Source organism: Athene noctua, chromosome 1 (assembly GCF_965140245.1).
Source record: "Athene noctua chromosome 1, bAthNoc1.hap1.1, whole genome shotgun sequence".
Taxonomy (NCBI): Eukaryota; Metazoa; Chordata; class Aves; order Strigiformes; family Strigidae; genus Athene; species Athene noctua.
The window spans coordinates 164,918,540-165,062,718 of NC_134037.1; the positions used below are offsets into that span (position 1 = coordinate 164,918,540).

The window sequence follows — 144,179 nt, forward strand, 5'->3', positions numbered from 1 at the left end:
AAAAGGAGTGGGCAATGCAATAGGTGGGACATAAGGATCATACTTCACACTGTTAAAATAGGATGATGCTCAGGGACAGTAATGTGCACAACAGATACCTCCAGGCCTATGTACGTAGAAGAGCATCTGCATTGCGAGGACCTCACCTTCCCCAGGTCTGTCTGTGCTTTTGAGCTCAGAGGTAGGTTCAGTCTTCAGACTGCCTTTCACACTTATGTTTTTAATCACACTATAGTGGTAGTAACATGCAGAGGAAAAAAGCATCTTTCTGGTTGTTAGCAGTAGGAATGACTGTATGCTAACCTCTGGTCCAAAAAACCTGAAAGCACATGGGCATCAGACATCTATCTTTCAGGAGACACCAGCATTTGCAAAACAAAAGAGCCTCCTGCAAGAAGTGTCACTGCAGAACTTGCTATTGCTAATGAATACTCTTTGCTTGGGCAATTGTGGGAGCCAGTAGTCCTCAGAGGCTGCTGAGCTGCCCAGGAAGGTGAGTCACTTTGACAAGGCACTCCCTTCATTTTTAAATGCACTGAGGCAGCACCTTCAGCCTTGGAGTTCTGTTGTCTTTTGAAACCCTTTATCTGCACACTTAAACTTCTTTTCATTTATAGAGCTATGATTCTACAATTTTCTTTAATGAAAAGAAAAATCCCAGCTCTTCAGGTGATAGCTCTATCAGAAACGTTAATGAATTTAAAAAGTCCATTATCTTGGAATGAGGATTGTTTTTCAGGCAAAAAACTATTGCTTCACTGACAGATAAAAAGCTTTCTTCAATACATTATAAAAATTGCACAGAAAAATAATCTCACCAAAAGTTATTTTCATTAGTTTTATTCTTTTAATCGCGAAAATATTTCTATAATTATCATTATGTGGAAACATTTGCATTCAAAAAAACGTGGCCTAAATTACCAGACAGACTCTCTATTCACAGGTTTACAGGCTGCGTTTGCTCAAATGAAAAAATAATTAACTTCTCAGTAAAAATCCTAATGATGTCAATTTTGCTACAGCAGATAATGTCAGCATACAAAAGGATTAACTCCAATACTGCATATTTGTTTTTCTCACCACCTTAGAAATAAACCACAGGATATACATGGGGGGGTGTATTTTCATCCTATCAAAAGACAGCCCCTCCTGCTACGTACTCTCAACAGGTGACAACTCCTTTTTCATTCTGCTATTGTTGCTCACAGCCTAAAGACCTGTCAGGGTCTGCCCTGGGGAGGTGGCAGCTGCCTGTTCCAGAGGGCTCCATGCCCTCGGTTATCAGGAGTGAGGCATGGGCACCCCAGTGAAGAGCCCTGGTGTCATTTTTCACAGATGTGAAAAATATTCAGGGTGCCGAGTGGTTCACTTCTGGTGAATCCTAGTGCCATCTTTTGGGGGAAATAGGAATATGCCTGGTCGTGAATATGCCCTGACGTATTTGAGGAGAGCAGCTCTGGTTGTTCTGCTGACAGTGCTTGGCTGCTGGGGGAGCAGGACATCGCTGAGACTGATGTGACTGCAGGGCAGAGCTGGAGGTGCCGGGTGTCCTGGGTCCCTTTGTATTGCAGCAGCTTGAGGAGACAAACCAGAGCTAGATTTTGTGAGCAGGACTGTGTCCCAGGCCAAGTAGGACAGTGTGACATTCAACAAGGGCTGCGTGAGGCCCATCCAGCACTGCAGGAGGCGGTGAGCACTGGGCTGGGAGCCTCCTGTGCTTGTCCCTGGGGTGAGCACACTGTCACCCACACCACAGGGACCTGCTGAGGGGACAGGAAATGTGCAGGATGTCCCCAGAAGGGGCAGCAGGATTGTACCTGCTGTGTGGTACAACAGCAGTGTAAAGCCTGGGGCTGGGGCAGCAGAGCAGGGACAGTACAGTCTGCAGTACCTTTCCAGCCTATGCTGTCTTCATCTCCTACTCTCCCACACTTCTGTTGCTCCTTCAGCTGCCCTGGGGGGACCAGACTCAGCACCACAGCCTACTCCAGACCTGGGAAAGAAGCACAGGCCCAGACCTTCAAACAGAAACTTCAAGGAGCATCTGAAATACAGAGGGCATCCAAAAATGTTCTGTGCCTTCAGCTCTCCCCATCCACCCAGCTGTAGCTCAGGAAGAAAGAGATGAGGGAGGAGAGCAAAGAGACTGAATATGACCTGCGTTGCAAAACACAGCCCTCAAAAAGCTGCTATAAACAACTTGGCACGACACTGCAGATCACTCAGTACTACAGGGCACTCGTGTGGGAATGACAAGATCATGGGGAGACTTTACCGGGGACCATTAGGGACATGGAAACTACATACATGGGTGCACTCATACATGCGCACACTCTTCTGCTGGCATCTGAGGGAAGCCCTGACCGGTGCCTGAGGGTGCCCAGCCCTTCCTCCATGGCTGCAGGGAGAGGGGGTACAAGGGCGGGCAGGGGGCATACAGGGCCGCTCGGCAGGTCACTGCCTGCACAAATCCCAACCCCACAGGTTCATGTACCAAGATGAACCCCACCACAGGAGGAGCGCAGTGGCCATGCAGGATGAGAAAGCAGCAGCTTTTGTCTTGGTGTCCCTTGGCATAGGATGCAGAGCTGTCGGCATGGCCGTGGCAGTAGGTTTGGTCCCAGCCTGGTAGTCCACCTTGTCCGCTGCTCTGCAGGAGTCCAACCAGAGAACCCCTGCCCCAGTGGTCCAGCCTGGGCATGCTGCCACCAGTAACACGGTTTCAAATTAATTTACCAGTTCTTGTATTTTTTAAAACGCATTTTTTGTTTTTCTTGCTGAAAGAAAAATGCCTGTTGCCTTGCACACCCACAGCTCTGTGAACAACTTTGCCTATAGGAACTGGTCAGTCAGGGTGTCCAGCTGCCACTGGAGCCATGGTTTCTGGATCTTAAAGCCTGAGCTAAGTGACAGGAGGAGTTGCAGGAGCTGAGTCAGTTGCTGTGTAACGTAAGAGAGGGTCAAAGCAGAGACATGAAGTGTTTGCAGGTTAAGCCCGGCATGAACTGCTGTACTTACCTTGACAGTCAAGCAAACCATAGCACTCCCAGTAAATGTTAAAGTCACCTCTTTCTATAGGCAGTGCAGGGCACTAAATCTGAGTTTCCAGAAGCCTAATTATAAGGCTAATTGTATAAACCATGTAAGGCCCATCAGGTGCATGAGAACACTTCTTCCCTGGAGACCTGTCAGTTCTCCATACAGTTCACAATGAACCACAACCCTGCCCAGATCACTTGGCAGTCAGAGTATGCTACAAGCACCCAGACTTCCTTAGTGTCTCATATTACATTTGTGTTCAGGAAACTCATTAGCACCTTCACAGACTGCGAGAGTGCTTCTCCCTACAGATGCTCAGTAGCCTTGAAATAGGTGGCTGCCCAGAGACTTGCTGGCTGCTACTCCCCTGAAGGCCATGAGAGGCCCCAGCAGGCCCACAGAATAGGTTAGAAAATGCATGGCTATTTTTTGTTGAAGCCCAAGAGCCATATCCATCTGTGTGGGAGAACTTGCTTAAGGAGAGAAGGTCACATTTGCACATCAACAGGCAGGTGTCAGACCAAGACTGTAGACTTCACAATCAAAGGTACTCAAAATCGCAAATCTAAATCGCTGTCCAGCTCCTTTTCTTTTCAAGACCACCCCAAGCCCTACGACGGGGACATAAAACTATCAATGACCGTTTTGAAAAGTACTTTGGTGAACTATTTTTCCTTTAACAGTGAACACTGTATGGTGGCATTTTACCCCATGACCTCTGCCTTTGCTGGAGGGTGGGTCACCCCCAGGGCTGCATACTCAGCTTCAAGTCCTTCCAAACTAACATAGCTTTGTTGAACAAAGCACCAGGGAAGGATTTCTGGAATGTCTGAGGGACTGAGGGACACAAATACCCTTGCAAATCTCAGATTTGAGAGCCTAAACTACTTCGGGTATTTTGGAAACCTTATCATCAGTCAACTAACTACATTTTGCCAGGTATTCTGACTAAACAAAGCTGTTCTACGTCTTCCAATTTCTCTACTTTCATAATGTATTTTGCCAAAATTGAAGAAAAAAGGCACGTTAGACCCCAATGGTTCTCTATAACATAATTATAATTACAGGAAATCCCTTCAGACATTTTTGAGAACTAGATGACTGATTTACAAATCAAATGTCTCAGCTTTTATCTGAAGTAGGGAAATGGAAATGCAACAGTAACTAGGAGCAGGGAGCACCTACTGTGTCTCAGCACAAGAGCTATTCCAGTAGTTACAATGGAACATCACAAATGTTGAAGTAGTGACTGGCTTCCCACTTCACAGACTGCTGTGCTAAAACCTTTCACTGTGATCTGCATCTAGCAGGAAAAGGAGAGCATATTGCATTTGGCTCCTAGCAGGAGGTACACACTGTATGCATGAAACTTGACTGGATTTTGGTATACAATTAAAATAACAACACTGAACAAAGCCATTTACAGAGTGCTAAGCCAGCATTTTATACAGCTCATGACAAAACAACAGAGATGTATTGTCTGATGCTTTTATACAGTCTGGAATGATTTATTATATAGTATACATTTAGCATTGTAATACAGTTAATTTTTGAGGTAAGTGGTTAAAGAAATGAAAAATGTTGGTTAGCTCATTTTGCATAGCACTCATCAGTGATTGGAACTGGATATTACATTCCCAGTGCAAATTACCAGCATTGGCAAAGCTATTTTACAGCTGTTCAGTGTGCAGTCTACATTGTAATGAAGTCGTGACATGAAATGTTTGTGGAAATTGTAATGAAATGTTACTGAAAATATACTAAAGTGGTAAGTGTAGAAAGAGAAATTAAGTATAACATTTACAAACTTTACTGTCTCCTCAGCGCAGGCGGCTTCAGCTGTTACTTCAGCCCAGATGTGCTAACCTACCTCCTTCTACTGAATTGTACATCACAGTTGCTCTCCAGCATCTACTTTGGGCTCGGTACTTTCAATTAAACTTGACCTTACCTTCTTTTTAGGCCTTTTATGGTTCTCTTGAACCTCTAAATTTCCTAGGGTCTTTGGTGTCCTTTTCTTCCACTTTCACCTCTCTTTCTATTAACCTCTTGATATCCAGTTGCTGTTTCCTTCCCCATATCCCTCAGATTCATCTTTCACTTTCCATACCTATACAGGAAAATAACCTGTTTGGATTTCCCCAGGTATTGAAACCTCCCTGGGATCCCCTGACCACATACAATTCCCTTCACCAAGGGGAGGGTAGGTTGAGATAAGTCAACCTCCTCGATTGCTGCCTTCACATTGTCAGCCTGTGTTTTGATCCTCTGGCTGGCTCTCTGTTTACTGACAGCTCAGATCTGATCTCATGTCACCATCACCAAATCAGGTCTAACACTTAGCACCAAGTAATCCTTGCAAGAACATCTTAAAGGTCCACTTATCTCTCCTTCCGTAAATTGCTAATAAGGGTGCCAGTGTCATGACCCTTTGCTACCCCCTCTGACAGCACTTCATAATTCTTTTTCTTCTTTTCCTCTTGATTTTGGCCTCCTCCTATTTTTCCTTCCCCTTTCCAAGCCCAACTGATAATAGCTGTATCATTTCCATGCATCCTTGATTGTATGACCCCTTTCCTGCTACCTCCTCCACTTTAATCTTCCAGGAATAGCCAAGGTAACAACCTTTATTTTCACACCTGTTTTGACAATCAAGTCCTGCTTTCCTCCAAAGGCTGTGTGCCACTTGCTGTAGTCCTAATTTTCTGTATTTTCCTTGGAAACGTGGTGGGAGGTTTACAACTTGCTCACAACCTTACAGAGCCGCTTAAAACTTTTCCATAGTTGCAACCAGTAGCCATTCAGGGAAACAGCAGACACTTCAGTCCCTTGGGGAGCCAGGCTGTGAGCTCTCTATCTGTGTCAGGATATAGGCCCATCGCAATGTCCAAGCACTTTCTACACGTTTCCTGGATTTATCCTCAGAGCATGTTAGAAGAAAAAAACAGTCCTACACTCCCTCCTAGAAGAAAGAGATGAAATGGAAAATGTTCAGCGAGTCTTGGTAGAAAATACAGCCTCTTCCAGCATTTATTAGTCTTGTATATTTAAAGATATGAGCACTTCAAAGCAACATCTGTTAGTCATGATCTGTATTTACCATATCCAGCACAATAGGATCCGACTCATGGCTGGGTCATCTGAATGCCACTCTCATCCCAGGAAACTGAAATATATTGATATACCAGACTAGTGTTTCTGGGAACTAGACAGCATGGGGTGATTCTTCAACCATAAAACAAATGAATATTTTTATTTCCCCTTTTCTTCCTTCCCCTTGTATTTTGACTACAGTAATGCAAGTGAACATATCCCTCCCCAACCCACAAGGGAAAAGGAATATTATTTTTAAAATTGACTATTTCAGTGGTCAGTGCTGTTGCAGATGTACTGGAGAGCCTCACGAGCCCTCCAGCTCTGCTCCAGGAGGGTGCAGAAGGTGGTCTTTGAAGCCCTGTATCACTCCTGGCAGTCCTGTGCTCATGTCTCAGGTGGTCAAGAGGTCCCCATGGCTGGTTTTGTGATACAAACTGGTAATTTTGAAAAAATATGTGAAAGAACTGAGTGAAAGACATGTCTAAAACTTAAAACTTACCTTTCATATCCTCTTAGGACTGATTTGAAGCCTAAAAGGACCATGGCAAACATTTAGCCCAAGTGCCTGTGGCTGTTTTAAAAACACTATATCCATTTTCTGAAGAGCAGTTTTCAAGTTTCCAGCTGAGAAGAATGACACCTTCATCATAAAGAAAATTGAAAATGTATAGGCACTTTTTCTGGCAACATTCCTCATGATTGTCTAGTAATAAGCAGCAACATACTGCTGGGTGCTCTGTGGATATGTATTTTCTGCCTGAAGCAGCTTTCAGCCTGGCCAGGACACAGACAGAACAGAGCCAAAATAAACACTGCACAGTTGGGTGAGACGAGCTGGTGGAATTAGTGCAGCAAGTTCACAACAATAATTTGGGAAAACCTTCCCAGTCGTCTGTTGGTGGAGACATCTGAGGGAGGTTTTTCAGTTCACGAGAAACAAACTGCTCCAAGCAAAGAAGAATATGGAAGTCTATTCAGAGCTGAAGGGATGAAGGGTCTTTTAGCTGCTCAAATAAGACCTTTCAGCCAGGTGAGCCTACAAGCACATTAGCTGATTGACTGGGGAGAGCAGCACAGACTCCAGTGGGAAGAAGGTGGCAGTCAGAGAATTCATAGCTGGAAATGGTTTAGACAGCAGAAGACATCAGGTCTGCCTATGTGCAGACAGAAAAAAAAAAAGAAAAAAAAAAAGGGCCCATTAGAAATTATCAGAGAAGAAGAGGGATAGGTTTGTGAAGTGGCTACATCTAAGCTTGGCTAACGTCCAGTCAAAGGGAGCATGATTACGAACTACAAATATTTGGAAAGCTGTAAACATTGAGGCAGGCTAGGAACTCTGGAGTGTGATGTATGGGGAGTGTAATCAGAAGAAATTGCAAAATACAAAAATAACAGGAAAACAAAAAAACTTTGACAATGAGATGTATTAGCCTCTGTGTTAAGGGAATGGGTGGAAATACCCTGGAGTTGAGACCTTTTCAAATGAGAAGAAGGTTAAGGAAACATCAGTTAAGTATACAATACAAAATAGATCTGTAATAGTGAGGGGGATGGATGGGGTTTCCCAAGTAGACTATCTAGAATAGAAAACTACTCTGCCCCTTATTCTTTTATAAAATATATATGGCCCAATATTCTGGTACACAACCCAAGAAATTTTCTGATCCTGGTTTTGAGATGCCCTCACTCCAGTAATTTAAAAGTACATCTCAGGACAATTTCTAACCTAACCAGCCTGGCTGTTTTAGTTAGTTTTCTTGAAAATATATGCCTTTTTCAACAATGACAGCCATTATGTTTTGAAAGTTTTCCACATTCCAGTTGGCTTAATATCCTCATTAACCAGCTCACCAAGTAGTCCCCCTTCTTCAAGCAAGGCTCTCATTGAGTCATGCATCTGATTTAGTCTTCAGCTGCCCTTGTCTTGAAGGAGCTGTCATACCACCCAAGGGGCAGCGGTGGAGACAAGCCACTTCAGAGGTTGCAGCTTAAGCCTGGAAACAAGCAGGGAACCAGCACAGCCTTCTGAGCAGCCTCATCTGCTTCCTGAAAATGGTGTGGATTACCCAGAATACATTTTCATGTATTTTCTTGCTGAAATCCTGGTGTGACCCACACATGTGGTCTGCACAGAGGTGAAGACATAACCAGAAGGCAAGAGGCATGAGGGAATTCATAGCCAAGACCTTTATGCCTTGACCAGGCGTGTGTATGTGCAGTGCTCATTACGGATGTAATGGCATAGTGCTAATTAACCAAGGGGGAGGCTTCATGGACTCCTTAACACTTGCTTCCCTCACTGTAATGCCAAGTGCTTGAGGGTGGCCTCCTCTGAACCCCAAGGGCTGTGAGCTTTTAGTTGAGCTATCATGAGGAAGGACTCTCTGAACAACGCAGCACAGTGAGGGATGTGACAACTCTGGTGAAGGTGAAAAAGAAGAAATGTCTTCACCAACAAACCACAAAGGAGTTTTGTTTTTTCCATCAGGTGTTGTTGCCATGTAATTGTGTTACCTGTCACTCATGAAAGGTTTTATCTTGCTGATGCTCAGTAGGGTTCCAGCTAAGCCCAAGGACTAGCCACAGTCCACTGTGAGCCTCCATCGTAGCATCTAATCTCCTTAAAATAAGTTCCAAAGGCAGGCAGGATCTGCTGTGAGGATATCCGAAGGCTCCCTCCATTCACCAGATAGGGAGGGACCTAAGCACTTGTGTTGTATCGGGATCGCTTCATGAGGCAGTAAAAGTGCAGGCATGAGTTTCCTGAATCCTTTGGACTGATGAGGTGTCAATCTGACTTACCAGCGATTTAGGTAAGAAGAGACTATTCTCAGAGCCATTCCCAAATGTGATCAAAGCTTGAGAAGATTGCCCAGAAAAAAATAATGGGATCATCAAGCATATAATATAAGCTAGAGTGATTTATCTCTTTAATGAATATGCAATTAAAAATCTATTTTAAAACTATATCTTAGCTGGTGTAAGAAACAGTCTGAGCAAGAGGAGTTTGCAGAAGAAAGTCTAAGTCACTGATGATCCCTGTATTTCTGTGGGCAATTTAAAAAGCATGTGGTGTTTGAGGTACCCAACATGCCTCTTCTGAACGTGGAAACAGCGGGGAATTAAGGACTTCAGTATAACTGGTGCTGTCCTAACTTTTGTTGATCTTCTCTTAAGACTCACAATAAAAGCATTGTAAATACATCCTTCAAAGCCATTTTAAACGTGCTCACTAAAACCAGTTTAATATCAGGAAAAATATCTTGATCAAGAACCATGAAATTTAAGATTTGTAGTTTTACTTTTAAACCTTTTCTCACCATCACTTTCCATGTTACAGTGCAGGTTCTCAGACAGACACGTATTTCTTGGTGAAAGATAAGCACACATATAGATCTCTAAATTTCAGGGGAAAAAAAAGCTACTACTGTCAGAGGAGTCCTCAGAATGCTGTAATAAGGAATGAGACTTGACTGATAACTGACTTTAAAAGATGTCCTAATTTAAACAAAGGGCCAATGTTATCAGCATGACCAACCTGTACAAATATGCACTCATTGGGGCTATGTTGTCCATGCGTCCAGGTGTTTAAATAGCAAATCTCACCTGAGGTCTTGGGGTCTGGCTGAGCTTCACATGAATGTCTCTTGTGGTATGGACACAGGGTTGCTCAGCTTCCCCTAGCATTTTAGTTGCACTGTTCCCATACCTTGCCATGAGAGAGGGTCATGGTCTGAACTGGGAACCAGCCCCTAAACTCTGGCCTCACGTTGGTCTTCCTGGCTCCTAGTAGCAGGGCCAGACTGGGTAGCAGGAATTGAGCAGCACAGATACTACCATGTGTTTACTGCCCATTTTGCCTCTGCCAGTGCCCTGGGACATTGGGCTGATTCTTGCTCTCTAGCAGAAAGAAACCCTGCAGGTGTCTGCTGCCCCTGGGGTAGGGAGGCCCTGCCAGCAGCAGAGCCATCTGTCCCAGTGCAGCAGAAAAAGGGTTTCTCCATCCTTCACTCTCCTTTTCATCTTCAGGGTTGCAAAATCCAGGTTTTTCCAAGGCTCCTGGAAATCTGTAAACTGGTCCTGGGGAAACGTGCAGCTCTAAGATGGATGTCCTGGATTGGTTTGCCAGTGAGATACCCGTGGCCTACTGCAGGATTTTGCTCTTCATCATGAGGAAACTCCCATCACACCATCTGCTGTGACTCCATCCCTGTCCCAGGATTTGGAACCGTTTTTTTTTAATGTCAGGATATTCTTCCCATTGCACATGATAGCAACTAGGCAACACAATCTGGAAATCCTGCAGGCAGCTCGGTGAGCACTGGAGATGCTTTGGAGGCCTCCAGGCATGGCCTTGCCAATCTAAACAAAGACCGTTGTTTCATCTGGATTTTTAAATGTTTAATTAAAGGTGGTTCAACAACACACTTACCTTTTTTTTTTTTTTTTTCAGTTGGAAGTACACATGAAATAGATACAAGCAACTGTAGATGTTATTTCCACTGAAAGGCAAACTCTTATTCTTATAGTCAGCATGTAGGTGTGCCTGCCATAACTTTCTAAAACAGTGAGTGACTAACCTTTTCCAAGAGTTCAGTTTTTCTAACCTTACTGTGAGTTTTTATTTGTTAAGAGATACAGACTTACAGTGCTTATTTCCCAAACGATCACAAGGCTTATGATGCCACTGCTCAGGTCTCAAACATTAGTAATATAATCCTGTGCTTATAAACTGCCACCAAGACACCCATAACACAGGAGTCTGGCAGGTAGGCTCCCATTGCACAGCATGGATTAATGCTCCACAAAACGCATATGCAGGACATTTGCCATAAAACCTGAATCCACACCCATTTTGTCTGAAAAACAGACAAAAGAACAGCAAAAAAGAGGGATACAGTTGGAGGTCTGAGCTGTCTGGGGTCTCTGCAGTAAACACTGCCTGCTGTGGAGAGGCTCTCATAAATGTCACTGCTAATTTTCCAGACCAGTTCTTCAGCTGGTGTTACAAAAAAGTGGAGGCATGCCATTAGGCACCAGATGTAGTTTTGGGGCCCAGGATACAGAGTGGGAAGCCTCTAAATCTAGAACAGAAAGAAAATATTCTTCCCTTTGTAAACAGCCAGGATGGACTGCAATGACAAATTAACAAGTTACTATACACTCCGTTCTAATGTGAGGAATAATGGAAGTTATTCATTATCCACTTTATTTACTAATAATGATACAGTATGTATTAAAAACAAGGGGGCATGGTAATTCAACATATGATTCAGTATGAAAATACATCTCAGGCTGAGATTGTGCCACATAATCTGATAGCAACAAAAGATAATTTCTGGATATCGGTATTCTTCCTTAGAGGCCTTATTTAGCCTTCATCTTGGCCATGAAATTGCCAAGGAATTGGGCATGGTTGCAATCTCTGGGCAAAAGAAAATCAGGACACGAATGAGAAGGCCCTGGTTAAAGAAGGGCTTCAAATATTTTAGCAGAACTGTCTGGAAAAGAAGATACACAGCACCTGTCCACTTTGAACTTAGGCTAAGCATTGCTATTTGGTCCTAGATTTTCATGACTGACAGATTTCACCAAACAAAATTTTAAAATAAAATGGCTAGAATATTTTAACATGGTGAGCAGAAGATCTGATAGGCATGTCAGGCACTAAAAATGCAAATGCAAATGCAAACTACAGTGTCAATCTGAATTGCCATGCTAGGCCAAGCTTATTTTATTACATACATTCTGCATTCTAAGTACTAATATGTTCATAATGTAAACATTAAGCATACAGAGTTAAAATTCAAGGCCACAATATTTTTGATTGTCCCTTTTTTGTGTCTTTGGTTGGCCGAGATCAACTCGTAGTGTATAAATGCATAAGTTATATAATAATTATATAAAAAGGAAAAAATAACATTGACTTGTATACTTCATTCTGACAAACGCACAGCGTTCGCGACTCGATAAAGAAAAACTGGCGCCCGCCTAACAAAAATACTTAGATGATTTCTGATTTTGGCAGTCAGGGGTTGTCTCTTGCTTTAACCAATAGAAAACAAACTCCCTTAATAATGATGAGGTTCTAATTGGTAACTTTTAAATAGCAAACACAATTCCAGTTTTACTTTTTTTTTTGAGAGATGCATATTCTGATTTCTGAATTCTTCCACTTTTCCCACTTTTTTTTATTACTATAAAATCAAGTCTGTTCCTCCTGTAATACTGGGAATGGTATGATACTGAGCAATATGTTTCACAAGTCCAAACAAGTGTTTCTTCATAGTCCCAACGCGACTAAGTTTTCAGTCTTTTCAGTCTCTACTGGTAAAGAAGTTTCTTTTCTCCCATTCTCACCACCTTTATCCTCCTCCTTCTCCTTTCTGCTTCCTCTGTCAGGTGCAGGCCACTGATCTACAACCATACACTTGCCCTTCAGCACATTCTCATTTCCGATGTTTGGCTCAGGGTTCCTGTAATACTGTCAAGAAATCTGTTTGGGTTGTCTTCACAGTTTGAGTAGCTGATAACACTCTAATGAATGGAACACATTTGATTTAAACTAAACCAATGCTGTTATATTCCAAATCAGCTTCCACACTAAACCAGTCTTTTTTGCTGATATGTTTCTATTTTTTAAATACAGGTAGGTTTTTTCCTTTTTTTTTTTTTTTTTTCCCCTTTTCCCCTCTCTTCTGTAATGATTCATATATTGTATGTTAGGTCACTATAGACTTATATTGCTGTAGTATAGTCCCAGTTTTGCACTAGCAAGATATCAAACTTTACACATAAGCTTATCAACTTTTTAAGACCACTAGCTTTTGTAGGTTTTCCTTATCATTTCATGCTTTTACCCACAATAGTCTACTGTTGTTTGGTCCACAGAGTCGATGCCCATATACATTACATTTTAGTATCATAATACTCCTTGAAAATCTCCTTTAAATCCCTACTACAAAGAGTCTTTTTGACATCTAATATTTAATGTGGTTTTTTTTCCCAGCCAAACCTTCACTTGTCTCTTTAGGCACTTTTAATTTGTGTACTCCAATAGAGTTCATTGCAATTCATCAGGGACTGCATCCCAGAGAGAAGTGTCTTTGCTTTTTCTGGTGTTTCTTTTTTTCCCCCATTTAGTAGTAGGTGCCAAGATGAGAAGGCATATGAGCAGCTGGCAGCCTCGTATTGGGGTAGATACCTCCAGTTGGTGAATTCCAGTATGGATTAGGGGCAGCAAAAAAGCTGGACGATGTTACAGGCAAAGCAGGGGGGTGGGGAGCTACAAAGTTCATCTTCTGAGGGTGCGCATGATAGGAGCTCATGTAGGGGAGGTCTGATGGGTATTTGTACATGGACGACTCTGGGGGGTGAGGCTGGAGAGCCTGAGCGATGCCGTGGAAATCAAATTTGTAGGCGTAGCGCTTACCATGAACCTTAGTCATAATATTTTTATCATAGTAGTAGCGAAGCGCACGGCTGAGTTTGTCATAGTTCATGTTAGGCTTGCTTTTCCGCTCTCCCCAGCGCCGAGCCACTTCATCAGGGTCAGTCATCTTGAACTCTCCGTCGGTTCCCTCCCAGGTGATGCAGTTGGAGTTGGAGCTGTCCGAGAGGAGCTCCAGCAGGAACTGCCATAGCTGTATCTGCCCACTCCCTGCAGGGGGAAACGCAATAGAAATGTCAGGACTGGTGACTAATAATGTTAAGACATCAATTCTTCCAGGCTCTCACATAGGACCCTATTAGGAAATGTTGCAATGTTGGTTCCTACTTCTTACTCTTAACTAGTCCCCTTCCTCCCAGCCCTGTCTCATGAAATCCTAAAAAGCAGAGAAAATGGTAATGTGTCATGTTTTCCCTCATCTGAGTGGCAGAATGCCATTACATGGAGATTTAATAGTTACCTAATGTCATTCAGTGTAGACTATTGATGGGGAAATAATACAGCGCTCATTTAGGAAACTAATCTCTAAAGTTCAGGACAAACAGCTTTCACTTGCGTAACATTTTGCTTGTTCTCACAGCATTATGTTGCAACTAAATGTTCTCTGCTATGGAATAAGCCTACACAAAATAGAGAAGTTTAGAAAAAGCTGGGCTCATGCCAAACCATATCATCCATTTGCAGCATTTGGGGAAATGCAGAACGGAAACTTATTAGCTTGCTGTTGCACTGCATACAACCATAGGGCAAAACATTTGCAAGAACAGTGAAAAGGTCCATAAAATACATTCTTGTCATCTGTGTGTCAAACGAGTTTAAATGATTATTGAACTCAAGACTCAAAACGTTGTTGTTGGCTTTTTCTCACTCCTCTGCCAATTTCATCTTAAAAATAAAACAATGAGTCTGTTGTCAACTTTTCAAAAGTTTGTTGACTGGAGGTATAGGAACAAAATTTTACCATTTTAGGCAACTGAAAGTAGACTTCAGAGGGCCTTGCCACTGATATTCATGTTAAAAGCTCAGTATTTCTTAATAAAGCAGCACTGAAATAATGTAAAATACAGCTGAAGCAGCTTGCAAGGCAATCTGTTTCACAAACTCAATGTCAGCAGAATTTGCCAACCAGCTTGTATGTGCTAACTTCTAAGTACATCTCTGACCAGGAATTGTTTTTTGGGTTTTTTTGTTGGTTTTTTTTTTTTTTTTTCCCAGACCAGATATGTAGGTATAATAAACAGCTTTTCTTTAGAAAGCTTATAGTAGCGAATTGTAGTATCAAGCTAGAGTAGCATCTGAAATCCATTAGCAGTTTATGCTTCAGTGCAACTGAAACCCATATTCATTTAAATGATATTTATCCAAACTGTCCTTAATGAATTTCTTCTGTTCCATTAACATGCATTAAGTAAACAAACAAACAAAAGAATCCATGGTATGAGCAAGGCATGCAAGTTTTAATAGACGAAACATAACAAGAGGATTAGCCTTTGAAAATCAATAAACAGTTCAGCACTGGACAAAACACAAATTTTTGAGTAAGCAATCCAACATATGTTCTAACATAAACACTTGCCTTCCAAATGTAATATATAGTCCTATGAAAATAAATGGTTGCTGTCAATTTCCTTTTAATGAGAGAGTAATTCCACTGATTTATAAACACACAAAACATGTTAAAGCACAGGAATGATGGTGTGTAAGAATTCCATATCCAAATGTTAAAAGAGTATCCCAATCCAGACCATGTTAGTGTCTTCCACAGTAATGAACTCTACCAAATGGGTGCTTGATGAAATTGTAAAAGCTGGGGTTTATGAACAAATCAAAGGGAGGTAGACCCCCACTTCCAGTTAAGATCAATGTCACCTGGAAACCCACTGCCTTAGGCCATTTGGAAAATCCTTCTCTCAATACTTACTTAATTGCTTTCCTATGCCCTGCAAAACTGTCTAGAAAGTAAGCTAATCTAGAATGGTGCTTGATGTCACTTGGGATAAAGTGAAAGGAATTGGATCAGTATTTTGGCAATTTTGTTGTTAGAAGAAACATTGTTACTGGGGGTTGAAGAGACCTGCAATGCAGAACAAGGAACACTGTGCCCTGTGGCTGTTAAAGCAAGGGAAATAGGAAGTGGCACGTACAATGTCAGTCCATTGTGGCAGATTATGATGTTGATTATGGTAGTGTACAGCCACAGTGTGTCCTGTGGACTCAGAGCAGCAAAAGTGAAATCTGCACAGTTCACAATCAGTGTTATTAACTCACAAAGAGAGTTCCTCGTCTTTAGCCAAAATATGCTACAAGCCCCTGTCCACAATGCACCCCATTCCCTTCTTAAAGTGGGAGAACACTTCTGAAGTGTTTAACCTAAATATTCTTTGCAAATAGATGAGGCTTTTCTGCGTTTTCTCTAAATATTTTTGCTGGTTTGGGTTATTCATTGCATTTTTTTAATTATTTTTCAAGGTTAGTATGGCATTATATTGTGGATTAACAGAATATGGGACACATATGACTGATTGGTAAGAGACTCATGCCCTTCTGGAGGGGTACCTGGGGGCCAGATGGGTTATCTTACAGCACTTAACAAAATCCCTGTGTTTAGGCAACTGAAGTGAACTCCTACTGATATCAGGAGTTCGAATACCTCTAATGAGGTATTTGACTGACTGAATGTAACTATCTACTCTAGGATGATTTGAATAGCTCTCTCTAGAGAGCTATATTAATTATGGCTCCAAGGAATATAATGGGACATAAGACACGTGGTTCATTCATAGACACCTACATTAAGATACATGAGTTTATGAGTCATAATCAGTGACCTCAGTCCCACCCTTGTGTAATTTAGAAACCTAATCCTGCAACACATTCGGTACCATCAGCTCCCACTGAGTCATACTGAAGAGTGGTAAAATCGGTCACATCACCTTCCAGGTCTGGCCTTAAAGTTGAAGAGGGGACACTAGCAGTGAAGAGAAATCCTCCTAAATCAGCAAAATCCCTTCTCACCTGGATTTGCAAGTCGGCTGCTGGTTGGTCCAAGAATCTGATATGGATCTATAAAATTGTGAAAGAAAGATTTAAAATCATGTAACAGTGATACCAATTATTTTAGGCATTATTTTTTAACCTTGTAAGGGGCAGTGTATACTGCCTGACAGGACAGCAGGTCCAACACTGAGGAAAGTGGTTCCTTTCCCTGCATTGCAATATTTGCACATTTTCCCTGAAAACTGGGTGTGCAAGTGAACTATTGCTAGGACACACATTTGCCTTTTGTACTGTATTAGTGTGCTCAGGCATATATTCAGACAAACTGTAAGTTTGGCCCAGAGGTATTCTGATTCCTACTTAAATAAAGTACATACACGCAGGCACCCTTTGGTACTACCAACCCTTTCAGCATGCCAGGGCCCACAGGCACAGAGAGGGAATGGAGTGAGAGACCCCTCCGCAAAGGACATCAGCCTCTCTTCTTGTGAGGCCATATATGTTTTTCCCATATCACTGCTAACTCTTTCTGTGCCAAAAGAGCCTCCAGAAGAGGGCTGAGAGTGCATGGCTGAACCCAAGCAATGTGGCTGGGTTGATTCCTCTTTGTCACTGGAGTGGAGTGAGGGATCCCCTGTATCAACGTTGCAACTAGAGTTTTCAGAAGAGCCTGTATCAAGCCACACAATGCCAGTAGCAGCTCAGTGTTTTCCTTAAGGGATTCCCTCTGGAAATGAAAACTTATTTTGTTGTGCATTGAAGTACAACGGGAAAAGGGAAGGCTGTGACAGAAGTACAAAAGCCAAAGCGATGGGCTGCAAGCACAGCCTGGAGCCCCTCGCTGAACAACGCTGTCATTGGGCTGCCTTGTCTCCAGGCAGCTGCTCTCAAACAGCCGCCAGCTTTACAGCCAAGAAGATAATCAGGTTACATTCCTTATACATTTAAATAATCTGTGCAGTTCACACACAGCCATTAAATGGTCCTAAGGACATACGTAAATCATCAGTATATTTCTTGAAAGTTTCTCATGGTTGGAAGGCCAGATTAGATAAAATGCTATGTGGGCAAAAAGCAGTATAATACTTCCCAGGCAGCATGCGTATGATTTAATGAGATGTAGTCATGTGCACAATCTTATTTAGCTATAACAAAAACCAGAATAATGATTTGAAATTCATGTGATAAAAAGAGGCTCAGTCTTCTGAGCTAAGAATATCCTCCAAATCCCTTTTATTTCCTACTTCCACCCTTTTGCTGTTAACAGAAGCCGTAACTGGCTCAGAATCTCTGTAGTGCTTTCTAGCTACCTGTCCAAAACACAGTCAAATTCACAATAAGGGATTAGGTCCAGCCCTTGGATTGACTGCTTTGAAAACACAAAATGCACCCATTTTGCAAAACTACTAGTCTACAAACTCATAAACGTCTACTTTCTCCTCAGTTGCCCAACACACTGACAATCCTTCTAATTTTCCTGTTGAATTTCAGGAGCCCAATTCGAATAGGTTTCTGTATGCTGTAATCCATTTTAATTTCTTTGCTCATGCACATTTTCCAACTGCTAGCATTTCAACTACTGTGGAATATATGGTCTTTTGACATCCTTACCTTCCACCTTTATACCTAAACTCTACATAGGTACTTTGTTTAACTTTCACTCTGCAAGGTCATCACTGACATTAAACATTACAAAAAGCAATTTTCAACAGCCATGGGAGCTTTCATCTCAGATCCAGCTGTAGAGCCAACTCATACACATCTGGGGATTTAGTGGTCACCAGCTGCAGATCTCATCAGTGGTCTGAATCAGATGTTGCAATTTGTTTCTGGTTGGTAGGTGAGAGCTGTCGTTCTCATCAAATTCAAAAACCCGGTCACACCCAGGTGCAATTTAAACAAAGTGACACCCACCTAACTGAGGACGCTGGTCTTCCGTTTTGGGAACTGTTGATGATGATGGCTGAGTAGCTGAAAACGGAAAAAAAACATGTAGTTATTTTTCCTGTTTGGAAGTTGGTCACCAAAACTGACAGATCCCAGGAGGCCTGGGACTTCTGCTGCTCACCACTCAAGGATGGTCACAATAGGATTTAGCTGTATAAGACTATAAGGTCCTGGACTTTGATGAAGCTCTGAGTTCACGGAAGGATGTGGCTGTCCCAGTGACTCCACCCAGTATTGCCTATACACGGCTAACAGGCTTTCTAGCCAAGGCACAGGTGAAAATCCTTCAGAACTGAGGTAGCGCCTGCCAGTTCACTTCAGAGTCTATCCAGGTTGCACCAGATGTGCATTAGGCCAAGCGGCTAGACATATGCAGATGCTTTTACCTTTTGACTGAGGACTGGGGTGGGTGTGACTTGTCCATGCTGATCTCCTGGCTTGTTCATAAGGCAAATCTATGAAGGAAAAATACACTGATTCATGCAGATATGGCAGAAAGTGTTTATGTCCATAAGGGGCACATTTCTAGGGGACTCGATGGACTGGAAAAATTACCGAAATAGGAAGAATACTCCTTGTTAAAAGCTTTATTGTCTCTAAAAATAACAGTACCACACTGCCCTCTGCATTGCTCTTTAGAGGTGCCTATTCTTGTTACATGTCTGAACTGCACCAAAATAGCTGAAATAGCTGGTACAAACACTCTATAGAGTCTATAATTTCTCAAGACTCAGAATACTTCTTTTAGTCCCCTTTCTCAGCCCAGGACACACACACTGTACATCAGGACATTTATACTAGAGTCTTGCAGGAGAAGTCCCCTGAGAGGTCAGAGCTCAGATTAAGCACAAACTGTGTACCATCCCCTCCCAATCTCCACATGTAACAGAATTTTCTTTTAAGAAGATAGACTTTAGTTGATTTAATGTGTCATTCTTTGCTAGTCTGTTGCTGTCATCCCTTGAGATTAATCAAATCTTATAGGATGAGTCTGAGAGTTCTGTTTTCTGCCACCTGGTCATAGGCAGAGATATGAGACAAACAAGTCTTGGTTTTATTTGTTGGAGATTCCTCTAAACCACTGTTATATGTTTGCATTTGCATTAGCTCATTGCCATCATGCACGTTATTATGATCTCCCATGTTATATTATTTATCATGCTTGTAAATGCTCTCTTCCTCAGATACACTCTCTGTTTTCACTCTCATTGTTTGGAATCCAACCTTCTGAGATAACTAATTGCTGCACTTTGCCAATCTACTTGTTTCTCTTCTACTAGTCATTTCAAATTATTAAGAATTCCTTCTCCTTCATTATCCCATCCACACTCCAGTATCCTCATAGATCTTTAGAGACATAACATGTGAAAACAGTGAACATGCTTAAAAATGTCAAACATATACATGTATACATATTATATTACTTCCAAAAAATGGATAGCTTTTTTCCTGCTTCATCTGATTAAATATTCCTTTCTGGTTCTTGGGACTAGCTCCTTAACTTTACATATCTGAATTTTTGTTTGTATTTTCTTTCATTTACTTATTACTTCTACTTCTCTAGTTGAGAACTGTCAATGTTAGGTTAATAGTTAGACTAGGTGATCTTCCAACCTAGGTGATTCTGTGATTCTATACTTCATTTAAATGCTTTAGCATATAAAAATGAAGCAACTACAACATAAACACTTTCTTCATGAAGTAGATGTAGTAAATTCAAATGTTTGTTTAACCTTTTGAAATATTTTGCCATTGCCTGTGCTTTTGTATGACTGGCTTTAACACATTAGCTAAAATTGCTGTCAAAATTGGAGACTTATGTTGCCTGCCCAGGATCTCAGGAAAGTAGTATTACCCACGTGGATATACTAAGTTGGTGTGGATGATTTGATTCTTAACAGTACTTGTACTTTATTTTAGAAATGATGTTTGGAAATGGAATATAAAAGTAAAGAAACAGTCACAGACTGACTCTGTGCAAAACAGATGTATCTCTGCTCATTTCCAAGCACTATGAGCAGAAGTATTGAATGGAAATAAAGTGTAATGTGAAATTCACAACCAAATTGCCTTTAATTTATTTAGTCTGTTTGGCGTGAGGAGCTGACTGGCACTACCAGCTGGGAGTGTCGTCTCCTGGAATCTTAGACTTTTGCTTTTACTGAGATATGCAATTTATCTTTGCATTGCATTTGAATAACTTGTGATCTTTTATCCCTGATTTCTTGAGAACTATTCCACGGTCTTGTCCTTCAGAGACTTGGAGAAAATAACGTGAATTGTACAAGTACTCATCTCTGAGTAGAACACTGTTGTGAAGGTGAATCACTGCAATATGCAGATGTCCTGACCAGGTTAAGATCAGTACTGCTATTAACTGTTGTAATTAAGAGAAACCTCATGGCCCGAGGACTTTATCATCTGGCAAAAAAAATTCAGAGGGACTCTGGTCATGTTTCCAGGGGGTTGGGAGTTCTGTCTGTACAGAGGGGTACAGGGCTCAGCTGTGGGCTGCTTACATCTGCCTTGTCCAGTCCTGTCTTGACTGGCCAGTGTTCTACCTCCATGGCAGACTTGCAAGGGGGATTCTGGTGACACAAGGGACCTATTTTTCCCCCTCATTTCTTCCATTCCCTGACCAGAAAGACTAGAGATGAACAGGGGAGAAAGATCACATAGAAAGTATGTTCTTGTCCTTAGGCTGTGCAAGTCCTCCCACAATCTCCTCTCCTCTCCTCTCCTCTCCTCTCCTCTCCTCTCCTCTCCTCTCCTCTCCTCTCCTCTCCTCTCCTCTCCTCTCCTCTCCTCTCCTCTCCTCTCCTCTCCTCTCCTCTCCTCTCCTCTCCTCTCGTTTCCTTCCATCCCATCCCATCCCATCCCATCCCATCCCATCCCATCCCATCCCCTCTCCTCGTGGGTCTCCAAATTATTAGACACCTGTACTCTGAAAGGCCTATATGATGCTGTATGCTTGTACTCAGTGGCACTTGCAGCCTTGAATATATCTGCTACAAATTTAGTACTGTGAGGAAAATGTTTTGCCTTTTAACTCAATACATCATAAGATGGTTTTCTGACAACGCCCTCTCCATTAAAAGAGAAATCCAGTTATGAGCCTTGAAATAGCACAAAATACCAACTTCATTCTTAGTTCAGTATTGTGCCTCGATAAACATTTTGCTATCCTAGATAAGCAGATCTGTTCTTATTCATGAGACAGTAGTACAACATGTCCTTATTGTGGACAGATCCTTGATGGGAATGCTTCTGTTTGATGAGACATGTAGACAAACCCATATTAGGTCTTTCTGAGCTCCTGATATCTTTATTGTATTACTTTCAGCTTGCTGAAACCTCATGTTCTGTTGTAAAGGTGACTGAAGAAATACGCCTTTGTCATTGCAATTCATTACAAGCCCTGCTCATTTCCTATTTTCTATTGTAGTGCCTTAACAATGGCAATGCTTGATTACTTTCTCCAGAACTGCACCCCAGGATTTGGCTAATTCCCATTTAACATTATTTATTCTCCCTTGCATTTTTGACCTTTTTCATGTTATCAAGTGATCGTCCCAAGGGTCTGCTATTGCTCTCACATGAAGAGTGCTTTGTTATGAAAAAGCTTCTTTGCAGTCTAGTTGAAATGTGACATTTAACTAAAAGGAAAGTCACACAATAAGCCAACAAAATAGTTTTTTTTTGAGAAAAAATAATTTCTCGGAAAAAAAAATTCCTTCTGAATGAAAATTCTTACTTTAAAGATATTTGTCAACTTTCATTTGTAAAAGATAAAATAATACTTTCAAAACCATGTGATAGTTCATTGAAGGAAATGTTTAGTTAGGATACACTGGTGTACATAGAATACAGACACTCCATACCCAAACTACAACTCCCACAAATAATTGTGTAAACACAGGAAGATGTTGACATGAAGCATTTTGTTTTGTAAGCAAGTATCACTGTAAATGTGATTTAGATAAAAATGCTGAAATGTAGGAGTTCGCCACGTCTGACATGGGGTTATTTTTAGAACCTTTTACTTTCGAGAAAACTAGTATTTTATTTTTCCATCACAAGTCAGGATGAAACAAATACTGAAATCACAGAATTTCTCATGGACAAAAAATAACAGTTTTTGTTCAAGTCCAGTGGAAACATATCCATAAAACAGTATTCTTCCACAGCAGACTCATTGTAGCCTTTGCCTGAAATCCTCTCAATTGGCATGGTTATTTCCTGCAGGACACCTGGGGCCCTCTGGTCTTCTGTTACATGTTCATTTTGCTTGGAAACTACTGAGCGTTTTGGGCATCCAGTTTTACACTGCATAGTTGGTAATTGTTTATACAGGTATGCTTTGCCTTCTCATCCATATTTATGTCCACATTTCTCCATGCCATTCAAAGCTCCTGGGTGCTACTATAACCTGTGACACGAGGGCCACAGTTTGCTTTAATGTTTCATGATAGTGTCTAACTTTTTGAATATCCTTTCTTCTAGTACTGAGTCTAAGCAGGTACTCTGTGACATGCTTAATTTTGGTAATTTTATCATGTTTCCTCATCCCTAGACCCTGAGTTGAACAATTTGAAACTTTTATATCTTTTGACATGCTCGAAAGATTTTCCATATTCCCATGGCTTGCTCTAAGCGCCTTCTAATTCTGCAAATAGCCTTTTCGATAAGGGATGACACAGCTTTCTGTGCACACAGCTTTCTGTACAAGGCCACACTGCTGATTTATTTAACGGCAGTCAGATTTCCCATGTGATCCTCCACTGTGTTTCTTCAGTTTGCTTTTTTTTTCACTTTGGCCATCAACTAGAGCAGTGGCTTTCATTGTGCCATAAATAAAGATGCCTACATCAAGTTCTTGTTTCACAAGTGAAGAGGGTTAATTTCAAATCAGTAAGATATACAAATAACTTGTGTCTTACACTGCATTTATCAACATGTATTTTCAGCTGTTAACATACTGCCAGTTCGCTTCTCTTTAATAAGGCTTCTGGGCACCTGTACAGGAATCTTTTAGAGGAATCTGTGGTTTTAAGTAATGACAAAATCATATGCCTTCTGTAAGTTTTATACCAAATTTTATTGTGGCCATTTTCCAATTATTAACAACTTTCTGCTATTTATTTATAATTAAACCACTATCATGGTAAAGAATGCTAAAGCACCCATGACTTAAGAAGTCCCTTATTTAGTCTTGGTAAGAGGTTAATTAGCCAGTTCTTGATCTGTTTCTTATGATATGCTGATTTAACTTTTATTGTAGGTAATTGTTCTGTGCAGCATTTTGATAAATGCCTCATGAAAGCCAAACGCCAAATGTATGCACTGGATCAGTGGTTTATTTTTTATTCACTATTATAATAGACAAATAAATCTAGCAGAAGAGTTTGTTTTCCTAGAAACTGAGCAGATGCATTTGATCACGCAGTGGCCTGGTAGCTGTTTCCCTATGTATCTTTTATAATTATCAATTAACAAATCTACAGACATGCATATATACATGTATACAAGTTTACATAAAGTATTTATTTCTATGTACTGTCCTAGACTATACCCTAGACCACTGATGAAAGATAGCTAAAATATTTGCTATCCAAAACCCCCTTTGTTTTTACTGAGAGAATGTATCTTTTCACAAGAGCCCAGTCAATTCAAGTGTATGTCCCTTCAGAACACTTGGATTTATGCTTCGGGCTCAGTAATGGATTTCCTTTACATTTACTATTTTGCTGCAACTCCTCTTGATGTCTCACAGTATTTTGCACTTATTACTGGAAAAGCAAATGTCCAGATTAGGCATTTTTCCAGCATCTTCAGCAGTGAAGGGTGATAGAAAGAAAATATTTAGATTCATAGTAATGTCCTCATCTTTAATTATTCCCTTAAGCCTTTCACAAACCAGTAACCCCTGATACTTTCAGGGCCTTCAAACTTTTGAACAAGAAGAGCTTTCCTAGGTTTTGATTTTATTTATTTAGTCTCTATGTTGTGGAATTTGTTTGTCTCAAACATAAATAAAAAGTAGATTGAAAGAGAAACATGTACCCCACACTTTCAGAGTACTTTTCCCCAATATACTTCAAATAGCAGTTCAAAAGAGGGTATTCTTTCCTCATTTTACAAAGAGCTGAAGCACACTGTAAAGCATCTGCGCTGGGACAGTGCAACAGAACCAGTGAATAAAGCTCAGGTCTTCTGATTCTCTGGTGTTTTAAATAGAAGATAGCATTGCTTAACAGACAGAGATATGTGGAAGAAACAGACTTATTAAACTGCTCTGTTTAATTATCTCATTTGACACAATGATATATACACACATATATATAAAATATATGTACATTATATGTGTGTGTATTCAAAATATAGCCTAATATTTACATAAACAGAGTTGGAGGAAAAAATGAGATAGTTCAAGAAGAAATTATTAAGATCACAGCATACAAAAGGTGGTTGTTGTTCATACCTGGCCTGGTTGTAATTCTTTGTGTTGCTTCTGGATAAACTGATGTATTTGGAAAAATAAAAGTGGCACCTCCTAAAGAGAAAGAAGAAGACATAACACCTAAAGCTTCATTTTCACAGTCCCTAAGGCCACTGATATTTTCCCTCTTGTAGTGTGTCTGAGTGAAGACTATGAATAACTTATTTTTATCTTAGGATTATTATATATAAAAGTTAATTCTAATAGCCTTTGCACCATGTAAATTTATTCAAATTACTAGATAAAAGTCTGTGCAAAATCCATGTTAAAGGAGGAGAGAGTCAAGTTCAGAAATTCCCCTCTACCTTCACCACAATCACCTCCAAATGGGCAGGCGGTTGCATATCTTCTGAAATAAAATTTTTTTGCTTTCTCTTCATTAGTGTATGCACTTCCCAAACAGATTCTTATTTTCAACAGAGACCATAAGCCTGGGCCAAAGCCTACTGGTGTCTATGGGATTCTTCTCACAGACTTTGGACAGCTTTGGGTCAGACCCTCAGAAATCTCATTCTCTTCAGAGTGAAAAAATGAAAAATATTGAGTTTGATAGAGAAAATGGTATCTCACTTATTTCAGGCATTGAAATTTATCTAACTACATCGACTTCTAATGACCACATCTAGGAACATGAAAAGGGTCATAGGATTTATGCAGTTACTGCTGACTTCAAGAAGAACGTGCTTCTAACTCTTGTGGCATCCTTTGAAAATCTCACTCCAAAGTTCTTACGCCAACAGAACAACTAATTTTCCTTATGATGATGATCAGCGTGATATTATTCACACTCCCAATGACAGAAATGCAGACGATCTCATTTTGGTGAAATTAATTTCAAAATATCATTGTCAGTGCAAACATATAGAAAAAGATAACACACAGAACTGCTGAACTACACTTGGATAACTGTATGTAGAAATTAGAATCTGAAAAGCCAGAGATGGAAAAGACCATCTAGTCCATCTATTTTTAAAAAGGTCTTAAGGCTTATTCCAAACACCATCAAAGTCAACGGAAAAACTTTTGTTGCTTTTGGTGAGGTTTCCAGCAGGCCTACAGCCCACAGTAGGACTTTATGTCAAGTGGCAAACATCTAATCTCAGGAAGAGATCTAATCCAGTCAATTTTGTGAGGAAACTCACTGCTATTTACCACAGTGAAAAATGAAATGAAATATGAAAGAGGCATCGCAATCCCAGGTTTTGTTGTGGGGTTTGGTTGTTCTTTTTTCTTTTGCATCATCCTTTGTATTATCTTTTTCATTTTTCATAAATAATTGTTATTTCTGGTCACTGTAGGTAACTAATACCCTCAGGCATGATCATGCAATATTCCAAACATCTTTAATCAGTATGCATACCATACTATATGTACAATTCCATGCCATCCTCTGTTGCACAACTGCTAGGGAAAGATAAAATTTATTCTGAATTATTTTTCATAAGTATTTTAATCCTGAAAGACAGATGCTTTTGAGGCATGTACTGTATCATTCTCCTACCTACACTCAGTACTTTTCTGGGCCAAATTAACAGAAGGGTGAATATTAACAAAAATCATTTTACATTCAGATCAGATTTAGTGGAGATTAAAACATCAAACTTAGTGGAGTTTCCAGCCCAAGTCCCAAATAGCTGACAAATGAGATATCTGCCTAAATATCAATTTTATTGAATTATACGATATATATACTGCATGGGAGGGGAGACAGTCCCCATTCACCAGAGCTCACAGTACTTAGACAAGCACTGAAGCATTGTGAGCTCCACCAACCTTCTAGGGATCCGTGGAACAGACCTGACAGTACAATGAGACAGAATGAGAAAAAAAAGTTGTCAGAGACAAAGGCCCCAAGCCTGCAGTTTATCGTGTCAGGGACCCCGCTCTCTTGTAGTACACAAGAAACTATCAGTAAGGAGACCATTTTTGCACCATCTGGCCCTGCAAAAATCTCACCTTTTTTCTGTGTGCCTGTGCATAAAACTCACACACACAGCAAGGAGAGGATACTCTTGTCTCCCTTCTTATTTACCATTTCCATTTTTAGCAGACAACCCATAAAAAGGAATCCTATGCTTTTAGAAGATGACCTATAGCAATGGGAGCAGTGCCAGCATTACCTGTGTTTCTAGCATGCATTAACCGTGGAGAGTTTTGTAAGGCCTTATCAACATCATCTGAAGTCAAATGTGGAAGAGGAGCTACAAAACAAAACAAAAAGCAACACCAAAATGAAAAAAAAATTCTGAATTATCTTTTTAAACCATATTTTCCCCTGACAGGTTTGTTTGAATGCGAGTCTACCAACAGTCAGTTTCAGTCTGCAGTTTGGAGGGAGGCGTGTGTGCTACAACCTAAACTAGGGCATTCATTTATTCAGCATTACGAATGCATAATATTTCTGACTGATTATTGACAGTGTGCGTGTGGAGAAGACTGCACCGCACTGGTGTTGCAATGCTTGTTGTTTTTTTCTTTAAAAACCACGTTCACTTTAACTTCTTTAATCTGAGATAAACCTGCAAAATTTCCTAAAGCTTACTTGAAAGCCCTCAAGCCAAGAATTCACTAGTCCCTTCTTTCCCTTTGAAATGCTAGCCATGCACTACAAGTAATTTGCGTTTGGACTTCAGGGACTGTTTCTTTTTTCCATGAATTTACAGAACTTTTATTCAATTCAGTGAAATCTTCCTGATCCTATTCAGAGTAGAGGAAACTGTTGTCAGTCCTTAGAATCATGCCTGGAATTCACTTTATGAATCAAAGTTTGCAATCTCCTTTAGTATTCTCATCATTAAAATGGAAAAAAATGAGTATGTGACCAGAAAAAACATTAGCACTGAATCCCACGTGATTTTCTTCCTAAGGTATGCTTATGAATCTGCTGGGTTTCAATTTGATTTTTCTCTGAGATGGACACGTAGAAATATTGCCTCTTTTCTTCCATGAACATGAGTGAAAGCCAACTGAAAATTAATGGGAATCTCTCCATCAGACTCAAAAGGCTTTGTATCAGGTTCTCTACTATGTTATTAGGAACAGCAACATCTGCAATGGACATTTGAAAACCCAGCTGAGTGTAGTAATGGCCAGGAAATGGCCATTAAATCTAACACTGGTATCAACCACACTTGATTGTAGCCACTACCATAATGACAGAAAGCTAGCTTACTCTCTCTGAGGTAGTGTAGGTGTGACAGGAGGATATCTGCATTATAGCTTGGGGTGAGTCTCTGGAAGTCATCTTTGGTCATTTTACACAGCTCCTTCCCATCGATGTTCTGGAACAACAAGATGTCCACGTCTGGGAGACCGTACTCCTTCACCGCCCATTCCAGCCACTGGCGTACATGATCTGTGCTCCATAATGTAGGATCTGGTGGCATTACAAAGTATAAAATTAGACAGAGAGGGGAGAGTGCTGATGAGCTGGACCAGTACAAAATAAATGTAGACCACAGTCAAACTGGAGAGACCTTCATCCCCTGTTTACTGACTTCTGGAGATACGCGAGGAATTAATTTGGCCTGTTGAGTGCAAAGGAGAATAACTGTCTGTGAAAAACTATTAGGGAAGATCTGAGAGCTCTGATTATTAACAACAAAACCTCTGCTGTTGAGATCCTTTTCCCATTTAGTTAATCTTATTACTTTTATGCATTATTTTCCACAGATTAACATAGGCTCCTGTCCTCATGAAGAAAATACTCTTTAGTAAAGTATTTAAGAAAGCCCACTAACAGCACTGCAGCTTGTATCTGAACAATTTTCAAAGTTCTCTGTTGAATTTGTATCTTTTTCAAGTGAAATTTCCACTCAAGTCAGAAGTGGAAATAGGCTAAGTAAACTAAGTGAGGCAGGCATAGGCTAACTAAGCACTCGCAGATTTGACCAGTTATTTAATGAACTAGAGTGGGTCATATTAAAATACTCTGCACTGCCTTTCCTAGACTGTTGTGTTTTACTGTTGTGCATTGCTACACCTCTATGGATTTTTACTTATACCTGAAGTACTGGCACAACCATCTGGGGAAAAAAACAACTAGTACAGATTTTTAGGAAAACATAAGGCCAAATACCTTGGTTTTCTGAATGAATCCTTGATTTTGACTTAATTTCTTTGCCTTTATTCTCCTTCTTTTCTATTTCTTTTTCATTCTGCTTTTCCCTATTCTTGAGTTACAGTAAGCACCCATCAACATGAAGGTCCCTAAGGACCTGCAGCACACATCCCCATAATGGAAGACACCTTCTACCATGAAAAATTTATGCTTTTTTGCAGAGAAAAGATTAAAACCAATGGAAAATGAACTCCTCAAGAGTTTGTGCCTTCCAACCTAAATGACTCTGTCATTCTGTGATATCCTGAAGACTAAGAATGAAGCACACAGAGGTCAGATGGCTGCAGTCCATCACATGAAAGTCTGTAGAAGGGCTGGGACTTGAATGACAGCCTAAATAGCTTTTCTAAGGCTTAACTTCAGTGCCATTCTCTCTCTCCTGTTGTTCAGGCTGGTCTGAAAGAGGTGGGGACCTCTTTCCATAGGCTAAGAACTATTCAGAACCTGTTGCTCACTCCCAATCCCCTACCCACTTAGTGCCTCCCCCTTTCTGATGCTTCTCTTGGCATTTTAAGCCCTTACAAGTCAGAATGTTTAATCTTCTGGGGCTTCCGAGGGCTTCTCTGTTCTCTGAAGTGCACCAAAAAGCACTTAAAAGAACCCCTCCATCTGTTATGAAATATGTCACAAACTAGAGGGATGCAAGTCTGGTGGTAAACCTAGGGTCTGGATGAAATTGCCCACACCTACTGCAGAGAACTATGTTCAGTTTGGTTTGAAGTAAACAACCAAACACCAGGAAGTTTACCCAAACATCTGGATTATGCCTACAATTTTTTAATGCTTCTTATTTATGATAACTAGAAAGTTACCATATCTGGAAATGTGAATTTTGCTTTTTTATTCCTAAACATGGCCACATGAGCTGCACACTGCCTATGCAGTAGTCAAACAAAATCAACTGGTTTGTATGCATACATTTCTTCTAGGGACCTTAAAATAGCAAGGTTGTGAATGTGACCATCTTGTTCCTTGGAAGTCACTCAAATTCACCTCAAAACACACCTCCAGGAATACACTGAGAAAAAGAGATCTTGCTGAGCTAACCATGCTAAGGGTTACTAAAAGACTACAAAAAGTGCCAAACTCCAGTAAGACAAATGTTTTAGAAGAACATTCAAATGTCGTGAATTCCAGTGTGGTCTGCTTCCAGTTGGCAGGACACTTCACTATTCAGCGCATCACTCTTCTGTCTTGAGAACAGAACTGTCAATACCATTGCAGAGGATACTGCAACATATTTGTCCACCCGTATCTTGGCAAATAACTGAAATAATCACAGCTTGCAAAATTGGCCACAGTAAGTACTCTTGCATATCTAAGCAACTGAAAACTGTAAGAATATTAAGCAATGTAGCAGTAGCAGAAATGTTTCAGATAGGCACATCTCCGCTGGAGAGGAACTAGCAGCAAAACATTCCCTTCTGTTTGCAGGTTGCAGGTGTTGTGTCTATGCTGTGTATATCCAGTGGTTTATGAACACCCACATATGTCATGATGGTCTAATGCTAATGATGGTCAGAAATAGGCATGCTAATTATTTTGCAAACTGAGTGAACTAACTTTCCAGCAGAGGTTTGTTTGGAAGACAAGGCACACAGGAGTGAATGCCTTCTTGTTCAATTAACTGCTGAATCCCACAACCAAGCTTGCCAAGACTAACCAAGAATTTCTCAATTGTGCTCTTATATTGCAGCAGAGTTGTCAGTTTCCTTATTAAAATGTTTTACACTGCCCAAACTCAGGGGATAACCTAGATAAATGCTTGTTTGATTTCACAGAAGCTCTTGTGTTTTTAGCATGCTGAGGGCCAGACTGCGTTTGGTATTTGAAGGGATATCATGTGGTATAGTGATCCTTTCTCTCTCCCACACGCTCTGCACCCAGCTGATCCATGGTGCTAGGAAATGGAAATGGCTCTTCATTTTGCCCACTTCATGGTGAAATACTCCAAAAGGAGCTAGAAAAGTCAGATAAGATCTGAGTGCCTGTCATCAGCCAGTTCTGCTGCTGAAATGGGAAGGACAGGTTGAGGTGTTTTCACTATGATGTTTCTCAGTTTGTTCTCTTAATAATCATGGGAAATTACTGTTCCTTTCTTCCTGAACACCTGTATCACATGGCCATTTTTTTCCAAATATTCTTAAATAATGTTAGTAGACTTAGGGAAAATGCTTTTTTTTTGCTTGAAATTTTTGTGTAGAGTCTAACCTGCTGGCACAATGACTCTTCGTTCATTGGTAGTCATATTTGGGGGTGGAATGTGCTTCTCTTCCATGTAGTTTCCATAGTTCATCCCAACATTGTCTGAGCCGCTAACCATTTTCCCTCCTTTTGCCATGCTGCAGTCATCAGGAGAGTTCCTAGACAGAGAAGAGAGTTGTGCTTCTATTATTATTCCAGTCCCTACTAATATCCTCAGCAAAGAATCACACTGTATGAAACGGAAAAAACGAGACTTGAGTACCAGGGTTTGGCTGTCACTGGAAAACTCAGTGCCTACCACCCAGTGACTCTGCTGATTCCTTCAGTTGCCTCAGAAAAAATGCCTCGCCTCAATGGACCATACATTTATTTTTATTTTCAAAGGATCAGGCTCTTATATGTCTCCAAACACACAGACACAACAATTTATTTCCAGAGACTGGGCTAGAATGGAGGCTTGTTCATAAGACTGCTGAGCCTGACAGGTGCAAGTAGCTGCACTTCTCTCTCCAAACATGTCACAGATAGCTCAGCAAACAGAGATGCACTTAATGCAAATTTGCTGAGGGAAAACTGTTAATAGTTGTCATTGTTTAAGCCTTGGACAAGCCTTGTCCAAGGCTTGGACAGCTTCCCATCTCCACTGCTTTCATTGTTTCATGTGGGCCACACTCAGTTGCACTTTATGTCATGCAATGTAGACACACTTCTATGTATGGCTTACAGAAAAGGAACATTTGCCAAAGCCATGATTCAAAATACCACACACATGACTGGAAAAACCTTTCAGCTCCTGACTAGCACAGTCTCCATGGTACTATAGTCAAGAAATGGAAATCTGTAGAGGATCTGCAACCAGACACCTCTTTAATTTTGGCTTTGCTTTCTGAATAGAGTCTTTAGGTTTAACATCCCACCGGGGGTTCCCTAATGGCATTTTAATTGCATCACAGTTTTCTTTCTGGCAGACACAGACATATTTGTCCCTTAATTTAATGTCTACAACGTGTTTCATCAGAGAGAGAAAAATTGTTACAAAAATCAAAATAAAGAACAGAGCCATGGGGAATACCTTCAAATGTAAAGAGGCTGTTTGGCAAGGGAAGGAGAGTGTTAGTTGGGTTTTGGTTTCTTTAGTGATACTACATTACTAACAAGCTCTCTTTTAGTCTTGCCATTTAACTCCTGAAACTACTATGGTCTTACTAAACAAGCAGTAAATCAGGTTGCAATGCTTCATTTTGGTTCCTTGTAAACCAACTGATTTGCAGTCCAGAGAACCAAGAGACCATCCAAGACCCAGACTCCTGGAAGCGTGTTTCAGGATCTGCTCCCTGCCCTTCCAAATGTGTTTCACGCAGAGCCTCTGTCTCTCCCCAGCTCAGAAATCCCAGCTCTTGCTGCAAGTGTTGGGCAGCAATGTCACTGTAAGCCCACCAGTGATCAGAATACAGGTACTTTCCCAGAAGGGTTTTGCTACTGTTTGAAGATGAAAGAGGAAAAATAATATACAGTTTGGACCACTGTCTGCTCAACATATGTGAAAAGGATGTGGCAGATATTTTACCCAATGCCCAAGTGACTCAGTTGAGTTGACTGCTCAGGAACTAATGTAGTTATAATTCTCACACGTGTGTTTTAAAAATAACTAGCACTTGCAAAGCTGAAAAGATTTTGCATACATCATAAATACTAAAAGTATATTTTAAGCGTATCAGTTTTTTGCTACACAGTGTTACTACTAATTTTACCATGATGTGTTAATGTATATATTAAAAAAAAACCAAAACCTGCTGATGGTTTTCATCTTAAAAATAAAATATATCACAGGAATCATTCAACGGGTACTGTCATCTTCTTTAGGAGAAAGAACAGAGCCTTGAATGTTGCCTGGGAAATGTTGGCTTCACATACCTTTTTCAGGTATAAAATATCTTGGGTGCCGCATAACATATTACATATGAAATCTGCCTTGTGTAAAGGTCCTACAACTGCTTTGTCAGACACAGGACTGAATAATAACCACAAGGGAAGACACAGTCAGCATATGGTCTTGCCTGTCATTGAGTGATAGTGAATTTAGCTTTGCCTCTCAGAATCAGAATACTTGGGCATTATTCTCTCAGGTTTAACTTTTCTATCCCACTGCATATCTCTAAATATAATTCTGAGATGCAGCTTATTTCTGTTTAAACAGAGCTAAGCAAAACAAAGTAACCTTTTCTTTCAGATGTAAACATATTGAAAAAGAGGTTTTGTGATGACTGCTTATGACTAAAATGTTGGCTTTTTCTGTTTACCTTTAATAAATACAAATGGCATATATGCATAAGTATGCATACTATATCCCATATATTTGGAAACATCATCCAACTCCTGCCCTCATACCTGTGAGGATGCCCATCCTGACTCCCAAGGCCAGTTATGTTACAAAGACAAAAGAAAGAACCAGGTGGCCCCTTCATCAACTCTTTTGGAATATTTTTGTGAAACAGAGAGCTAGCAGCACCCTTTGGCCTAACTGGCACTGCTACTGGTTTTCTGTGAAAAGGAACTAGGGGTATAGGTACATCAAAGTCTTGCTGCTGACGTCAAATATCACATCAGTATTAGACTACACCACTTCTATGGGCAATCATGCATTAAAAACACTCTTGTAAACACTGAACAGTAAATGATGTGAAATATCCAGCAGTAGCACACAGCTTCTGGCAATCTTACAGAGCTTCTGAGCTGGTTTTCTGATCTCAATATAAACAAACAGGTGGGGAAGAAGATCATAAAGAAGTAATAAATTTTCATTAAAATCAAGAGGCAGATGGTCAAGGGTTTTGTCCCATTAACTTACTGAGTGGACAGGCAAATTCCCAGTTCAGCAAATCTTCTAAGACTTAACTTCAAGCATGTAAGCAGCTCCATGGGAGCTAACAGGACTACTCAGGTACTTCAAATTGAGCATGTGTTTATGCATGCCACTGAACCAAGGCTTAATTCAAATGGCTGGAACGGACTTCTATGGTATAGAAAGCAAAAATGAAAATGCAAAGAGACACTAGAAAAGGGTATTTTTAGTGCCCAGAACAACAAGAGAGTGATTGTTCGCAAAGGCTTTTTTAAGGACTTTCTGTGAGTCTGCTTTATTTCTGAACCACTGGGGGAGCAGGGGCAGTGGAAAAGCAGCTTTCAGAAAGTGTGCCCAGTGTAAAGGGTGCAGCTTTGCAGTGATTCATCCTCAGCTCCAAGTCCAAAATGAAACCAGAGATGTTTTTCTTCACAGCTGCATGTTATTTTTACCCTTTGTAAATATACTGTGTTACACCTGGAATTTACAAAAGAAAAAAAAAGTGTAAAGGCTACAATCATGCTACGCAAGAGAACTTTGTCCAGTCCTGAGCTGATTCAGCTCTGATCACTGATAAACGTCAGTTGAAGAACATATTTCTCCATGGGTCCTTTCACCTGGAAGCCTTGCCTTTATTCAGGGTTACTTAGAATCAAGCTGATTTGATGGGTAAATTTAGTGCCCATTCCTACTGAAGCCGACTGGAATTTTGCCAACCATTGACTCTGATGAAAGCAGTTTTAAGTTCATAAATAAGTGTATGAAACACATTTTTTCCTCTTCACTGTGCTACTATTTTCCCTGTGTGACATAAAACACCTGTGTTGTGTTAAAATGCAAGGTGTCAGAGAAACACAGATTAAGAATCAGCAAAATTTTATATGATCTGTGACATTCCTGTCATATAAACCCCTCTATTTAGTATTTCTGAATTTCAGAGTGAAATAAAGGAGAAAATTTGTGTTCTCCGATTGTCTTTTTAAGCTCATTTAATAACCACAGCTTGGATAACTTCCTTACACGGGCTACTTATAGAAAACGGGTTTCAAGGAGAGTAGAGCAGTGTAAGGATGCATGGTCTCCATCCAGTCTGTGGCTGGTCAGGTCAGAGGACACACTGAGCTAACAGGAACTTTTCTTCTGAGGCTCTGGTGAACAAATCATGACACTGACTTACAGAATACAGATTCCTCTCCTCACCTCTCTCATTTCATGTCAGTGATCTGAGAAAGGGGAACGGCCCCAGCAGAGCTGTGACATCCCCACCCTGTCCTCACATACAAGAGTGAGAGCTTCATAAAGACAGCATTCTCAGATAATCTGGGCCAACATATGTAAATTTATATTTAGCTAAAATGACATCACGTAAAGGTCAGCTCATACTGAGTGTATTGCAAGGCATGCTCAGGCTCATCTCCATTCACTGCAGCTACTCAAGTTGCAGTGAATTTAGTCAGCACTTCTCCCCCCAAAAATGGTTTGCCAATGAAAAAGCAGGCCATGAAAAAAAAAAAGTCAAAACTTCCCTTAGATTTCTTATTTTGAGGTACACTGCTGTTTTTTAAAGCACACCTGACATGCTTTAGCCCAAATATCAATTCAAGCAGTTACACAGCTGCAGCCCTAAATCCACTTCTCTGCCACTCTCTACACCCTCTATCTCTTAATGAATCAGTGGGATTCACATCTGCTGAGACCTGCCGCAGCAGTGACAATCGAAGAGGGGTCCAGTGGATCCCCCTTTGGGTTCCCCTTTGGCAGTAATGACTGGTGACAGTCCAACCCTCTCTGGTGAGAAGGAGCCTTGTGCTCCCCAGACACCAGAGCAGGAGGGTGGCTGCAACAGCAGCTTTGCAAAGCCCCAGGGGCTGCTTCCCTGACACCAACAACTAGAAGAGACTCTGACAAGCACTTTCAGTGGTGGTATCAGAGGCCCCAACACTTGCTTTGACAGAGCTCAGTTTCCACCATGCAAAGTCATCCTCCAGCATCACAGCTGGACGTGGCTGCCCAGCTGCTTCTGTGAATACAGCAGGCCAAGCCCTGCATGCGCACCAAGCCCTCTGCTCCTGTGCAGGCACCTGCCCTTAAATCTGCTGTGTGAGCACCACCACACTTAACCTGCTGAAAGGAAAACAGAGGTTTTATTTTCCCTTCCAAGGTTTCTTGTTAAAACAGCACAAAATTCCCCACAGAGGACTCCAGCATAACAGAGGCATTAAAACGCCAGAAAATGCACATAGGTTAAAAAATCCCTGGGGTACTCACACAGGCTCTCGTGCAACTGCTTATCAACTGAGCTGGAGAGCTGCTTTCCCAGCAAGTACGCAAATAAATAAATAAATGGGTGGGTGGGTAAGTAACTCCGTGCTTAGCTATAACCTGAGTCACTCCCCCACCCACGTGGGGTGGCTGTATGAAGGCAGTGCTCACCCACAGGAAAGGGGGCAGACAGGGTAGGAGCAAGCAGATGAGGTCTGTGGAAGGGAGGGAAGCCCCTCAGGACCTGTGCTGCTGCTTAAAGCTGGCTTAAGCTGATGCTGAAGCCATGGTGACAGTCTGTTTACCTTTGCTATAAGGTGGGTGTCAAACGCAGTCCTAAGACAAAAGAAAAGAAACAAAAAGGAAAACCAAAATTCCCACTGGGCCATGCAGTCATGGAAGTGCATTGATCCACGAGGAGCTAGCAGGGGCAACAAAAATGGTCTTCAACTGTCCTAAAAGACTAGGGCCACAGAGAGGCTGGGACTGGGGCAGCCCCATGCTAACACACCACTGTGGTGTCCAAAACAGGGTCAGACACCTCCATGCGGGGTGCCCCAGTCTTGGTAGGTGCTCAGGGTTGCATGGGGCCAGCCCAGGGGTGGCTCAGAGATGCAACACAGCAGCATGTAGAGGTGCTTCCAGTTCCTTCCTCCAGTGAAAGGAGAAAGCAAACACTATATGCCAACACATGCAACGTCGTTGGCTTTCTGTAAGCAAAACAAAAGATGCTTGTTTATTGAGTTGTATACGGAGGCGCCGTTCATTTTCAATCAAACAATAACTTTTGCTAATTGAAACAATCCTTTCTTTTTTTTTTTGTTTAACTTTCCCCAGCTATCTTGCAGTCCACAGCTGCTTCAAGCCTTAAGGCCATCATGGCAAATTAAGGCAGTCAGCGTCTGGCTCACTAGAGGCCAGTCAAGCTATAAATATTACCAGCCTGGCTCTTTGTGTTCACAGTGTGGGGAAACAGCTGGTTTAAGTTTGACTGCACGTTGTCATTTCTCCATTAGTGCAAACACTTCAATATTTCTTATGTGTGAGGTTGGAGTGAAGAAAGGGAAAGAAGGGAAGGGGGTCACTAAAAGCCAAAGCTAAGAAATGATGTTCTGTATATACATAATTTACAATTAGATTGCTGCCTGGGAGAAGGCTGAAGTCTGACATGGTGATAGCTAGGCCAAAGCCACAATGACTTCCCAGTTGGCCTGTAACTTTCAGGACCTATTTTCTCTTGTTTTTCTTTTATTATTTTTATAGAAATTCTATTATAATGGTAATGGATTACATTTCTCAAATTGTATTTCATTTCAAGAGCTTGTAAGACTGTTGTATTTGTGGTTTCATAAAATATGAAATACCAGGAGACAGGACCCTTCCCAAACCACATACTCCTTCTTTTGTGGGCAGGGATCATATAGAAATTTAGCAAAATAAAGCATGCCAGGCAAAACCAGAAGTGACATCTTGTATGGAAACCATAATCCCCCATGTCTGTGGAATGTCTGCTGATTTTTTTGATTAGCATTATCAGACTGTGAGGCTGACGGGTGTAAATTGGTAAAGCCAATTAGACACTTTGTTTTCATGCTTTGTCTTAAAAAGCTATCTACAAACTTTAAATAATGAACACCCTCACTGATACTACCCTGATCAAAATAAAACACCTACTATTAAAGGGGGAGAGGATAAGATGCATCTCCAAACACGCTGGGTCAGAGACAACCTATGTACTGACAGTGCTTGTGCCATGTCAGCCTGGGGGAACACCACAACCACCAGCTCTAAACGCCCTAGACACAGTAAATGCTGCACTGGAAATAAAGCAGTAATGACAGCAATAGTAATTAATACTAACAGTGATCATAACTCTTGTGGGGTCCTATGTCATTATCCAAAGACTAATTTTATATTTCACTATCCATGGGAGAGCTTTTGGTTGCTTAGCACTTTTGAAATTCTGGCTATCCTCATCTCCCTCTTAAAATCCTGAAGCTAAACACGTAATTTAAGCATCAGTGGTCAATCCAAAATGTAACCATGCCCATTATGAATGAACACATTATTCCAGTGTGGAAAGCTTCTTAGCTAGCACCTGCCAGCCCAGCACCCCCAAAAAAGTTGCAAAAAAGTAGCTATAGTAGTAGTGAACTGTGTTTGTTTTTCTCCTTGACAACATGTTTGCCTCAAGAACAGAGCCAAACCATGCACACACGCACGCACATGCACATGCACTAATGTTAAACCGTTTGATTTTCAGAGCAAAGAGGAACTTCTTAAAGTAGTCACATATAAAGCCTTACATGGAGAAGATGCTGAATTTGCACTTCTTCCAGTTTGGTAGGCAGCCACTCCACCAACCACCCAGTCAGTGGGAAAAAAGATTATCAGTCTGAGATAACTAACAGCATGTCTTTTTATCCAAGATTAATGTTACTTTATATAGGCAGCTCCAATAAGCACATTAGGAAAGTCATCTCTCTAAGACAGATCTCCCAGCTTTGCTGTGGACTGATGTAGGGGCTGACTCAAGCCCTCTTAGAGACAGAGGAGAGAGCCCCATTGACTGCCACAGGCTTTGGACCACGCTTGTTGTTTAGTCTGAGGTGAGGTTTACCAGGAATACTAGGGCTGCATGCTGGTGGTATGCCACCAGTTGTGGAAGGGATGGCACTGAGCCTCAGCCGCAGGGTTGCACTCCAGAGATGGAAAAAGCCATGCCCTTGAAAAACAAGTGATGTCAGGGTAATTACTGCAGACCAGCTCTGTTTCTCCACGTGTTGGATGCAAGCAAGGTGTGCAAATCCAACCGTATCATACCATAGATTGAAGCGTAACACAGGGGTGCCTCATATAGTTTAAAGCACATCAGACAGGCTCCTAGGAGCATGATGCTCCTCCTGTCATGGTGGCAATACTGAGCTCCATATAGATGAGTGCACCCTCCTTTCTGGCTAGGCACATCATCTGGCACATGGCTAGACTGCACAAAGTACCTCAAATGCTACTCATTCAAATTTACCGGGTTGTATAGGAGAAAACAGGTACCGCTTAGGAGAATTTACATCAAGGGGAAAAGGGGAAAAGGGGAAAAGGGGAAAAGGGAAAAGGGAAGGGAAGGGAAGGGAAGGGAAGGGAAGGGAAGGGAAGGGAAGGGAAGGGAAGGGAAGGGAAGGGAAGGGAAGGGAAGGGAAGGGAAGGGAAGGGAAGGGAAGGGAAGGGAAGGGAAGGGAAGGGAAGGGAAGGGAAGGGAAGGGAAGGGAAGGGAAGGGAAGGGAAGGGAAGGGAAGGGAAGGGAAGGGAAGGGAAGGGAAGGGAAGGGAAGGGAAGGGAAGGGAAGGGAAGGGAAGGAAAGGAAAGGAAAGGAAAGGAAAGGAAAGGAAAGGAAAGGAAAGGAAAGGAAAGGAAAGGAAAGGAAAGGAAAGGAAAGGAAAGGAAAGGAAAGGAAAGGAAAGGAAAGGAAAGGAAAGGAAAGGAAAGGAAAGGAAAGGAAAGGAAAGGAAAGGAAAGGAAAGGAAAGGAAAGGAAAGGAAAGGAAAGGAAAAAACTTGAAGTCACTCTGGACTCTGAAAAGTCCTCCTGTGTGTCAGATGCACTCAGCTCAGCTAGTACAGAGGCTCTTTGATGAAAATTTCTTACAGTAACATGCAAAGAAAAATGGTATTTCCCCAAAGAGTCAGCACAAAAGATGTATTAAGTGATAACTTCATTCTCAAATGGGTTTTGAGCAACAATTGGTAGCGCTTAAATCAACATTTTGTACATGATTAAATCTTAATGACAACTAATTATTTCTGGTATTTCTTTAAAACTTCTGTATCAGCCAAGCTGCTGTTGGAAAACTTCTGGTGTGCTTTCACTGCAGCTTACTTTCAAAATGCTTTTTCAATGAAATCATCACACTGCTCATGGCAAGTGAAATTTATCTGTGGCCTGAATAAGACTCTGTGTTCCACTTCAGCCTCCCTTAAAAAGATTGATAACCCACCAGTAAATGTAGTTATTCCAAGTCACCTTTGTATAGTCCCACCCATGGGCACAGTGGAGTCCCATGGGTGAGTGTATTCACAGACCACTGAGCAATCCATGGATTTAAATGTTGTTTAAGCAGTACCTAGAGCCTCATGAGAGCACTTTCATAGGAGTGAATTTCACCCTAAATGCATAACGTGAATGGCATTCATTCATTGTAATAGAATTGCTCACATTTAATTTGATAAAATATGTAAAGAGCAATAAACAGAAAAGTAAGTAACAGTATGACATATGAAATATCCAGATTTATATTATAGTGCCTTATTATAACAGGGTGAATCTTTTGATTTGACTTGAGAGCAATAAATAGCAGGAAACAATATTATTACATTCAGGTGAAAGATTGACTATATGGTGGCACAAAAGGTGTCATTAGATTTATATACCTGGAAGAAATATAATGGCTGTACCAACATAATGGATTTGAAGAAACTCGATTTGATACCACCTGTGACAATCTGAATTATATATGCAACAACAGCAAGGTAAATGACAGCTTTAATTTAAACTTTAGGCCCTTAGGCTATATTTTCTGGTGCTGTGTGGCAGGGTTAAGCTTTAAAAATACTGTTATTTTTAAAGAAAACTGTGTAGCTAATCCCTCTGCAGCACACTGAAAATAACCCTTTAATTTCATTCTAATGTTATTTCTTCAGTATTCACAAGAATGCGAGTTCTGAGAACTGTTATGTTTGAGACTTAATGTAGAGCAATTACACCCAAAGTATATCTGGAGAAAGCCCTAGCAGAGTGAGTACATTTCTGCTTTGAGAGGGTACTAAATTGTTGATGTGTAAGGGGTTCAGTATGCTCCTAAAATTTTATACTCCTTTCCAGATGATAGAATATATGGCCAGGAAGCAGTCTTAACACAGTGAGAAGGGAAAGCTGGACAGCAAAAAATTGCAATGCTAACTATTCTCTGGTTACCACTTTGTGGGGTCTGGTATCCTGTTTTGCATCCTCTTTACACTGTACTAGCCAGACTCAGGCTCCCACGTAGGAAGATGATTACCTAGAGATAACACTTCTGCGGCTCTGCAATGTGGGTGCGATATTTTAGACTCCTTTGGGACAACCCAGATTTTAAAATGGGTATAAAGAGAGCAGGTACAGTTTTACTAAGAATGAAAAGCAGCTCCAAGCACTCTAGCTACTGCATGTGTTAATTTTTGACATATGAAACATTTTTAAGAACTGAGATTTTCATTCAAGGAAATAAATTTACAGACTGCAAATGACCAGGGTGGGGAAGGCTTCTGCAGAGATGAAAATGCAAAGTAACCTACAGAACGGCAGGGTACCACCAATATGTGCATATGAAGTATGGCCAATATTATGTATGTGAAGAACAGCAGATAATCTGTCAGGGAACTGGTGAAACACTGACATACAAACGGCAAAGGCCTAGTGGGACTTGAGGAAGGAACAAATGGTTTTCAGATTTGTAGGAGACGCACTACACTAACCTATAGTGCCTTCCATACTGGCAGTACTAATCAGTATCATATCAGAGTATTTGACATGATTATTTAGGAATAATTTATTACCGATCAGTCATTTCATTTCATGCAAGGCTTGAATGACACACACTTTCTCCTACAATTGCCAGGAATATCACATACTAGGAAGTATTCTAATTCCTGAAGTGTAATAACTCTATACATATTAGATACGCATATGTGAGTTTTGGAAATGCTACATGTTTGTATTTGTTACGTGTCAATGTTAGTTCTCCCTTAAAAGTGTAATATTAAGATCTATTTTTTCAGGCATGTGTTAGGCCTTATAAAACAACAGTTGTCTGATGAAATAAATAGTGTATTTTAATTAAAATAATATTTTTTAATTTTTGTGTTAAGCATAAGCATGAAATATATGCATGACTTTTTTTGTTCTGTTAATCTACCCTTTTTTGGGTAGTCTGTAAGTGATTTTTTTGTTTGTTTATTTTTCAGCATGTCATGTCTTAGGAATTGCAGTGAATTACGAATTTTCCTTGTTTTCTTCAGTTAGCAGCTCTGCATTGCTCTGTCAATAGGGGAGGCTGTCAAATCCAAGATTAATAAACAAAACCCTGCTTCCAATACTGCAGGTTATTTTAAATTCAATACAGAAAGAATTACATTTCTTCCCAATATATTTTCAGACAGAATGTGCCCTTTAGAAAAACAAAAAATGAAGAACTTAGTCTTCATGTGCTGCTCAGATGATTTGCACTAAACTCCAAGTCCAAACGATGGAGTAAGCAGAGTAAATAGATTTAATCCTAATTTTTTTAGAGAAGAGGCAGACAACATTGCTCCTTTTAATCTCTTTACTTCTGTAACAGTGGTAAAGGGGGTCAGGATGGTGCAAAAGTGTGTTAATGGTGTTCCAGATGCCTTGGCAATTCCTGGGTGTCACATCTTTACAACAATGAACAGTTCTTCTGGAAAAGTATGAATCAAAGATATGCCTCATGACTAACCAAAAAACATTGATTTAAAGGCAGTTCCCCCATGCTCAGATTGTATGTCCTTGCAAAAGTAGATGCCTGTTCTGCTAGTAATAGTGCAGACTATACGCACAAACATTTTATGCAGGTAGTGCAGAGACCAGGATACCTGTGAAGGAAAGGCAGATAGCTCACTTCACAAAGGGCAGTTCAGGCAGTCTAAACCCACAGACAGTTCCTGTCTATTGACTGTGCAGGTAGCCACAGTATCACCCTAAGTGATTCAATGCATGCACACACTAACAGAAAATAGCATAAAGGAAGAAGAAATGATAGGCATTATGAAGGTAAGTCCAATAGCCTGTTTAATTCAGGGCTTCTGAAGGCTTGTCCGCCCCCGGAAAGTATTTTGAGTTCACATATACAAGGTGAAAATAGCTCAGACTGGGGAGATATGGTCAGCAAGCTGCTCCCCCCCAGCCCCAATCCGAGCCCATGCCCCCATCCACAGACTGTAAAATATGCTGAACACGAGCCTGCCCTGTCCTGCCTGACAAAGTCGGGCTACCAGGCAGGCAGCAAGACGTGAACTCCAGGTTCAGGCAAGAGACTGGGAGCCCAAGTCCAGCCTTGCAGCTGGGATGCTCTGCTCTGGTGGCTGCACTGTGGTCCCCCCACTCCCTTGGGTTACTTCTGTTTTCATCCAACGACTGATGGAAGGCTGGCACTGAGCACAGGATCTCTCCCAAATGCACAGCCATCCACAATGACACTTGCAGGCCTCTCTGGACAGCAAGGCTGGGCTGGTCTGCCTTCCCAGGCACGCTGCAATAGCAGGGGTGTCTCAGGGAGCCTTGGCCCTCTCTGGCCTAAGGCAGCCCCTGCTGGAGCCAGGTGCTTTAGTACCTGGAGATGTCTGTGTTCCCAAATCAGGGTTCCTACCAGTCTCTACTGGTTTGGGGCATGCTGGTGGGTAACAGTGCACTTTCTACAAAGTGGTCTCACCCACAGGCTATATGGGTTTGCCTGGAGACACAATTTAGCTAATCTGACTATGGGCACACATTTTGGTCTTGGTAAGGGTCCTGACTTCTTAAATCAGAGTATAATCCTTACCAGGGTTGCTGACTACGATTAGACAGGACAAGGTTTCAACTAATAAAAGATGGTATTACTGCCTACAGTTTTGTCCTTAAACCATAACAGCAACAGCCAAATACCTGTAATTCACAAACTGAGCTCTAATATTCAGGCTAGTTAGATATTTCAGGAATCCAAGACAGCAAATTCAGGATTCTGGCTTTATTATTTAAAAAATGTAATTGACTAACAATTTCAAGTGGATCTGTATCATCTAGACTCTTCCTTAAGATCTAGGGGTATGTCAAAGTAGGAGTCTGTTTAGGACTGACTTTAGTTACATTTAACTTTATAAAATATTGCCACTAATCTCAGCAATAATTAATTACCTACTCTAATGCACTTTATGGACTTTACACTGAGAAAAACTGTGATCAGTTCTCTTATGGAAATGCCAGCACAAATACGTAGAGGTAATTTTAGGAAGCAGGTGAAACTGCTTTTGAATGAGCACTCCATTTGTGATTATATCTGTGCATTTGCTTAGCCCAAAAATAAAGAACAAAAACCACCTAACTGAAATTAATTGTGAATACGTTCTGAATAAGTAGGTTTACAAGAAGACTTCCCCTAATTCTTTGTAACTTCACTTCACCGTTTATTTCTACGTATCTCAAATCTTTGATTATTCACTGGAAATTCTGATTTGACTTCAGCACAATTTCCTTCCTTACCAGTGAAAAGTGTAGGTGTGATAAGCTGTCAAACCACTTTGCCCTGTTCGTGGTGCTCATCACATTAGCACAGCAAGTGTGAACAGTAACCACAGTGCCCATGGCTGAGGTTTTTCTAAACAACTGATGCTGGGAGATGAGATTAGTAAGCAGGTGTTTGTGACAGCAAGATGTGAATCACAGTCTTCACTGGTACATCACCAACAATTGTGAGCAACCGGATCTCTGGACCTCTGCCCTTCAGCAACACCAAAGAAAACTGTTTTGACAGTCAGGCATTTTAAACAGGAAAGCACTTGTTTGGATAGTTTCCTTGAAAAAAAAGTATCTTCATTGTACTTTTTCAGATGGAAGAAATCCCACTGAGTGCTCCTATGCTTGGGAGAGCTACCACTCTATATCCACAAATCCACTTCATCACTCTTTCAGCTTAATCAATACAATTGGCCTTCATAGTGGCATTCATAAAAATGTCCCAAGACAACAATTAATGCACTGACATGCTGTGGCTACTGCCCGTTGAGCTGAGTAATTTATTTTCCTTTTCACTCCCCTGCTTGCCTCTTGTACATGTTTCTTCAGTGTGAGCTCTTCTTAAATCCAACTCCATAGTTATGCTTTTTGGCACTATGTTTACAGTAAATATAAAAGTAAAGATCAATAGTTGACTCCTTTTGCCATTACAAGAAATTACTTCCTATGCTTCTCTGGTTATATTTAGAGCAAAGGCACGTCCCCAAATTACTGTATTTTGACAACTTCAATTCAGTGTTAGATCACAGACACCACACCCTTAGATAGATCAATGGTGCTGCCCCAGACTACAGCAAACTCACATTTTGCTAACTTTAATGTATGCTCTTTCACCTAGCATGCAATGAAAGTTCACATCCAAAATTATTCACAGTCAGAGGAAACACAGAAAGGTATTACACAAACTTATGAAAAGACTGTGCCTGTAGCACCACTTGAGGTCCTCCATGACACCTGAACAGGGCTGGCAGGTGTGACCCACAACATATGGGAGACCTGTAGGCTTCTGGGACAGGAGCTAGTGGTCAGGTGGGATATCTTGGGGCATCTAAAATGGTGTTAGATTCACAGATTTGCACAACTGAGCTATAGCCATCACAAGAAAAAGTGCACTTGAGCCATGGTAACACAGCCTTATTACCTTGACCCATTAACCTGGTTTGGGTTACACTCCATCTTGATGGTGACTCTGGCTGGGGGCTGCGATAACCAATCTTGCTGGGGAACACGCGGACTCATTTTTGACGTCTGCCCATATTCACTGGAGGAGGAGGCCGTCATCTCTGTCTTTGCAAGGTGGGGCGATCCGTAGGCACACTCGAACAAGGACTGGTCTTCACTCACCACTGATAACGCTTCCTGCAAACCAGAGAAGAGAAGTCAGCGCAACCATATTTCAGAGCAGATATTACAATATCCCCCAAGGAAAAAAGGGCTTGTCCATCTCACGAGAAGATGAAAAGCTGGTCACTTGCTTAAATGCTCATTACTTTTTAGGCACCCCACTGCTGTTGGTGGAGGTGAGCACTCATGGTGCCACACATGCTGTCAGCATATGGCTGGAAGACAACCTCTCCCCTGAGGAGACCCTTCCCACCAGTGGCTCAGAAGATGCACAAACACACGCTCCAAAACACTTAAGAATAGTGTCTAGAGGCTGAGAGGGAGGACAGGACAGGACGGGCAGCAAAGCTCAGGCCTCTGGTGTCTCAGGTAGGGATGCAGAGGGTCAGATATGTTGGGGGCGTTAGCAAGCTGCCATCACTGCTTTAACTGCCCCTGCAAGGACTGACCGAAAGCCAGGCCCTTGCTGACTCACTGGGAGCTCCTCTTCCTTCCTCTGGGAACCAGGCCAAGTCCGTTCTGGACAGGGAGCTGAGACATCTGGGCGCAACCTCCAACCCAGGGACCCTGTTCTTTCTGCCAGCATCTGCTGTCAGCTTCGGCAGAGTTGCTGCCACCAGCCCCGAGAGGATGCCATGCCCACCAGCCTCTCTCTCCCTCATGGCAAGCCTTCCTGGTGGGCTGATGGGCTTCCTGGCTGGGCACCCTGCTCTGGCTCAGTGGGAAAGGCTTCCCCGGCCGCCTTCCTTCGCCAGGCCTGCACTGCGGTTATGGCCCTCCAGGGCGGCAGGGCTCACCAGGCCCCTTGGTGGCAGGGCAGCTGCCATCATGGCTGGCTGGAGACTGGACAGACATCAGAGGGAGTGAAAACTACCCTCTCTCCCTACTGCCATGCAGCATTTATGCTGGCACCAATTCCTTCCCCCTGTCATCTTGAGACAAGTCACGGGAGCAAGGCCTGACTCGGGCAGGCAGCGTGCCCATCGGGCCCATCAGGAAGCTGTGGGAAGGGCTGATGCTGCCAAAGGGACCCATCCTGCCTGAGCTGAGGCTCCCCGGCCAGGGGAGCTGGTCTAGGCTCCCACCCTCCTGATGGTCCCCAGCACTGCACAGGCTTGGGGGGCCAGCCCTGCAAAAGCAGCCTTCCAGGGAAAGCCCTCCTCTCCAGGGGCTACTTAGGGTGAAGACGGGGCATAAGGGTGTAAAATGGACAGTAACACAAAGCACAGCTCCCTCCTCCCACCCTGGCACTATGGCTCTGTCCTGAGATGAAACCGAGCAGGGGTGCAGTCCAGCACCTCCCACCTGGCCATGTGGCTGCTGCCTGCAGCCGGGGAGCAAGCCCCAGCACCGGGCCGGCAGAGGAGGCTTGGCGTGCAGCCGCACCAGATGACAGCAGCCATAGAGGCGGCCAGCTGGCGATGGCTGAAGGTGCGGGGGCCAAGGACGGGGGTGCGGGGCGGGAGCCTGAGCCAGATTCAGGGCAGGGTGCTCCGTGCGCAACCGCACCCTCGCGAGGCAGCGTGTGTGGGCCTGTGCTGCTGCCAGCCCTGCCGCTGACGGCCAACGGGAGGACAATAAAGCCACATGTCCCTGTCAGCAGAGAAGGACTTGGTGGAAAGGGGAGAGAGAGAAGAGACAGAGCCATGGGAGTCCTCCAGCTCCAGGAAGCTGGGTGGCTGCCTGCAGGCTCCTACCTTCCTTGGCTGCTGGAAGGGGACTTTGCCCAAGCTTCGGCAGTTGCATGCTGCCCTAAAAATCAGCAGTTGTTTTTGTTCATTTTAAGGGGGTATACATTTATCATTCTTTATATTTGCCTGGTTTGTGAGCCCTCGGGGTGCACTCTGCTAATATTAATCGTTTTCTCTGCAACCACAAGGGCTGGAACATAATTTTCTTCTTATTACTTCTCATGAAAACAGAGATCACCCCTTAATCGCTGGACTTGGGGAATGGGATCTCAAGCAGCCCTCCAAATGCCATGAGACTCATCACTGATTGAATCACTAACACTAACGCTTCCCACCACAGCCCAGGACTCAAAATTCAAATAGTGATTTGCACCATTTCATTACTGCTTTTCAGGTGTTTGAGTGCAAAGGTCACCACCACCAACCTATCACCATTAATAGTAACCCCCCAGTTAGCATCCCTGCTTTGCATGCTCTTCCACTAACCTGCGCCCAGCTACTGAACTGCTGTCTCTTGGGTCTCTTGGAGTGTGAATGTGCTTCTCTGAGACAGAAGGCATGCCAGAACAACCTCACTTCTTTTTGCCACGATTCTCAGACTCCTGGGGGTCTCTAGTCTGCTAAAAACTGCTGCTGTTGGTGGTCTGAAACTTTTCTGATGAGCCTTTTCTGGGAAAGCCTGCAGATGGCTCTTGCTTTTCAAGGAGGTCTAGTCCATTGCTCCCCAAAGATTGCTCCCTGTCTACACTGAACTGAGAGACAGCAGGGAGGCTTGATGTGCTTGGATAGTAAAGTAGTAGGGATCATATCGCAAGAACTGAAGAAAATGTTATACTGGAAGGAAAATAAAAAGTACTTTCTCAGCAATCTATGAGAGTTTTTCATGAAAATAAGAAAATGTACATATACACACGCAACCCGGCCAGGCGATCACAATGCATACCACACCTGAGACTATGTACTGCACAGTTCCCTCTTTTCTGCCGTACCATACAGCTAATACATGAGCCAAAAGACATGTAATGAAATGTTAATTTTGGAAGAGCTAGCTCCAGTAAATACATGAAAGTGTGAATTATACAGGAGAAAGCAGATACATGATAGCAAATACAACAGGCAGAATATTATTTTACTCTGTAAACCACTTACCAACAGACCTTTGCAAAACCGGCAACAAACACAATATAATGGTTATAGTCCTCATCCTTCCACATGTAAGTGAAACAAAGCAAATTTATTCTGGTTCCTATTAAACTTGACTCCATTTAATGTAAGTTAATTTATTAATACTTAGGGTAGTATAAATGTAAACACCACCACCCCCCCCACCCACCCCCAGTTTTTCTATTTATTGGCACTACTGATGACAGTAAATATTGCTTGTGCTATGGATGTCCATTATACTGCACAAAGAGGGAGACTACACACATTTTAACTTCATGAGGAGGACAGCAAATGCTGGAAATATAAGTCAAATTAATAAGGGTTGGGCGAGTATCTAAAAGACTATGGCAAAAACCAGGCAAACATAAATGAACCCAAGAGACAGACTCAGACTTCACATTTTAGGAAAAAATGCCTATTTATTCATGGACAAAAAAAGCTCAGTTTTCTAGCTAGAGTTCTGTTCTGATTTAATAGCAAACACTCATCCGTACTCCATACTGCTAGTTATCTGCTAGTGCACAGACAGGTCTGTAAAAGGCTCTGTAGGAATAACTGAGTTTCTGCCAACTTTGCACACTGTTGGGCCAATCTTTATCTGGAAGATGTATTAATGTGCCCTCTAAGATAGCGAGTATCTCTGACATTTTACTCTGAGTCCTCACCGATCTTTGCTGGCCTGTCTAGGAGGACGGTAGGACATGTATCACCCCTCCCTTGAGCACGTTACAAAAGCTGAACTGGCCATCTAAGCTTTTGCATAATTTTGAGGAGTCAGCATAACTAGAGAACATGGTCTAAACTAGAATTAGCCTTACTTCCTCTTTAACCATCTTTTCTCTCTTCTCACACATAAGTGAGATTGAGATTTCAGTGTGGGAAACATGGAAACTATGTTTAGTATCTGCTCTGCTACTCCCAGCCAGGACTGAGGCAGTCATACCGTCCTCTCCTTCAGATGAAGCCAGGACCGTTGATGTCAATTTACCTGCAACCACTACAGGTGATATATGTGGTCCTTTCATATCCTTATGTACATGGAAAAGTTTTCTACAACGCACGGGTGGGAGTTGTGTATCCAGAGTTTACAACTGCTGCCTTTCTTCCTCTCAGTGATCTTAAAAGGTGAGGAATTCTGGCCCAGGCTTTTCTGAATCCACTGACCTTGCAAAACATAGTGATGCTGAAGAATCAGAGCTCATACAACCTGATATAACCTCATGTGAAACTCATACTGTGGGAAAGCATAGAAATAGCATTAAGAAATATGAAGCATTTCTCAGCTGTACAAGAATGTCTGATAATTGACATAATTTGATATCCCCCAAAACAGATAGAAAATGTCCTTCAGCTGCTCCTTTTATGCATCATGTCATTGTGTCTTTCCTTGATTTCTCTTTAACTAATTAAAGACTTCAAGCCTTAACCCTACGTAAGCTGTGAAAGGAAGGCTCTAACAGCAAACTACTGTACTGAACAGCTGACAGAAACCAGTATGGGTATTTCTTTTTTAAATCCAGGGACTTAAAATTGTGCTTTCTGCTATAATTCTAAATGCAAGCTCCTGGACCAAATGTAATACAAAAACTGTCAGCATTCACCATTGTGAAGAATAGCTTCATGGTCTGGCCACATATAAACACAGACAAAACTATTAGTACTGAAAATGTTTGGCAAGGGTTTTTTACATAAGGATGACAGTTCTATTTCTAGCAAATACTTTTCAGTACTCATTTACATGTTAATCCTTTTTTCTCATCCATATTAATGCTGTTTCTGGAGTAGTTTGGTAACATCAAGCAGTAAGTGGGATAAAGCAAGGTAAACATTAATAAATATTATAAAATAGATGCATTTTAAGGGTGCTTTCAATCTTGTCAAGTTTTGTACCTTTATGGTAACAATTTTAGTAATGGATGGGTCATCCTCCTGGATTTTGCATGACATACTCTCATGACATCTCAGAAATGAAGCCTTTCGTTTCTAGTAACTAGTGTCTGGGGTAATGTAAAATAAAGAAAGCAACATATAGTGCAGGTGGGAAAGGTCTTTCATGCAAATCTGTGAAGTAGAGCTGTTCGTAATATTGTCTGAAGTCAATATTGGATATGGATTTTCTTTATTTCATCTTTCTTTCTCCACATACTTCCTTTCATGACATCACCAGCAAAACATGAAAATCTGTTCCTTCATCATGAATTAATCTATTTTAATCACTTGTACTATGCAAATCCGGGCTTCTCACTTGGACTTTCCATACTAACAATAAAAGAACAAACTGTCTTCTCTATTTGGTTTTGACTTATACTTGACTAATAATAATAATAATAAAAAAAAAAACCAGAATGACAAATTCGTAGAACAATAGCTACAGCAGCGCCTGTAAAGTAGGCATAAAGTCATTAGGACAAAGGTGTTTACTTAATCAAATGTAAGATTACTTGGCCTAGAAACATGAAGTTACAGGAAATGTGATTGAAGTAGTTCCCATCATGAGAAGTATACGCAAGCTGACCTGTCCTTTATATGCAATGTCAGAAACTTAAGACAAAGACCTTTTTCCTAAAGCTTGATCAAACTTAAGGAATGGTTAAAGAAGACAGTAAGTTATGCAGCAGTCTAGCATAAATTGCTTGTGCTGAGGGTTACTGAGGAAAAAATACTGCAACAGGATTTCAAAATACTTTGGAGGCCATTCTAACCAGGTGATGCTTTTTCTCAAGTTAATTCTGATTACAAAACATGCCGGCTTGTGTGTGAAATAAATTTTGTGCACTGTCCCTTCATGTCATCAACCCAGATTCAGTTTTAGCCATGATACCATTTACATTCATTCACAGAGCAACAGAATTGAATCATGTCTCCAGGTAGTACACTCAGTGTGTGTGTGTGTGTGTGTGTGTATCTCAAAAAATTCAGCTGGTTTTTTTCATGTCTTCAAATATTTCCATGGTTCATTGCTTAATTCCTGTAACAGAAAAAGTTTAGAAGATCTTTTTTATCCCCATTGGCTATCCAAAATCTATCAAGTGATTTGTTGCTCAAAAAAAATGTTTCAAGAACACTGAAAGTCAAGAACTTACTGGCCAGCACTGTGAAAATCCTATCAGGCAACAGCACACCAGAATGATGAAAGACATTGGCCACAAACCAGGAGGACACTGGGCAAGAACTACACATAAGGAGGAGGATGCATGAGGAGACACAAATACAGCAACAGCCCTTGGTGTACGTTGAGAGATGCTGCATGAAAACTGCATTTGTTGCTTGTGGAGTCAGCAGTCCCACACTCCAAAATGGACCTGTTACCCTTGACTCTGATGGACTTGCAATAACACTGCCATCGAGAGCTTTTAATTAGCTTTGCCATATGTCACTGCATTTATATAATCTATTGCTTAACACCAGTTTTATGATATTTCTCCTCATTAATGTATACAACTTTTACTTCTTCTCTAATCTGATTTCATGATAATACATATGTAAACATAAGCTTAGACCTCCACACAGTCACCATCCATTCAGACACAGGCTGTTTCCTATCACTTGTCAGACATCTACAGTTGGTCAGAAAAATTAATTCTCCATTCTATGAAGAATTCTGACATACTGGGACTTATTTTCATTTTAATTTAGACAAAAAAAGTGTTATACAAAAGCCTTCACCACAGCATTTATTAAAAGGATGAATTGTAACGCACTGGCGTGTGTTTTGCAGATGTTAAAACATTCTAATAAACAGTTACATTTGGAAAGGACCGGCATTTTCTCAGGGAAGATTGTTCTGATTAAGGCCATGCAATTAGCTTTATTAAGTGCTTCCATGTTTTTCTGCATTCAGTATTGCTTGTATAATTGATATAATTTGTTATTGAAATAGGGTGTAATCCAATTACATGCAAATGTAACTGAAAGAAAGAACAGGTGAAAGTCTGCAAGAGAGCACACAGTATGCACCTTGGTACAGCTGTTCCAGACTTTACCAAGCTTTTATTCTTCCTCAGACTGCATCTTCTGATGGTCTAGGGAGCTGTTTATCTGTAGTGAAAGCCTAATTTCAAACAGGCCAGGAATGTCATTTCCATGCTGGAACAGAGAGCACACGTGAGGCTGGACAGCAGAGCAGCAGGCAGTCTTCCAGACTGAAACTCCGCTCTGCTCACGTCTGCAACAGGCACCACTGCACAATAAAGCAAGCTGTGGTCGAACTGCTTAAAGAGTTTCTAGCCCAAATTCACAGTTTCAGTTTAAAGCCAATCCTTTGAGCCTTGGATTCATTGCATCCAGCAATAATCAGTGAAACAAAAGATGAATGACTGATGCTTTAGTCTTGCTATAGCTTATTCATCATGATGCTCTTACATGTCTCTTCTGACCCTTCGCAAAAGAAGCGGTTTTGCAAGATATTCAATATGGTGTGTGGAACATACTGGAAAAGGTTACTACTTAAAATGCAGTCACCTGAGTCAGGAATTGCAGCACACATCTGGAATATGTTTTCCTGCTAAATCTCTGAGTCTTGGATTCATTAGATCAGACAAAAAGCCACATATTATATTCATGAGAGAGTTCAGGAACAACAAAAAGCCTTGGCAAGTACAAAATAGCAAAGACAGATGTTGTCCTCACCTCCACCCATGAGAATCTTATTGCCAGCTCAACTAACATCCTCCACCTATTTGCAAAGAACACTTGGCTAGTCCATATTAATCCAAACACAGGCCCGGTTCTGCCACTTATCTGATATCTTCACCTCTTGCTGAGAAAAATACAAAGGATGTTTGGAAGCAAAGGACAGCCACTGCCACAAGCCCCACTTGAAAAAAGGAATAATCAAGCATCCATCAAAATGATGTTATGAAATTGCAGGCTAGATTAATTTCTGGAAAACAATAGCAGATGTTTAAGAAATGATCCTGAAGCCCTCTTTGTGCAAGTCATTCCCCTGGCTTCACTAGGACTAGTAATGTGAACAGAGGCCTCATGGCTAAGCCCAAAGGTTAATGTGTCTTAATGAACAAATTCTGAAACACTATAAATTCAAATGCAGAATGTGGTGCTTTTTCATAATTTCCAATATATAGACTGTCATTCCTGAAATGTCAGCAAACCCTATTTTTGCCCAAGCTATTTTTGTCACTCCTTTCATCACAGGGTAATACTTGTAGCATGAGGCATACAACTCCAGGTCTCCAAGTGCTTCATAAAACAAGAAAAAATGACCGTTCCACTATTGCAGACAGGGAAACTTTGGTAAGAATGACTAAAAATGGATCTTGGCTTAAAAAACATTCCCTCATGCCAAGCTCTGCATCATATTTGAGTCTTCCCTGCATCTCACACACTAAAATTATCACACTGAGTAGAGCTGATGAACTTCCAGAGATCAGGAAGTGTCCATGAACATCTGATTCAAAGACCTGACATTTCACTATCAATTATTTTATCTGCAGTCTTTATCTGACAGTAAAATGCAAATGAATAGTTTAACCCCAAACCACTAGTTAATGAATGGAAATAGGAAACTCTTTCATACATGTCATATGACCTGGACACCATCAAAGCAACACAGTGGGTTTGGTCAAATGCAGTGATGAAAGGCTCCATCCTGCATTTGCTTCAGCACATGTTTAATGCCTGAGTGACTTCAAGAGGGTTATGCTTGGAAGCAGCTCTGCCCATGCACAACCACCAAAGAACAGCACCAGGTTTCTGAATGAAAGAGGACCTCAAATTCGTAAGACTGTATCAAAAAGTCTAGGGAATAAAGCAGAAAATCTAGTGCTATACAGTGACATGTCTGGTTGCATTTTTCCTTCTGCATGAGCAGAGTGCTGGTAAACTACTTAAAGGCTGAGGCAACACCAAGTTTTATCTCCTGCACCAGCAGCTGAATGAACAGGGTTAGGTGGCTGTGGGGCCAGAGCAGCACAATGATCAGTTGGGATCAGAATATGTATTCCTGAATAATTATGTCAACCTTAATTCACCAGTGCTAAAAACAATACAATTGTATCCTGCAGATTGTATATTGTATACACATTCTTAAAGAAACTGTAGCTTTGTATGCTTATTTTAGCACTTCCATCCATATAAAGAGCTGTAACACTGAAGTTTGAATGACTATTTTTTCAGTCAATACAATAGACTTTTCTTCCTTTTCATCTTGATAGTATTGTCAATTATGAACTTTGAAAGCTTGAAGCTTTTTCCTCCTTCATGCTTGGCTGTTAACTTCTAGGGCTTCAAAATGCCTAGAAAACTGGGAAAACTTGCATATAAAACTCCATTTCTGTCAGCCTCGGGCTAGCTTGTTGCTTCTACTTTGCTTTTCTAGTATATGACGTCATCAATCTAAAGAAGCAGCCAACTTCTACTTTGTTAAAAAATATAAATATCTGAGGGCTTTTTTAGCAATCTTTCAAGCAAAGATTTGTTTGGCAAAACAGGTGGCAGGTTTGTAAAGCGGCCTGCAGCCTAATCGGAAGCGAACTGCGGCTGCATGCCACACCTGCTATGAACTTTTGTTAACAGATCAAAATGATATTGGGAAAGAGTCTTGGGACAAAAACAGCTAGAATGACCAAAACACCTAGCATGACCGACTCCATACTAGGCATGCAATCCTATCCTTTTCATGCTTCCTCTTAAAATCTTTGGCATCATGGGTAGCCCCAGCAGCTTGAATGGTATGTCTTCAAGAATTACTGCATGTTTACTGGAGTTAGTCCTCTGTCTAGAACTAAAGGCTTTACTTGAACATGGTAACTGCCCCGGTACTCTCGTAATGGAAACTTTATAGTGAAAACTCTTAACATAAAGCTACCACATGATTTTTTTCTGCTTTATTCAAAAGATTTGTCTAGTGTTATCACAGAAGGGTAACATTTGTAGCTCTTTTTCCCACTGTTTAGCCAAAACTACAAGATTGTACATTACTTTTTAACTAAGTTTAATATTTGTTAACCGTGGTGGGTTGACTAACCACACATATATTTGTATATATAATTATATATGCCCATGATATATATATACACATAAGTATATGTACACACACACATTTTTAGATAATCCCATCCTCAATCTCTGAACAAATTTTAAAGTAAAAATAATTCAGGCCTTAAAATACTATTCTCTAAGGCATACTAAGTGCCAAAGACAAACTCATCAGCAAAGTGATGAGAAATGTATAGGAAGGAATGGAGAGACCTTTACAGCCATTGCATTGATGAAAGAATCAAATATTAGGGGTAAAACTGAAAAGAGCATCCAAATTAGTTTCCTTTCCAATGAACTTTTGGTTTTTATGAATGCTAACAGCATTAGGGAAATAACACTTGGACGATGGCCAAGAACTGAACTTCTAGGTGACCCATCACTTCCCTGTAGTGCCTCTGTGTGTGGTGTTTGTGCACGTGCACACATGTGTGTGCATGTGTGTGCGTGTGGGTGTGATAAGTGGGTCACTTTCTGGTTGGCAAGACTTCAGTTACAGGCAATCTTAGCTCCAAATATAGTATTAGCTACCCCAAAGAAATCATGGGAAAACAAAAGGGTGTCCACTGGGCATGTTACGTGTTAAATCTGTCTGGTCCTCTGCAACCAGGAGTTGCAACCAGCCTAGGGAGAGGGAAGGGAAGCCATTCTCGGGCATCTGCAGAGCTGCTTTCCTGCAGCTCAGCTTCCTCCGCAGGGACACCCTGGAGATCCTGTGGCCTGCTGCATCAGGCTGACCAAGTCTCAGATGTTCCCCCTTCATACACATTTAAAATTCTCATCTTCCTGTTTAAGAACACTTATCACATCCAACACATTAATTTCCTTGCTTGACAGCTTTTGCAAATACTTCTTAAACCATCTTTATTTGTGCTGATGTTTTTATTTACTCCCAAAAGTTATTTGTCTTGATTTTTTTTTGCTGAATTCTCTGCATTAGATAACTGGACTTAAAATGCAAATTGCTACTGCTTTTTAAAGATTCACTACATTAGGAATGCTCTCCATTTATGCACAATATTGTTGCAGAAAGTCTTTTGTTTACATTATTCTCCCTTCCTTTTCTTCAGCCACCTTTTATTCTGGATCTTCCATGTATACACTGAATATATACATATATAGTATATATGCTTCTCATGATATTCCCCGTTTTACAAGCATATGGAATATTGTTCAGACGGGTAATCTTTCTAAATTCAGAATGAACTTCCCAAGTATGCCTACTGTGTATGTAAAATATGACTTCCTGTCACGATAACCTTTACAGTGTATAGCCTAGCATACTTTCCTATAATTGTTTATAATGAATATCTTGATTCAGACTTCAGCATATGTTATTTTAGTCATCTGCCACAAAACATGACTAATGAAATTAATATGGGGTTGAATGTCATAGTATTAAGTAATTTCTGTGTGTGCAAAGATTAACAGGGAGAGTGCTTAGTAAAATAGCAATAAAGTTAAGCACGTGCTTATTTTTAAGCACATTTAACCTGCTCTGCTGAACCAATACAAAGTAATGTTGTTTTAGCTCAAACATTAACTATGAGATCAGTCAAAGAGACTGGTATGTTTTCTGATATATTGCAGTTAGTGAAGCAGCCAAACCAATGGATCAGAAGAAAAATGTTTCATACTTATAACAAACAAAGGTTGGAGTGAATGTTCTTCCTTTGTCCCCAAACAAAACAACACAGAACAACCACAAAAAACCCTCACATACACAAAAAAATTTGCTTTGTGACAGTCAAAAAAACCATTTAATCCCAGTTCCACCTGCAGTTCTGTGTTTAAACTGAGTTCTTATTACTTTATTTAAGCAATATCTTTCTAAACAAAATCACCAATCCAAAATATAAACAGTTACTTCAGAAAATTTTCAACTTCTTTCATTCTTTTTCCCTTTTCTAGGAGAAATACCTCACAAATTCAACACTGATCTTTATCGTGCAACTTGTGGCTCTGTGACCATGTTTTCTGCTGAACCTCACATGCAGAAGAAACAGGTTGTGGCCCATTTTTATTGTACATGTGAAGATAGGAAAATGCATGTGGCGGTATCTTTGATGTGACGACAAGAAAAATCCTGCGGTTTTTCCCTGTAGCAGTATCTCTTCTGAACAAGTGATTAGCAACATTACCACTCTTTACTAAAACAATGCTCCACAGCTCTGTACTTTTCAATGACACCAACATTAGCTCCAGGCCATGAAAGACCACCTGTGGTCACTGATGAAAAGGGAACTGAGAAAGTCAATGCAAATGAAGACAATCTCAAGTCCAGAACCCTGAGACATGCATTTACTACAGCAACAGAAACCATTAAGATGCTTTTCCTCATACCTCACTAATAAGTGTCTAATAAGCATTACTATATGAAATGAATCTGTGTGGATGCAAACCTTAAGATATGCTAAAAGAAAGTGGTTTTGTTTACATTTCTTTGCACTGTATTGGAAAATGACCCCCGAAATGTCTTTATGTACTGTACGCTATGCCTTCAAACATACAGGAGAGGTATGCGGGCTGTTTCTCTTTTATTGTTTCCCCAAACAAACCCATTTCCTACAAGCTGTTCCCATATCTTTTGTGCCACATCCAGCTTCCCAGAAAAACAGCAGGAAAACAAAGTGTGAACTCAAAACAACCCATTTCCACAGAACAATGTGCCATACAGTGGAGAGAGAGCTACAGGGGGGAGGGCTGGGGTGGGGAGGGGGGGAGAGAGAGAGAGAGAGAGAGAGAGAGAGAGAAGCTGTTTTGATGCTGCCAAGGGACTTAAAGAAAAAAGGAAGGAGGAACTTTTAAAAGTCACAAAAAGGAAGAGTTGTGTAACTGTAAATATGCAACAGGCAAGTTGCCAACTATTTCAAAGGATTTGAGGTTTCAAAATCATCAAGAAGGCTAACTGATTTGCACTCTGGGTTTTGAGCTTCCAGGAACACCTTTATATGTCTGAGAGCCAGAAACTACCATATCTTTTTATAGACTACTCAAGCCATACTTGGTCATAATTTCAAGTTGAATCAGTATGGAATGTAAACAGACACCATTTATGCTTCTCTGTAATCTAATAAAATGAAAGCATGGACTAAATAAAGCAAAATTATACATGTCGTTGTGTAAGAAGGGAAAACCAGAAGATCACGATTTAGCTCCTGGCTGACCTGAGCAATCTCCAATGTTCCCAGTATTCCATAACCAAGAAAACCCATACACTAAACTCCCATAGGTATAATGCATACCACTCATTGAGACACGTGATAAAAGTCAATGATAAATGTCACCATGCTATATTCAAATCCTGTTTCTGTATTTGGCTTGTTAAGGATATAGAAGGAGAAAGAAGGAATAAAAGGAAGCAAAGAACAATTTATTTCAGCCTTGCTGTCCATGACAATTCTGTAAGTTAGAAAGAAACATCTGTAGAATCAACACAATTGGAATGCTTTTTCTCTGATCAAGGGTCTGACCAGCTTTGAAACCTTGGGGTAGGGAGACACTGCTTTTGCAGTGAAAAAATGTGGTCCATTTCTTTTTTTCTGTTGATAGAAAATGCAAAACCACAGACTTTGCAGTCACTTGCAACTAAACCCCACAGTCCAAAACACTACCATGTGTCAGCAAGGCCTCTCACTACCATGAAAGGTGCGCTCTACAGAGAAGGAGGTATGGGGCAACACTCACATCACAATGTGCTGACTTCCTACTGTGGACTTTTAAACTGCCATAGTATTGCACCAAAAATGACCTTTGAAATAATGCCTCAATAGTATTTATTAACCATGAATGTTATACAGTGCTAGATGCAAGAAAAAAACGGGCTTTGCTATCTTGGGCACAGAACTAAGGCAAAACAGTAGATAGACCTTGTCACAAAATGCTTGCAGCTAACACCCTTCCCACAAGTTGAGTGAAACAGATACAAAGAGAAAGTTAAGTGCGTAGTGTGACCAGTGTGACTGTTGCAGTTGTACCAGAGGTTATTTTTCAATTTGAATGAGCTACACAGAAAATAAAAAATGAAAGGCTACTATGCATGGTAGATGAGAAGTGGAATGGAGGTGAAGATAAAAGACTGAGGAAGGGGAAAGGAAAAGCAAAGAGCTATTCAGCAGAGTATGGAGCAAACCCAGCCAAAACCATACAAACAACTCATCTCTGTCTGGGCTCCTTCTGCAGCTTCTTCTTCTGGCTCTGCTCTAGCTGATCTCCCTCTCTGTGTCAACATCATGGTGGCAAGAAGGAAACTGGAGGGATCTCTCCACTTTTAGATGTCCTTTGACTGCCCAGGACCATCACTGGACCTCAGAGTGAGGAGAACATGGAGGAGCAAATGCAATGCGCAATACTGATGGTGCCCTCCTGCACTCCCCCGTCAGCCTTGAACCCTCCCTAATATAGATACATGTGCAGGGTGGGAGGAAATATCCCTGCAGGGTCCTGCTGGGGCAATTTCCATAACGCAGCAAGTCCCACAAAAGGGAAGACAGGTCTCAGCCCTCATGTGCAGAATCCTCCTGCCCTACTGCAACGTTGGTGCTTGGCTTCTGATAATGTCAGGAGCTGCCAACAGCTGAGCTAAGCCAAAGGCAACAGTAAGTCAGTAAGAGCACTTGACATGAAAGCAGGAAGGTGGGCTTTTTATGTTTGATTTTCCCTCTGAGAGCTTGACTGACTGAAGATTGGAATTTGACCAAGGAAAGTCTTTGAGTTTTCTTAATATATCATGCAATTCACCTGGGACGTGTCCAGTTAATGAGGCTTTTGTAGTTGAGGGTGTTCAATACATTTGCAAATCATGCAAATAATTATGCTGCACACATACATTCATGTGGATGCACACATACATCCAGCCTCAGGTATCCACGTTTGAAATAAGCATCTTGTTCAAAGAATGAGGTTATCAAGACTGTAACTCTGCAGCTAACCAAATACAAACTGATTGCTGAGGATTTCAAACACTAATTTTCCCAAAACAAAATTATTGTTCAGTGAGAATTAATTTTGCTCTATCAAAGTTAATGGAAACACAGAATTGGTTTTACTAAGAGAACAGACTCTTCCAAACGTCTCTTAAATACATAAAAGCTTTCTTATAAGATACTTCCAGTAAGACTGAAATCTAAACCAGATCTTTAGAAACCAACTCTTTTGTAAGAATATGGAAAACAGACCTAAGGCTTCACTAAGATTTTTGCTTCCTCATGTTGAGTATTTCATCACTGACCAGGCATGTTTTAAAGCTGTTTATTACCCTCTGAAGCTTCAGACTTCATTCATGCCTGTGGAGAAAATGTTTGCTAGTAACATTTAAAATTCCTGCCACATCATCTTGTGTTCTACTTTCTCTACAAATAGACTTTATATGTTGAGTACACTAAATATTACATTTGTCACATGCACAAATATAGAGTTTTTTAACCAGTTATTTGAAAATTCAGTTCTTATTTATGCAGTTTTCAAAGTCTGGAGTTCCTGATTCTGTATTTCTAGTAACATCCTTGAGGATATTTTTCTAACTCCTACAATATTTTTTAGGTGTCAGTGAAATCTTGCAATGGAAACTATACTACACATTTTAAAACTTGGTAGCTAAAAATTTTGCATTCCACACTGATCTTTTATATGAACACTTCTGTTGACATAAATAGAACTATTTGCAAATAAGAGCTAACAGCCTTTAATTTATAGATAATTCTCAAAGCACTAGAACAACTTCAGCATTAACTGAGCTTTATGGAAGCCTACGACATTTTAGCAGCTGAGTAGTATAATGTCCCATTTCATGCCAGATTAAAAGTGCAGAGAGTAATGACAACAATTCTGTGGGAAATAAAAAAGCTCTGAAAATCACAATGAAAGTGTCTCAGATGGGAACCTTAAAAAAAGCAGCTGTTTCTGAAAATAGTGATTATTTTCAAGTTACACTGTGGATATAACTGAAAAGCCTCCCTTCCAGTCCTCTGCCCAAGTCATTAGCCATCAGACCATGCATGTACAAAATCTGCTCTGATTCATCAGTGCTGCATAACTCATTGTTCCCACTGGGCTTACAACATGGTAATTAAAAAAGGCTAAATGTCCTGTTCTTAGCCAGCAACAACAAGAGTAATTAGCAGGCTACTACTATACAAACAGAAAGGGTTTGGACTTTTTTCCTCCTTTATTTTCATTATTCAGAGGGAAAGATTTTTCCATAAGAGCAAGCTACTCTTACAAGCATTTCAACAAGACCTAAATCTGCAGAGTTGAGTGAACTGTGTTTCTGGTGGAAAGGCATGTAAGATGTTTGTGTGAAGATGCAGGACACAAACAGTGTGAAATCAGATCTGTCCTTCTGAAATGTGTTTAGAAGTTGAGGGCAACTGAGGATCACATGAAGCAGAGAAATTGCAATCTGAGTGAAAAAGAAAATAGGGGAAGAGATGAAGTAGTCCTAAAGGAGATCAAAGAAATCTAGAGAAAGAAAGAGTACAGATGATTAAAAAACAGGCTGAAGTTTGTGAGACTGGGGGATCCTGCTGGTGGGTGTAGAACTGGGAAGGCATGATGTACAACAAAGTCAACCAGAGAAACTGAGAGGCAATCAAGGTAATGTTCATGAGGATTTCAGCGTGAGAAGATATACACAGTGGCTACAATTCAAATGACAAACTCTCCATCGCTTAGTGTTGTAATTAAAACTTCAATATATTGAGACAAAAGAGGTGAGGTTTTTTGGAGCAGTGTACAAAACAAACTTTTAAAAAATACTCATATTAGTTCAGACATATGTTTCGATCAGCAAACTCAAAGACTCTAGGAAACTCAGAAAGCAAATCAGAAAGGAGCGCTAAGAGAGAAAGGAGAAAAAGAATATATTGAAGGTCAGGGAATTGAACACTTCTATTATGAGCTTCTGCATTAAATTTCCTCTGTCACCTAAAAGAAGATCAGCATTTGATATTCAGCAGACACGTTCAGTAACAGACTGGAATAGAATAGATAGATATTAACACATTCATACTACAACAAATACAGAAGATACAGCTTAGAAAAACACAGCAGCTGATTGAATATAATTTTTCATGCCAGTTCTGTTGGGGCTTTTTAGCAGTAGGACAAACTAGGGAATCACAGCGCAGTTTCTTTCTAAGCCAGCTGAGTTTACATATAGTCTTACACAAATCTCTTGACATGTTATGCTAAACCTTTTGCTAAATGACCTGCCCTGCAAATGCTATGTGTGATAAGGAGTATGCATTCAGATGTATGAACTGAAGAGTCCTTCTCGTGTATTATTTGCACAGTTGTGCTGGGACCACCACAGGCATCATCATACCCCCTTGAACAGGGAGATGACTCGCTCTGCCATTTGTTAAGTACAAGGCAGGTAGGGGAGTGTTTGCCTTTGCCCTGACACAACTTGCCCGGAAGGTAAGGCATTTCCTCGTTGCAGAGGGCAGCACATCCACTCTGGCAGTGGTGATCTCCCTCCTAGAGAATGGCAGTGTCCTTTGCACAGCATCTGCCAGGCTGTGGCTGACAGGCGCAACAGAGCTCTCTGCTTGAGCCCAGTCATATTTAATAAAAAAGTTCAGAGTCTTTGCACAAAAAGGAGTCTTCTACAACTGCCCACTGCTCTGTAAAAGCAAGTGCAAATTTTTAGCTTGTACTTGGGGCTTTGGATTCTCTATGCATTTGCCTAATTCACAGGAAAAATCAGGAATTTTGGCGGTGCTTTACGCAGGACTTCTTTGCATGCAAAACCAGACTTCTTTGGAAGTTTGGGCCTCTGCTCTCCTTTGCTTGGCCACATTCCCCTTTATTTACACAAGTCTGGTGATTGTAAATGGTCTCTGAAGTACTGGAGATTACAGTTTATACTCACTGTCATTGAAATTCAGAGCATAATGACTTTGGTTTTCTTCTCTCCTAGTGTCCCTTTTATACTAAGCTGATAGTTTCAAAAAGTCTAAAACTTCTCTTTAGGATATTTCATGACTCAGAGTACTTCCTTGACAGATTTTGTTTTCCCACCTTTCACTTTGTTTTTTTCAGCACTGACTGGCACTGATTATTACTGCTTCAGTTGCTTATGCAGTAGTTTGAAGCAAATTTCATTTTTCCTGCTTCTGATCAGCATCTAGTTTTAGTGTCATTATCAAACCCAAAAGGTTAATTTTCAGCATCATCCAAATCCTATTTATTTTATCTATGATTTCAAAAGAGTTAATTCTGAGGATTTATTCAGCTTTCTTTTTAACAACAGCAGTTGCCAGCTTTCATGATCTTACTGAATCTTAGGCTCCTTTGGGCCTAAATTCTAGAGTCAGCTGAAAACCTGACAGTTTTCATTTCAGCTAAAAAATTGTGACTGTCAAGATTTAAAATGTAAATAAGATGAACAATATAACATATATCATTCCCTGAAATTCCATGACTTTTAAGCTCATGTCACCATCTCGTGAATTCTGAATTCTGAATACTTTTTACCGACAAAAATTACAACACTCCTTGTTGTCACCTTAATTTCAATATCACATCCCACTGCTCTCTACCTCCACCTTGAAACTTTGATATAGAACCTTCTGCAACATTTTAACTTGCCTTCTTATTCAACCTTCTGAATTTCTCCATGTCCTCCTCTTTTTACTAAGCAAAGGAACAGAAGAGCAACTAGAAAAAAATAAAAAGAAAACAATACCTTGGGGCACACAGACACCCCACTTAAGGCTGATCTTTCCTACTAGCCCCCTTAACTGATTGTCTCCAATGTCATAAAAACCTTCAACCCCCTAAATTGCAAAATTTGGAGAGAAAATTGCTACTAAGAGATACATGGAGGTGCACTACGTTAACTGGATATTTTCAGATTTTAAAAAATGAGCTGAAGCTTTTGTCAGTTACTATATAGAAAATATACTTCTCGAATAGGTTAGACTTCCAGCTTTACTTCTTTCCAGCTTCAAGAATAAGACTTAATTTTGGACATCGGATGGCAAGAATCCATCTGAGCCCCAGCTTACAAACTAGAAACATGATCAGAAATGTGTTTGATTCACTGTTATTAATTAAAAAGAGCACCCTAAAATTCCAGGTTACTGAGTGTGCACCTGCATCAGACCATTAGGCAAGGTACTTGCTTTGTGTGATACCTATCTCAGCACATAAGATGAGGTCAAGACCTAAACAGTACTACCACCACACGCAGCCCCTTGACAGGCAGGTAAGCAATGTCCAGGCAGTGCATGTAGTTCTTCTGCAGGGTCTCTGCCCTGTGCTTAGTTAAGCCCTGTTACATGAAATGTTCAGTTTTTAAGTCAGGCCTCAGAAATAGAGAGTACTTAAAAGCAATGCACTTTGGGTCTGCCTCCTGGCTTTTAAGACTTTACGGTAGGTTCTTTAGTACTAGACAGTCTTTTGTCAATGAAATCTGAAGACTTCAAGTGTTCACATAAGTTAAGAAACTGCCCTTTAAGAAAATCGCTAAGTATCATATGAATCCTGATAAAAATTGTAAGAGTTGGCAATAACTGCATCCTCCAAGAAGCAGCTGAGACTGACAGAGATTGAGACCAAATAAAACCTCTGTGAAAGAGGAAAACAGCACTATAAAGGCCCAAGCTCAGAAAAAAAAAAATACTTGGAATTGATTTTGGTCTGATCTGGGTACTAAAAGGTTAGATTATGTATGTGATGAAGATATGGGGGGAAAAAAGTGAATCTGAAGAGAGATAAGATTAAACATTCATGATAACTGGAAAGGATCTGGGCACCATTATGGAGAAAGAATTCATGCAGAATGAGTTAAAAGGCAATAATTTACACATATGTTTCATAGGTTGTGCTTAATTTACACATACATTTCATATTGTGCTTTACTTCAAAATATTTTTAATAGCTATTTAGACGCATTTTTAAAAAAAGGTCCTGTAGTTGTGAAATCTGCAACACAACTGCCCACCAAGCAGTTTTGCAATTTGTAGTTCATTGCCATCCCATCTTGAACATTAGGACCTAAAGCTTCCCATCCTAAGGGAAAAAACAAAATGTGTAAGCCTTGCATGAGTAGCAATAGTCAGGGGGCAACTTTTTCTCCAAAAGCATGTCATTGATACCCGTGCAAATAAAAAACTAACACAACACCATCAAATGAAAGGTCTGAAGACTTTAAAAGGGAATGGTTACTACTTTGCAAAACAAAACCAGCCTCTGTTTCATATATTAAAGGTGGGAGGGAAAATACAGGAGAAGTTTTACAAAACTGCAGTCTTCTAGCATTTCATCTGGTTAAAAAGTTGAGAGAAAAATACAAGAAAAAGAGTACAGAAAAGCCACTTTGTCCAAATTCATCTCCTGAATAACTGTCTGTCTTCAACTTTCAATTACATTATTTACTAAATAAAGACTTTTTATAGGAAAAAGAGATCTAACCACTTTCAATTTTCCTTACTTTTTCTAGAAAGGTAATATTGACAAATAGGGGTTTTTTCACATCAGTGAAAGCAGGTAAGTGGCATAACAACACTTTCCACTGTGAGTAAGCAGTCCATCTTCAAAAATCCATCCAAAGTCTCACTGAGCAGAAACAATGGGAACTCTCAATCTGGTCAGCACCTTGGAAAATCAAGATCTTTTTTTGGGCTCAAAGAAGATATTTAACAACCTAACCTGAGGAACCCTTTTTTTTTTTAAAAAAAAAAAGAAGAAAATTAACCTGGTCCATTTAAAGACTTTCTACTAAATTTGTCTCCTTTGGCATAAAGCACCAATAATTTAGTTGGGATTGTATAGATTTACTGTGCACTCTTCCTATCTTATTAGAATCAGTAATGGAATACACTCACTTGAATTTCTTTGGCTCTGAATGCATACTGCTGAAGAGTATGACATGCAGAGGCTACATTCCAGTCTACCTTTCATTTCAGCTTTTTAACTGTAGTGGGTACATTTCCTTAAAACCTGTGGATTCTCAATCAAAGAAAAACTTATTTTAAATCTCACCAGTATTTAAAAAACCCTAAGAATCCAGCAGTAAGGCTATTTTGATAAATAAAAGAAAACAAAAAAGAAAACGAAGAAATTGTCAGAAGCTTGTAGATAGTTTTCTAAGAAAAACTATTTTTTTTTACAATTTGTTAGTTTTGTTAAATATTTATAAAACAAATTAAAAATAAACAGTTTCAATAAAGACCTTCACTGAAACATTTTCAGGAGAATACCTGTTTCTTGATCACTATCACTAACAATGCATACAAATTTATTCTTCTCATGTGTAGGAGCCCCATGCATGGGAACAAGGATGACTTCTTTTCTATGCATCTATCAGACAAGGACGATGATCTTTCTCTCTGGATCCTTTTCCTATATTTTCACTCCAAATCAGAAGAAATAACATGATTTTTTGGATGTAAATCTCCTCACTACTTAACCTGTCTAATGCTGCACATGTGCAGACACCTCTGCCCTCACAGGTGTATAAAATGTGCTGGATTTGTCTTAGCAGTTGAATAAAAATAAAGTGGGGGATGTCACCTCGCCACTGCAGAGCCCAGCACAATGAGGCATGTTTGCACACTCTTAATCTAAAACATCAGTGGAACAGCTCAGATGCTTTCAGTTCAGCAGGAGCCTGTACAGTTTGATGGATCACATCTACGACGACCATTCAATGAATCCTATGCTGCCTGAGACCCTCCACAGAGCTTGCCTTTTTGGCTGGGGCAACCCAGTCTGATTCAGTGTTCGCTGAAGCCAATGGAGAGACTCAGCACTGTCGACAGGATCGTGCTGATCCAAAGCCAGGACAGGAAATTCTGAGGAAACATAAGAGCTACCCTGTTTGTTGCCTTGAATATTTCTTTAGTGTTTTGGAATTTACCGACTAAAGCTGCATGGAAGAAACTTGGCAGCCAGAGACTTTTGCCAAGTTGTGTTATTTTGGTTGTATCAGAACTCCTGAAATAAACACAAAACTCCAGCGAGACTTTTGTCTTCATGTCATAGCCTCCTTGAACTCACTCCATCCAACTGTTCAGGATCATCCTGGCCTGGCAGATCTGCTGCAGTCTTTGCTAGCAAGGCAATATTATTCTAAGAACATGACATGCCTGCAAGGCAATATTATTCTAAGAACATGACATGCCTGATTCTCCTCTCACTTTACATCCATCTTGTACCTCTGTAGCCTACTGGATACAGCACTTCCAGTTCTGATTTACTCCAGCTTAGAGAAAGAGGAAGATTCAACAGGTATACTGTAGAGACAAAAACATAACTCCCTAAGTTTGAACTTTGTGGAGTGGCCACCATGATATATTTCCTCGTGCTGAAACAAGCATTAACTGAAGTGGCTGTGTCCATCAGTTAATTGACTGGACAGAAGTGTAGTCCTGGGTTCCACATCACAAGTGGCTATTTCATTGACTAAAATTAAAAAAAAAAAAAACAAAAACAAAAAACCACAACAACTTTGGAACTAAAAACATACCACACTTAGAAGAAAACGAACATGAAAAAGGAGCCTGTGGATGATTCAGCTGGAATTTGTGTTCATTAAGAGGGTTAATACAAACGTTCCTGATTGTTTCTGTTGTTTATAAATCTCGACCTTCAGAACAGCACTGAAATGTGCTGTCTCCTAAAGATGTTCCCTAACGATATGACACACACTTTGTATTGTTTCACTGCACAGAAGCATTAATATCCCAGAGGTAACCCACCCTTCTTTTAACGGCTGGTGACAGGTCCAATGGCTGAGCAAAAATCAGTTGAAGGAAAGGGAAGTCTTGTCGGAAACGAGATTAATCTTGTAACGAGTGTTCAGCCCTGATAACCCATCTGTGCAGAGAACTGCTTTAACTGGAGAGCAATTAACCTTCACCTGACAAGCTCTGTCCAACCGTTATAAACAACATTAAAGGCACAGGATCCCCCTCTTTTTTCCCCCTTTACGTAGACTAAACAATCAGATTCTGAATTCCATAAAAATGGTACATGTAACGGTGCCTTGATGACAAATAGCAGGAAAATTTATTAAAAGGTAATGGCTGTATGGAAATAATGTGAAAAATGTCACTGGCCACCACTTTAGTGAGTTGATCTGATTAGTAAAAAGCAACAATTCTGAGCACTTCCAATGGAATACCTTACGCATGAGGGAAGCTGATGTGAATACTCCAAAGAGTAACAATAATAAAAATGTATGCAAGTAGATAAGAGCTGGTTAACCACATCTCAGGAACATCGCTTCCAGGACGGAGCACGTATTTCCCCAACATCCCTGTGAACCGAAAGCCAAGGAGGAACCTCCTAGAGCTTCTTCACCTACGGCCTCATGGAAATTATATGTCAAAATTAACCTCAACTTGTAGAACACATCTGCAGTAACCGGGCTTTTGGATTAGGTCTCCACAGGACCCGCTCTCCCATCTGACAGCCAGTGCTCCCAGTGATGCATTCACCACAGTCTCTGGAAGGGTCTGTAAATCCAATCCCAGATTCCCAGGCTGTTAGACCACAACATCAACTTAAACAATTGCCTTTCCCACAATAGTCTGAGGAGATAACTGAGCATGAGTCTATTCTTCAAAGATGAAAGGGCACAATATATATGAAGCCACAATAGCAAAGAACTAGTCACCTCTGTGGGGAAAGGCCAAGATACTGATCTTCAGTCACAGTGGCAGAAACCTGGAATGACTCCAGAGGAATCATTGGCAAAACAATGCACAAAATTCAGGCTGGGCTCCTGAATAACTTGGGCGAAAGCCTGGCCCCAGTCAAGCCACTGGCCAAATACTTTTTACTTTATTTTCACCGATTTTACTACATGTTTCGTAGATTCTCATTCATTCTATTCATGTGCTTGGAAGCAATTATTCTTAAATTATGATTAGCAATGGAGGTTTTCTATCTTTGTTTACTTTTCCATTGCTCTAAGTTTCTTCTTTTCTCAGCAGAAGTTCAAAAATACAGGTTTTGATGCTTTTATTTCTCTGCAAAGTCAGGCAAAATTTCTGTTTCAGTCATTTTGGTTGAATATATATGTCACTGTGGATTGCAAGAAATGACCCTGACTCTTTAATATATCCAGTAGATGCTCTGAACTATTTGTTGGAGAAGTCCTCCTCAAGGGCTAGTGAAATGTATATTTTATTTTGTGATGCATACAAATAAGGATACAGACAACAAGGAGCTGGAGGGACGTTGCTTGCTCTCCTTCTGATGGAATGACAATGAATTTTGAAGCATCTTGATTTGCAGTACTGTAAAATGCAGGGTCACTTTTTCTACCATTGTGAAAAAACCCCCAAATATTTCATAGTCCAACATTAAAGCACGGGTCTTAAATTTTTACACAAACAGATGCGTTGTACTGTGGCTTAAATGTTTAAATAGTAACAGACAGAACATAACCTTTATATCAAACAAGAAGGGCTTGGATCTTTTCAGTGAATTAGATACTAACAGATAGGAAGTTCCTATTGAAAGCATTTCCTGTATTGGTGGTCCCTGATTTTGGCAACTTATCTGGGTAGGAAATAAACGCAGGAAGTATCTGTCTACAGACTCTTTATCATCAAGGTAATTGCTGTAGCAGCATTTTGCTGTTTATCAAGGTAATAAACATATAATCTAAAAAAAGATGTTTTTCAACTCCAAAGAATGAGGTTTAAAAAAAACCTTACAGGCTAGCATTACAGTTATGCAAAATATTCCATGTAGAATTAATATGCTGCTACTTGTTTCTCTCAGCACAACTGTAATTATGGATTTGTCAAATCAAATATTTCCAGTCTCCCGTAGCTTTTTTCCCCAGTTATAGCACTGTTTCTCTGTATCTCGCTCCCTCATCTCTCTTAGGTCAGGTAGGTCATTTTAAAGAGTTCTGCCACTTCCCATAAATAGTTATTCACCACCCCTTCCTGCAGGTATTTGCATATACCCAGTCCTTGTAATTTGTTGTTGTATTTCCTTCCCATCTATCAGGCACTGCTTACCCTGGCAACACATACATTTAACTAAGCAAGTCGGATCTTTTCCTAGTGTGAAAAGGTTACGCCAGTCTAGTGACACCATTTCCCACCCATCAGTTGAGACAGACGCTCCAAATAAACATACACCACAAGTGAAAGGAGACATCGTACCACATGCATTCCTTGCACTCAAACTTCCAAAATTCACCATTCCAAAAGAGCATTTGCCTGGTCCACTGTATGTGGATGATCACTTGGTGTGTCCTCCAGCCTAGCCTTACAAAATTGCTATTACACAGGATCCTTTATAACCTTTTAATGTTCAGTGACATTTTTATTACAATAATTGTAATTTTATTCACTTTACTTTGAAACAAATGAAATTTATGACATGATAATTACCAGAAGTGGTAATCACTGGTTTGTACACAGCAGTTATTAAAAGCCATTACTAATATTATTTGTTAATTACCCACTAATATCCCTTTCCTGAAAGGAAAATCTTTAGAAAGGTCTCATCTTTCTAATAGGAGACTATGCGCATAGCAAAAAACAGCAGCCCAGTGCCTAAGGATGTATGCCAAGAAGAGAGGAAACTTCCTTGTGATACAGGTTTGCAACCTGAATCTCACTAGATTTCTTTGAATTTCTTCTCCCTCTGTTCCCTGTGATGAGTTGTTTACAGGATTATGCAGCCCCTCTTTTAAGGGGGTGGGAGAGAGGGAATAAACTGAAGGACACAGCACTGTCCAACTTCAGACAGGCTTGGTTACAACATTTAACGTAACCCCTTCAACCATAAAGACACATTCATCTTTTAAGAAGAGGATTGATACCTTTTTCATATAAGTGCTTGAAAGTTTCTGTATCATCGGTGTTTTAGACACAGTCAACATTTCTTATATAATACACAGATATATATTAAGGAGAGCAAGACGACTAGCATAACACATGCCATTTTGGCCAACCATTGGCTTTTCATTACTGACAACATGCAAAGCTGCTAGTATTTCTCCACTGTATAATTATCTATGAACAGAATTTTTTAGTAGTTAATGATGAATCTGATAAGAAACCACATGGCAGTCACTAAAAAGATTTTTGTTAACAAGCTTTAGCACTGCATGTGGTATTTTCTAATAAAGGTATCACCTTTACTTTGTTAAAATTGATAATCCAAGTGATACAAACTCAATTTGTCTTTTTCTTTTCTCCACTTCGCTGATTTTCAAAAGAATTCTGCTGGCTTGATTCAGAAACATGCATTATGAAGCCTACTTCTTTTTGAATGAACAGCATTATCTATTTTTTACTGGATTATAAACTCTCATTTGGAAAATAAATATCTTCTTTTGGCTTTCACATTTCTCAAAACTACTTCTGTATTTTTCAGCAAGTCATTCTCTAAGAGCTCTTGATTCTTTTAACGTTATTTCTGAAAGGCCTTTTGTAACTCCTGGAACTTGCTGAAAAACATTTTATTAAGAGATAATATAGTTCTTGTTAAGAAAAAAGAAACAAACAAACCAACTCAGACAAACATACATATTTTCCAGCTGTTGTTCCTTGTCTGAGGACTTGATTCTAGAAAGCAAAATCCTTATATTTGACTTCATTTTGGCATATGTAGCCACAAACCAGTTTGACTTAAATGACTGATGATTAAAAGCAAAAGAAAACAACACAAAAATCCCCCAAATACCAACTTCTGTTCTTATATGACTATTTATTCCTTGAAATTGTACATTTGTATTTGAGTCACAAATACTGTTTTACCTGGTAATAATTTTAGGTCTGATTCTACTGCCTTTATTGGAACAAAATCTTCATTAAATTGGTGGAAGCTTTGAATTAAGGAGTGCAAGATCAGGCTAAGTGGTTTAAGGTACTCTTACTGTTCTTGCTTCTCATTCACCAGAGCACTCAGGTGTGTTCTTAGCTTTAAGAGGGTTGTGTCATATCACCAAAGCCAATGGAAGTATTTACAGGCTTAAAGTTAAATATACCATTGGATCATTTGCTAAGTGATAAGAACAAAAAGAGAATAGTCTTTATAATTTTTTAAATGCAGGGAACAGAAGTACAAATTGCTGTACTAGTTCTGTTGGATTCAGTGCAGATGTAGTCCTCTAAACAATGACTTAAACATTTCCATACACCAAGAACGTTTTGGTTTTTTTTTTTTTTAACTATCTCCAGCTTTCCTTGGCTTTAGAAATATATGAGTGAGTACTTAGATTTTCTAAAAGAAAGAGAAAAGTAATACTATAGTGAGAAGCACAGACTAAGATTCATCACCAAAAAAAATCTTGCTACCATATACTGCTTTAATCAGTGTATCTATACTCTCTCAAACTTCAGAAACCATAAAACCATCCTGTCTTTTATCAAATACATAAGATTTTTTCTCCCAGTTATCATAGCTTCCATGTGAACATGACATTACAAATCAATAATAAAAAGTGGATATGCACATGCTTAGAAGTAAATGAGAGTAAAGGAAATATCCATAAGTGTAATCAGTAAGTCACTGTAAATTCAAGATAACTCACTGAAGAGGTTTTCTAAGAATAACTGCATTGGCAGCAGGGAGAGAAATACAAGACTTGTTACCTGACAAGGAAGTAGAATGCTAGCTGTATTTTGCTATTTAAGGTTCTTTCCTCCTCTAAACGATAATGGGGAAAAAAAAAAAAAAAAAAACAACACAAAATTACCTTCAGGATAGGTATTTTTACTTCATCCCAAGGTAATGCTTAAGTAAGCTTTGCTCCATTCTATTAAAAAAACCCACCAAAAATACTGATGCCTAATTCAGAAACCTTTGATATTTTCTAAAATTGTTTTTACAGTAACTAGTGGGACACTTATATTTAGCAGTGGTGCGATGATTTGATAATCTTCATCTTCAGTGCTTTGCACCATTGTGCTACTGCATGTATGTGCCAGATACAACTTGTGCCAGAAGGAAACATGTCACCTTAGCACTGAAATCCTGTTAGGAGACCTTCTCCACTTGGAAAAAAAAATAAAATTATCCTTCAAATGTCAAAAAAAACCCATAACAGTGAGTTTAGCTGTGTGTGCAACAGGTATAGGGAAGCGAATGCATCAGAAATATCAGCCCCCTGACCTCATACCAAAACCAAAATCCTGGCTGTGGAGGTGCACACCCTCTCCCACTACTCTCCTCTCTGCAGTTTCCTATGTCACCCTCCATGGGAGTTGGCCCTGCTCCTGGTCAGAGGGAGAGGTCTCCAGCCTGAGAGAGGGTGACTGCTCTTACAGCATAAAGCTAAGAATTAAAGTGAGCCATCCATGTCAGATCCTAGGAAGAAGGTACTGCTGCATCCTCCTTCTTAGGAGAAGTGTTCCACGCAGAGCCTTCCCCATCATGGGGGAGAAGGGGAAGGGGGCAGCAGAAGGAGAGCAGAGGACAAGAAGAGACATATATTCCGGTAAAGTCATGCTTGTGATGTCAAATCCAGTGCCAGAAAACTTACACAAATGCTTGCCTTCACAGATACCAATTAGCCTCAGTTAAGTCAGTCTGATTTCTCATGAGTCCTGAGTGTCCCACAGGTCTGTCTGCAGGTTTGTGATAGGAAAAGGATGAATCAAACAGTCTTACTGGAAGGCCACCTTTGCATGTGTGTATGTTTAGAGCAATTTCTACCCAGTTATGAACAAATGCATAGCCGTTCGCAACCCAATTTTGACACATAATGACTCCATGGCTTCCCTGAAGAAGACAGTGAATTCCCAGCACAGAGATCCCAGATAAGGCTCTCCACCTTCTTTGACCACAACCTCATCACCTGCATTGGGATAGTTGGGCTACCCGTTGTCAGCAGACAGCACAGACCATTATATTGAAATTGCAAAAAACATTTGCTAAACATTGTTTGTTTAGCTAAAGCACAAACACTCGTTTGGCCTTTAAATGGAATTTCTTTATTTCAGAAACCTCTCAGTTAAATGACTTCTTTATGTACTCTGTATAGAAGAGGAATTGAATCTCTTTGGACTGGATTAGCTTCATGTCAGAGTACATTTCCTGCGTCTGGAGTACAAAGCACCTGTCATTCCTTTCCAGTCATTTTGCATTTTGCACTTGCATAAATAAAATGCTTGTTTCAGCATAGAAGGCCCTCCCAGCACCCTGGGCATTAAAATCCTTAACGTTTTGGGGTGCCTATTTCCCCCTGCAAGTTTCACCCTCCCAGACAAGGAGACAAAAATTTATGTTCTTCCACTCAGGAGGCTCTGCTGAATGCATTGCACTACTAGGCTGTATAATACACAGCTGCACACAGTCTCTTCTCACCTCTGTAAGTGTAAGGTGGAGTTAAAATAATAACAATGCGATATTGTTTACAATCATTTACCCTATTATAAATCAGCCAATATAAAACCTCAAAAAAAATAATAAGAGCTCCTCAAAATGCATACAACATTGAATCTCATAGTACCATCATTTTTGAAAAAAAAATACCCATCGACACCAATAGTGCCTTCTGATTACTAGGTGCAAAAAACAGTGTTACTATCTCAGCACTTAGCACTTCTTTTAGCAATGCAAAACATGACTCCCTGAACCTCAAGATTTTCATAGAGTGCCTGTCATGTGCTGTATGCTCTGAAATGCATGACAAAATCAAAGGGAATTCAGATATTTAAGGAGTTACTTAGCATATAGTAGATACTGGCCAGCAATGCAGAGGAGATTTCAGATCTTTGTCTCTATTGATAAACTCTTGAAAGCATCAGTGATTACAAAAAGAGAAATTTCATTACTCTTTCTAGTCATATTGTCTTCAGGCAAAACTTTCAGATTTCAAAAACCATAACAAAAATCATCAAATGATCTTTAAAATGTAAACATCTAAGCAGAAATTAATGAGAAATCAAACTGCAGCTCCACTTAGCTAATGGTCAAGCACCACTGCTATTCTCTATCTCTTACTAAGTCTCTGGCATAATTAGAAAATTACAGAAATACACAATACCATGAAAAAATCAAATACCTTGATCCCAAATCTGATAATACAATGCTGCAGAGTCCTCACTGTACATGTTGTTTTGCTCTTTACGTAAAATTAGTTTCACTATCACAAAGCGTTTAGTTACAGTTATACTTCTGCAATTAATCACAGCTATTGCTATATCTGTAACTGCTATCCATTGCAACATACAGAGAAGCAAAAACTAGATAGACAGACATATACATTTATTCAACTTTCTAAGTGATATAATCTGAAAAACTCAGCAAAGCCATTAAAAAAACCCCAAAAAACCCATGCACCAAGATCAATTTATAAGCCAATAAGAGAATTTTATTGTCTAAAAAATTAAAACAAAAAAGAACACGCCCATGAGAACTTGCCGCCACCATTAAAATAACATTTAGAAAGGTCCCAAGTATAAGGATAAGAGTTTCTAGAAAAGCACGTAATTAACACCTGCATGAGAGAGAAAGAAGAACTGGTGCCTCTCATATTCCCGCTTGCTAATATTTGTGTCCCCATCAACAAAAGAAGCCTTTAAAAGTATCCAAAAGGTTAGTGCTCTTAGGAACCCTTTTTTTCCTTCCAGTGCACACCCTCTCCCCTTATGGCAGTCCGCAAACACATCCAAGTTGTCAGAATGATACCTACAAGAAATTTCAGAAGCTCTCATAAAAGGGCTTCGCATATGCAATCCACAGCACTGAACAGTGAATTTAAAAAACTCAATTTTTTTTCCGAGTTTGAAGTTTTTAAGCCTTGCGGATGGTTGGAGTAGGAAAAAGGAAATTTACTAGGCAGTACAAAGGAAATCTTGTTGTCCTCTATTGTGGCAGTGGGGGTGTTGCCCAATTCTAACTTATCTAGGTTGATAAAGGAAACCAAAGAACACGCCACTGAAAAAAATTCCAACAAAAAAGGTACCCCTTTCTTACCTTAATAGTGCTTGCCATAATGTGATCAAGATTATTGATCGCTAATAATTGCTAATAATAATTATTGCTTCGCTCTGACCAGAAAGAAGTTTTGATGAGGTTGTTTAGAGCGGATGAGATTGTGCTAACTCTGGGAAATGAAGTCAGCCAATGGCAGGAAGAGGTTTCTATTGGTCCTGGCCACTGCAGCTCGAAGAAACAGGATATTTGGGAGTGAAGAGATAAGAGTCCTAAAACAATGTTGTTTTTCTTGATGATATGTGACTACATTTTTTTTTTTTCTAAATTTTTTTTCTAAACAAAAAAGTCAATTGCCTGTGACTGCCTGGGCAGGTGTGATCTGATGTGCAGTAAGTGTGACATGCCACTTCGAGGCAGGATGCAGATGTCAGATGAAATGGGCCAAATTCAGCACTAGTTTCATGCAGTCTATTCACTGGGGAATTGCTGATTCAGGGCCAATGCCAGACTTGGTATAAGCGGGTGTAACTCCAAATACGTTAATGAAGTCTAGCCTCACTTACGCCACATCTATATTTGTCCATTAACCTCATTCCTGGATTCTTGAGCTATTGACACTTTCTGGCCTATCTGATCTAGCTTTTTTTTTTATTCTTAGAGAAGAAGCTAGCACATTGGAGACAATCAATTCTTTTTGATACCTCTTTCTTAATGAGGAAAGGAAGTCACAAAAAGACATTTCAAAAGAAAATGCATGAATGCCATAGGCTTAAATTTTCCACACTCCTCCTTTGCTTCACAGCTCTATCCATGCATGAAAATTAGATGGTTCCACTGGCAATTCCCTTCCCAGTTGGAGTGTGATAGTAATTTTTTATTCAGTGTTGTATTTTTATTTGTACTTTTGTAGTACTTGGCAGGCACAGGGCACCCCAAAACTACCAGCTGTGCAAACAGAATACCGTCTCTGTCCAGACCCTTGCTTAGGAGTCCTGAACTAAAAAAAAAAAAAAAAAAAAAAAGGGATGGGAATAACAAAGGCAAAGTGTTTCCACAGTACCATCCAGTGTAAAAGTCTACATGTGAAGAACCACTCAGGATCCAGTGCTGGGACAACCCTCTTGCCCGTACGAGTCCCACATTTTCTGTTTCTGTAAAAGACGTAGCTCCTGGTGTTAAGAGATTCTGAGCTTTCAGCTAGAAGAGAAAAGCTTGAAAATAGGGCCCTCAAAAATTGAAGGAAAAAATAAAAGTGAGAATTTATTGATTTTTTAATAACCTTGTAATTTTTAAAAGCTGCTCCTAATACAACCAGTTTATGATTTCTCATAACATCAAACCATGGACACATAAAGCACTGCAGCACTGGGTAGATAAGTCCCACTGTAATAAGGTCCTGCCCTCTGACCAGGGAATCAAGAAATAATGATGGCTTGTCATAGCATTATTTAGTGGAAGCAGCTGACCTCACCCTCTCCCAATGCCTTCCTCTCAAGCTCCTTAGGAAAAGAAAAGGAAATCGGAGTGTTGTTCTGTAACTGGTGATGACTGCTGGCATTCGGCATGCATGTTTTTTTTTCAAATGGTATACAATGACACACAATTCACTCTTCCCCTCCTATCCTTACCCGAAGAAGGTGAAACGCGGCCATGCACATTTCAAGAGACACACAGGGAGGACACAAAGCATTGCCTGCTTGGCCCTTGGGCATTCATCCTGCAGGCACTGCTCCATCTCACCCGGGGCAGGGCAGCAGAAAGGCTTGTCCACACACTCCTGCTCATGGGAATGGCTCTGCCACCCGCTAGATCCTGGGAAATCCTTGTTTCCAGGTGCCCCATGAGGACAGAAGCACTGGAAAGCCCGGACACAACAGAGTGGCACAGGACCAGTGCAACTGGGATCTGGCAGAGCTACCCCAGGGAAGACCCTGTTTCAAGCTTTGTGGCATGCCACCCAGCTGAGCCTGTGTCTCAACTCATCTCCAACTGCCTCACAAGCCTTGGAGCCCCATCAGACAGCTCTGGACCCTGAGGTGCCACAGGATCAACTCAAGTTTTACAAGTTTAGCTTGATTTTATAGTTCACTTTAAGAAGCTCTGGTTTCTTGCACTGTAAAAATTACTTCAGGTCACTTCAGAGCAATACAGAGTCAGCACTGCCGTGCAATAGTTTATATTCTCCATTAGTTGGTTCATGTAGAAATCTGGTGTTGCACTGCTGATTGTCCTCTTGCAGTCTACACTTACCGAATTACTGTGCTTCTGCAGAGTAGGTAATTTCTGGTAACTTTCCTATTTTCATTACAAACAGTATGAAAAGAAAGCAATTTACAGTAATTGTATTTCATGGGGATGTTGATTTCCTCCCTTTTCATCTCCAAACAATGAGCAAGACAGCCAAAAGATTAGAACCTTTTTCTTGAAATTTCAAAGCATTGTATAATGTTTCAGTTGGGTGACTTCCACTCCAGTTAAGCCCATGATATTTTGTTTTTTCTCAAATACAGTGAGAGGCTTGAAGTATCAGTTCCAGCTCTCCAGCGGATGGGATCTAACAAATTAATTCACAAGCAGGTTTTATTAATGATTCTTCTCCAGCCTATCTCCATATAGACAAACCTCCTCTTGATTTATACAGGGCTTTTAGAAGTATAAGGCAGGCAGTATCAGACTCTGCTGAGCTCTATTATTATATAAGTTTTACAGAGCCCCACAGCCTGGTAAGGATTTTGCCATTTTAAACTGGCACACGTTCTGTGCCAAAGAATTCAATGAAGTTTATTTGACTTTCAAACTAATACCCACAGGCAGATTTCTGAGAGCTTATGCTTATGTCGGTCCAATTGCAAGACAGAGCCTTGGTATTGTAAGGAAAGGAAAATAGTGGGTTATCAAATCACCATCATCCAGTTGCAAAAGAAAAATAGTACAAAGACTTCTTCTATTTCTCTCTTTTCTGTATTTTGTTAAGGTTAAATAGAAAGAAAATACGTTTTTGTTATGTTAGGCAACTATGTGCTATTGTCTGAAATGCTGTGTGAGTTTGAAAAAAATGCAGCTTGGTCAACAAACAGAATGAAAACACAAAAAAGTACTAAAAATCCACACAAGTCACCTAACACTCTCTCACCCCTTAATTTCTCTCAAGCTTGTCATTCTAATTTGTCTGGGCTCCTTTCTGTTGGAATTTTCTTCTACCTTCAAGCCTGCATCTAAAAACCACAGAGCAACAAAACACTACAGTATGTGTTAACATTACCCATGTGCTTCAGTTTCTTGATCAAAACACGGGTTTTGCACATGTTTTAAAATTACAGCTGTGCTTAAGATCTTTCCTAAATACAGACAGGCTTAAACACTGCTTTAAGTGCCTTCTACCTTTAGGACTGAAGAGGTCCCTCTTTAGAGTAGAGCTTTCTAAACTGGAGACAAAGGATCTGATCTATGTTGATCTAAGTCTGATTAAACTAGCAGGGCATTGTACAGACCTAAATATTTGGTTTGACCATGCAAAAGAAGTAATTAGACTAGGTCCTAAACAAAGAATATAAATTTCTAAAGAAAAATGTTGGTTTGCTTGTTGCATCCTGTCTAGGATATACTAGAATATGTCCAATAGGCATGCACTCACCTAAACACATGTAAAATATTTCCAAAGAGACCATTTCTCATGCTATTTGAAACACCACTATCTCTAAAAAACAATCCGGTCCTTGGATTTTTTCATATCTTATCCACTAGAGTGTTACAATGTAGGAAATATATTGCAATATTCCCTATGTAAACAGATCTGCAATCAATCTTGCTGTCTGTGAGGTAAACCAAGAACACTCTTCTCAGCCTGGGCTGACCAAGATACTAGAGACACACTCTGCTACCCTCACTAGTGCAACTACGTCTTCACAATGCTTGATCAGCAGCCTGCCCACCTCTCTTCTTTCCCTTTTACTTTCAAAATGTTATTAGTACTGCTAATAATGTGCCCTTCAATTCCTTTAACTGTACATATTTCTTTACATTATAATAGTAATGGGAAAAAAAGAGGAAAAAGGAAAGGAAAGGAAAGGAAAGGAAAGGAAAGGAAAGGAAAGGAAAGGAAAGGAAAGGAAAGGAAAGGAAAGGAAAGGAAAGGAAAGGAAAGGAAAGGAAAGGAAAGGAAAGGAAAGGAAAGGAAAGGAAAAAGAAAAGAAAAGAAAAGAAAAGAAAAGAAAAGAAAAGAAAAGAAAAGAAAAGAAAAGAAAAGAAAAGAAAAGAAAAGAAAAGAAAAGAAAAGAAAAGAAAAGAAAAGAAAAGAAAAGAAAAGAAAAGAAAAGAACTCTGTTCCTCTTATTGACATTACAGGTAACAAGGATCTCCTTTAATTAGAATCAGGCTAAAAATAAAAAAAAAAAACCCCTTGAGTACAATATAAGACTTTGCACTGCAGTTTTTGTATGCAGATTTTAAGAAATTTAGGAAAATTAATGCTACTTCACAGCACATGAAGATACATCTGCAAACGTCTTAATCCTCTCAAAAACATGTAGCATTTTGCTTAAATGTATCTCCAAACATCACTTTGGTCATCTCAGATCAGTGTGTGAGGGCCAAATACACTCTTACCAAGTTGTCAGCAAACCCTTCAGCAGGACTTCCTCCCTTTAATTCACAGTTTTCAGCTGGCTCTGAAGAAAATGTCAGTAAATCAACTCACAGAAGGGGAAACTCTCCCCTCACCACAAAGAAATGGGCTTTTAGCAGCAGAACAAACAGGGGTGCTCAGGAGAAGAACAGAATTTCACAGCCTGCCCTGAGGGGCTGCAGGGCCAGCAGCAAAAGTGCTCCTCTCTGGTGTGATGGACCCTCATTCCACTGTCACCAGGACTGTTGGGCCTTCAGGGATGCTGAAGGGACCTTTTCTTTCCACACCTGAGCAGGTTTGATGCAGCGCCAGGTCTGAGGGCACAAACTCCATCCTGGGAAAAATGGGGTCCAGTTCTGGGGTGGGCTCATATCCATTGTCCATGTCTGGAAACGTTTAGGTCAACTCTGGGAGGAAGGCACTACTCTGAGTGAAGTGGGGCATTTGCTTTTGCTATGTCAAAGCCAAAGCAGCCAATGCAAAGCTGCATAATTAATACTAATTATCACTACCTGGCCACTGAGGACAATGCAGCATGCATCCCACAAAAAGCACCCTTTCCTCCAGTACTGTTTCCAAGCTTTCATGATTCTCATTTCCCTTACTACCAGGTCTTGCACCACAGTGGCAGGAGGAGGAACGCGTCCTCGTCCCTTCGATGTCCCCCCAGTCAGCGCTGAGCACCCCTGGGAGCTGCGGGCGGCTCGGCACCGGCCGTCACTAGAGGGTGCTCCCGGTCCCTCTAAGGGAGAGCTGCTGGCTCGCCTGGCTGCATTGTTTGCTCCAACACGACACAATGAACAGCTCTTTCCAAAGTCAGAAATTACTTCTTTTAATAACAGGAGTACTTTAACAGAATAGATAAAAGAGATTTCTTCCTGCTGTGGTGGCACCCACTGTCGGTTTTGCCCTCAGGGCTGGTTACGACTTAATCTTTTCTCACTCTCCCATCTTTGCTTCCTTTCCATCACCCCACGCACTATCTTCAGCTGCTCCAACCCGTTCAGCCAATTAGTCCCCTCCCGTCTTTCCCCCATCCCCACCTTCCTTCCTCTCATAGCAGTGAAGTCACTTCACTCTCTGGCAGAACCGAAGAGTCAGGAGAGAGCCCGATTTGGGGGCAACATGATTTTTTTGAAATTTTACTTCATGGAACAATAGTAACCAAGAACGGATTGGTTTTCGATGGACAAAGTTTAACAGAAATGAAATGTTGGAAATTTTCACAGTGAAAGTACTTCATTTACTGCATCTGAGTCCTTAACTATGAGTCAAGCTATTTAAACTTCTATCAGCCAAAGTATTTTTGGTGACTACACCACTGTTTGCCCACCTTTTCTGCTCTAATCATCTTTGGAAAACAGCTATGCTCTCTACATAAAAAAAAAATACCACAGAAATGGGACATGAAATGGGAGCTCTGTTTACATGTCACGATTATTTTGACACTGGAGTTATTTGCAATAGCCAACACATGTACTTCATAACAGGGAAGTGCTGACGCACTCATTTGCAGACAGGGAATTGAATCACTGTCTGCTGAAGTGGGATTCACTTCATCAGGCTTCAATGATTTTAAATGTAGGTGTGAAAACTAAGCTAGTTCTCTAAGACTTCTTCTGCAATACAACTATCTTCATCATGTCATTCAGTCTCACCTACAACATCTGCTTAAATGAGGTGAGATGAATCACACCTTTAAAGTACTTCTTTCTCTCTCTCTCCATTACCTAAAAAGGGAACCTGTACGATTATCTGAGACATCCAGCTTTTGGGCAACTCTGCTTATGTGAGATGAATCTCACCTAAATTTTCTTTTAATTCTTCCTTAATTTTCCCATCTTCAAAATGTTAACAGTTGAATCACCAAATGCCAAAGGAGTGCTGTACAGGCTAATAATTAAAGTGTGCTGAAACCATCAGCTGAAAGTTGCCACCGATATGAAAGCTATTTCTTTTATGTTTGATGCTAATTTAAACCTGGTTAAGTGACGATACCACAGGACACACACACAAAACGCAAAACCAAACCAAAACACTTCTAAAAAGGAACTTCTCTTCAAGGAAAAAAGACGTAACTGTGAGGGCAAAGGCTGACATTTTTCATCACTTTCTTCCAAATGTTTTAGATAATTTTAACTGAACTACACAATAGTTTGAACTGGGTATTTCAGAACACTGTCCTTCAAGGTCCTGCCAACACTAGATTGATGGGCATTTCACACAGCAAATATGTCTGGCATATTGGATTTCTACACCATATTAGTGAGGCTGTTTCAAGATTTTCATCAAGAATGGAACCTATTAAAGTGTCTCTCACACTCTTCTGGCTTTTATAGCATGCTTTGGAGGATTGTATGCTCTTTTTTTTTTTTTTTGCTCCACAACCAGGAAGTCTACAGAAAATGCTTTCAACTGTTTTATTTGACCTTCCACCTCCAGGTTTTTGCCTAATCTGCAAATTTGAATAGGAGGTATAGCTGTGCTTTCCCCCCCCCGCCCCAGTAACTAGCTGAATTCCTTAAAGGACCAGACACGCATCTAAAACTGGGACTCTTTTGGTATTGGCCTTCTTTGTTAGTGGCTGTGAACAAGAAACAGATGTGAAATATCTGTGTTTGAAATGTAGTGACCCAGAAAGACCAGGGCTAATCCAGATCATTCTTAATAACTGAAATCTGCCACCCTTTGACCACCTTGAGATACATGCACACACCCTGGAATATCCCCACCCCCACCCTAGCAGACAGATAGACACAAATAGAAACCCTCAGGACTTTCATACATCTTTGTGCTAATTATGAACTCAGATATAGTTCAAGATTTGAACCACAACAAAAAAAATTGATTCCCCATTGATCTTTTTCCCAGTATTGATCAGACTCCTTCCATTTAGACAGCTGTCTTCTACCAAAGGTGAATTCTTCAGCATCAGGAAGAGAGAAAATGTAAAAGAAATGGTAGACATACAAACAAAACTTTGGTCTACTTAGTTTGTCTCAATCCATGCCAGGTATCTCACAGCATCTTATGTCAAAACTGAAATAATTACCCTGTCTGCAGTAGCGACCACTTCCTTGGTGCCACCCCTGGCTGTGGGTGACAAGGCACAGTTAGAAGAGCAACAGGATGGGGGTTGATGGAGCAATGAACTACTTAGACTCCTCCATGAACATTTGTCTTTTGTCAAAATTATGAAGGAGAATCTCAGGTTGAAGGAGATGCCATTCATGTCATTGTTTCCAAACACTAAATGCATGCTGCATGCATACACAGTAAAAGCAAACTACTTACACTGCACTGGTAACTTGTTTTTCTTTGGTTTTCTTATGTCTAGGACAGAAGAAGACATTCAGCTGTCCCTTTTAAATACTGAAAGCATGAAAACAATAATCACTGAAAAAATATTTTGCAGTGAGATTCAAAAAATAAATAGAAAATAAGCACTTGGAAAATGTAATAGTACATCTAGGAATACTCCTGAGGCTAGGGTCTGTGGTCCAAAAAGGATAAGTCACACATTTCTGTAACTGTCTGATATTTCTGACTCTCTCTAAGACCCCATAATACCATAAGTCATGTGAGAAAAAAAATAATTTAAAAAATCACTGTTAACTAAAACTGGACTATCTTGAATCTCAGTTATACCATTAAACTGAAAATATTCACCACCGTTTTGAAATAGAGCAAATATGCGAGAGGAAATAATAACCAAAAATGCCTGTAGAGACTGAAGTTTTCTTGTGGCTTTCTGAAGAGCAGAGAGGATAGGTCTCAAATCACAGCATGATGATATGTTACAAATAGCTCACACATCTCTAGCAATGAAACACCTCATTCCTCTCTTCTGCTAGATCCCATGTCTGGGATCTTTACCACCTATCTGCAGTGGTGGCCACGCACAATCATCTGGTAGAAGAAAGGACTTCTGTTTGGAAACTGGGTGATCCCAGAAACTGCCTGTTGCTAACTCTCTACCTTTGGTGTTATTTAAGCAGTTTATAAAATAAATTTTTATTACCAGAACAGGACATGCCTGTGAACTCTTCTAAAAAGTAACAGGGTACCTTGGAACTCTAAAGCCTGATGGCAAATACCAAGTATTCCCAACATCCAAGAAATGTCATGCTGATAATAAAGTCCTACCTGATCTGATTTCTGCATGACCACATTTCTAAATCTCAGTACATTTAGAGAAAGACATTTCCAACAACATACAAGAAAATCAGGTTATTATCTTAAAAGTACTACAGTGAAATCAAAGGACTTGGCAACGATAAACCAAAATATTTTCTCTTGGGGACTAAATAGACTGGCAAGAAAGAGAGCAAAAGAGTTCTCAATTACTTTAATGGATAAAAACCGAGGGCATAAATTGCTTATCACTTTGGAAAAAGGCACTGAATATAGTTAACTGCCAAAATAATTCTAACTCAGAGTTTTTACAGACCTGAGATTTGTCATCATCATCACAATCTTTTTACCCATATCTAAAGCACACTGTAGGTTACACAGTGTTTTAGGAAAAATGAAGACAATGTCCTGCTTCCACTGACATGGATGGCAAAACTCCTTTTGATTCAATGGGACTAAGGTTTCAACCCACTGAGATTTAAACAAAATTACACAGTGTCACAGTTTCCTGCAAACAAAATTCCAAGTTTCAAAGGGCTCTAAGTAGGTCATGTTACAAGACACAAAAAGTACTGTCCAATAACAAAAATTGAGCAGAAGTGGAGACAGGGAGGGAACCAATAATTGATACAATTTAATGCATGATTTAAGGCCCGGGAAAGAATCCCTAAAGCCTTCTCCTACTATGAAAGGCTTGCCAGACATGTGTGAAAAACTTGCTAAAACATGTGTGTTGAATTACCTTGGTGGCCTGTGACTTTCCCAACAACTACTCACAATTAGCTGAGATCCAGTAAAACAGAAATAAAGTTTTGTATGCAGCATTAGTCCTGCAGAATGGGGCACTTTTCTAAAAGGATCTGTGTTTTGGGCCTGGCCCTAGAAGATGCCAAACTTCTCCAGTTCATGGCATTCAACGACACGGGGTATCTACTTCTTAATCTCTATCTTCCCAAAAGACTGTATCAACTGAAATACAAATGTTTAAACTCTCCCTTCTTCCGTTGAGCTGGATCTGACTTTGAATCACTTTATCTTACTCTAGAATTAGCCCAGTATTTCCCACAATGTACTGTGACTGGTCTACAGAAGAAGTTCCTTGTGAAAGCACATCTATCTAAAGTGCTACTGCATTTCTCAAAAAGAAGCTGTGGCACTGAGGCAGTTTGGTTTCCTTTGCATCTTTGCTCCCTAATTCCTCCTCCCCACAGCCAAGGACTCCTCCGTCCCCTCCTGTCACCTGCAGACACTGTGCAAGCGTCAGGGTTCTGTAGTCATTCTGGGTCCATGCCTGTATACCAGGCAGCCGTGGCCAAATGCCATGCAAAATGCACCCAGTGCAGCACAAACTGCTCCTCCCACCTCTCCCTGGGTGGGCACACAGCTTTTTTCCCTCGCCTCCCTACTGAGCTACACAACCTCATAGAAAGCTGATTATCTTTGAGCTCTCAACCCCTCCATGAGTGGATGGAGAGCTCTGTTTCCTTATGAAATGCGGACAGGATCTACTTAAGGCAAGCCTGTCCCAGACTGTCCCTCCAGTCAAATCTGCCCCTATGCTGAATGGCTGCCTTGATGGAGGGGTGATCATCTCTTCACCCATAGATTTGTAACCGGTATCCCATACACAATTCTATGCTAGCAATGAAGAGAATCAAGAAGAAAATTTTGTTTGGCTTGTAAATGGCAAATTGGTTACAAGGGGAGAAGAAATGTTATTCATGTCAGTGTCACTTTTTAAAATGATCTGGCATTAAAGAAAAAGGGAAAAGAAAAGGGAGCAGGAAAGAGAATGGGAACAGGAAAGTAGGAAGTTCTCCTTAGACTTCAAAATAACCAAGATTTATGAGTTTTTTAAGTGTTAATATTTCATAGCTTTTCAGGTCCTAGGTTCAACAAAGGACACTACTGGTACCTGTGTTTTTGTCACTTAGCAACTGTAACTGTTGGATTTTTTTTTAACGATCTCATTTTGGTTTTGAAAATAATACCACACATGTGAACTTCAGTGCTGCAAAGACTTATATACGAGCTTATCTTTACACAGTTGAACGCTACATTCTCATTGACTTTCATGAAGAATACATAAAATGTGAGAAATTTATGGATGTGGTTTTGCAGGCTTGGGACTATTTTTTAAATTTTGACTTTTTCTGAGAAGCTTCATTCTAGCTGTAGCTGAGCCTCTATTCATGCCTTCACATACTATAGGCACAAATGCTTGAAGCCACTGGTTTGCATGTCCAGTGTAGGTCAGTCTACTGCGAGACCTACCAGTGTAATCATATATTTAGAGTTTTAGGAGAACTAAACAGCAGGTGAAAAAAATGCAGGCAATTTTCAGCAAACCTGGATTTCCTTGTCTGATGTGGAAAATAGTCTTCAACAGACTTTTTAAAGACATTTTATTGATACTCTTACCAAGAGTATAGAAAAATGCCACTTGAAAAACAGTCCTGTATAGATGGATTGACCTTTGTACCCTGAGCTGCTGACACTACTATTAGTGCCAGTACTTCATAAGGAGTTATTCAGCATATCAACCTACTCTGACAACTAGCCACAGGTATTTAAATAGCCAGGTGGTTTAACACCCCAGCACTCAAGCACAGTGCTTGTTCCCCTTCAAGGCCGAGCTTGCAAAGACCTCTTACCATATGCATCATTTCCATCACAGTTCAGTGAAACTGTATTTATTTATGGGCAATGCAGTTATTTGCCAAAGAATGTGGTTTGGGGACAGATGAAGCCATTTGCTAGTTCAGGACAAACTTGCTGAATAGTTTTGGCCTGAACAAAAATAACAGCAGGCTTTGAAAACACTGGAGATTCCCTTGAACAGGTATTTTAAGTGGTTTCAACACTCTGTTTTCAGGGCACTTGTAATGAAATCAAAGAAAGGAAAAAGCATGATTCTCAAGGTTTTCAAGGAGGGAAAGTCCCCCACTCCTTTCTCCATGGTCGTCTAGCACATGCCCCAGCTCAGCGCTTAAGATCACCTCCATCCCTGGCCAGCACAACTTGCCACCTGCCAAGACAGCAGCTTTGTCATTCAGTCACTCACTCCCCAGCTCATCCCCTTGCTTGCTCTTTAACTGTCCTGGGCCAAGTGGGACAGAAGGAATTATAAGCAATTGAACTACGATATCACACTTGGTCAGATGCCTTCCTGAATCAGGACCCTCAATCATAAACTCAAAATGGCAGCCCCAGATCTGGGGGTTGGGGAAGCTTTGTCTGCCATTGGACTACAAATAACACATAAGAATAATGTTATAAAAGAATGCATTTCTCTCAAAGTTACGCTTGTGTAGGCTTTGTTCAAGCCAAGCATATGCAAAACCAAAGCTGTGTATCTGCCAATATCGTAAGTATGATCCAAGCAAGTCCATCGAGATATTGCCAGCCACACAGCTCTTTCCATGAGGAAAGAATTTGGAGTGTATTATTTGACACAGAACCATATAATTGCAGCATCAAAAATTATAGTAAATGGTTCTAATCAACTGCCAAGAAGTGGGATATTTTACTGGCTTGAGCAAAAAAGCAAAAGTTACAGCAAGTCTGATGTTACTAAGTTGTCATTCTAGAAATTGCCCTTTGAAATAAAACTGAAGTGGGTAACAGATAAAATGATACATGTTAGTTCAACTAAGGTTGAAAAACAAGTAGATTGCTTTTGCAAGCTTCCTATACCAAACAACAGAACTTTCTGCTCTATGAATGGCCATACATGGTTATTTATGTTATTAATTTTAAAGACTGTACAAAAGAAGTCAAAACAGTTGACTTCAATTATAATGACGATTTTAGTGTATTCAGCTCTTAACAAAATATTCAGCTGCTATGAGTGAAGTTTCATTTGAAGGATTTTCTCCCTCGGGCTAATTTGCTTACTGTGTCTTTTTTTCCTACAGTTGTTTGTTTTTTATTTTAAGTTACCCCGCCACCTACAGATTAAAATAAATCTTGTGCATTAAAGTATCTTATGGAAATTATATACGTAAACTCATGCTCTAATGACCATGCTATTTTGGGCTTCAATCTCATTAGTTACATGGTGATTCCCTGGGCAAGGCATGGAAAGAAACCCCTTCCCCAAATATTTACAATGTACTAAGGAAATGCAAAGGATACAGTAGGGTGACAAACATCCTTATGCACTGGATAAATTAGGCTAAGTAAAGCAGATTGTTAGGGAGTAAGACTTCACTGGGAGAATGGTTTTTGAGAAGAACATATCATAATGGGGATATTGTTCCAACATTTTGGGGAGAAGTGACTAATATATCCCTTATAAAATATAATTCCGAGCCATGTGAAATATTTGCAAATTTGAGTTTATTTCCATGAGTTGCTTTGGATTATTTAAAGAAAAAAAAAAAAAAAAGTGAGAAAATGAGGAAATGTCAAAACATTGTACATATAGAAACATTTCTAAACCAAAATGTTTCTGTATACTCAAAGAGCTGTGTCCAACTTACAACAGTGTGCCACAAGCAGGAATAATGGTGTCTATCTCCCATATTACATTTATATGGTAGTGTGCTGTGTGTTAACACTGTATTTCTTCCCTTTTCAAAGTTTTCAGTGTGTTGTCTGTCCAAGGAAGATGACTCATGGGAATGTACATGTCCCTTGCACTTCTTGCCCTCTCTTTGTTTTGCGGTATTTGTGATTTATCATCTCGTGTCTAATTCTTGAGTATTGGAGGTTTTGGTCTTCATCTGACAACTTCCACTTCCAAAATGCTAGTACACAAGCCCAGTCTGTATTCACAAAGAGGGTTATCTGTGTGGAGTTAAGAAATAAAAATCACATCAGCTTCTTATGTGTGAGCAGCTGGGTAGATCTCTTACCTACATAACCGTAAGACTATGAAACCTTCCACACAAATGCTCTTGGAGCACAAGCAGCTGACCAACAATATCAAAGCATCAGACTGAAAGTGAAGGAAACTTGTGGTTTCTTTATGACTCTGCGATGAATTCTTTCATCAGATTAACCACTTCTGAAAGCATCCGGCATGTCTAACATACTCAAGGGACAGCCAGGATCTATTCTAAGGCAGTGTATGCAGGGTCTGACTCAGGAGAACATCCTTATTCAGGAAGGACATTTAATTTTAGGTTGCACTTTAAGCACATGCTTAAATCCTATTAAAATTGGTGGAATTTAAGTTTACCCTGAAAGTTAAGTATGTACTTAGGCAATTTCCTGCATCCGAGGTTAGTAGGCAAATGCAGGTAGACATACAGGTTGCTACTGGTAAATGCAGAAACTTGTAGAAGAAAAAAAAAACAACCAACACCTCAAATGGAAAGCTAATAGAGCATCAACTAGTATTAAGTTTCTAGAAAACTAGGAAGAAAACCTAAGAGAGCAGGACTAAAAAGAAAGTGGTCTCCTACTCAAAGTCACAAATGTTATCTCTGCATGTGGCATTAAAAGAACAGCAGAACAGAGACACACTGTGCTGCCACAAGGTGATTCATGGAGGGAAATATCTGATCACACCCATCAACGAGATGTTGCTTATTGCCCCTTCCACTTCAGAGACTAAAGGGCTGTCACACTGCAGGCCAAGTCCCAAGCTGTGCTGAGACTGGCATCTCTGAAATTAGGGTGTCTCCTGAGGCACCAGCACCTCTCCAGGTCTAGCCCTGGGAGAGTTACAGCTGGGGGCTTTGATAAAAGAAAAATACATCTCTGCTTCATAAAAGCCAGGCTTATAAATGAGAACATTTTGCTGGAAAATACTCAAATCTGACACAGGTTTGGACATCCTCCAACACTTACAGAACAGCAAATCAGGTAATCAAATGCACGTAAGTCAGAAGAAAAACAGCCTTGCCAACCTCCAACCATACCAGACCTGGTGACCAATGACAGAGTCAGAAACTCGGAGAAGCATTCAGGGTAGTGGACAAAGACACTAAAAACTGTCTGGATATGAAAGCAGTCATTGGATATGCAGTAGGCTATTTTGGCATCATAATGAAATAAACTTATCACTTTAGGAAATTGTTCTTTATCTGGTTGTGCTAAAGAAATAATGCCGATAATGTTAAAACATAGCACTACTTCTTGAGAAGAAAAGTTCCTATTTGAAACACTTTTAACTGTTACTGCACGTAACTGACCAGGGCCCTGTGCCACCCATGTGTGAGAGCAGCTGAAAGAATCAGTCCTGAGCATTGCCATTAAGTTCTAGATTCACACATTTCAGTCCACTAAGTTGGAGTTGGCATTTATGTCTTTGTGGGGACCGACCATAATTCCGTGTTCAACCCCACAGGTCACAAAACCTGGTTTAATTGATGGATCTTGATTTTTCATCTGGGCACAGGACAAATAAATATGGAGAGTGACCTGCCCCCAAGGAGATATCTCAAGGCAAAGGAAGTAACTGAAAACAAACCAGCATGAATCTGCACTGTTATTAAGCAGAAACTATACACCTGAGGCGGCAGCATGTGCTCAGCCCAGCAGCGCTACGCCTGCATTCCCTTCATGCCTTGGGGTCACCTGCTGCTGTCAGAAGTGGTGCTCCACAAGCAAGATTTCCATCCAGACCTTCGTGGGGAGACAACTGATGCAACCTGGAAACGAAGACAGAACCACTAAACTCTCTGGCCAAAATTATTTCCCTGCAGCTCACTGAAGGAGGATGCTGCCCCTTGGGTCTGTCCCAGTGGTGCACTCCTATTAACTGCAGAAGGTGACTGCATGGGGATTTCAGAAAAGGTACCACAGGCTAAGGGTGGGAGAAGGGCACACTTAGCAGAAGGACTGGCCATTACTTTGTGTTTCAGAGCAGCAGAGCTATTATAATAGAAATAGTATTAGTTAACATTTCCATTAGTAATCCTCATACCTTCTGAGGATAGAGAGATGTCTTGTAAGAAAAAGCAGATTGCTGTCACTTTGTGAAGAATTTTGTTGTCCCCTGTGGGGGCTCAGAATTGCCCACCAACATTTTAAAAGTGCAGCAGAATGCAACTTGTGATGCAAAGGGGATGAGAGAAATGTTGTTAGAAGGTTGCTTCCTTAACTGATTTTATCAGAATCACTTTAAATCACTCTTACAGCTCCAAAATCATGGAAAGCATGTTGGGAAAAACAGTGGTGGTGTGGGAAAGAAAAACAGTAGCCTTTATTTCCAAAAAGTATATAGCAAAGATTAGTTTTCTGTTCTAAAACAATCTTTGCATTATCAGCATAGAATCAGACTGTCAAATCCTGACCAGGTCATTTATGGTGCATCAGACATGCACAAGCCAGGAAAAAAAAAAAAAAAAAAAAAAAAAGCAAGCCTTTCTTAAAGGGATCACTGAAGACTTATTTCGCTGTAGAAGGCAACTTGGGTTGCAGAGAACCAGTATCCACCCCAAACAGCATAAAAAGAAATCCTGAGACCACTTCAAGCTGTGTCTGGGCTGCCTATAGGTTGCCCCATACCCAAGTGAAAATGAGGCCGCCCAGGTGAGCAGCAAAGCGATCTTTGTCCTCTACCAGCTAAGCACAGTAGCTGCTATTGAGCCTGTACCTTTTGGTGAGATTTATGATGGCTTTGTAGCAAGCCTAATCTAATAATAGGCAGCTTAATATCACACAAGCTGTTGCTTTTCCTTGTGGGACTCAACTTCCATTAACGTCAACTGCTGGGGAGGATGTTACATGTTCTCAACTCCAGTGGGTTCCCAGAGCTCTGCTTCACATAATAATAACAAAGTGCAAAGATATTTTCCAGGATAAGATGACACCATTTCTTATCAAGTGAAATTAATACAGAAGATAATTTTAAAGAAATGATCACACTCATTCTTCTCCACATCAGCAGGAAAATGTCTCCGGTTTGCCAAGTGGGAAGAGATGCAATTAGCTGAGGAAACAAGTATTACCAGGTTTTGAAGAAGCACAACAAAGCATGAGCTCAATAAAGACCAAGTTTCCAAGAGTAAACAACATCCAATGGTATTCTCTGGCAAAGAATGGAAATTGGTGGTTAGCAAGCCATTTGGGGAAGTAATCATGGAAACGACTAAAATTTATTTAAAAGGATTTGATAATGGGACAGTATATTTCTGTGCTGGCACAAGGGTATGAACATTTCTGAAAAAGTTAGGGCAAAGTCAATGGAGAAGAGCTTACAGTAAATATTTTGAAGAAAACACTGTTTGGAGGAGGTAGCTTTTTGTATTACAATCTCCATTTCATTCAACCTCCAGGAAAGGTCATTGATTTAATCAAAAGCTTTTTTTTCCCTTTGGTTAGACTCCCAAATGTACATACCATCAAGATCTGGTGCACAGAAATAATTTGAAGCAAATCTTCTAAAAAAGGTTTTGAAGATGCTTGCCAGTAGAACATTGTGCCTCACAGCTATAATATCAGAAAAAGCCATTCAATTTAAATTAATATATTTGGCCAGACAGCTATATTAAAATTCTTGTTGTTTTTTCTGTTATAATGGTAGCCTGTGGTATGACTAGCCCTCTTCAAAAATCTGTATAGTTATTGCCTTTCTCTTGCCTAGGGTGCATCATATGTTTTTGATTTTGATGAGCTGCATTGCACTACCTCATTAAAACAAACACTTATGCAAAACAAAAGGCTGTGTATCACAGCGCAGGGTATGTAAGCCAGCTTTGAAGACTGCAGTGTTTCAAAAGCATGTTTCAAAGGAGAACTTCCGTCGACCCAGCTACACTTGTGTTTAACATTTGTGGATGATGTCAGACACATTCGGTACCTTCTTAGCCCCTGCAAACAAGGAGGCTTCAAAAGCCGTGCTAGCTGCAGCTGTAAAGCATGCAAGTGCAGGGCTGGCTTGCTGCTGGAAGGGAAAGGTAGGACTTTCTCCCCATGTGCATGTCTTCCCTCCACCCGCCCGAGCAGCGGCCGTACCCCGACAGCGGCTGGACGCGCTGCCCCGGCGCTGCTGGACAGCTCCGCTCCTCGGGAGGGGGCACCCGCCCCAGGACCACCCTGCCCTGCCCAGAGGCCTCCCCGCCTCCCGCACACCTCTGCTCTTGCACAGAGACTCCACTCCCACAGCATCTCTTCAGGGAATCGGGAGGGATGGATTCTGTAGGAGTACTTCTCTTTTTTTTTTTTTTTTTTCTGGTTCATTTTCAGCAACTGCTTTCAGCGGAGACTATTTCTGCCTTTAAAGATGGCTGGTTGCCTCACACTGGAGAGGAGCGCTCACGTAAAGGGAGCTTTGGATGAATACAGACACCGCAGATGTCTGAAGTTAGGTGAGATGAAGCCTAACTCAAAAGCCGAGACACATGACTTCGCTGTGTATACATTTTTTTAGTGGCTTGTTTAAAAAACCTCAAGTGCCAAGGTTGACGTTTTTCATCCAAATCTCTCCAGCTGTTTACAAGGCAAATTACATCATTGCTACTACTGGCTTAACGAAGTTTACATCAGCTAGATTTAGAAGGTCATCAAGATGTTACAGAATCTCAGTGATTATCGTGGTTTTGTAGAACGTATTCCTCATGCTAATGCCTTTTCATTATGTGTCAAAATACTTAGATTAATGCAAGCATTGATGCAAATATTTGCATACTTTAAAAAATGTTCACTGTTAGGCATTTTTGTCTCTCCACAAGCTCATTTTTAATCACTTAACTTTGAGATTCAATAACCACTGGTAGTAAAAATTCAGTAACATTTTCTACAAACTCCATTAAAATGTAAAACTATTAGTTACTGAAATTGTAACTCAATATAGAAAAGGAATTACCAAGCTATGTGCTACATCAATCTTTCAAAATGACTACTGTTAATCCATATATTCTACACTTGTAAAAAATATACATATTTTTAGTTTTTCATGTGGCAAATTTCGAAGTCACTGACCTGAAATTACGACAAGACTGTGGTGCTTTGGAAGCTAAGGATACAAGTGTCTTTTCACCATGTATTGATTCCTGGAAGTCCTGAAGGATTACTTCAATGAAAGACATTTGAGCACTGCCAGATTTGTTTCTGTCCTGTAGCTTAGACAGTTTTGATTATCCTTTCAGAAAATGTACTACAGGAAATGCACGGAGTGGACTGGTCATACAGTTCGAGTATAGGTTTTTAAATCAACATAGTGAATTCATAGCCACAGTCTGAGTGCATTGATGCGATGAATTACTTCAAAGGGCATACAAATGTGTAGAAAATAATTCTATTCTCATGGAAAACTACAGAAGGAAAAAAAAAAAAAAAACCACACACAACCAAAAAAACCCAAACAAAAAACCAAAAACAAAACCCAGACAGTATTTAGAAATTAAATAGTTTGTTAAAAAATATTCAAACATTTTGCCTTATGAAGAGCCCTACTCACCAGTTTATCTTGTCATGTCCCTCTGAACGGCTCTACTGTCTCCTGTTTTTAACACCTTAATACAGCTATTGTTTTCAACAGACTAATTATTCTTAAAAGTGAGTATTCAATTTCTTTTTATAAAGCTAGCAGCTTGACTTCAAAAAATACATGCTAATATCCAGCATTAAAGTCTGCCAAAATAAAATGGCAAAAAGTGATACAGTTCATAATCAATAGAAGTATATACATAAAGCTAAAAAAAAGTGATGGTGAGGGTTAAATCCTGTCTCTATTGAAGCCAGGGGAGTTTTGTCACTGTCTTCCTTAGAGCCTGCACTTCATCCTAGCTACTTATAACACTTTTCATATTTGATAGGGAACAATTTAAAGTGATAAATAGCAGCCAAAATGTATGTGTGTGTGAGGGGGCAAGATTTAAAAACAGACTCAGTGTTGAAAGTAAATGTCTTCTGGCAGTTTTGAAATTTTTGGCCTACCAGGCTAAGTCTGAGTTTAAGCAGGGGATGCATTTCTGCTTACGCTAGCTATCTGAAAGCTCTAGGCTAGTCAGACTGGCTCCCTCTGAAGACAATGGAGTCCCTCTGGAGTCATCTTCTATGATGTTAAGTTAAGGCTGCTCAGACTTAAAAACATGACAAGGGCCACCAACCCACATAACCAACCTTCACTCAGAAAATGAAGTTATTTCTATTTATGTGCCTATATATTGGTTTAAGATCTAGTTTCAGGTAGAAAAAAAATACCTCACATGACTCTGAAGAAAAATTTACATCATGAAGTATGAACTTTTGCCTTATTTCCTCATTCCTCATTTCCTCATTCCTCACAGATGCAGCCAGCCGTATCCTGGGCTGCATCAGCAGAGCAGGTCGAGGGAGGTGTGTCCAGCTCTGGGGGCCCCCAACATAAGAAGGACATGGACCTGCTTGAGTGGGTCCAGAGGAGGACCACAAAAATGGTCAGAAGTTTGGAACACTTCCCTTATAAGGACAGGCTGAGAGACTTGGGGTTGTTTAGCCTAAAAAAGAGAAAGCTCCAGGAAGACCTTATAGCGGCCTTCCAGTACTTAATGTGGGCCTACAGGAAGGATGGGGAGGGACTTTTTATCAGGGACGGTACCGATAGGATGGGGGGTAATGATTTTAAACTGAAAGAGGGTAGATTTAGATTAGATGTAAGGAAGAAATTCTTTGCTGTGAGGGTGGTGAGACACTGGCACAGGTCACCCAGAGGAGCTGTGGCTGCCCCCTCCCTGGCAGTGTTCAAGGCCATGTTGGACGGGGCTTGGAGCAACCTGGTCTGGTGGAAGGTGTCCCTGCCCATGGCAGGGGGGCTGGAACTAGATGATCTTTAAGGCTCCTGCCAACCCAAACCATTCTGTGGTTCTATGATTTCCTATTAGGAGAAACTTTACTGTGAAGTCCTAAACCTGTAGTCATATTCACAATGGCTGTACATGTAGAACTCGCTGCAAAATTCCATCTTTGAGACTTAGTACCCACTGATGTGGATCATTGCTGCAAGGTGCACTGAGAATGGTTAAATCCATCCTTCTGACTCCATAAACTCTGCATAAGATGGTGGATCAATCTCCCTGAGAGGGAAAGCATTTCCCCTGCCACCCTGCCTTGCTGTCCACCACATTCTAAGCTTTCCTGTGACCCTGTGGTTTGAACAATATCCTGGGGAGGGTAAGATACATATTTAAACACTCTCGTGTTAAAGAAGTGTGGGCAGTCCAGGCCTGCCAGGAGAATATTTTTCCCACCTTGAAATGGCATGAGAGAGGAGGAGTTGTTTAAAGTTAGGTAATATTCCTGAAAGAAACATTTTTGCTTTAGAACAACCTGGGTGCAGGGTCCTCTGCTCCAGAACAGGGCAGCTGTCCCCCAGTACCACTGCTTCCCTGCTCTGCTGCAATGGGACTGGTACGTTCCCAGATCCACTTCACATCAGCTCTTTACACCCAAGAGGGCAGCCTTTGGAGTTAAAAGTGTTTGGTGGGAGGCAGCCTTGGGGCAGTTCCCCCAGGGCTGTGGCTGCACTATGGGCCCTGTGTGGCACCGCTGCTGAGCTCCCCTGCGGGTGCATGGAGGCTATGCTTACATGGGTCACGACCCACCAGCTCCCCTGCTCCTTACCTAGGGAAGGCACAGGCTTGGCAGCCACTCCGGGGGTGCCTCTATCTGGTTTTTGCCATTTTGTGGTTGTATCCCAAGAAGTATGAAGATTAGCCTGAATGCAAGAAATCAGACTGAAAGTGTTACAGTAGATTGCATTTGACTGTGTCTTCTCATGAAATGTCACCATACTTAAATTAAGAATTGTGAAGTTATTTTACATCTTTTTTATTTCCTTGATAGGTTTCCAAGGTAATTCTTCTACATTACTTCAATTTTATTCTGTTCAGAAAGCAGAACTCCTCAAAGCGGGGAAGTATAACATTTTGTATTACTTTCCTGACAATGTGTTCAGTGATATATAGCTTAAAAATGGCAGTATTCATATACTCAGTCCCTTTGAAAGGATTTATCATTTTTTGCTTCTTCAAAAAAACCCCAGTCGTAAAGATACTTCTTATACAGTTTTGTTTTCAGATGTAAATATACAGACACATTTTAATGTTTCAAAGTAATCCAGCCAACAGACTATTTGAAAATTAATTGCTGATTTGTTACCTGCAAATGAAAATCATTTAAAATGTATGTTGGCATAAATGAAATCTATGTAATTACATAGTCCTTCCTTTCTTTTAAGCACCTCTCCTTACAAGAAGTTTCTCATGCTCCTGTCCGTGAAATATTTCAGGAAACTCCCTCATAACTTTTCTCAGGAGGAGGGAGGAAGATGATGTGCAACAGGTTATGTCTAAACGTGTCAAGCTGATCTTTGTCTCCCACATTCAAGTCAATTTTTAGCCAAAATTGTTTGCTTGTGACAGAGGAAATAATGGTTTCAAGTCATAACCACATGCAGAGCAAGACAGAAGAGATGTTACCCCTTGTCAAGCCTGTCAGATGTCTGGTTCCCAAAAGACTTTTCCTGTGTCTGCCGTGACAAAGACAGTAATATTAACAGTGATGCTATTACAGCCAGCACTTCCAAAACTACCTTCTCAATAAAGTCTATCATCTCATTCAAAACAATATAAATGTCCTATATTTAAATCACATGGAAGTATGTAACAGTGGGGCTAGATGTTATCTGAACCTCACCCAGCAGAAAGGCAGCCTGGTTTGCTCATCAGGATCACCAGCAGTATCTAGTAAAGTATCTGAAATCACAAGCCAACTGTCCAGTTTCGTGGAAAAAATTCTGTCAGACACATGCTCTCTCCCATACAACTCCACCCACAACGTCACGGCCCTCACTTTTATCATATTTTTCAGAAAAGCCCAGCTGATGCCATGGGAAGTCCTGCATTACCCGATCCCAGGGTTCACATTAAATCTGTTTTGGACAGCTTCTAGTTAAGGCATGTACTTAGAAGATCATGAGAATTTGCACATCTTAAAGACAAAACCCATGGTTTTGGAGCTGCTCTTTCATCTCTTCAGTGTGAGATTTCCCTCTGATGCAGTGTGCTGTGTTTGCAAGGGCAATGCATACCAGGCCAGGTCCTATGGCTCTGACTCAAGCAAACACCCCACAGATTTAAGAGGGGCTTTTGACTGTATAAAAAGAGAGTTTCCTTTCAAAAACCTTCACAGGGATAATCTCTAATTTTAATTGTCTTAAGTGATGGCAGAAAGCTGTGATTTCTAGCTTTAGGCATCTGAGATGTCTTTGTATTGTTTACCTCAGGAATTTTACCTGGTGTTTGTTTTTAACTTACGCATCCACCTTGCAGCTCTGTGCCTGTGTTACTTGATCAATTTACCTTCGTAACAGATGCATGAAGTGGTAAAATACTGCTGCCTCCTCTGTTGCTGGTGAGACACTATCTTCCCACTGCACAGCAGAAGACTGAAGCAGAGGGAGACATCATGTCACGCTTGGGATGGAGCAGGCAACTGGTAGAGCTGCTGAATCTGATCAACAAACAGAGGCCACCTGGGTAGTTACCTCCACCTGGTGTTGGCTATAACGATAAGGCAAGGATAAGGCTGATTTTTCTTCTCATCCTAAATTGAGAAGGGTGCAGGGCCTGCACTGACTGCACTTGATTACTCTGCAAAAGGCTTGTGGAGATCAGTGAGCAGCAGGGACAAGGACTAGGGAGGAGCAGCACTGGTGTCGCCTCTGGACAATGCTGAACACTTTCTCTGACAGCTGCTTGAAGATTTACAAAGTGGAAATCAGACAAAAGTGGCCTTTGTATACTCAAGGCTTCAGAGAGTGAAAAGTACTCAGACAGGGACAGTTTTGCCATGGGTAGAAATCATGCAACTCTGAAAACACCAGCAAGGCCAAAATGTTTATTTATTCATACTGAGGACCTGGCCTCCCATGACCAATGTCATAAAAAACACTGACATTTTGCAGAATGGTCCCAGTTTTTCAGAAGTGCTGTAGATGCTGATTACCACTGAATGGTTGCCATGTTTCACCCCGGCACTGGCTCCACTTCAGTGATGAGTGAAGTGACTCCTATAAAAATTGTTTGAAAAGCACTCAGGGATTCCTTCATGATAAAAGCTGCAGTTATTCATCATATGGCGCAAATAGCCAGGAATGCTGTGCCTCCTTGTCAGAAAAAGTTAAAATCTGCAAGAGGCACGGAGCTCCTAGCTAGGAATGATACCATCAACTTGGGTAACATGTTGTACGTTTGAACCTATTTTAAAAGAACCTCGTTCTGGGGCAGGGAAAGAATAAAGATTTGTGTATACTTAATTTTAAGGCAGACCCAAGCAGACACAAAGCATTAAAGTAAAATATTTCACCAATCTCCTAAAGAGACAGGATTAAATATACTTTTAAAACTATGTGTAATCCTACAAGTGTTGGCGAAAGGAAAATTAACATAAAGAAATTAATTACAAAACTTTTAAAAGTCACGGTCCCATGAGGCCATGAACCACTTTTGACCGCCCACCACCCACAGAAGCCATAAAAAATTAATTTAGTAATTTATAAATTCAAATTGCTAATTCCTGTACCTCTGATACCTTTAACCTGGTATAGAACTCCCCAAGATAGCACTTTGAAACATATTTGGTAGAATTTTTTTTCTACTGATCCACTATTATAAAGTTGGCATGCGATTTTTATTTTAAAAGTTTAAGGAGACTCATCAAACCTGTGAATACACCTTTCCACTACAGAATCAAGAAGCAATAATATATGCAAATCCTTTAGTGAGATTATCTTTACCTTATCTTAGCTGCCCAAAAGTTTGACATCTAGACTAGAAGAGTTGCCTAGGCTCCTTTGAAATCTATTTTAAAATGGGATTAAACACCCTCTGGATATGCCTCTATTTCCATTCACGCTGAAGACAGGTTTAGCTTTCAGACAAGTAAAGCTAGGTGGAATGAATCTTGACCCCAGTGATACAAAGTAATGAAGACATGGCATGCAAGTCAGAGGAGAGTTTCATAGACCTTACCTACAGGACATCAGGAAGACAGAAATAATGGTAGATGGTAAGGTAAAAAACACTTCCTACAAAATGCATGGTAATGGGCAGCCAGTGCCAGCCACACCAGCTCCCTGATCTGAGGGAACTCAAAAGAGCACTGAGATCTCACTGACATAAGTGAGAACTGGACTTGGCACCCTCTGCACGAACTGATAGTAATGGAAACTCTGAAAGAAGTATGTGGCAACTGCTTTATGTAGTTTCCCAAGTAAAGATATATCTGGGACCATGGGAGAGCTGAGGAAACTGTAAATAGGAATTGGGTCATCCACATTACCATTTTAAATCCAGCGCAGTTCAAGAACAACCAGAAGTCGTCACCAGCAGACAGGTGGTTATTTAGTGGTGGTTTTAATCCAGGTCCCAAAAAACAAGACGTTGACCACACCTCAGGTTACACCCATGCATGGCTATTAACCTTGGCAGTCTCCTCTGGAAAGGAGAAGGCTTCCTAGAGGGACAGAGGCCAAACTATTCCCTCATCTTGCAAGTGAATGTTCAAGGCCATGCTTGAAAGCACTGACGTGATGGGAAGGATGATCACCCGGCTCCCTCCTGCTCCATACTGCACTCCCAGGCAAAAGGGGTCTCCAGTCATCAGGTCTTTCAGTTCCTTCCCTGTGCCCAATCCTCACACAAATGCAGGCATGATGCCAGAGTAGAAGCCTCACAGAATACTACAGCATCTTTCAGGGGCCACAGATAGCCTTGAGGGTCACTAAAAGCATTTGATACCACTTGGCAGTGTGGCCAAGGGCCTTTTGTGTGACAGTCTCAGAATAAGTGAGATTTCCTTGGCCAGAGGAGAGTCATAGAGTGGGTTTCTAATATGTCACTGAGCACCAACTCTTCTTCATTTCTTTTTCATATTCCATTTCTCTTTTCCTGAAACCACTGAATTCCTCTCACTTCTCTTAATACAAGCTGAAAAATGAACATTTCTACACTGCAAGAGACAGTAAATGTAAGCCAACTAAAAATATTTTTATACAGGTATCTCAAAAAAAGACACGGATGCCAAACTCCATACCAAAACCAACAGCAGCAGCGCTAAAAATTATTCTCTGGAGAATTAACACACATTAATCCTGTATCCACCCCAGCCACCATGCTCAGGCGCAAGCACAGAGGCCCATCACAGCAGCGACAACAGCTGACTATGGTATTAATTACCGTCACTGCCATTTGTCAGCCACTGCACCACATGGATCACTGGTTGGTCCAGACAATTGAATACAAGTGTACCAGAAGCTCAGGACTTTCAGCAGAATAACTTCAAGAAAGTTATCAATGACGAACAGTTGTCATAAGATAGAGATTCATATTTCACTATTAATTAGGAACTGATAAGCAAAGAGAAGGAGACCAGTTTACAGCATGGAAGGAGATTAATGCAGTGTGTCTCAAAATCAGTATTCAGTATATTTAATCACAGTGATAGTTATTCAATGGCACATATTTTTTCCTACCTACATTACTTTTTCATATGCATTTTCATACTGATTTGTTATAGCACAGTGCTTTCTACTTCAGCTTTTCTTGAATAACCTAAAAAATACACGAACATGCATATCATCTTCAATCGGATTGGAGCCTCACTTCCTGTTTTCCAGCTCATTACTAAATGTATTAAACAATGCCAGATTTAGGATGTAATTTGAGACACCCTGATGCTGATTTTGGGTGCCAGGCCGAGAATTTAATGTTTACCATTATTTTCTTATTTTCTCTTTCCTATCCATTTTTAACGGGTGGCCAAATGTCACTTTTTCCCCTGACAAGAAACCTGTTCTTCCAAATCTGCTTTTTTTTGTGCATTCTAAAAATTGTGGTACAACAAAGGCTTCCAATTTTCCTTTGGAAAATACACCTCACTTTGTGTCTTTCATATCATTGATGTAGGAGCTGTATTTATAACTTTGTCATTGTTTATTATTGCAACCAGTCAGGTGTTAGTTTTGCTCTGCAGCAAGGCTTGGAGGTGCTTCCCAGCACCCCTTTCATATTTGTTTTTAAAAGTAAGTACAAAGACTGTCACTCCTAAGTTCTCCTCTTCCCTTGAGTCCCTACATTTCTGCTGTGAGCAGCTCAGGCACTTCATTCTTCAGGCCTTTCACAACTCCTGGATTAATACCATCAGGTCTGGGTAACTTGTTGCTATTTAATTTATCAGTTTGTTCCAGCACCTCGTTTGTTGATCCTGGCAATGGAAAGAAATGCTTTAAGGGCGCCTCTAGAGCAGATATCTAAAGCAAGTCACACACACATCCCTAAAAAAAATCCATACTCCAGCAGCCAGAATTACTGATTACAGCCTGGTTCATGGACACAAGCCACACCAAACGAAATCAGGGCTTCAAATAACTCAGGTCTTTCTGCTGCTGAACGTATGGTACCACGTCAAACCTCTTTATAATTAGCACAATCTATAACAGATTTTTTTTTTTTCCCAAATGGTAAGCATTTATGTGCTTTATTCAGCTAAAGTGGCTGCCGCTTTGCTCCCAGCTGCATGTGTGTGCACATATATTGCAGCAGCTGCCCTGAGAACAACATGCTACAACTGAAAGATGAACCTGACCCACAATGCAGATGAACACCCGATGACATGATTACTGTCACTATGTGGGTATCATCCCAAAAGTGCCTACCTCAGATAACATGCACATTAATTCAACCACAAAGTGTTGGGCTCGGTGCAGCAATTACTCAACGAGCTCCCGCCGTCCGGGCAGACCAGCTGGCCACGCATGCCACCTCCTTGCCCAAAAAATGTGGCAGCAAGAGGAAACCAGGGAGCTGGCTGTGCTTGGGCACCCTTCTGTTTACCAAAAGACCAAGAGCAACATGGAGACAGACAAACTGGGGGGCTGACCTGCCAGTGGCCCCCCTCACACTTCTCCCCCCACCCCAGCGTTATCAGGGCTGCAATGGGATCCATGTGTGATTGCCGGGCAGCCCACATGTGCGCCGCGCTTCCCGCACTCCCAGCCCTGCCAGGGCCGGGGTTTTAAATGACAGCATTATATTTATATATCTACCGCCAGAGGCCCGCAAAGGCTTTGCTAATTCTGGACACCTGCAAGGTCTGTGAAACGGGCAGCCAGCCGGCACTGGGGCAAGAGGCAGCTCCAGGGAGGAAAGGCGTCAGGAGGAGGGAAAAGCAGTGCCAGCCCCCAGGATGCAAGCGCCGGGAGCAAGGGGAGCTGCTCTCTTCATTTGCTTTGGAGCACACCCTGATGTTTTTAACGACCAGACCCAAATCTCATTACATTTGGGGTTTGTTTGAGTTAGCCATGGCTGTGTGAACAGGTCCTTGCTCCCACTGAGGGAGGCTTTGGGTCACCCTGGCAGAGTGGCACAACCCGGTGACCAAACCCCAGGCTGCACAAAAACTCTGGTTTTTGGCTGCCCTCCACCTTGAGCACATTAAGCCAAACACAGCCAAACAAAGGTGGGGGAGGATCAAACCGTGCTGAAGCAAACAAACAAAAGTACTTTCTCCAAAGCCTGCCTGACAGATTTAATATGACTGGTTTTTGGAGGCTATCTATCATTTCATTCGGCATTAATATGAATCAAATAATCCCTTGATCCCAAGAAGGTACTGAGGAGACTCAGTCAAACCTCCAGAAGGGATGTGCTCCTTAACTCGGAAAGTTGGCAGATGATTTAATTTTGTTAGCAAATTTGACAGTGCCATAGGAATTTTCCAAAATCAAAGAGCCCTTTCATAGGCTTCTCTACCCAATACTCAATCCAGTGTCTAAGAATAACATTCAGCCCTCATTAATTAATGATATCAGTCCGAATAATGTCAGATTGCCTCAGAGACCTAGCCGGGATGGATGAATCACACCCTGCCGGCTCCAAGCTCTCACTCTGACAAACTGCAGTGTTCAATGACGGGCTGCTATGCCTGGAAAGCTCTCGCCCACGGAGCCCCAGCAGCTCTCAGCCCAGCCCCGTCTCAGGCGTGTGTTCAACGCCAGGGCAGACTGCGAGGTTAATGGGTGTCTGAGATAACACTCGGTTCCTTGAGGCCCGAGAGGGCAGGGGCAGGCAGCCACAAACCCCCTCCTCCCCTCTCCTAGGGCAAGAGGGGATGCTGAATTCAAACAGTGAGACGGCCAAACAGGGTGAGGTAGCAAGCCGTCAGCATCATGCTAGCACACCTCTCCTGTGGGCAGCACCGAAGCTGGACTGGACATCCTCGGCTAGCTTGGTTATCTCTGCCGGGCACTCAGAACTACACTCTGGCTGTATCACGAAGGAAAATACTATTATTTTTACCCTCATTAGGTGGTGCTGCACCTCCCCACGTACTGTGTGACAGATGCAAGAATGAACTGCAGAGGTCCACTAACTTCTGAGATTCACAGCAGAGTCGAGATCACATCCAACGGTGAAATGCCACAAAGAAATCTACATCTGTGTGTCTGGCTTTTACCAAAATTACAAACTAAGATTTCCCACAAGGCCTACTCAGCTGATACTATTCCAACACGGGAAAAGATACACCAGCTGTCTCTATAAATTAACAATTTTATTGAAGCCATAATTATGTATGAAAACATCCAGACTGCTTCCAAAGTGCACTGTACTAATACTGATATAAAATTGCCTTGTTTCTATTTGCAGCATAATCAGAAATCCACTCTTCAAGTTTCCATGTACCCACATTCTGCTTTCTGCAATAGCTGAAACTAACTCCTTACCAGTCATGAATATGAGGTTAATAATTTACAAATTATGTAAAATTTGCATATCACTATCTTTTTACGTAAATTTGGCATTCCTGAGGCCTCATGAAAAATTTACAGGCAAGAGCAACAACCACATTGTTTAACACATTCAAATAAATGTTTATTCATAGATGCTCTCCCTCTCCCCAGTGATGACCATGGCTGGTCAGGCATGCACATTGTCTCCTATCACCGCACCCCAGTTTCCCATCAGATGTCCTGATCCTGCCATGTGTGGGCAAGATCAGGACAGGGCTGAGCCGAGCTCAACGTAAACACAAGCTCAGCAGAAATACACATGTGGCGTTCTTGTGGGATCCCCGCTCACAGAAGCAAAGTGTCAAAGAGACAAAGCTGGGACTTGTCTTTTTGTGCAGTGTTTGTTTATATGCCGCACACGTTATGCCCAGTAATGTGAAGCCATCAGTTTCAAGTTACAAATATGCCATAAATGCCATAAGTAATTTATTTTTCTGCTGCACCTGGGAAAGTAAATTTGGGATTTAAAAAAAATCTTTTTTGATGCTGATGTGGTCTGATTGCCACTGTAAATATATACGTTTTTATTATGCCTAAGCACTGTTTTGAAGTGATGGCCAAAGCTCTCAAAGGGTTTGATGCTGAGGAGTGGAGCCTTGAGAAAGGCCCACTAGATTTCAGGACCCCCTCCACAAACAATTTTCAGTTCAGTAGGACTGGTTTGAGAAGAATTTTAACATGCTGTTTACTCTAAGGCATCTTGGTTCTAAAAGCAATTTACAAGTTTCACACATGTACGCTTATGTTTGGAAGAGGCATTGCCAAATAAGCCTGTAAAAAGCACTAAATCTAGAATTTGTTCTTTTACTAAAGTATTCTGAAAAACTGCACTAGAATGCATGTGAAAAATGTGGTAATGTTAATTTCACCACTGAAATATGATTTCTTTTAAAAGCCTTTTCATTCGTGGTCCCTGCCATAGGATCCACCCCAACATCTGGATAACAGAATTCAGGCTGACAGACTAATGCACATGTGGAGGAGTGTGTCTGCTACTTTGCTGCTTCTCAGGACAGACACATTGTCTCCCTCTCCTTCTCCATGTCCCCTCCTTTTCTCTTCCTTTCTTTTTTTTTTTTTTTTTAATTCCTTTAATAAGGCTGCACATGTCTTCCAGCTCTCTGCTGTGAATGTGACCAGTATGCGATATTGCCTTGCACTGACACAAACGTCTGGCTTAGGTGATACCAAGCGGTTACTGCCCTGGCTTTGAATGCTTGCTAGGTTATTAACCGGCACATCTGGCTCTCTCCCTAGGAGGGTGAGTTCTGCAGTGCCCCAGGAATTTCTTTCATACACCACTTTTATTAGCTTTTCAAAAGAATACGGATTACCACTGGAAAGGAAGACTTAGGTCATTTGCAAGCATATTGGTCCCCAACCTGTTTACCATGTTTAAAAAGCAACGATAACTGAAACTCATTATTTGATTTTCAGAATTAATCATTCCTCCTTTTAGCACAGTCCTATTGTTCTTGAACGGTCTGCTTTACTGAAAAAAAAAGGCTGGTGATTTGTGATAGATAGAATTAAAAGGAAATTTCAGAAAGCCACAAAGATAACTTAGTTTAGAAATAGAGCTTCCAAAACATTAATTTCTACCCTGCTTTTCCTGCAGGCCTCTCTCCATCATCACAGAAGGGAACAGAAAAGTGTTTCAGGGTTAAACAAAAGAAAGAAGTGCATGTGTAGCTCCAGAGAGCAAATTTATCTCCTTTGCCCCACATGGAAGTTACGCAGGACATGAAGTTTGAATGCAAGTTATATTACTATAATTTCACAACTGGACATCCCTATTTCAGTAATGTCAGAGTGGCATTTTCTGGTTTTGTTTATGTCACTTCCGAAGCAGTTTAAGACAAGTGGGAAAACTGCTTTTGTTTTCTTACTGAAAAAAGATCCACGTGGGGGAGTTACAGAGGTAGCTCTCCAGGGCTTTCCTTCTACCTGTCTAGCAAAGTTTAACACTCCTGACCAAAGCTCTCCTGAAGCAAGCTTGGCAATATGGTGCCTGCCCACCTGCCTACCTGCTGAGCCACCTGGAACTCCACCTTCTCAGCAAGAACCTTCCTCTTAGTGCATCATCTGCAACTGCTGAGCACACTCCAAGTGCAACTCATATTCTCCAAGCAGTCCTAAGCAAGTACAGAAAAAAAAAACAGTGTGCTGGACATGTTAATCAATCTCTTTTGAAGTCGTGTGAGAACAGATTTTCGGAAGCTGTCGGCACTCACCAGCTTCCATTGTTCCAAGTGGGAGTTGTTTGGCACTCACAGCTTTTGAAGGGACAGTATTTAATGTAGGTGTCTAAATGGGAGTTCTGCTCTCTGCTAACCTTTAGCAGTTGCTTTTGGCTAGACTGATCATCCAGAAATATCACACTGCAAAGAGGAACATGTAAGCACTCACAGAAAGCGTATTTTAAAACTACGCATAAATAGCCCATACTCCTCCAGCCAGCAAAAAGAAACAACATTCTGTGATTTCCCCAACAAAAGGGGACAGCCAGGCAAAAAGTTCACAAACTTAAATAAATTCATACAATGAAAACAAAAACAAAACAAAAATTCCTAATTATGTAAATGGAAACAGTGAATGTTTTCAAGAATGTCACAATCTTACTTGGAGATTTCTGCCAAACCGAATAAGAAGTTAAGTCCATCAGATAAAATCCTGATTTCTTTAAATCAATATCAAAACAAAAGGGATGTCTGGTCAAAACTCTAAGCCATAAGTACTAGTATCAAATAAATTACAGCCGACAGAACATAAAGGTCTTCTCACCTCCTCAGGTCTGAATCTTCTGTAAAGCCCACCTTGACAACATAAGGCTTGGCATTATTCAGTCAGCTTCAGTCTTAAAAATAACCACAACTCATTTGGTCCACTAAAGTTCATGGAAATCCTCACAGGGTTTTTTGTTGTACTTGCCTATAAATTGCATTGTCTTCTTAAGGCTTCCTGTCCTGCAAACAGAGGCACTAGCACAGAAATTCAACTGAGATTGTTTTCCCCCTCTTCTGCTGCTTTTATTTAACACACACAAGAAAAAAAAAAAAAAAAAGAAAAGAAAAAAAAAAGAGAGAGAGAGAGAACTGGTAGAAGTTCCTTACAGGAGTTGGAAGAGGACATCTGCAGGCAATTTAACATGAGGGTTTGTTTCTGTGTCAGCTGGCAACCCCTGGATAACTCTGTCATGTAACTTATATACTAAAACATGATGTAGGACAACCAGTGAGATGTGAGATGGGTAAATATGGCAGCATATCAGTTTTATGTGATTAAGATTTACACTTTTTCAAAGGGAGCAGCCTGCCATAAACTATGACAACAAATACAACCCTGTAGCTGAGAGAACATCCCACCATCCTGCACCCCAACAGCACTGATCTTCACCAAACCCACCTTCTGCTGCAGCCCACGACAGTCTCTCCCTTCCTTCCAATGCAAACAGATAAGGATGGGACTTTCTCCATTCCTTTTGTGGGGAGCCATCCCTCATTGCAGCCCTCTCTTCATTTGGTAAGGATCCAGCTGATCCTCTGTCGCAGGCAATGGCAGCAGAATGTGGAAGGGCTCATGCAAGCATGAGGCTGAGCCTGAAATGTATGCCTCAGTTCACTGCTTCCTGAAGATTTTGAAAGGCTGGTCAGGAACGCTGACTGGTATCCAAAGAGAGCTCTGGAGATAACCCAGCTCACAAAGTTCCCCCACTCCATGTGTTTAACTTCCTCCCAATTAGAGGAGTCTGGTCAAGCGAGGAAGTGAGGAATGCTCATCCATTCTGGTTCCACTTCTGTTCTTGCATCAGATCTTATGTATTTTGACATTTATAGCCATGCATTTGAACTGAGGCACTGATTAGATTCAATTGTTAAAATTACCTTCCTCTTTGTGTGCATGCTTTGGTTTGAATTATTAACAATCTAAGTCAATCTTGCAGTTAAATGTTTAATGATATAATTGCTTCTGTTGCCTAAATTTGTTTAGTTTGTGCTTTATTAGCATGTAATAACTGAAAGTATATTTTCCTCTGTCTGAGTTAATAATGGCTCTGTGATGGCTCACGTGCTGTTAGCCAACTGGCTGCAGCTCTGGGACAGCTCGGACAGAATTGGAAAGATTTTCTGAAGCTGTAACTGAGTAGTAGGTGGCTTCCTTTAGTTTCTCTAACTGAATGAATCTGAATTCTCAGTCGGCCTCCACTTCAAGTTTTAAACATTTTTTTTGTTCATTCTGAGTTCATTTTGAGGGTCTCTTAGTATAAATGTTGGGCAGGGAAGCTCTGCTATCCCAGACCCGGACACGTGTGCCAGCCAGGTCCATGCCACGCAGCACGCTGTGCTCTGCAGCCCTTGGCCCCATGTCTTCTCAGTGGAGAGATCCTACAGGAGAGCCCTACAGCTCCCTCCCTGCTCACCTACACAGGTTCCTTTGCCAGGAAGCTTGGAGGCTGGGAGGAAGGCAGCTTAACCTGTCTCCTGCTGACAAGGCAGCACAGACTGTACCCCAGGTGTCTTCAGACATCACCTGCGGTTCTGCCATGCAAACCTCCCTCCTATCCTGACATCCAGACTTGGCTTTGGGACATGGCTGCTCCTGCACAGGCTGCCATCTACTCCCTGCTTTCCAAAGGGTTACTACACTTGTGTAAAATGTCATCCTGATGTTATTATACTGCTTTCAGATTTGGAAGAGGCTTGGGTGTATCCCCAGTTCTGTGTTACATATTGAGGATTTGCCATGTAAGATAGGATTCAGTCCATCTAAGGAAGAGCCACGTGCAAGTCCCCCTGTGCTTAATATAACTACTCTAGAGCCTCCATGTTAACAGTGAAAAGACACAGGCGCTTCCCAAGGACTATTCACCTTTTTCTAATTTAGGTCTTTTTCCATTCTCTATAGAGGGGACCCAGAGACTAAATACCAACCAAAAGCAGTTAGAGTTAGCTGAGTGTCTCATCCAGGACATCTTCATGCTCTCCCTGATCATTTGCCATTTTAAAGTTATCCCATCTTACTCTATTTTTCCTCCGTGGAGGCTATGAAGCGAGTGTTACTGTTCACAATGCAAGGCCCCATGACAGAGCAGAAATCATAAAACACAGGTAAAAAGGGTTATGTGTTTGGGAACAAAGCTCCCTTTCCTATTCCCAGCTGTTCCCTTAGGGGCAGTGGCAACATCTGGTGCGTGTTCAGATTTCTGATCCAGCAAGATTACCATTGATTTAAGCCAACGTACTGCAGTATGCTTCTTCCGACACCTATCCGAGAAGCACAGGCAGTGCTCAGCCCGAGGGCTGATCATGCTGGACACAGGATTTCTCACATTTGCAGGATTCCTCCCACGTTATTCACTGCCCTGACATCTGCCAGGTTTCTGGGTTCCTGGAAAATCTCTATATATGACCAAGGCAGTATGGACAAATAATTATGTCAGCTCATCCTGGAAGACTCACAGCACACCGCAGATTTACCTACCTCCTTCTGAGTGCTACTTTGTTGAATTTGAAATAGCAGGTTACAGTGTCCTACCAAATTTCTGCTGCTCTGCAAGGAGGTGATAATGACTGCCAGCAAGTTTATCTTTGATCCAAGGTAATCACAGACAACATGAAATATATAATGTACATGCCAAACACTCTTTTCAGGCTTCAGCAGCAGAAGAAATTGATCCCTTTTGTGTCACAAAAAAAACACTGGAAGAAAGAGAAGTACTGGCCTAGGGATGTAGGGGATGTAATACCGTAAAACTCACCCACATTAGTTGAGTTTAAACATGTTGTAAATCTGGAGGGCAACATTTGGGGTTTGCAGATTATTAGGCAGCAGAAAACTGTATTTCTGAGGACCAAAGAGTGAAGAGAGCACACTGTAGAGCCTGATGCGTACAGGGCTCCTGGCGAAACAGACAGGAATTTAGGGCGACAGCAGTGGTCTTGTCATACTTTCTGCTCTTTTAGGGCAAAAAGCTCAGGATGCACTTTTTCAATTAAAAAAAAACAAATTGCACTCAGAATACACCTAAGGTATAGAATCAGTTTCTTTTTCTAAGGAAACATGCCTGGAAATACCCAAATACTGGCTACTGGCTTGAGCCAAAGAAGAAGTATTTTTCATGGCTTGGGAAAAAACACCGAGTGTCTCAAAATGTCCAACAGAGTAACGGGCAAAGACTTACGGCAAATGATAAACTAGCAAGTTGGTGGAAAGTATCTAATCAAACACCCATAACTGTTTATGAGGTAATGTCTGTATTAATAATCTAAAGAAGGGGATTAAACAGCACATCAGCAAAAGATATTACACCCTAAAATCAACGTTGGGACACCAACAGGACTGCTGAAATAGTCCAAATGAGTCTTGAGGAGATTAGAACATGGGTGGGAAATAATGATGTAAGATTCCAGATTTAAGGAGGGTGGTTGTCAGTATGCAATATGAGATCTAAATAAAGGGGCGAGGGGAAGATAGAGAAAGAAGGGAGAGTGAGAGACAAAATTAATTTTTTTAGCATCATGTGCAGAGGAAGCACATCACCAAGCCCAAGTGAAGCAACTCGCCCTGTTCAGGGGCTTCAGGAGCAACAGCCCTCGGAGTATACCTTCCAGCTCTAGAAGGTGTTACCAGAAGGATAGCAACATGGTGATTCGTGACAAAGCAACAAGTATAGCTGACAGCAGGGCTGGATGCAGCTGCAGTGGTGATGGGGGGAAGGCTGCCTGGCCCCCATCACCTGAAACAGACTGTGACCAGAACTAATGTGGACAGGCTGTGGGATGCTTGGCAGCCTCCCCTGAAATTCTCCTATAAATCTCCCTCTATTAGAAGGTGAGGAGGAGCAAAAGCAGTGTGAAATTAAAGGAGTTTGGATCTGTAGAGAACAGATATACAAAGGCTGGTCAAAGAGGGGAGCAGGGTGGCTACACATGAGGAAATGCTTCATGATGATGAGTTATGGGAAATAATCTCTCAAGAAAGGTTAAATACGACCCATTACTTGGGATATTTGTGGCCAGAACAAAGTAAAATGCAAATCCAATGTACATTAAACTGTCACTACAGCCTCTTGAAGTCCCAAGGCTTCCCAGGCACCGCACTGGTGGAGTGCCCTTAGGAAGACTTTCTTGCACCCCTTCCCTTTAGTGCTCTCACTGTGGCCATGTGCAAAAGGCACAGCCATGGCGGTACGAAACACAGCATGGACACTTGGGCTAGTGGAGCTGTTGGCCCCATCTGCCACTTAGGCCAGGACCTAAGAAGGAGGAGACACCTACTTTGGCAGTGGGCTTGACAGATTTACAGGCAGCAAAACTAGCCTGCGATCTGGGAGTCCTCCATCCCATTCCAGGCTCTACAGGGGAGGAAGAGGAAGGGGAGGAATCTTGTTTCCCAGTTTCCCCAAAGCCTTTTCATCCTCTTTTTGTCCTTGTCACAGTCTTTCTTGTTTCTCCACACCCTCAGCTTGCCACCCTAGCTCTAGTTTCCAGGACCGTCCATTTTATGATTTCTACTCATCAGCAGTAGAAACGTTCCAACTTTTAACCATCTGGCAGACTGCAGAAATGAGATGTGAACACATCCGACTCCACATAACAAAGGGTTAGTGTAAAGCATATATATCAGCCAGAGCATTGAAAATGCATTTGGTACTCTTCAGTTTGCTCTTTCCTGCCTACGAAAAAGATAACTTTTGTTTAAAAATGGCCTCACTTAAGGAATTATCCATGCCATTAGTCCCCAGAACAATAGAGATTAAAGTCTCTAGACCATCCCCTATCAAAATAACATACTTTTCTTTGAACATGTCATTAACACTGTTTTCCATCTGGCTGTTGGCAGCAATCTTGGATTTGCTCCGAATTGCTGAAAGTTCATCAATTACAGTACACAGAAGCCATTATCTTTCTTTTCCTTTAGCAAGAAGGTATTTGCTCAGGCAAAGAGGAGGAGGCAGAGTTCAAGAGAAAAGAAAAAAAAAAAAAAAAAAAAAGGGAAAAGAAGAATTTACTCATGTAAACTCTATGGTAATCATTTGGTTACAATCCAGAATTCAAAACTTCTGAGAAGTAAATCACAACTTCTGCATATAAGGAGATTCTAGCTTTCAAATACAGTAGTGATTCTGGCATTATTACAGCATACTCACGTATGCTGACAGAGGATGGAAATAATGCACCAGATTTTAAGCCTGGCACTTTGGGGGCTCAGTGAATGAGCTCTGGTGCACATGAGTGTCACCCACATTCATGATAAACTCAGTTGCTTTATTTTATGAGAACTCAGAGTGAACCAGGGCTATTGCTCAGACAAGACTTAGCAACTGTGATCCAGCTCGCCTAATTAGTAAGAAGCATAGTGAAACTGAAACAGTGGTGTTACCCTGTCAGTACAGATGCAGGGGAAGAGCTTTTAAAGTTTTGCCAGAATAATGAATGAAGTACACAGTGAGGGGTAAGCGAAGGGGATGAGACTTACAGCTACTCAGCAACGGCAGCTTTGGGGACTGCTGATACTGATGCTTTTTCACATCCGTCACCAAGGGACATTTGTAACCCACAAGATGAGAGCCTGCATGCAGCAGTTATCCTGGAGCAGCTGTCAGCCAGCAAGTTTGCAGCCCAGATAACCCACAGTAGCTTGTTCACCTCTGTGCACTGGGGCTAAAGGCACTGTCTCATAGCTAGAGGCCACTGCAGGCAATACATCCACAGGGTCATCACCGATTCATACCTGTGGGAGGTTTGGCTCATTAGCCAACAACTATCAGCGGCAGTTATTCCATATTTTCTGGAGGCGATGGGAGTATGTTATCAAATTGACTCCAGTGGTGACATACTGTGATACAGTAGTATTGCATACTCCATATGGATCGCCTGCTCAACTATGCTGCAATGTGTCTGCCACTAGCTTACTTCACATGTGACTTTGGGCAAAGCTCTTTGTATCTTTGGCTCAGTTTTCCATGCTCTCACTCTTAGCTGAGCTGCCCAAATATCATTTTATAAGCAATGAAAGACGTGCTTTAGCAATGCAAAGAATCCACAAAGACTAGGCTCCTAGCTTAGTCAAGATCCTAAAAAGAGGTGGAAGGAAAAGCCTGACTTTATCCTCCTTATCCCAGAGGATAACAGCAATTCTATCCTCCTTCCCTTCTTGTTCCCCTTGCCCATTCAGGCAGAGACTGTATTGTACATACAAAACTACCAGCATAATGAAGTCTTGGATTCTATTTAGAGACTCTACAATTCCAGGAAAAATAACAGATTATATCAGACCCAGAATATGCTCCTTAATGAATAATACAAGTTTAAAAAATCAGATTTAACCATAACACAAGAGATTAGGTACATCCAGCAGCTTCTCTACGCTGCCACAGTTTGAAATCCAACATATTCTTTGGCCAGCAAAGGAGTTCTGGGATCAGGTTTAGTAATACTTCCAAAGACAACACGGGATGCTGTGCACGGAGATGTGCATGTGCCACCTAATTCATAGCCTAGGCACATAAATGTTAAATTCAGGAGTAATTTTCAGAAACAGCTACAGAGTATTTCTTCTATTTCTTCTGAGAAACCAGCTTTTCCTTCATTGTAATACTAGGTACAGCTTTCAGATTTGGTAACCTTAATTTGATAGATTCAGAGGCAACAACCTCTAGTTACATTTACAGAACAAATTAGGTTGTATGGAAAAAGACCGGTTGAATTTGGCTCAAAGTGTTTGATGTCCTCTGAGAATTTTTATAAAAAATGTCCTCTTTGATTAAGCTATCTGGCATGCAAAGTGTCTCTCATTCTCAACTTCTACAAGGCAAAAGGTGGCTATGCAATCCACAAGCACCTCTGTTCAGCTGCTGCCATTCACCAGTCTCTTCAGACTTCCTAGATCTCAAAATCATCACCAAGGAACAGAAGAATTGAACCACCTAAATATACACAGACCAAATCTTCCATTGGCATAAATCAGCTTTGATTCAGTGAAAACTATACCCATCTACCCCAGATTAGACTCCATTCCTGACAAATGTAGTAATTTCTTTACCTTCAAGCCATACCCTGGATTCTTCCTCTCCCAGTGAGGGCCAAATGAACAGCAGTTACTCATTTTATCCTGAGAATTGGTTCCACAAAATTCCCTTGCAGTGATGGCACAAGCTAACTAAAATCAAATAAGCATTTAATCTTTGCAAATGAGGCCGCTGAAAGCAGAATTTAACCCTTAAAAAATTAGAAGTTTTATTCAATAGTCAGTATTCACAAAGCATGTATCACTAAAAACAAAACATGTAAATCCCAGGTAGCATTTGCACTGTGTTTCTGTGACTACTGTTACAAGAACTAGAGTTTAATGAATGACAGAGCAACAAAAAAAAATCACATTAAAACATGTATGTAAATGTCAGTCTTGACTATACAAAGCGACAACCTAGCCACTGACTTCTTGAAAACTTCTCTAAACTTTCTTTTGGTTTTGATTAGATATAACTCTGCTTAAGTTGCTTTCTTTAATACCAGTCTAAGCAACTAGATCCTTATGTACCTCCCAAATGACAAACTACCCAAAGCAAAATAGATCAGACCGACACACAAAGGCTCAGCTTCCTGGTGAAAACTGTATTCAGCACATTTATGCAACACAGCAAAGATGGTTCATTTTCTAGAGTGACTCTTGGTGTACACAGAATAAGAGATCCACTTTTGCTGTGTTTGAAAACTTCTATGGGTGACAAAAGAACCTTGATCCCGACACCATAGACAAAAATCTTCCTTAACACTATGATTAACATTAAAAAATTTTATAGCACCCAATTAAAATGATAGTCCCTTTCAGTGGCATGGGCAGGGTAGAGATGTGAGGACAGTTGGTTGCAGAGAGTCCTGTCTACAAACTCCTCTCCAGAGTGCAGACTCATTAGAGAAAACCTTCTAGAAGAGTGAGGGAATAAACAAACCTCAATAAATGTGAGCACCTTGTACCCAAGACCTTGCAACTATCAAAAACTGCCCAAATGACTGTACAAAAATAATGTCTTCATTCTAATGAGGAATATTACAGAGCAAGAAATCATTTGTATTGCTTTCAATAAAATAAACACTTATTTTCTTAACAGTTTGCCACTAATCCAAACTAATGGTACTATTTAAGCCTTTAGCCATAGCAAACCTTGTTAAACTAGGGTGCTGATCACACAAACCACTAGGTACACACTCAACTTTTTCATTGTGAGTAGTCTTACTTATTTCAGCCCTCTCACAGGCACTAAACATGTGTGGAACTGCTTGAAGATCACGGTCAAAATTCCCCATATTTTACTGAACTGGAACTAAAGGTCTGAACATGTACATTTTCTTGACCACATCAAATGTTTCTTTCCTTTATGCTTGGGCAAAACACAAGGCTGTGACTCAGGGGAAACTAGGCACTGGGGAGCAGCGGGAACACAAGTTCACCATATCAATTTTGGATGCCTCATTCAGGCTGAAAAATGTAAAGCTTAATCTTTAGTAGCCAGGGAATGAAGCTGCCCAAACAGAATGAAGCTTCCCAAACAAAATGAGGACACACACATTAAGACTTTCAAAACTTTCCCACAATTGGACAGGATCTGCCTGGGCACTGGAATCCAGCACTTAACCATTTCTCATTCAGGAACAGAGCACAAGAGCTGTGAGACTTGTTACATTTTCTCCTGGTGGTGGGAAAGGCAGATTTTAAAATAGCATACATACATAATGCAAATAAAATCACCCTTTCTGCAAAAAAGATGTCTCTGAATATTCATATTGCCATATTCATTTATCTTTCGCATTAATTTTCTGCACATGTTCAGGCAGAAAACTCAAATCATAAATCTGTCACATCTTAATAATTCAGACACTCCTAGAAAGTGATCTTCAATGTTACAGCTCTAAATGTGCACAGATGAGGCTGTGTCTGCTTATTCAAGACAAGAAAAGAAACAATACCATGTGACCCACCTGACGGAGTACAGTTAACTAAAGAAAACCATACCAAGGATGACTGTAATGAACACAGTTTGTCCCTTCTGTCTCACCACAGCAATGATAGATAGCTAAAACCATCACACCAAATAGTCATTCCCACGTCCCATGCACTACACTTTCTCATAACTGATTTTTAAGAATGTAGTTATATCCACTTTAAAAGTCTAAATGAACAGAGCATCCATCCCTGGCAGCTTTCTGAAGAATGTGTTTAGACCAAAGCAGACCCCAACGACATAAACAGAAATGTGAAGGATTTGATGTCTAGTTGGCTAGCTTTCCTATCCCAAATGCAGTGTTAAAGTAATTGCCTTCCTTGCACCCTTTTTCAATGTAACAGCAACTTCTGTGTGCCGTTCTGCTGAAAATAGCCTCCTATAGGTTCCCTTGAACACGTAACTAGAGAGATTTTTATGCAGCTCTCTTTTAGTTGACATAACAAGATGCATGCATACCCAGCCCTCCCCTCACAAACTCCCATGGTTAAAAAAACCTATTTCAAATATCAGTTTTGGCAGAAAGCATGAAACTATGTTCTTAATGTTATTCTTGCACTGTGGACACTTAAACAGCATGAAGAGGTACTAAATCCCCTTAATATTTTTGAAGTCTTACTGGTTGAAATCCAGGTGACAAGACAGGTTGGGGTAAGACTGCCTTCAGTGCGGGTGTTCTGCTCTTTTCATAAAAACAACTGAAAACTGTTAAAGTGCTGGGTTTTGGAAAACTTGGAGAGAGGGAAGGGACAAGCTCTCACACTACTGCCAGTCGTTCTAGTATCTAAACACAATCCAAAAGTGCTGTAGGGAGTTATATAGAGAGCTTCTTTCATTCACTGCCTTTAACAGGAAGTGTGAGTTGTTTAAAATAATATTCCATTTTCATGCAGTTAAAAATAAGTTGAAAAAATGAAGCTTTTCTATAGAGAGCTGCTGACTGGTAAATAGCACTCGACTGAGAAGAAACTTCATGAAAGAAGTTGTAGAAAATGTAACTTCAACGCAAGACAGAAAGACAGACAGACAGAAAGGCAGTCAGAAAGAGCAAAAGAAAACTTTTCACTTAGAGCCTGCTTAGCATGGCTGATCTATTTCTTTGATTATAGCAAACTTATTACACCAGCAGTATTTTAGACAGCAAAATCCATGTGCACGGTAAGTATGCGATTTCATCATATTATTTGCATGTATGACTAAACAGGCTTTCCCATCTAAGACACTGCTATAAGACTGTCTTTTTATTTTGTGAAACAGAATTGCTTTTTCTTCTCTCGAAGCAGTCAGGAAACCACTGCAAACAAAACCTCTAGATGACGAAATAGTGAGGCAGAAATAGAGTATCCCCCAAACCAGTCTGTGAGGCTCAGATGCTGCTGTTTTAAGTGCAATGCCCCAAAACGTCTTTTTCTTAGCAACACATCATCAGCTATGCCTGCTCAGTCTAGCAGGTTCCTAGCCTTCAGTGAAGAAGGATGAGAAGGACACAGTAACAGTTGCAATAACAGGAACAATAAAGTAAAAACAGTTTTTGAAAAGTAGCAAAACAATGTTGCTTTTAAAGGCAAAAGCACAGTTCAGTATCTTCACTCCTATGACTTACATAAAACTACTGAATCTTTTCAGCAGGATGTTTCTTTGCCTCTGAATTTTTGCATTATGCTCGTTTTCCTTCTCAGGTTGAACTTAATGTTTGCCACTGGCTTTCATGGAGCAGAACTGGGGACATATGAATTCAGTATTTTTCAAGTAGGTGTATTTTATCAAGCACACCAAACATTAAAGGATGATCAAGGGATTTTAATCTTAGAAAAAGTTATCCTCAAAATATCCACATACTTCAGAGCACATTAGTACAGGTGTCAGCAACAAAGACTAAAGGACTGACTCAGACAACAGCATATAAATATTGAGGAATGAACAGCCGGTGTTGTGCAGTAGCACAGTTTCTAAACATGCAAGAAAACCTGCAGTATGTATACATATTCTTTCATTTTATCACTCTCAAAACATCTGAGGACTCACAATAAACAGGAAACTAACCTTGATGTGAGCTGCTGGATCTGGGACAGTCTGAATCATGTCCTTTAACAGGCCAATGTGTTTACCAGGAGCTCAGATCCCAAGGCAGCTGCATAAGCAAAGAAACAAAAGTCACATGATTGTATCTTAAAAGTTTATTTTCAATAGAAATCTCTTATCTTTTTATAGACTGATAAGCATCTTTCCTTCCCCAGACCTCGTCAAGAACAAGTACAGCTGAAGCTCTAAGACATTTCTGTTTCCACACAGTCTGTTTAGAATATATTTCATACAGGAGAAAACAGCCCTAAAATTTGCATGGAAAACTGGTCTTTATCTGTAATGGACAATTTTCCCAAAATAAGAACTCTGGGATGTGCTCTGCCTTGCACAGTCCCATTATGCACCCAAAATATCAGGGTGCATATCCCTTCTTCCCAATTTAGAAACATACAGCAGGATTGGGACAGATTTGGAGCTGATATAAATAAGTATAATTTCACTGAAGTTCTGCCCATTTACAAGAGCTGCAAATCTGGTCCAGGCGCTCAATTAACAGCACTTCAGAGCGTGGATCTTCTGAGATCCCTTATCCATGTCCGGTAATAAAGTACAGAGGGGTTGGGGCAGGCAGGGAACATTTTTCTGCATGTGCAAGGGGTAGGGGAACATTAAAACAATGTAAAATAATACAAATATTTAATGTAAATAATGTAAAGTACTGCTTAGTAACAAGAACATCAAACAACTGCTAATAAAGTGAGATTGATAAATCAGGAAACTAGAAAACATGGAAAAATGTAGGAACACAAATATCATTTAAAGTAATCTGCTTTTTTCTCCAGTCTCCCTAAAAGCCTGGAAATTCCCATTTCTCATGCAAGAGGTTTCCTTTTGCTCATGACCTTGAACTTCTTTCACCTTTTAAAGCAGCAAGACAGTATCAGGAAAAAAAATCTTTTCCTTCAGCATTGACTTCTTTTATTTCATCATCTGTTCTCACATTTACACTAACTTGCAAATCAAATTGCAAGTAGCTTTTACCTATTGACCCGGTAGTAATGTTGATAGACTAACACTGAGATTGAGCTTTCCCCAGAAGCAGTCCTCATGATGTAAGGGAACTATTTATAAACTGTGGGATTACACAGTGCAATTAAAGGTATCACCATTTAGACCTTGGTACATTTCCCCCTTACTACTTAAAGGAGGTATCTTTGTCCCTCGTCAAATCCATGAAAATTATATACTTAATTCAATGACCTATTAGAGAAACCCCAAATCAAGGCAAATTCCCATTGTGTCCACTTCCCTCAGCTATCTGTGGATGATCAAATGGGATACTGATGTCATGGTTTTAAGTGAAGATTCTTCTTTCTGCAGACCTTAAGTAAAAGCAACAGACGCTTGTTTTGGTAAAAGCAAACTTTCAACATTGATGTTGTTCAGATTTAAGTCATATAGAAACATTAACAGCACTGACATGCCTTTCAGTTCCCTTCCTCCCTTCCCTAGTAAATCCACACCCGCCATATTATTAATTGGATTTATGGGATTCGTATTTTAAGCTTTCAAAACATCATACACTGAATCTGGAAACTACTAAATTTTATTTAAACTGAACAGAAAAATATTTTGAACTCAGTGTTAGATCATGTTTTCACAGTTTGCATACTTTCATCACTGGGTTGCCAGAGCGGTACCTCAAACCCAGCAAAGAAGCTTACACAGGAAAGAGGGGACTTGTGCCACATCACTGTTTACTTCTGCTTCTCCAACGTCTTTGCTCAGCATGCAAGCATGCACTCTTTCTTTCCTCCACACCCACGTATTTTACTTGGTTAACCCAGGTTTCAGAAGAGAGGTAGGTCTAGGTGTAATTTGGGAAGTAACTTCCAACACCTAGACAAAGAGAAAGGGCTCTGATGCTCTTTACAGAGTTGGGTACCTCCACCCCTTTGTTCCCCAGAAATGCTGCTCGTCCCCTGCCCTGCAGTCTGTCCACTGCCCACGACCAATGGCATGCCACCTCACACTGTGGCGGAGACAGAGCATGCAAGACCCTCAGCTCGCCCATCCTGCTACAGCTCAGAGAGGCACCAAGCTGGAAACACCTGACAGTGGTGCAGGGATTTCTGTCTCTCCTGAGCTACTGCAGCCTGGGTAGTTCACCAACAGAAGCAGGATTTTGCGCTTAGGAAGCATATGTTGAGTTCAGAAGTGTGGACTCCATTCCAGAAATGCCCTGTGTCACTCTGGGGTGGGAAACAGACTTTTCCTTCAGAGCTCAGACTTCCTTGAAGCTATTGGGGTTTAAGAGAAGTTGTTTGAACTATGTCAGGCCCATTCATATTACATCTTTTCCCCAAGAAGAAGTATTCTTTATAGAAGAGAAGATGATGGAGAACATTTGCAAAACAGTTGCCAACTCTACACCGCATGGTATGGGAATCAAAGACAAGCAAATGTTAGCCAACATGAGCTGGAAAGATGCATATGCAACTGTTCTGGCCATTTGACTTTTCCCCTGTACTGCTGTGTAGCGGTGATCCTAAAAGGGGGAATTCTGCTTTAAACTCAATCTTTGTGCATTCTTCTTTCTCACCTGGATATTCATTTATAGCTCCTCTAAAGTGGGCATGTCCTAGTTAGAAAAAGGCGCAACTTTCATCTTTTTACTTCTGGAAATCATTGTTAAAAAGGCTGTGACAGTGTTTCTTGCTTTTTCCAAACACAAATATAATTTTAATTATTTCAGCTCCACCTTTACTGGCTGGAATTGGAAGCTTCCAGACATCTGGTACTAACTTGCTGAACCAGATGGTATTTATTGCCAGAACCTCCTCCACCCCCACCCCAAATTTCATGCTGGTCATGTTTGTGCTTGACAGTCTGTCACAGAGTCTGCACGTGGCTGTATATTTTGCCCTGCATCCCCTGGCTAGCATGACTCTAATGGAAGAGCCAAAATGACACTAAAGCCTGGTTTAGGGAGACATCTCTTTTCAGGAAACCGAAACAAGGAAATCATAGCACAAACTGCAAGTTAAGCACTTCCTTAAGTGCCTTCCTGATTTAGGGTTTCACCCTGGAAGAATACATTTGTAGCCACAGAGAAGGTTTTCATATAGTTCCAGCGTCCTGAGTCAAGACTAGCTTTCATTAATCCTGCATTAGTGGTACAGGTCCCCGTAGCACCCCACCTTGGAGAGCATCGGAGAGCAGAGAGACAGCAGCAGTCCTTTGGCAGCACCCAAGGGATGGATCCTGCAGCTCCTGCTGGCACATGGCCAGACGCAAGTCCATCATAAGATCAAAATGGGAAAAGGCCCTGTCGCATAACAGGAAGGCTTCCTGCCACAAGAAACAAATAATTGTTCAACAGGTCAGTGTCACCAGTGGGACTGTGCACATCTGGTCACCCAGCTGGAGCTACAGAGCTGCTGTGGGGCCGCAGGGCAGCGGGGACAGGGAAGCAATGGCCACCAAGAGGAGTTGGAGCGCATGTGCACTCCCACCCCACAACCAGCACACACCCACCAAATGAAAAGAAGCTGTATTTTAGTTATATATGGGGGACAGACCATGTACTGAGCATGCCCCAAGGGCCCTAGGGGAGAAGGCACCAGAGGACAGGCAGGAGACTGCTGGGACAGTAGACCAGTTTCACATGCTCTGCCCACATCCTCCAGAAAAGAGGATAGCTGGCATCACACTGTGGGCAACATTAAATACTCACAACAGGATCTGGCTTTTGGTACTGGTTTCCATCTCCTGATGTATCCAAAGCGTCATACAAGAACAATGTCAACAGTGCAAAGTAGCAATATTGGTCATGAGACAGGAGACACAAATTCCCCTCTGATGTTCAGGGAGATTAAAATGTCAAGATAAAACCCTGTTATTTTATGAAACCAGCCAGACCTGGGTATGCCTGTGCTACCCCACACAGGAGGACACAGATCAGCTATGGAGTCTGTTGTCTTTCTGTGCACGTGTGCATGCAACCTGTGTTTTTGGAGTTATGTAAATACATCAAAGGGTTGCAGAATTATGTACAGCTCTAGAGGTCACCAGATGTGATTAGACTGCTTTTCCTTTTTATAGTCATATCAAAAGGATTAGACTTTTTTAATGTATACATATACTGCCAAATTACTGAGAGGCTGAATGCCCCCTCTATATGGGGGGCAGTACTCACCCCTCTCTCGTACCTTTGTGCCCTCATGTTGCCTTGCAGACAGGAACGTAGGTCCAATTTTCCATAATTTTGGCATGCAATGCTTCCCTAAAAAAAACAGCAGGTTCCTACCAGTGTGTCCTATACCCTCCACTAAAGTGCTGCAAGAGAGCATGACCGGGCAGCCAGCAAAACTGACGGAAAAAGGCTCCAGGCCAAACTCCCAGCAAAGCAACGCCTACGCAGAGCAGAGCTTGGCTGCAGCAAATGAAGAGACATGGTCCATGCTGCCATTCTGCTGGGGATGAATGTGGCTCAAAGTACCTATCTGCAAAGGGAATCATACGCAAAATACAGCCACAGTGCGTATCTGATGCCAGATAATGAAGGGCTGCTTAATCAACAGCAAACTAGATGCCAGAACTGTTGGGCAAGATTCCTGGTGCAGTGAAAGCAAGGACGATATTAAACAGCTCCCCAAGCACAGGCTGCACGGGAGAGAGCAGCTGCAAAGCTCTACGAGAGATACAGAGAGCCCTGTATCACTGCTGCTGGGACAGTAACAGTCTGCACTCTACAAATAGGTGAATTTCAGACAGCATGAAAATTTGTGAATGGCACACAGCACTGAGACACAGACACACACTCTGGTATGATGAATAATACAGAATGGCATTACACCAAATTTCTACAAGCGTAACTTTAGGATGTTTACCATTACTCACAGGAGGTGAATCCCTGAACAGTTATGCAGACTATCCCAAGTGAGTGCCAGCAGGACTTTCAGAGCCCCTCACTGTCATGCAATTGTACTTGTCACATATTTTCTAAGAACTGATGTTTTTCAGCTGTTGGAGAACTTTTAAGACATCCATTTCTGGATTATTTTTTCAGGAAATCTCTTTCTGTGCATCTGGGTCCTACCAGCACTGCTGAGACAGTGTGTAAGGGAGAGGAAGGCTGAGATATTCAAAAGGCAGAAGGACTATAAACCTGCTTTCTGTGGTGTGTAGAAACAGTGTAAGCTCTTGCTGCTGTAGCTTAGAGCTGCACTTCTTTGGTAGGTGAATGCCCTATGTGTGGTTTTCAGCTTTTCTGTGATTTGTACACCTAAAATCATTCCAGTTATGGTGAGAGCCCTTGTACAACAAACTTAAATCAAATTTAGGCTTGCCACACTTCAGAACTAGTCTACAAATCTGAGGAGCTGCAAGGACCACCAATTGAAAACCAGTGTGCAACCACTCCACTAGTGCTGCCGCTGCCTTATTCATATCATAGGGCTTTATTGAAAATGTTATTACGTTAAGTTATTAAGTTCTTTATATTAAGTCCTTTAACAGGACTAAGAAGAGGTGAAATCCTCATCCACTGAAATAAACTGGACTTTTCTCACTGTCTGAAGCAGAACAGAAATTCACATACTCCTCCTTAGTGGAGCAAACTCAGGAGCAGAAGATTGTTACAAGCATGAAATTTGGAAACTGCTAAACAAACAAACAAAACAATAAGCTTCTTGCACAGCATGGTACTGTAAGCTTATGACTCCCATGCTTTACTAACACTTCTACCTTTAGAAGAAGATACTGCAGAGCCAGGTGAGCCGGCCTACCTCAGCACCCCAAGGCTTGCTGAGATGCACTGCAGATGAGGATCTCCTGGGCAGAAATAGCTTAAAGAGCAAAACCCGATAGTACCTTAGTGAAGAAAGGCCCAGAACTGAAGTCACAGGAATGTTTATAATTCAGCATTTGTAAACTAAAGCTCCGATGAGCAGACTCTGAGATACATTCTTCCAACTCAGGGCCAATACTGACAGTAAGCTGTAAGTACTGACATAGCAGAGTTGCATGACATGAGCTTAAAGCTTTTATGTTTGACTTGTGGTTGGGTATAATCGCTTCAGTTTGTTTTTTTTTTTTTCCTTCTTTTGTTGTAAACTCTCTGCATTTTAACAGTCTCACAATAAAACCCTGAGGAAAGTTCCTGCTATGCTCAAGAAATGCTACTGCTAAGGCAGTTCACCTGCTGTCAATGCTTATTCACTGTTAGGGTAAGACTTCATTACTGCAGGTGGATACCATGAATAAAACAACAGTAAAGGACAAGACAACCAAATAGTAAAAGATGTATTAATTAACATTTGTACAACTATCTATGTTCAATGTAAACTTTTTGTACTCATCCTGCCCCTGCAGGACTGAACTCAATGGATGTGTTGCGCACCATCTGATGAGCTTAGCTGCAGCAGTGAAGCGATGTTAAGTGGCACTGATTGTTGCAGTAATAAATCAGGATCAATACATCTGGGCTAGGAGAGGTTCTTAACCTGTGAAACTTCTCTTCTGTACTTATGAGTACATTAAATAAACGGTAAATTCTTTGTGAGCAATTTAAATAGAAGAATAACTCATTGATAATTTTCAAATTACATCTCTTTCATAGTTTGGTTTTGGTTCTTTTGGGGTTTGTTTGGTTTGGGGTTTTTTTTTTGTGGTTTGGGTTTTTTTTTTAATAACATGGCATTATTTGTTTAAAAAAATCAGTGGGAAAAACAAAAACTGAGCCAGGCTGGGAGGTTGATAGGTTTCAATCCTGGCAGCTAAAAATGGAAAGATTTTCCACTTTCAAGAAACACCTAAAGAAGTTAATAAAAAAATGACTGCTAAATCTCTCTCTTTTTTTTTTTTTTTTTTTTTTCTGACGATAAAGAAAACTTCCCCACCTAGCCCTCCTCCTGAAAAGCCTGCAGAGGGTTTGGTTTTATGATGGCTCATGCTGATAAGTTCTGTCCCTCACACAACATTAACACTGTCAGTCAGATCAGAGTGCTGGTCTAACTGGCAGCAAATCAGCTTTCTGATGGGACTCTCTTCCAGCGACACCAGTTCCCTGGTTCAGTGAGTCGAGGTGCCCCCAAAGCCCCCGGGGTAAGGCACAGCAGGAGGGAGCATGTACCAGCTTGGGGTGGTGGCTAGGTAAGACTTGTCCCTGTTGGCAGCAGACGTAGGCTTGGCATGGTTCAAGCTGACCATGAAACCACAACTTGAGTATTACTGTAAGCAAGTCAGTAACTGAAGAATAAGCCATGTGTCACCACCTGTTTGTGAAGGCACAGATGGCCAGGGTTTACAGTTAGCTCCAGGTCCCTAATGTCTGCAGGGGCAAATGGATGCATCTATCTGAAGACATGTCTATGCTGTCTGTGTCTACATCTGTCTCTCCTGGAGATGATTGAAACTGAGGATGGAAGAGGGATTTTCTTCTGGGACACAGAGCTAGCTGATCTGCATACATTTTTCTTGGCGGGGTCAATCCTCCTACAGGGAAAAGACACCAAATCTTCCCCCTCTCCTCCCCTTTGACTGTGGAGCTGGTGGAGAAGGCACATTTCTATGCTACCACCCAAAAGTATCTGTGCAGCTACTGCTTATCTCATGTTCCAGCCCATGATCTCAGGGGAGGATACAGCCCTAAATTAGCTCATTTACAGTAGGAACTTTAGACTACAGCCAGAAATATTTGTTTTTATTAGTACTCCCTATATAGTACGCCCCTGACCAATAACTTGTTTTATTTATTTTTTTGGCGAATTACCATGTTCTTATTCAAAGCCATAATGAGGATTATATATCAATGTGGAATGCAAAGCAGCTATTCCTGAAACTCCCAACTGCACATAAAAGAGTTTGGAATTCCCCAAACACTATCTCTTCAGTCCAGGCCACTTACAAATGTGGTTAACATGAATGAAGTAATATCTTCAGAAAGGAAGGAGACTTTTGAGTCACGTCTGATACATTTAACTACACCAACCACTTTCCATAGCTCAAGGTTTTGACTGTCTATCTTAATACCATGCAGGGATGTTTGATAATGATTATTCCCTGATGCTTATCCTGTTACAGGATACTTACACACATGCACGGGATACCAAGGGGAGAGTTAATGAATGAATTCAAGACTGTGTTCTCCAAGTGCAAAACCACAGAGGTCTCCCAGAAAGTTCCCAGATCAAGTCAAATTCCTGCTTGGTGCCCTTTCCTGCTTTTCTGTTTCATGCTAGAGCTGCTCTGGCAGATTTCTGTGTTTAGCTATTCAAACTCAGCTCAACTCCATGCTGAAGGTATCCGCCACTCAGCTCCACAAGAGCAAGACACATGGCCATGAAGTAACCACCACATAATTTCTGTCTGCAGATTATAATTATGGACCTTTAGTGCTCTACAGAAATATGACTTTCTAAAGAAAAACAGTGCACTGTACAAAAGCAGGATGACATCAGGAGCGATATATAGTGACAAACAGTAGTTTCTAATTTACATTCATTCCACTGTTAAAGTCCAAGGCTGCTTCAAACATTTTAACTGATGCTCCACTTCAAATTACATCTGTGGAAAGATACGCTCACTGTTACCAAAAGAATTAAAACCAAATTATTTTGAGGCTGAAATCACATGGTAAGGAAACCTCTTTTTGAAAGATAAAAGCAAATGAAAGTGTTTTAGAAAGTGAAACAAGATCCAATTCAGTAATAACGAATTACACATCAACCTCCTGTGGTGCATGTTATCAGCTCCTTCAGCCTTTCCTTGGCTAGTGTCTCTTGGACTTAAGGCCATTTTTTTGAGACAGGTTTCTGGATTAGCCAATGCTAGCATTCTGCACTCAGTTCTGGTACTTGAATTTTCCAGGCCTGAGGTGGCTGTGTGAACCTGAAGGACAGATGATGTACAAGGGATTAGACTAGACATTACAGCTGCCCTCTAGCTGTCAGATACCAATGCCTCTATTTTTGATTTTGTTCACAAAGGATCTGTTTCTAATAAGCCCATGGAACGTGCTAGGCCAGAATCAGTATGTTTTGCACCACACACAGAATTCAGGTGATACATTCACATTTTCAACCACATTTAAGCATCTAGTACAAACTGGTGGCATATGCATAGTAAGCAGAAAGCAGCAGTACTTTTAAAAAGTCATAAACAGTTGTGAGAACACCTCACAGACTTTTTGAGGATAGCTACTTGATTAAATTTGCATATCAGGAATTAAACACACTGTGCACTTTCAATAATTACTGAGTACCTTAGACTAGCACATTATTTACTGCAGCTTATCCAACAAGTTCTGCCAAACTTAGAAAAGTCCTGAATTGTTACAGTTAAAAACAATATCTAAAATCTGAAGAATATTAAATCAGATTTATGGGAGAACTAAAGTGTAATGTCACTTAGCTTAGAAATATATGATCAAGAAATAAAAAAAATAGGTAACATTTTCTCTTTTTTTGATAAATTTCCCCAGCTGTCATATTCAAGAAATGTATATGCTGTTCAGGAACAGAATGTACTGGCACCGAATCTGTTGCATGCAAGTGCTCACTTTGGGGATGCAACAAATATTTCAGTAATGTGCACTGGAAAGTTGTCCTCCTTTTTCTCCCCCTAGGTTGGGGGGGGCGGGGATGTTTCTTGTTCTACTGAGGAAAATAATTGTTTTAATGAGCAATATACTTTTACCCTTTTTTTTTTTTTTTTTTTTTTTTGTGCTGTGTTGGACTTGCTCTTGTTAATCCAGGGTGCTGCAAAGAGGAGAGGCAGCAATGTGTTCTGGGGAACTCACCCATGAGATGGCTCCATTGAACGCCTCCTTTGAAGTTGTCTTGGAGCATCAGTGGGAAGAAAGTGCTGTAGTTGCCCAGCCTCTAACTGTACACCTCAGTCACAAACTACCAACTCTTTTCTTCGCTGTGGCACTTCACTGCAGGTCTCCCTGTGCCAAATTTGCTTAGCTGCCCTCTTTGTGGGTGGGAACAGTAGATGCACCTCCCCTGAGAAGTTCCCCTGGGGAGTGCTGGGACTGGAAGAAGAGTAAAGATCGTATCAATCCCTAAACCGGGCTGGACAAGAACTTTTCTGAAGCACGGTAAATCAAGAGCAGACTGTGTGAGTATAAACTACATCTCATAGCCACTCACTGAAGTATATTGACAACCCCTATCACAAAGGAAATTCCCACAGAGATTTGGGCATATCCAAGCAATTACATTTGTGGACCTAACGTGTTCCAGGGAGTGTGCAAAATGGTCCCGTATGTGGAAGCTTTCCAGAAAGAGGCCTGACCTGGCCGTGGACACTCACTGAAAGTGAAACAACACTTGACCACATAGTCAACCGAGGTCTCTGAAGCACATTCCTCCAGCACGACTTTCTTTTCTAAGACAGACATTTGTGGTGCCTGCTTCCCTTCTACAGCCATGTATGGGCATCCCCTGCATCAGGGAATCAGGAAAAGAGGCAGGGTCAGCTTACAGGATCTCAACAGCAGAAGGAATGGATAAGTCCTCTGTGAAGGGATAAACAAAACACAATAAAGAGTGTGATGGAGAAGTGTGGATGACCCTTCACAGTTCCCTGCAGGATTTCTGTTGTTTTGAAACTGCACCCTAAGGATGCCATAGGGGCTTCAGGGGGAACAACATCAACCCAACCAATGCAACTGGCAACACCATTTTTTTCTTGAATTATTCTTAAGACAAAGTGTAAATACATGTGGTGATCCTTCTTCAGCATATTAGTAAATTAAGCCAGCTTCCAGTTGAAATGGTCATTTGATTACAGAACAAAACTAAGCAGAGTCTTTGAAGTTCTTCAGACCAATTTTTCTTTCTGTTACTAAATGCTTTTACTCCTTTTGTATGTCCTTGGCATAAAATCTTTTTCTTCTATTTGTTTAATTTATCTTTTTACTTGTGGCACTTTAATTTCAGATGTTGGAAATGAAAAGAAAAAAAAAAATCGGAACAGCTGTATAAACATGAGGTACTTAAGAAATAAAGTGACTTCCATTAAATGTTGACTTGCACTGCAAAAAGTGCTTCAAAAGTACATATCAGAAAGACTGGCACTTCCATTGCAACATGAATCTTGCTTTATCAATAAAAAAAGTTAATGCATTATAAAAATAGAAATACAACATATCCTTAGCAAGAAAGTACCTTGGAAAGATATATCCTTCCAAGAGATGTAAGATGACTTATATAGTCGTCTTCACTAACGCTTTGATTTGTGACTTTCACAGCTTTGTTTTCATTTTTATTTCAAATGCATTTGAAGAATGTCTATAAATAGCTAATACTGACTGAACGTGTAATTTTAGGCTCATTTTTTCAGCATCTGTATTTTGCAGTAATTTGATAGATGAAACACAGACCTGTCACTTGTGAAACTGTAAAGTTAAGTGTTTAGAAAAATAATATTTTGTGAATCTAAATGTATTTCCTAACAGTGAGTGTAACGCTTTAACATAAAATTTACAACATGTTCTTGAGACTGTGTTAAGCAAAAATGCAAGTTTGACTTAGAAATGTGACGAAACAAATTTCACATGGAAAAGACACTTGTTAAGGTCAGCTGAAAACTCCTACTATATTTAGTTCTCTATATTGCAAGGGAAATGTTTGTATTCCTTTTCACACACTATTTAAAAACAGAGGGAAGAGGAGTGCACTTAGCTCACCAAGCCTGATTTCACAGCAGGCAAAAAGGGCAGCAAAAGCAGCGCATGGTGATTTGCATGTAGATAAGTGAAAAAGAAATATTATGATGTGTTTTACTTACAACTGGAGAAGAAAAGCGATTGCTGGGTTAAGGCAGGTTTTGTTCACCCTGTGTTCTTTTTCAGCAGGACCCTGGAAGGCCCTGGCATGGCAAAGAGTTACAGATGCAACTACCGCTGCATTTTGGAAGCAGTTCCCCCCAAAAGCAAATGGGACTAGTTTTAATGTATAAAGACATAAATAGGCCTTTGCCAGGATAAAGCTGCAGTTATCTTCTTGCTCAGCTTTAATCCAAAATCAGGATTTAATGGAGCAAATACAGCTTATGGTCCAGACTTTCCATAGATGTAATAGGAAGTTTGGGAATGGGATACAGGAGGGTTTTCTTAAGCAGTGGGGCCCTTTATATTTAGTTATTCTGTAATTAGTTGGTTTTATTGACATACGGCATACAGATGGGCTTATAGATTGCTATAGAAATACGGCCAAGGTTTATTATCTTACTACATTTATTGCCATGCCTTCCATCATGATGGCTCACAAAGGCACACAACCAATCCCATTTATGTTCAAGTAAACAGCAACACTATCACAGATTTCAGCCATGCAGGATCAGACTCCAACCACTATATGGGCATACACATGTGTTTCACCCACTTCTGAAGGGGTTTGTGCCTGTAAGGAAGCAGCAACTCTTCCAGCAGAGAATGCTGCTGCAGAAAATAACTAATTCCCAGAACCAGCAGAAATAGATGGGAGTTTTTGTTTATTTAGCAAGGAAAGCCCAAATAATGCCTTATCCCTATGAAACTGGTATGTTCCAGATAGTATTTGAGGGCTGGTGCCTTTGCATGGCAATTTTGTCACAGGAATTCAACACACATTGCCTGCATCCCAGTCTGCCTGTCCACCCTTTCTTTTGGTTCAGCCACATACAGGCTACCTTGACAAAACAGACCTAAGCTGAAATTGTTTAGCTCTCAAGAAAAGGTTCTTCCAATATTTTTATAATCAAAATTTTTCCTCTGTTCTCTTCCTCCAAAGCAGCAGATCCCACCTCAAATTATTCTGCTAAAAAATGATGAGACATCGACACACAGTATTTTGAGATTTTTATGGTGTTCAAAACCTGATTGGGGAATTCAAGCTTAGAATAAATTTTTATATAACTTTACAGATTTTTTTTTGTTTCAGCCACTCTTACCCAAAGGCACAACCATAAGCAAGACCCATCAGTATATGTTAATACGACAAATAATTCCCCTTCCTTTTTCTTCCTGCCCCCACCACCATTCTGCACATTTCCCCAGCTCTCACTACACCTAGGAACTGCTAACATTTTTTTGCAGTGTTTATGTCTAAAATATTCTTAATTTCCAGATCTCACTCCCACTCCTATGCTCAGTGAGAGCTGACAAATGTTTAATCCACAAATTATTCAACCCTTCCCAACGTTTTTTACTTCCAAAACCCTGCTGACGCTTTTGTGCTCATTCTGACCACTTCCAACAACAATCAACAGTACTGATGGCAATGTAAGCATATGGCTTTTCTGTCAGCTACAGAGATGCTGTCAATAGAGGCAATGTGTCCAGTGGGACTCCAAACACAGTGCTGCCTGAGGTCCCCCATATAGTGAACTCCAGACCCACCATGGAGATTTAGCAAAGGAGAACCAATCTAGATGGCAGAGGACTACCAAAACAAGTCTGGTATTGAACTGTGACCCTTTAAACTGCTTGCTGTTTGACTTGAACTTACAATGTAGGCCATGTTCTACTTGTATCTTCTTCATTTGTCCCTCAAGAAACTCCCCACAACGTAACATAAATGCACAAGATAGCAAACAGCACCAAGTTTGTCTCCACTTGCTATAGCACACAAAGAAATCCCACCTCACGCTAGGAGATGCTGTATGCCCTTACCAATGTCTCTTGACTCTGCCACGTGCTCCCTGCAGCACCTCCATGTCCATGAGGTAGAATACACGTGAGCTCTGGGGCAGGCGAACCACAGAACAACTGGGGTTGGATGGGACCTGTGGAGTCACTTGGCCCAACCTCTGCCCAAAGCAAGACCAATTACAGCAGGTTGCTCAGGACCTTGCCTGGTTAAGCTCTGAATATCTCCCAGGCCACACTTACACCACTGCTCTGGCCACCTATTCCAGTGTGTGGCCGCACTTACAGCATTTTTTTTCTTGCTTCTAGTCACAGTTTCCATTGTTGCAACTTAAACTCTTGGATTTCTGCTGCCCACCTCTGAGAAGAGTGTAGCTCTGTCTTCTCTAAAGATTCCCATTATGTAGCCAAAGACTGCAATAATATTTTTTTGTCCATTCTGCAAACTTTGGACCTTTTTCATTCATGCTTTTGATCTCTTGCTCAATGCTATACTGGCTTGCTACAATTGTCGGGTAGTAACACAATTCAGTTCAGCTAAAAAAGAGAGACTTAATGTCCATCTCTGTGGATGTGTCTGTAACTGTGTGCATGTTGTAAGTGAAGGCATTATTTCAAGGGCACATGAACCCTTAAAACAGGAAGTTAGGATATGTTTCATTTCTGAGGGCCAAAAAGGCATTATACGTATCTTATATTAACTACATGTTAAAGTACCTTTTTGCCAGTGAAGTAAAAAGAATAGGCACATGGCTGTGGTGGCCTCTTCAGTTCTTCAAACCAGTAGCTTGCCATGTCACAACTAATGTATGGTCATGGCTTTAGTAAGTATTCAAAGCCCTGGTGCAGCTCTAAAAGTTCATTTTGCGTTCTCTAAAATTATTAACCATTAGAAAAAGTCATATATGTCAGTATTAAAGATCTTTTCTAGACATGTTAGCATGTAGATTAAGATTTATGTTTTCTGTAACATCAGTCTTGCATTTCCTTAAACAAATGTACTCCTAAAAGAAAAAAAAAGGCAAGCTGAAAGTTCAAAGAATTCAACTGAGTGATGCAAAATATTTCCTTTAAATGTAAATCCAATTTCTTCCACTTTTTTATGTGCCAGGTGTGTATAAATGTCAACTACCAGATCTATAACAGCAATGACTCTGCTTTTTCACTAGAATTAAAAAAAGTAAATCACTATCCTTTCCACTCCAAGCTTTGACTCATCTTTGCACAACCTGCTAATGAAACACAGTTGGGATGAAAAAGAAACAAATCAGCATTGTCACTTCCACTGTCTTGGATGCTTGCAGTTGCAGTATGCCATAATTTTAAACACAGCAACTTGGAAGTTTACTTTTAGAATGACTGCAGGACTGGTTGTATATTATTCATGTGCTTCATCTTCGAGCAGCTCATACCATGCAGAGGAAGCCCTTGAGTATCTATCTGACTCAGTCTCAGATATGAACTACAAAGATCAAAGGCCCAGATCCTGTTCAGCTCCCACCCATCTCAGTGGGCTTCAGATTTGACCCAAACTAATATGTAAATAAGCAGTGGAGGAGAGAGCACTCTGAGATGGGTCGATACACCAAAATGAGGAAAGCAAAGAAAGAAATTAATTCCATTGCTGTAGAAGGATGTGCATGGCAGGGAAAGTTAACTAGGATGGTATTAGTAATGGGTATGATGCTCTTTCTTTATGGTATACAGAACTTGCATGTATTTCCTAAGCACTCAGTGGTACACATGAACTTGTAACAAACTGGTTTTTGAGTGCCAAATGACTTCAAAATGATTCAGGATTTCCCCCAGACAACATCACAACATCACAGATCCTATAACATTAACTGGCCCCAACATCCTTTTTCTCCTCTCCTTGCAGAAAGTTGGGAGAAGACAAGAGCTGGTGTTTTCAGAAGCGCACAAAGTGCAATGATTTGAAAATATTCATCCCACTTCTGAGGTCGGTAGGGTAGATGAGGACCCACATACTAGCATCTCAGGGAGACCATTTTCACCATCAATGGAAAAATAACATGCTCCAAGTATCTTCCACTGGCTACAGATCATCATCCTGATGGAGTTTAATCGAGAAAAAACACCCTTCACAGGGGTTCTGCTTAGCTGGGAGTAAGCAGGGCACTGTACTCAGGGGGTAAGGAACAATTCAGCCCACTTTATATTGTCAAACAATTAGTCATTAATTAGGCCAGTTTCACATTTGGAAAAGGGGAATAGCTTTAATTAGGAGGGAATTATATCCCTCTGACAGACTTCAGAGGAAACTCTAATGGCAGGATGCAAACTATAAAGTCTGCCAGGCTTTTACAGCATTTAATAGTTTATGGAGCATATTGCAAGTATACAGTCCTTTCAGTATATATAACAACCATCTGCAACAAAACACGACGTCTCTGCCAGGATCAGAGTTACTAAATGGGGGGAAAAAAGAATTTTAAACCAGTAACCAAATCCCCAGCTTGGATCAAGCATCTTCCTAACTACATTTGGGCAGCTTCTCTCCCTAATCTAGAAACTCTTCATTTTCCCATGGAAGTCTTGCCACAGAATATAAAGAAAACATGAAGTGCCACTTAAAGAGATAAATATTTAATGTCCAGCTATACAGTACACTTTTTCCTCTGTCATGCTTTTGTTTAGCTATTAACTAGAGGAAGGGTCTGCACATGAACTCGCATCTAAATAAGTAAAATTAATTTAATTGATGCCTTTGGTTCCTCACACTGAGGCTGAAAATGGGCACTGGTTTCAACATAAAAGTTTCTTGGGAGCTGCAATTGTTCTGCAACTTAGTTTCCATTGACTTAGCTTAAAACCGCTTACACGGGGATAAACAGAAAATCTTCATTGCAAGCGGTGGGATCACTCCTACAGACTCCAAAAAGAACTGGCTTTGAGGCAGGGCAACCTAATGAAAGATATTTACCTAAAAATACAAGCATACTCCCATCCTCTGGAATCAAAATCAAGCAAGATGGAACCATAAGCAGAGCACGTTAAACCCCTGCAGAGCAGAGAACAGGACAATGTGGTATTGGTGATGGGAATACTGCTGATATTTTTATTTCTTGGTGGGAACCACTCCAAGCAAGACACTTCTTTTTTGAATTTAAGGATGATGACTTCAGGGAATTTTTTTCAGCAAAAAAATAAATGCAGCTTTCAGAAGATTTGAAGATTTGAACCAAGTTTCCAGAACAGTCCTGCTTCCAACAGATTTTGTGGGAACCAAGCAAGGCCCCAGCTCCTCTCCCAGCCAGCGGTGGCTCAGTGGCTGCTGTGCTCACTGGTCGAGGGAGGAGGCAATCTCAGCCCCATTCTGCTCCACAGCCCACCCTTCCCAGAAGCATGGTCCAAGGGACCTGAAATGGGATAGCTGAAGCCACAACAGGCCTTTTAACTGCTCCTTTTGACAACATTATGTTTTATATAAATAGACATCCGCTGTAGCAGGGAGTAGCATAGATGTCTCCTACTCTCCATGTGTTTCAACCACGGGGCTACAGTCTTTTTCACCCTATGACTAAATGTTTTACTGAAAAATAGACCCACTCCAACAGAGGGGATGGAGGGAAACTGATCTGACAGCACCCTTAAATACTCTAATGAGGATACCCCAAACATAAGAGATCACATTTTACATCCGCACTCTACTCAAACCAGAGTAGACCGAACTGAGGTCTGGGTGTCTTTCCATGGACCACTAAGGGAATCAAATTTGTGAACTTTTAAAGACAAAATGGCAAGAGCTTAGGGACAACACTTCCAACGGTCTGATTCACAACAGTGCTGAAGAAGCATACAGAGAAAAAATTATTGCCCTAAATGTTTTAAAACACAACTGTGGACACCCACCCAATGTTGTGGAAGTCTGTGAAACAAATGAAAGGGATTTAAAATTAATAATTTGGGCTTAGGAACAAGAACTCCTTACAGATAATTTCCTGCCCCTATAAATGCTCCCTCTTCTCATCTCAACTATGGAAAAATGTGTACTTCTGGTAACTGAACCTCAAATTATTCAAGACTACAGATTTAAACCAATGCCTTGGGTAACAGTTATAAGCTTGCTGGAAACTAACACAGGTGATGCCCCCCCAGCCAGCATGCTCTTCCTCTATGCACTCATACAAATTAACAGGTAAACAGTGCAGCCATGGTGCATAATTGTTATTTTTCAAAATCACTGGAAAAAACTCACTCAGGGAGTAATTTCATAGGCAGATTCTCTACTCAGCTAACATGCCCTCAGGATACAGGCTGTCTCTAACACAGTCATCAGGTGAAAGGCAAATAAAGGAAAAGAGCATAACATGTATGAGGGAACGTACAGGCAAGGACAGACACAATTTGTTTCTTAAAATAAGAAGTTGCTTTCCACAGGAAAGAAGAAGAGATAACAGCAAAGGAAAAGCAGAATAACACATTGGCCACCTGTCATGTCAGAAGATAACCAATACTCTACTTTGTGCCAGTCTCCTCTTTACTATACCCTTTAGAATAAAGTAACTACAGCACACACCGTCTTCTGTGTCCAGGTTGACCAAGGGTTGTTATGACCACTACAACCTTTTAAATCCTCTCCTATCTTGGAAGAGAGCTTTTAATTTACGACAGACCTGTAGAAAGGAAACATGGCAGAGAGCATGACGGAAATTACCGTAAAGATCAACACAGCAGAAAAGCAGCTTCGCACTACCTGCACATGGGAGGAAGTTCCCTGTCATTAAAATGGGGTGGACAGCCAGCTATGGCCATGCAGACCTTTTGAAAGAAAAGACAAAGCTGCCTCACACTGGCCTACAGGCTGGCATGTATTCAAGTTGTTTTGTTATTTGAACCGAAAACAATTGTTTTTTCCAGAACTTTAATACTGTCATTGCATTTTGCACCTTTAGGTACAATATTCCTCACCTTTAACACAAGCACCTGCATGTCCTGATGCATCACCTTCATTTGCTTGTGGAAAATGAAACCACAGTATCATTTTGTTGAAAGTACTCATATACTGTCATTCAATTATTCAGAATACTCTTAATTCTTGTATTTTTAAATTATAGTTGAAAGAAATGAGATAGGGGCATCCCTTAATCACCTTTAGTTTTCAAGAAAACAATGCCTGTCACTCCACTTCAGTAGTGAATAGATAGCAAGGAAAGACAAAGATAACATTAGTACAAATATTTCTCAGAATGTTGTTTCTTCACGTTGCAGCAAGAAGTACAGGCAACTATTTTCCAATTAGGTTAATGATTCTGTCAGTCCATTCAAGACAAGAAAGAGGCTGGATTTTCAAAAACTGCTCCGCACCCATCTGCTAAACATAAAACTCAAAAGAAGACAAGAAACAATCAAATCTATTAATTATTTCAAGTAGCTTAATTACACTTCATTAAAGAAAAACTACTCTAACCTACATTATTATGGTCTACATAACATTACCCACTTGTTTTACGCAAATTTGTGTTTGAATGTAGCTGTAATTTTCTTGCACTTGTCATGAAACAAATCATGAAATAAAATATTTTAGAAGCAAAGTGCACAAACTCAGGCTGACATGTACACCCTTAAACATGCAGGCTTCCTACCTACAGAGTAAACAGCCTGAACAAGCTGAAAGATTAACAGAGCAGACCACCACCTGGTCCTGACTTCCTTCTCCAATGCATGATAGACATCTCTTCCATTCTTCTGGCTAGCACTTTGATATAAAAAGCAGTAAGTTCTCAACAACATCCGTAAATTGGACATTCCTTCTGAGCCCTTTCTTTTTAGTGGCTATGCTGCCACTCAGTTTTCCAGGCTCTCTCTAGCTATTTGGAGCCTTAGACATCCAAAGTCATTGCTGATGGCAACAGAGGAGGAGGATAGGTGGCCAGTGAACTCCTACAGGAAAGGCTAATTGTGACAGCAACAAATCTCTGGAAAACAACCATCAAACAGCTGGGATGTCAAAGGAGACCATCTTGATCTGTGACCACCAAGCTACCTTTGGAGCTACCAGCATGTCTGGTGTGTTGATAGCAGCAGATACACTCAGAAGTCCACTGAGCTGATGGCATCCCTTTGCTTGATATTTACGAGAGTGGAAGAGTCTCCGTGTGACACTGTCTGTAGCTGGCTCCCTTGTATACTGAGGTCTTGCACTGCTGAGACCAGTCTGGAAGTTTTCTTCATGGTAGAAAACCAAAATGTTGTCATAACGTCCAGATAAATTTATGTTGGGAGGGGGAATGTCCTCCCTTGAACTTCCTGTTCTCACATTTCCCTCTGCCTGAGACTTTATCTCTCTGCTCATCTTGGGGAAGCCAAGGCAATGAAAAAAACAGGAGACTTTGTCAAGAGGAGGACTGGACTGTTAATCTGCAAAATAAATGAACCTATAAAACTCATACAACTTTGCAGTACACGAAGTAAAACTGCCCCAGTGGTGACAGTTTAATTCTAACTACTCTCTGCCAAAGTTTTGTTCTGGGTGTGAATACACAGGTTGTCCGAAGGAGTAGCATATGCCTCTTCTTTCCCAATTTTGAGATGCTTCTGTCAATGCACATAGTTCAAGATAAATCAGATGTTAAAGAAAATATTTATGATCTCCAGAACTCAATAAACCGCATTTACACTTACAGCACCTTGGCACTTTCTGGGCTGAAAAGTCTATAAGACCTCATGTATAGTTGTATAAATAAATGAGTATATGAAATTTAGTAACAGGAGCTCTTGTGACTCATAGGAGTCTTTGGAAAAATCCCCACTAATCTATTAATAATAAAGAATCCGTAATGCTAAAATTGCAAACCCCAGCATGTCCTCTCTTCTTAGCATACCAGAGAGAATTTTATTCTGTAACAGTAGCATATTCAAGACAGCACAGGCTTGACACCAGCCTAGTTCAAATTCTGAAGCCGGATACCTAGAATTAAGAGAATTCCCATGCAAGATATTGGATATTCATCAAAATTCTCAGCTCAATGTAAAAAGCAAATATTTTTAAATGAGATAAGTGTAAAAGTGCCCAGTACAATCAATCCATGTTAAATTCCTAGTTACTGTACTGGGTATCAAATTGTCTTCATTTCTTGCCGCTCCAAATTTGAAATTCAGAGTACAACAAACATGCACTGAAGTGCAAAAGATGCTAGATAGGGGAGCTGGAACACCTGGCACAGATAAAAGTGTTGTTGGTAGTTTGATATCAGCATTCAACTACGACACAATTTATAATATTGACATTTTACACACTGTGATTAGGTTTCAGAATTATACCCCATGGATAAATCAAGTGCTCTCTTTTTTTCCCATGCTGTCTACAGATATACAGATGTGACTGAGTCACTCGGATTACATTTCAAGGTTTCCATTATAGACACTGTGTCTAGGGACCTAAAGTTTTTATTGTGCAGCACAATTCTGCTACAAGGGGTCGTTTATGGAGCCAACTACATATCCAAGAAATTCAGCAGCAGTTCATAGAGCCACAAAGAGCACTGTCTGTCACTCTTGCACTTAACTTCAGTACAGAAAACACATAGATTGTTTCCTGCTTTCTGTCTGTTCTCCACTTCTGACCACCGATGTGACCGTCCCTCCTCACATTTCCAGGTTCCTAAATTGGACAGATAATACGACTGGAAAAATACATATATTTCATCAACCATTTAAGGAACAGTGCTGTGACTGGGAGGCCTAAATTCCTTTCTTCTTTTCTTTGTTAGTCTCTGTGTATGTTTTATTTTTTATACAGTGCTTCAGGCATCACTCAACAAATGATAATCTTCCCACATAGTCACAGTACAATAAACAAAGCTAGGTGGAGAAGATCCATTTGGCAAGGAGACCATGGTTGTTTCATTTTTAGCCTTGTTCTTCAAGCAATGAGACTTGAGGTATCACATTGTGTGCATATATGAGTGTTTCTTGACCTTTTCTTCCATCAGCTTAGGAATCATCACCCAGTTTTCCCCAAATTTAACAGGAGGTTAATAGATTTGAAAACATTACATTGCATAAAGAGCAAGGGAAGCAAACAGCTGGGTGAAGCAGTGAAAACCTATTAGTGCCTCCACCAGGGGAAAGCTAAAAAGGAGCAGCCTTAATTAGACATCAGAGAATCCACACAGGACAGCACTGCTGAAAGGGACCGATTCATTTCGCAGCTCACAGACTGCTGGTATCTGTGGATCAGGATCACTAAAAAAAAATGCATTTGCCCACCTGAACAGAACTGCCCCTTTCTATGCCCAGAAAGCAAGGATGAGCGATTCTTAAGTAAGTCCATCCCATCACTGAGCACTATGAGCACATGCTATGGCTCTCACCAACAGGTTCAGCTGAAGTCTACCTATGCAAGCCAGTTGATGGGTCACCAAAACTCTGTCTCAGAGGAAAGTCCCGGTCCAGCACATGCATTATGACAGTCTGAGAAGCAGTGTTTGCTCCTTCAACGTGATGTCTCAGCAATATTTTGCAAATACCCGCAAGATTATATCCACCCAGTATCTTGAATTCCACTTCCTGTCACTGTACTCTGGAGTTGAAAATGTCCCTTGCTGTCTGCCATGTACCTTCCTGATTTGACACAGAGTTGTTAAACCATTCAGGAAGGAAATAATACATCCAGAAAGAGTGTTTTGTGGAGGTACAGTATATACTCAGGTACCTCTACAGTATCCAGTCTGTGATTTGGATGAGTCGGGAATTTTACAAGGTTAACAATAAGACTAGCACAGCACCAAAGAAAGGTGTTAATTTCTCATAGTATATTAGGGTCCAGTTTTCCTCACATATGGATTCTTGAATCCTACTTAAATCTTAGTGACAGAAGTGCTCCATGCTGAATGTAAGTATCCTTTTATCCAGAGACCAAGGCACTTATCCATGGATACTTCACCTTATCCGCATGATAAACCCACTTTTTGTGACAACTTTATTTATTATTTGTCCTCAGTAAAGCTTATGAAGAAAAATAACAAGATAGGGGTCATTTATGCTCAGAATAAAGTAGGAATCTTTAGTGAAACGGTACATGAAATATATGCTTTCCCATGAGAATATGGTTGGCAGAAGCTGCCCTCCAGAAAATTAGCACTGTTTGCAGCTAAATAACATATTTGGATTTGAACAAGAAGGGGAAGAATGCTTTTATACTCAGATAACCCAAAATATTTACAGTTTACACAGAAATGTGTTAGGTCTATTAATACAGAGCTTTCCTTTAAACAGGCATTATAGAAAAACTAATTTTAAACTATTAATATTTTAGTGGTGGCAGGCAGGTTAACATTCCTCCTAATCCACAGGGTAACGACCTTTTCTCTCACAAAAATTTTGACAAAAGAATAAATTACAGATGTCTACTTTTCAGCCATAAAAACCCCCAAATGTTTGAGCAACTAAAAGGTAGAAAACAGTCAGAGAGAATTATGACCAAATGCCACATATGAAAAAGTTCTCCACATGTGGCACAGAAAGAAACAGTCAATTCACTGCAATTGTCTGCTTAACAGGTTGAGCCTCTATCCAACTGGTAGCAATCAGGCAGGACACTAGAGTGGGCAGGAAATCTAAAATTAGGTTTTACTACCTATAATGGAGGATTTATGGGATAATTTAATTGGCAGTCCTGGGACTGAAACCCAAGGTGGGGGAACAAAAACATCTTTCTGGTTATACTCTATGAACCCTTCCTGTAGTGGGCTGAAAAATAAAAGTACTGGGGAAATAACCTAGAGATGTAATATCCCCTTTCCAGTGCTAAGTAGTGATGCATGATATGTTTGTGGGTATGTGGGGGCGTGGGGGTTAACCAGAGATAGTAGGAAGTCATGCATTGAATTAAACTGATTTTTCTTCCTTTTAGGAGAATGTCATGTGAATTGCTTCTTGTAGTGACAACTACACATGGGATGAAAAACAGTCCCAGAGTAAACAGAAGGCTGTAATTCACTCCAATGCTCTTCTGACGTTGCAGAGCATGAAAGCTCAGCACAAACAGTTTATTGACTGCAGCAGACTGAACCCAACCTTGTATTCACTCACCCCAGGACAAACATTGCCATCCGCAGTATTTGCTGAGCCACTTGTACTTGCATTTCCCAATGGCACTTCTATGCTTACACAGTCCTTTTAAAGTCAAACCTCAGTGAAGTAAGAAGCACTTTAATTCCTTCTC

At 40.8% G+C, this 144,179-nt stretch overlaps 1 protein-coding gene across 4 annotated transcripts; it reads right to left on the reverse strand.

Annotated features, from left to right (window-relative positions):
- Positions 1-10,669: 10,669 nt before the first annotated feature.
- Positions 10,670-120,458, reverse strand: ERG (ETS transcription factor ERG). Of its 4 annotated transcripts, none has more exons than XM_074903821.1 (10): positions 120,370-120,458; positions 45,921-46,138; positions 31,360-31,511; positions 28,201-28,404; positions 27,149-27,229; positions 25,011-25,082; positions 18,916-18,984; positions 18,497-18,553; positions 16,601-16,648; positions 10,670-13,795 (listed from the first exon to the last, which is right to left on the reverse strand). In XM_074903821.1, exons 1-10 carry the CDS (start codon positions 120,406-120,408, stop codon positions 13,275-13,277), a joined length of 1,461 nt encoding a protein of 486 aa, XP_074759922.1. In that variant the 5' UTR covers positions 120,409-120,458; the 3' UTR covers positions 10,670-13,274. The 4 variants fall into 4 exon arrangements, with proteins under 4 accessions (XP_074759922.1, XP_074759929.1, XP_074759938.1 ...); XM_074903828.1 differs by lacking the exon at positions 120,370-120,458 and adding an exon at positions 76,879-76,980; XM_074903837.1 differs by lacking the exon at positions 27,149-27,229.
- Positions 120,459-144,179: the final 23,721 nt, after the last annotated feature.

What these genes read in the sequence shown, in the direction of transcription:
- ERG (XM_074903821.1), bottom strand. Translation starts at nt 120,408, where the DNA reads ATGATTCAGACTGTCCCAGATCCAGCAGCTCACATCAAG. An exon ending in AACCAGGTTAATGGGTCAAG is followed by an intron (nt 31,512 to 45,920) that starts GTAATAAGGCTG and finishes TTCTCTGTCTAG; the next exon opens with GAACTCTCCTGATGACTGCA. An exon ending in CCTACACTACCTCAGAGAGA is followed by an intron (nt 27,230 to 28,200) that starts GTAAGCTAGCTT and finishes TTTGTTTTGTAG; the next exon opens with CTCCTCTTCCACATTTGACT.